The sequence below is a fragment of the Alexandromys fortis genome, unplaced genomic scaffold (assembly GCF_014885135.2).
Source record: "Alexandromys fortis isolate MF-2015 unplaced genomic scaffold, M_Fortis_MF-2015_v1.1 scaffold_58, whole genome shotgun sequence".
Lineage (NCBI taxonomy): Eukaryota > Metazoa > Chordata > Mammalia > Rodentia > Cricetidae > Alexandromys > Alexandromys fortis.
The window spans coordinates 2,896,001-3,037,512 of NW_026067940.1; the positions used below are offsets into that span (position 1 = coordinate 2,896,001).

General features: G+C 50.7%; 4 protein-coding genes across 4 annotated transcripts; 1 reads left to right on the forward strand and 3 right to left on the reverse strand.

Moving 5' to 3' along the window:
- The first annotated feature begins 13,050 nt into the window (after positions 1–13,050).
- On the forward strand, positions 13,051–55,896 carry Pkp1 (plakophilin 1). Its single transcript, XM_050147741.1, has 14 exons — positions 13,051–13,503; positions 23,068–23,174; positions 41,538–41,932; positions 44,159–44,303; positions 45,793–46,000; positions 46,760–46,937; positions 48,271–48,385; positions 50,018–50,173; positions 50,710–50,886; positions 51,979–52,132; positions 52,449–52,635; positions 53,127–53,211; positions 54,596–54,702; positions 55,770–55,896. Exons 1-13 carry the CDS (start codon positions 13,302–13,304, stop codon positions 54,668–54,670), a joined length of 2,184 nt encoding a protein of 727 aa, XP_050003698.1. The 5' UTR covers positions 13,051–13,301; the 3' UTR covers positions 54,671–54,702; positions 55,770–55,896.
- Positions 55,897–87,711: 31,815 nt separating this feature from the next.
- On the reverse strand, positions 87,712–107,793 carry Tnnt2 (troponin T2, cardiac type). Its single transcript, XM_050147736.1, has 16 exons — positions 104,169–107,793; positions 99,959–100,000; positions 98,939–98,949; positions 98,827–98,838; positions 96,406–96,432; positions 94,293–94,379; positions 93,995–94,030; positions 93,110–93,143; positions 92,156–92,219; positions 91,849–91,965; positions 91,070–91,147; positions 90,513–90,623; positions 89,125–89,234; positions 88,551–88,641; positions 88,261–88,301; positions 87,712–87,947 (listed from the first exon to the last, which is right to left on the reverse strand). Exons 1-16 carry the CDS (start codon positions 104,240–104,242, stop codon positions 87,902–87,904), a joined length of 981 nt encoding a protein of 326 aa, XP_050003693.1. The 5' UTR covers positions 104,243–107,793; the 3' UTR covers positions 87,712–87,901.
- Positions 107,794–107,941: 148 nt separating this feature from the next.
- On the reverse strand, positions 107,942–122,054 carry Lad1 (ladinin 1). Its single transcript, XM_050147735.1, has 10 exons — positions 121,665–122,054; positions 114,909–115,046; positions 112,711–113,587; positions 112,006–112,110; positions 111,008–111,051; positions 109,814–109,886; positions 109,580–109,714; positions 109,225–109,311; positions 108,928–109,002; positions 107,942–108,581 (listed from the first exon to the last, which is right to left on the reverse strand). The coding sequence occupies exons 1-10, from the start codon at positions 121,700–121,702 to the stop codon at positions 108,576–108,578; spliced, it is 1,578 nt and encodes a 525-aa protein (XP_050003692.1). The 5' UTR covers positions 121,703–122,054; the 3' UTR covers positions 107,942–108,575.
- Positions 122,055–129,576: 7,522 nt separating this feature from the next.
- On the reverse strand, positions 129,577–135,559 carry Tnni1 (troponin I1, slow skeletal type). Its single transcript, XM_050147734.1, has 6 exons — positions 135,437–135,559; positions 134,824–134,955; positions 132,984–133,073; positions 131,758–131,934; positions 130,874–130,983; positions 129,577–129,957 (listed from the first exon to the last, which is right to left on the reverse strand). Exons 1-5 carry the CDS (start codon positions 135,443–135,445, stop codon positions 130,876–130,878), a joined length of 516 nt encoding a protein of 171 aa, XP_050003691.1. The 5' UTR covers positions 135,446–135,559; the 3' UTR covers positions 129,577–129,957; positions 130,874–130,875.
- Between the last annotated feature and the right edge of the window lie 5,953 nt (positions 135,560–141,512).

Here is a 141,512-nt window from a genome sequence, read left to right on the forward strand (position 1 = left end):
CTTGGTTCTCAGCACCCACTTGGTGGCTCACAACCACCTGTAACTCCAGTTCCAAAGGATCAACACCCTCTTCTCACTTCCATGGGCCCCTCCACTCACAGGGTACATATCCCATACTCCCAGGCACACACACATATACACACACACACGCACACATACACACACACAGGCGCACATACACACACATGCACACACACATACACACATGCATGCACATACACACACACACGCAGGGAGAAGATAAATGAATGACAAAAATTTAAAGTTAAGAAAGAGAATTCAGGGTGTAGTTGCCAAGGGCTGAGGGAGGGGATATGGGCGTTCCAGTCTGGGACGGTCTAATGGTTCTGGAGATGAGCCATGGGGATGGTTCATGCAATTATGAATGCATTAGTGATATTCTTCAAAATGGCTTGGGTAGAATATCTTGCCATGGTATAAAAATAATCAAAATACAAATTGGACTTAGAATTTATATTTTTGAGCCCCAGAACAGACCTGGGTAGACTTTCAGGAGTGGTTAGAGATGGAACGTAGAGCCTTAAGTTTGTTCATTGAGCACGCTCATCCTGAACTGTACTGCAGACTCTGATTTGCCTCTAGGGAGAAGACCTGAGAGATATTTTTTATGCTCTCTAGTCTGGAACTTGTGGAGAGGTAACACCTGAAAAGTTACAAGTAACTGAGCCAGAGGCATCTGTGTAAATGATGAGACTATACCCAGGAACCTTCTGGAAACCTTAAGTGTTACCATCTGTGTGCTGGTTCCAGGCCATCAGCTCATCAACTTGCCCTGTCTGGTAACTACATGACTGCCCCAGTAGCAGCAGCACACAGCATATGGGTAGAGAAGTGATCCCACAGCTCACCTTGCCCCTATTCAGAGCTGTTCCCAGGGTTAGGTGCATCGGTGATCCCACAGCTCACCTTGCCCCTATTCAGAGCTGTTCCCAGGGTTAGAGGATCTCACGGTGGGAAAGGCCGATGCAGCCTCTGACTCCTTTCATCACTGTAAGACTCCTTCATGCCATGGGCCTCCCACGTCTGGGTCTCAATGTGACTCATTGTCCACAGAGATTCTGACCACAAGGAAGTGTCCATGGGAGGCACTGGGAAGAGGGTGGACGCTGGCTGGTGGCCAGAGGAACCGTACTTCGTTTACCTACCTCTCAAGATTGTGCACGGTCCCTCTGGCTGGGACGCTGTTGTCATTGTTTCTATTCCTCGTAGACCAGGCTCCTCCTTGGCTAGAGGGAGTCCTTTTCACTAGCTACCGTGGGTCCTGAGAAGGAGGATGCTGCGAGGTTACCTGAGTGACTAGCCCAGAGTGGGGCTAGAAGTCTGGGAAACTCTTTTCATCTTTCGGCGTACCCTCTCCTTCTCTCTTTGCAATGAATTCGTGAATTCTCCATGCAAGCCAACACTGCAGATGGCTACCATGTGCAGGTGAATCAGAAGGCGAAGTCCTCATCCCCAAGAGTCATCTCCTAGTGCACGTGTTTCTCTGTAGAGCACACGATGCCCACAAGCCACCTCAAACTGCCCCCAATATCTCCACCCTTGCACCTACTCTTTCTGTCTAGAATAGGTAGAACTAGAAAGCAGCCCTGTTGGGACAAAACTAGCTCTTCTGACTCCAAGGCCCAGTGTGTTCCTCTCCCCAAGCTTGCTTTGAGTTTTCCGTGCAATACATTTGGTAGCTTTCAAATCTCTTCTGTGCCATCCAGAATTTGTTCATTCCTTCCCTTGGAGCTCTTCTGTGATCAGACTCAGCAGGGAGGTTTGCCATCCAGGAAGGGGTGTTGAAGGAGGATGAGAAAGAGACTTCAAGCTGATAGAAAGAGTGAGATACGACTCAAGCATTCGGCAAACTAGAAACAGTAGAAACAGGCCAGGAAAGGCTGGGGGAGGGGAAGAAGCCTGCCCCCTCCTCCATTGTCAGATTCAAAATCAGGGGAAAGTCCTTTAGTGCAGGGCAGAGAGATCCGGCAGGAGACCTTAGTACAGGAGCCCTGCTCTTCACCTCTCAGGGCACATACCTAGAAAACAAAAACATCTCCCCTAGAAAGGAAAAGAGATGACCACAGTCCCACAGCATCCCCCAGCCAAGCACTCTGGAAATAGGGCAGAGGCCAGCACCCTCGAACACCACTCTCCCATGAGTGTTCGTTTGGGCAAGGGGCACAGCCCATCAGCAGGGCAGGAATGACTACTCACACAGTGACTTTGAGTGTTCCAAACCAGACTCTTACACATAATCCATTACTTACTTTAAACAGGAAAGTTTGGCTTTTTTCCCCAGTGTCATCATCCCCAGAACTATGAACAATATGGTAATTTGCCCTTCTCTGCACATGTAAGTATGTTACATAAAATCTGCACATCAGCAAACCCAAACCTCCCTATCTGGAAACTAAGCCACGCTAATCACTGCCAAAGGCTCGCAGCCTGCTGTGGGGCACAGGGGACCAGGAGACTTGGAGAAACTGTACACCGGGGTTTGCACTCTGTCTCTACTGCACTCTCTGGAGGCTTGGGTCCTACAGCAGGCTGCTGTTCCATGGCCATGTGGGTGAGTAATGCCACCCTACTGTCTGACCAATGATGACAGTGTAATTAGCACAAACAGCAATTAGAGTAATTGTTCTGTTTAGACATAACCAGACTTCACTGCTACAGGTCGGGAGAGAGGCAGTACCTAAGCCCTTTCCACGGGGCTGTGCACTGCTGCTCTTGGCTATCCCAACATCCACCTGCAAACCTCCCAAGCTAGGGCTGATGGTTCAGAAGGGAGAAGCCACTGCTTGGAGAAGGAGGTCCCTTAGATGCACCTCCCAAACCAATAGAGGGTGGGAGGCTAGACCATGTGGGGAATCCCACTAGCTTATCATCGCCATGGAAACTGTCGTCTGTGCCAAGCCTCAAACACTTGAGACAGCAAATGGTTTCCCAGGGGAAAAGAAGAAGTGCAGAGCCCCTTGACTCCCTGCCAGACTCTCCCCCAGCTAGGTGTTGGTAGCTAAGGCCACAGACTCTCCAGGTGCAGTACCATCAATGAGACTGGATGGAAGGATTGGAGATCTAGTCTCCAGGACAGTAGAAAGTCCTGGGACCCCCATGGGAGGCTTTAGGAGCCAAGGAGTTACAGATAAAGACCAGTTGGAAGGAACAAGGGAAGGTGCAGGTGGAAGCTGCAAGTTCCTGCAACTGTTCCATCCTGCAGCGTGGACAGCAGCTAGGGCAGGTGGGGGAGACCGGTGATTGCCATCATACACGGGATCTTCTGCATCTAGCTGTTCAGTGGTCCTATCTCATTTTATCCTCCCCCAAAGCCTGTGACGTATATGCTCCCCCTGTTCCACAGGCATGCACAGTGAAGTGTTTCCTGAGGAGTCCGTCCGTAGCTGGTGAGAGGTGTTAGGTCTTGATCTTGAGCCAAGTCTTTTGGTTTCGAGCATCAAGTCTTAATCATATTATTGGCGGTCTCTTGTGTTTGTACAGGGCTTTACAGCACATAAAGTCCTCTTACACATCTTAGCCTACTTGTTTTTTGTTTTTCAGACAGAACCCTGGGATGGTGGTGACAATGAGCTGGTGGCACTTTACAGACCGTGATTAGTTAACTCGTTCTAAGTGTGCTACCTACGGCACGGCATTCTCCTGGGAGCACGATAGAATGCAGAGCCTCAGGCCCCGCCCCATGCCTGCTGCGCCACAGTCTGTGTTTGAACAAGATTCCTCAGAGATTATCTGCACCTTCAGATCCAAGAGCTATGGACTGGAGCATCCATTCCCACCTGCTCCTTTTAGAAGCAAAACAGGCAAACTGAAACTCAGACAAGACCAGCGACTTGTCCAAAGTCACACAGCAAGTTGGCAGCCAAGCAGAACACTTTGTTCAAGTGTTTTGTATCAAGCCAAACCAAGGGCCAGCAATGCTTTCTACCTCCGTGTTCACCATCCCATCATACCTCGTTGAGTTGGATGGGCTGTTTGCACTCCATTCTAGTCATCTCTAAAAAGACACCAATCCAGAAAATAAAAAGCTTCCCTCTACAGTCTGGTAAGCCTTCAGAACTACGTGTACGAAGGGCAACTTGATCAGACCCTGTGCTGGCGCTATTCTTGGACAAGACCTCAGTCTCCCCATTATTATAAAATAACAAGTGGCCTCTCCAGAGCCTGGGTGCTGTCTGTGCTCTCCCATGAAAGACCCATACAAAGACAAAGTCCTATTATGTTTTCTTGTGTTTAATTGTGGCTGCGTTGCTTTGACTGCCTGCAGACATCCCATTAAGTAGGAAAGTATGAAAATGATGGGCCGCCAGGCTGAGAGACTGGCAGTTATTAGAGGCTGGGCTCCTCTGACTTCCTGGCAGAGAGGCGTAACTGGCTTCATAAATTCCTCCTGGCGGAGAAGTGACGTCTCTATGGCCGCTTCAGTTTGCTGAGAGCCACGACGGAATCATTCTCTCAACTTGGGGTAAAACCAAGTATCAGTGCAGGTGCAGGAGCGGAGGGAAGGGAGTAAGTGGTTGGCTCCCTGGCGCTGGGCAAGAGCTGCCTGTATATTGTGCCATCGTGAGGGATATTGTCATTCTGGTGCCTCCTATTCCTAGTCAAGGGTTTCTGTCCCCACCAAGATGCATGTCAAGTGACATTGTTGCTGAGAAAGGCTAAAGCTCATGCTGTCCACTGGGGAGTTTTAGGGTCAATATCAATATCACATTCTTGGGTCAAGCTCCCATGATCTCGTACTTTAGAATAGTAGAAATTATCCCCCCCCCCAGTTCTGAATGCCATAACCCCAGAATCAATGTGTTGGCCTTTTTGGCTCTTTCTGGGGGTTCTGTTTCATATTTCTTACAGTTTTCAGTGGCTTTTGAATCCCGTACCTGTGGCAGCGGAGATCTTATCACTGCTTCTGTCTCCACGAGTGGCTCACACCTCCATCCACCTTTCTGTTAGTAAAATACTTGATCTCAACTGTGGTCCAGCAAAGACCTCTTTCCCAAACACATCATGCTCACGAACTCCAGTGGTAAGGATATTGATATTTGGCAGGAACAAAGACTATGTCCTTGGGCAGCTCTTTTGTCCCAGAGACGTCCTATGGTGTGAATGGTGTGACCTGGAGGAAATTTGTCTCGGAATCACAGCAAGCATCTCAAGATTCATCCCTGCCACTAAGTAGTGGCAGCTTTGGGAAAGTCATATTTCTTCTCCAAGACCCAGTTTCTCATCCTCCCAGTGGGACGGGGTGTGATAAAAAGGTGAGTATACTTCTCAAGAAACCGAGGGGCAGAGCCCAAGAGATACAGGGCAGGAAGCCAAGACCATGGAATGCTAGACAGATTTGAATGTTATCAAAACAGATGGATGGGCAAATTTACCCGAACCAAATAGTCCAGAAAACATTCATTCTTTGGGAGAATCCAAATGATCACCCTTGTAACAATAAAAACAAAACCCTTTGCCCTGAACTTCTCTAGATCCTATGAGCCCTCCAAATCCTGTTTCCACATCGCCAGCCATTCCCAGCATTCTCCCTGCCCTCAAACTGAGCTCTTTAACCATGGACCTGGGATACCTGCCTAAGCTAAGTTTCAGGAAGCAACAGGAGAATCCGGGGTTTATGCCTCTTGCCAACTCCACTCCCTTTTATTGTCCAGCTTCCAAGAGAGTAGGAGTGGGGATAAAAATCCTCCATGATAAAGGCTGCTTGGACTTTCTTAGCCTAGCAAAGGCTCTTGGAGCATGCCAGTCAGGACAGAATAGTTATGTGATAGCACACCCAGATGCTGCTTTGGGAAGAAGTGAGAAGGCTTTCCTCAGACAATCTGCCTCTCTGCTCCATTCCCCTACCAGCTGTGAGGACAGCCGAGTTCTAAGTCTGGGGATGATTAGAAGAATAAGGTATCAGTGGATTCTCTCAAACCCTCAAGGGCTTTTTGTCAAAATAGGTCCAAGCTCTGCCTGTGCCCCAGCAGTGTCTAAAGTTAAGGCCATGTGCGTATTTTCCAACATGTGATCTGGTGACAGGGATGTCATAACGAAACATGTGACTGGAATGCAGCTTGGCTAGATAGGCATTTATCAAGCATTTCAATATTCAGAGCATAGTGGCAGGTGTGCTGCTGATGCAAATTGCTTAGAGTGCACAGAAGGACAGCAAGCATGATGTGCCCAAGTGGGTATAGGAGTTGGCCATTTGCTGTAAGGCTTGAGAGGGAGAGGGAGGAAGAAAGGGAGGGAGGGAGGGAGGGAGGGAGGGAGGGAGGGAGGGAGGGAGGGAGGGATTACTCCCAGGCAAAGGTGTGCTTAGGGGAGCTTGAGATGGGTTCCGATGGACAGAGCTGTCCATTTTCAGTGGGCTCTGGTGCAATACCAGCTAAGTCTGACAGAGAGAGCCACAGTGACCAGGCAAGGCTCCCGCTCAGGACTAGTGGGTGGGAGACTCTAGACCCTTTGTTGCAGCCCATAGCTTGGGTTTTATTAAGCACAGGTGGGGGAGATGCTACGACTTGTTGCTGGTGATCTTAACAAGAAAGTGCCTGGCTTTCCATGGGAAGCTCTGGCTGGACTGATGGGGCAATACAGAGGGAGGCTTTGACACTCAGCAGATTCTTAGCCTGGCTTAAGGCCCTGGAGTGTCTTGGCTCCCACCAATGCCCATCCATGACCTGGCAGGCTGCCTGCCCAGCAGCTCAGAGCAGAAGCAATGCAAGGTGCCAGCTGCCTTGGGTGTGGCTGCCGTCTGCAGGCAAGGGCAGGTGACTCATCACATCACCAGCAAGCTGTGCAGGCCTGGGGTTGGGACTGGGCAGGTGACTGTGAGACAGAGAGGAAGAACACGGGGCCCTGCTGGGCTCTCAGGCACACACCCCAAGCTCCTAACAGATGTAGCTCCCACCGTGGCCTTTCCCTGGGCTGTGGCTCCACCTCCTGAATACTAGCAATTCTCACAGCATCCACATCACAAGATCATTGTGAGAGCCGTACTTCCCAGCTCGGACCTGTCCCAGGCACTTTACTCTCTTTCTTGCCTTTGAAGCATCAAGCTCATCACCCCATACACACCTCATCGTTTACCTAACCGAGAGAAGACCAGTATCCCAGAAATGGAAGGAGGCAAGGCCAGACACCAAGGATGTCCATCACAAGCCTACCTCACCAGGCCTCCATATACTAAGTTACCAGTTCCTAAAAGGCAAGGGATTCACTAGATCTCCGAGGGGCTCAACCTCTCAAGTATCCATGGGGAATGACAGGCCACTCTTGATATAAAAAGAATTAATTCAAAGAGGGGAGGGGTCAGGGACAAACAGAGATGGGTGTTTGAGTGGACCTTGGAAGGGGTATGACCCTGCTCCAGGAAGGAAGGGGATATCTGAGGGACTTGCCTGAGCTGGGCATATGGCCCTGGATAGTGTGGAAGACTGACAGCTAGATAGGAGGTGGACACTGCTGGAGGAAGATGCAAGCCCTTACTATATTTTCTTATTAAGCACCTACAATATTCTATGCACTGTGCAGTGTGTGTGTGTGTTTTGTTTATTTATGGCTATAAGAACCCTGTGGGGAAGATTTTACTAACTCGATGCTGCCAATAAAGAAACCGAGGTACAGAAAGGCCAAGTGGTTCAATGAAGGTCACACCGCTAGCAGTGGCAAAATTATGGCGTGCACCTTGTCCTGTCAACTCTAGAATCCCGTTCTTGTCTTCCCAGGGTCCTTCTCGGAGTCTATTCTGAAGTGAGTTTTGGTGTCCGGGTGAGGCAGGGACTGACAGAACCCCTGAGGTCCACCAGGGAATCCCAGGGCAAGACTACTGGCGGTGGGCTGAGGCAAGAGAAAAGGCAGCGCCTCTGGAAGCTGGTCTCAGGAGGACAGACAAAATCTGGGTTGGCAGCAGGACAGGGCGCAGCGCAAGTCTAGTGCTGACAGCAACTGTCAGCCAGTGCTGGACCGAATCCCTGACACTATCCATCTCCTTCCCTCAATGCTGGCAACTGCCCCACCCACCCCACCCAGAGAGACCAGAAAGGCAGCTCTGAGACAGTCCTGGTGGCCTAGGAGCCCTCAGTGCACACCCAGGCCTCACCCCTTAGCTGGTTAGCCCAGCACGCCCTAGATTCACCCAGGACCTTTACCCGGCCCCTTGATGCCCGTCTCCTCCCTCTGCCAGCCCTGCCCCCCGAGCTCTTCCAGGACAGAGCTGGGCTATGTCTCTGCCCACAGGGACACAGGCCTTGGCCATACTAGTCTGCCAACTGGAGTGCTTGCCAACGGGATGTGGGCACAGCCTTTGCTGTTCCTAGGCTTCTTCCAGTCCCTCATCTCCTAGACCATAGCTGGGAACTTCTGGGTGCTCCTGTAACTTCTAGGACCAGAGGTCCTGCAGCCTGCTGAAAGGTCTCATCACAAGTCAAGGTTCACAGGTCTGGACCACAGGGTCTCTGTGAGGCATGGGTTTTAGAATCCTGGTGAAATGAGTCACCCAGGTGGGGTTATCTTTCAGTATGCTGGACAAAGTGGGGTTAAATAAATTCTGGCTTCCTGGAGTAAATTTACCCTGGGACTTGAGAAAGACGGGCTCCTTGTGTTCACATGGACAGAGATACAGGCTGGGAGGTGAGCGTGCATAGCTGAGATCCCTGCTAGCAGGTGGAGCCCTTAGGGGAAACAGACTTTAGAGTTGAAGGCTTGTGGTACCCTGAGCCCGGCTGACTCAAGAGTCTGGGAAGGGTCTGCATCCAGGCTTGTTTGTGCACAAGATGAGAAGTCATTCACTCCAAACAAATGTTCATCAAGCGCGTGGACTCAGGATGCTGCAATGAGCACCAGCATCTTCCCCTCAAGCTGCTCAAGCCATAGAGACTCATGGGTCTCATGAAGGAGAGCGAGGGATAAGAACAGGGAGGCGCAATGGACTCCAGGAGGGAGATGGAATCTGGCTTGGGGATTGCTCTTCAGGGATAACAGGAACGGATGTGGCAATAAGGAAGAAGTGGGACCGTTTGTCACCGCCTTTATTAACGCCTGTAAATGGCTTCTCGTTACTCTTAGAAAGTTAGACTAGGTAGAAGTTACAGAGTCCTGTACTGCCCGGCGTGGTGGCCACCAGCAATGTGTGGCTACCGGGTGCTTGAAATGTGGCAGGGTGTAAAATTCCATGTGGTTTTAACTAACAGAAGCAGCATCACAGACATCTCCCTTGCTGCAGGAGGTCATTCAGAAGCGTGCCGCCTGCCTGCACACCTCGTGCCTCCTTGTCACTGATGTACGCCTTCCCAGGGTTTGACAGACTCTGTGGGGCTCTTCCAGAGATGGACAGTCGCCTCAGTGCTCCAGGTCTCAGCCTGCTGGCATTCTCTGTCCCAGTGGCTATAGCTGCCTCTCTGTGTTCCTTGTCGCCACTCATATTTCCCACACAGTACCTAATACTATTCTCAGTGGTTTTGCTAGCTCATGTAATCGTTCGTCCTTGTGCATCCCTTTAGCAGGTAAGCCCTGTGGGACACAGGCTGGGTGTTTCTTATTGGGTAAGCTCCAGGGGCTGGTGTGGCCTCGAGCTCACTTAGGACTCAGTACACTTAAGTGTCTGACTGAGTATGCTCCGTGCAGAGGGAACGGCATCCGTGTGGAGGCATGGGAGCAGGCATCAACACAGGGGTGGGAGCAACAGAGGGTAGAAGAAAAATGAAGGAGAAGGAAGGGCGCATATTTAGATTGCGGAGGAGGTGATGAGGATGTCTCAGGGAGGTTGAGTCCTGAGTTGGGCAGCCCTTGAGAAGCCTACTGTATGGCTGAGAAGCCTTGACAACAGAGTCAGCCCCATGGCCACTGTCCTAGAGCACAGGACACATTCAGAGAGGTGGGCTAAATAAGGAACCCAAAAAACAAGAGTATCCCATCTTTAATATCCCTGGGAATTCTGTATCAGTTTGGGGTATAGGTGGAGACGGTTCACTCATCTAGTAGGACTGAATCTAAGCAAGAAGTAGCAAGAGCCCAAGGGACCTCTGTGCCTCCTCTGGGTCTTTCTCCTTTCTCCATTTGTCTGGCTTCCCGGTCATACAGTAAGTAGCTGCTCAGTAAATAATTGTTGGATAAATGAATCCACACTCCACCAAGGCCACAAGATGTTCTCCTCTCACAGAGACAGGGAGGGAGCCTTGAGTGCTGAATGAAATCTGGGTCAACTTAATGCTGTAGGCAAGTGCCAAACAAAATTAGAGTCCATTCTTACTCATTCCTTTCAACAACATTGAGGATGCAATTTTGCTTGTATTGTTTCATAATTAGGTCAAAATAAAATTTCTTCTAGGAAGTTTTCCACAGACCGTTCCTTTAGCTTCCAAACTCAAAGTGACCCAACAAAATTCTCTCCCTGCCTAAATGTGTGTTCTACGGTCTCCCAAAAGCATGCCACAGAACTCCACTTGGAAATTCTCTCCCTGCCTAAATGCGTGTTCAAGTCTCCCGAAAGCATGCCCCAGAGCTCCGTTTGGGCGGCAGGACTCCTCCACTTTCTGTGATTTAGCATGACTACCTTCTTTTCGGGCTAGTTTCTGAGATAGGACCCCACACGGAGTGGGACAGGAGGGGGAGAGATGGTGGAAACGGGCGAATATCCCCCTTCATCTGGTCTTGTACGGGTGCCTAGACTGTTCCAGATCCCTTCTCATAGCTCTCAGGCTTCACCGCTGCCCTAGCTACAAAGTGTGCTTCTCTGGTGAAGGATAACACCTTTCGGGGTGGTTTGGGGGATGGGGTCAGATAAAGAACACATGCCGTGTAGACCAATGTAGACCTGCTGCAGTGCAGAGACACGAAGGGACATCATGAGGAAAGGCAGGGTTATATACCAGCTTGTCTGACTTCCGTGTGCTGAAAATCAATAGTTTTTAAATTGGGAGGGTTTGGAGGCCGCTGCTTGATAAGGAAACGGAAGGGAAGCAGCTGGGCGCTGCCATGCTCTGGATCCAGCTGTTGGTGCTCGGACTCACTTCTGACAATTACTAACCGGGTAACCTTACAGTGCCTCAGTTGCCTCGTCTGAAAGGGGAAAGCATCGTGCTGGCACCAAGTTCATAGGGTCATTCTAAGGAGGGCGTGGGTCACATAAGGAGGACCCGGGGCTTGATCTGGAGGTAGTGCTTGTAATGGCATATTGAATGCTACCTGTTGCAATGGTGCTGTAAAAACAATGTCAGTATCCAAATCATACCGCGGTACACCTGGGAAAAGTTTTAAAGAAAATCAGTTTGGGCTTCCATGGACTTGATTTTCATAAGACTATTCCATTCGTGTTATTATATTCCATTGTGTGTATTATAGAAGGTAGCAAAATTATCATTATCTAAAGTCTCAATTAAGGTTTATTATGACTAACACAGTAGGTCTCAGGTAGTCTGAATGTATGATATAATGGAATTGCACTTTTATAAGCTGTCCTGTGAACTTGGTGGCACACTTGGGCTCTTACGTAACCAAAGTGTGCAGCACTTAATGCCCACTTTATAGGTGTTTGCTGCGAGAGGCTGGATAGTGTGAAGGAAGAAGCAGTGGACCAGGAGCCGCCAGGCCTGGTTAGAAGAGAAGCTTTGTCACTTACTCACTGGGACACTAGGAGCAGGCTGCCTCTCTTCCTAACACTGAAATATGGAGCCAGGCAGGGTGATTTCAGGGCAGTCTATGGCTGGATGGCAAAGGATTGAGGTGTTTAATTTTAGTATTTAATGATGGCATATTTGGGGCCACATCTCTTGTTTTTTTTTTTTTAAGAACACAACCCTATACAGTATACAACTGTTTCCAGTAAAAGCTATTATCTGCCTTATAATAATCCGCTGTGCAGGTGGCTCCCATGCGTGCCCTCTGGAGAACACCTGAGTGGCCTATACGTGACACCCGCTTCTCTGGACCCACTTCATGTGGTCACATCAGTCTCCTTGGCCATTCCTTGATGCATAAGTAGTATCTAGTCTTACTTTGTGACTGTTCCTTCCTCTGCAGGTTAAAGGAGTGAACTACAAGGGACTTGTGTGGGCTATGAGCTACAGCTACACCTCGAGAGCAGCGGCATTCACAGTTCCTGAGACCCTAAACCTAAGCTGGCCGGACTGCACTGCTACGCACTCCAGCGGTGGATGTCCAGAACCAGAAACCTGAGTCATCAAGAAGAGCATAAAATACTTCCAGTATCGCTTGCTTCAGTGCAAGGCTGGGTGTGAAGCCTTTTAGAAAGATTGTCATCAAAGAACTTTTTGGAGGACTCAGCTGCTGGTCCATACCAAGCTCACTGCCGTGGGCTCCCTCCATAGCCCCTGAGGAGGATTCCGCGTGCTTGAAACATCCCTATGAACGTTCTAAGGTGGCTCATACACAGAGGAGAACACACAGAGACACATAGTGCGGGGTTTTAGAAATGAGACAGCTTCCAGTTTTTCAGTCAGGGTCTTAATGGGTTTCGAATTAGAGTTTATCTTAACTTTTCTTGCGTGCCTATTGGATGTCGGCATTGTTATAGGGGTAGTATATGATACTTGAGAGAAGACCCACTGCTGACACGATTTCTGCGGTGGGTATAGCCACAAGTGTCAAAAGTGCTGCTTTGCAGGGTTTGTCTTGCTTTGCCCCTGCCTCGACTTTACTGCCTTCAAGCTGAAGGCTGCAGTGGAGTGGAATGGGTTGCCCTTGTAAAACTGAGAGAGAAACTTCAACTATCAACTTGGGAGCCCCCACGGCACAGGGCTGCTCTCTGCCATGGCCTCAATGCTTGAGGGGCACCTCGCTTTAGGGGGCAGCAAGACGGGGAGCTGAGCAAGAAAAGCTCCCTTTTCCTCGACAGAGGTCCCCCTCGGCCCTGAGCTGAGCACACACTTTCTCCTGGAGCCGGTGTGAGCAGGACCTAGGGGCGTTTCCCCTGGACCGTAGAGGAAGGAGAGAGGAAGGACTAGGTTGGGAACTTTGCACACCGGGCACTCCCCCCGCCCCAAACACACCCCAGCGCCCTCCCGGCAGAGGCAGTGCCCTGCACTTCGCGTCTGTGCGGCAGCCGGCGGAGTGGGTGGTGCAGGGCAGGGGTGGTATATCCTGTCTGACGGAGGGCGGGTCCCGCCAGTGCCTGCGGAGGGACGAGCCGGGGCGGAGGCGCCAGGAGCAGCAGCCGGGAGCCTTCTCGCGGACCAGTGCTCTATGGCCATAGGGAGCCGCTGAGAAGAGAACACGCGCCCGCACCCCGCTGCACTGCACCCCGCGCCTCTTGGCTCCCCCGGCCCGTGCCCACCGTCGCCATGAACCACTCGCCACTCAAGACCGCGCTGGCGTACGAATGCTTCCAGGACCAGGACAACTCCACGCTGGCTTTGCCCTCCGATCAAAAGATGAAGACCGGCACGTCGGGCAGGCAGCGTGTGCAGGAGCAGGTGATGATGACTGTCAAACGACAGAAGTCCAAGTCTTCGCAGTCGTCCACCCTGAGCCACTCCAACCGAGGTAAAGGCGCGCGGCGCCCACGGGATGTGCTCCTATCTGCCGGTGACCACAGCCCGGCTCTCAGGTCATTGCCACAGGGTGGACTCGCCCGCCTCCTGCTAGCCTGCTGCTGGAGCTCGAACGCACCGTGGGTCAGGCTGGGTAGCTCACTGGGGGACACGGTTGGGAGTGAGTCCACCCTGTGGGTCAGGAGAGCACGCTGCGGGTCAAGATGGATAGCTCACGTAGGGGGGGCATTGCTGGGAGTACTTTTCGAGAGAGACTTGAATCCAGAGGGCTCTCTTTTCCCAGTCCTGCTCTGGGGGTACCAAACCCGTATTAACTTGAAATGTTTGTCCCGAAGTCCCAGACCTAGCGTGCTCACGCTACCTTTCCCAGGCTTTGCAATCACCGGAACCTTTAGCCTCCAGCTTCCACCCAGGCGCAGAGGGACAACATTCCCTGGTGGAGGTGGTGTGTGCGGTGGGAAAAAAAGAGTGACTGAGTTACTGTGATGGAGTTTGGATTTAGGAGAGGCACTATGGGATAAGGAAAGAGGCAGGGCCACCTCCTCCCACAACTAGTCCCTGGGGCTCCCTGCCACTTTACCTGGACTCTGGAACCAAACTGGAAAGATGCAAATCTATTAGAAGTCTATCATAGGGCCAGTGTTCCTATGGCAAGGAAGGGGGTCCAGGTACCTGCCCCCTTTCTCTAATAGCTAATACAGAGCCCCCTTCTCCTGACCCAGCTTAAGTAGCAAACAGTGTGAAACGGGAAGTGAATACGGGCTGGGGTAGGGGAGCAGAACATTCATAGTCTCAGCTGAGCCGACTTCACTGGTTTGGGCTTCCAGTCCTGTCCTCATCCCAGGGTCTGTGAGTGACAAGGTCTTAGATTAGGAGAGGCCAGGAGAGTATACCTGACAGCTGTTAATGTAGACATTTTAGAGTAAAATTTTCATACAAAGACTTCTCAGTGAGAAATACGCCAACCTTTGGTTATCAAACATAATCAGCAAAACTATGTGTTCCTTTATTTTTATTATTTAGCCAAATTGAGTAAAATGCTAGTAAGAGGGCGCAGTGTGAACCAGTCCAGGTCAAGTAGAGCATGCTTAGCAGAGACCTAGGAGACAGTGAGGGGCAGGGGCGAGCGACAAAGTAGATGGGCTTGCCAGTTCTCCAGTGTGCCCACAGGCCCAAACTCTCTGCCCCGGGCATGTGTTCTTTCCCCTCTGTTCCCTGGCGAACTCTTTGTAGCACCGAGGGAGAGAAAATGGCTGTCAGCTGACTCTGCCACCTCCCACACCAAAAGGCTTCGCTGTTCTGGGTGCCCTTTGCCCTTGTCTGGGCTCCTGGCTCCTGCCCTACAGATGCGCACTCCCTGGCCTCTCTCCCCTTTTATTTAGTGCCTTTGTCATTGCTTACTAGCTTCATTTGAAAGCAGGTTTGGAGTGACAAAGGGCTTCATCCAGCCACAGCCCAGGGCACAGCTTAAGGCCACCCACTCTCCGCTGGCACATGCTTAACCTTGCCCCTTTCCACCCAGCTCCACCAGCCTCAACTCCGGGCCCATAGGGCCAGGAACATGTCAAACTGGGTGCGTGGCCCATCGTCCTTTCTCCCCATCAGGATGAACCCTGTCGTCTCAGAATGCTGCTTCTAGCTTGGTTTTTGTGGGTAACCATAAGATGGTGTCTCTACCAAAGGTCCCCCAAGGGGATCCAGCCAGGCGCAGGCTTAGGGCTGACTCTGATGCCTCCTAATGCATACTTGTCCGGTAGCCCGCCTGAGACTGGCCCTGTAGGTGTGTCTCCTCTAACCTCAGCCTCTGGGGAGGTTCCCAAAGGGGGCCAGTTTTCCCAGCTGGAATAGGCGGTTGGGGCACTTGAACCTGGTGTGTCTGGTTTGTCTGGCTTTGTTTTCATCAGATTTCTCCGTCCTCTTCAGCCGAAACGCCCAAGCATTCTGTATTTGCTTCGTGGGCCACTCTGCTCTCTCTTTCTCCTGGTGATTTCCATGCCAGGAGCCTGCTTTCCATTCTGGCAGAGACCAGTTGGCAGCTGTGGAAGTCCTCTGCCCCTGGACACTTGACTTCTCAGATAGTCTCCTTCTGGAACAAAGCCATGGTTTCAATGGGTCTTGAGCTCCTGGCCTCATATCCAGGGAGACTCTGGTTAGAACCCAGCTCTAAAGAAGGCTGCCCCAGCCCAAAGGGTTACTTGGCAGAATAGCCACTTGCTCCTTGTGCCCCTGGTGAACAATCAGGGACATTTACCCACAGTCCTGGTCAGACCCTTGTCCACCAGTTCCACTGTTGTCACCTTGTTATTTTAAGGATGGGGGGTTGAGCTGTTACGGGCTGGAGAAAGAATCTGGCACTATTTAAAGCCACATCTCTACCTGTTCCCTCTTGATTCATGGTAGATGAGGTTCTTCAGCTTGGTCATGAAGTCCCCAGGAGGGCTGGAGATTATGCAGAGGGAGGTAGCTATCTACCAGTTGGAACTGGCCTTGAAATTGCTTTCCTATGTTCTCAGGGTATCTCTTCTTGTGTTTTCTTCCTGACTGTGTGGGAAATAAGCAAATTGTGGTGGGATGGGGGAGGGTGGGGATGTCAAACCTGCTCAGCAAGAGGTCTTTGCTAGGGGTTATTGATGTCCCTAGGGGTGGGGGAAGCCCCCTGGTTGTTGACGGTGATCTTTGCTATGGGGGTGAAGGACTGTCAACCAGTTATGCCTTCCAGACTTACCCAACTCATCTGGAATCTCTTCGTACAGCTTGCCCCACATCTCATTTGATTCAAGAGCAACACCAGACATACAGGGCACACACAAAGTTCCATAAAAGAGGCCCCCCTCTACTGCTTCTCCCAAAGAATCCCGCACAGCCAGCATTTGAACTGCATGATGTTGCATACTTAGATGTCTGTGATTCTAAATTCCCAACTCGGGCCAGAAGTTCTCCCTTCTCGGAAGTGGTACTTCCCACTGAAACACAGAGTCTTTATTCCCTGTGCTCAGAAATTGGAGTTTGACTAAACTCGTGGGGGTGCCTGCTCCGCTTACAAGCTTCCCACCAGCTCCTCTGAGCTGTGAAAGGGCAGCCTTGGGCGGCCCTGCCTTTGGTGACATGCGTGTTTGTATTTGTCTGTATCTCAGCACGATCCCCTGCCCGAGGAAAACTCTGCTCATTCCTCTCTTGAAAGTTATCCTTCCCTGGCCATGGACTACAGGCTAACATCACGGTGGAGTTGTTTTCTCGGGCGCTAAGTGGAGCTGAGAGATGTGTAAAGGGCATTTGTGTTTAAGCTTGTTCCGGAGGCAAAACATGCTAATTAAACTTCAAATGAACTAATTCTGTTTCTTTACCATTCTTGGCTTGAAGTCGGGGTTTTAGCCAGTATTTCTGTTGACCTGTTACAACACATGCAAAAATGTGGCCTATCTCAGGGTGTTTTGTAGCAAACACTGTTTGTTTCCCTGGATCCCATCATTGGCAGAGTTTGTAAAAATATCTTGAAGGGTAGACTGAGGGAGCAGTGACCACACTGCCAGGTAACCTGCTTGGTGGGCTGCCCTCCCTGATTTTAAATACTAATGTGTCATTTAATCTGGGTTTAAAAAGCTAAAAAGTGCTTCTGTGGAAGCATATGATTTCTAGAAGGTATAGGATGCTTGACCATAATAACATGGAAGGATGTCAGATATCCTTATTGATATTCTTTGTAGGTTTGTGTTATATACATGTACATACATTCTTTACACAGATATACATGTTGTAGACGTACAGTTACTCTATACACACGGACACACACAATTACATATATACACATGTTCTGATATACATGAATATACACACATATGCCCACTTATATGTACATGTGACACATGCTCATACACAATACAATATACATGTGCATATGCATACAAACACCACACTCATGAGTATACACTTGCTTGCATACATTTAGTGCATGCACGTATGTATATGTGCAGATATTTTACATTACCAACATATTTCCACACATTTACCATCTACATATATCCACAGAGACACACACAATACATCCTGTGCATGCACATGCACTGATACACACATAGCACATAGCCTAGGCATGTACACTCACCACACCTTGCAGCTTGAACTGTGGCAGGAATCCAGCTTGGCTATTACTGTTCTCTACTATGCTGTCTTGGGCAAGTCACTGCCTTTCTCTGGGTCTCTGCAGCTGTTAGGAATTGGGTAAGATCATATCAAAAGTGCTTTGTGCCCTTTGGAGCTAGATTTACGGTTCCCTCCCTCTGGAAAGGCTTTGCCCAAACTCTCTGCAGATGTCCCGCTCTCCAGGCCTCCTAGTTGTCCTGACTCCCTGCATCCCAGCTAGCACACAAATGTAAAGTTCTCATCCGCTAATCTCAAACTTGGCTGCTGGCTGGAATGACCTGGGAATTTTTACAAAAACAGTACCTAGGTCCTGTCAGTATGGAGGGTGACACAGGAAGTGGAACTCTAAATCCTCAGCTGATTCTGCTGTGTAGCAAAGTTTGGAGCTGTGGTCCCAGTCCCCACCCTTCACTCCTGTCAAACCAGCACGAGGATTGTAGTACTGGACATGCTCCCCTAATGGAGTGGCTGCTAGTGATGGACTCTACTCCTGACCACAGATGGGGTCCTTTCTGGTCCTTGCCTACTCTCACCCACCATCCTGCCTATGCCGGGTCTGTTTCCACAGAAAGCTCACATGCACCACCCATGTGTGGGTTTGCTAGTGGCCATACAGATACCATCGGAAAGAGCAGGCTCTGTCAGAGCTGGCCTTAACCATTGCTAGGCAGAGCCTGCAGAAACTCTATGAGGCTGAGGAGAGGGTTCCTAGTGAACACAGCGTAATGTACTTTGGCCTTTCTGTTGCGTGTGTAGCCCAGGAAAAGACCAAGAACCACAGCAGAGTGCTTGATGAGGTTTTATTGAGTTGTTTGTCCTTTTTGGGATCCTGGGAGCTCCAAAGAAGGAGAAGAAGCAGTTGGCAGTGTCTCCTGTGGCCAGGAAGATGCTTAGGAAGCAGGCTAGCCCAAGTCCTACTGGGACACATGACCATCCATTCTCACAGTTCATTCCTCCCTGGCTCCTGAATGTCTTGTGAGAGGGTAGTGTCACGCATTTGCAGACATATTATTGTCTCATTTAAATGTCTCTGTCTGTGGCCCTAGCTGTGGGTACCATGGATAAAGAGAGCTCGGGGGGGGGGGGGGGAGACGTCTTTTTAAAGCTGAAAGACTGTAGGCTTTTTTTTTTTTTTTTTGAGATCTGTCTATTGAGGAATAGGTGAACTTGATTCAGGTATAGAAGAAGCAAGAAGACACATCAGCCTAGAGATATAGATTTCCAGAGAAACTTCCCTCTGACAAGTCCAGTTTATTAAAGCAGAGCGATTGAGGAGAAGGGAAGTAGAGGAGTTTCAGGTGTCCTCTGCCCCCGAGGGCTGCCTGTTGTTCAGGCAAACTGTGTCCCGAGGTCCTTTTTGTTGTAGAAGCTAGACCTGGGGTTGGAGGTTACATGAATCTAGTTTAAGTACAAAGTCCCTTGCTTAAGGAGCTTCCAGTTTTCTGGGAAAAGGGTATACAGAGGTACATGGATGCGCGCGCGTGCACACACACACACACACACACACACACACACTTGTACAGGCTCCACACTCCAGGAAACATACCAGCCAGAACAGATAGAGCAAGCACAGCCACTGGACCCAGGGCTGATGGGATTGGGATGAAGGTTTGGGATGAAGAGGTGGGTGAGATCTGTAGCTGCGTTTCGTACAGGATATTGAACGCAGAGGGGGGGGGGTGGCTCCAGAAGAGAAAGAGTACCTCAAGTGCAGGGTGTGTGACCTGTTTGAAAGCCTGCAAGTGGAGAAGAATGAGCTGCCCCTCCTATGTGAGCCTGCCTTCCAAAGATTGCCCACATGACACGGGGCACAGAAGGGAGGATGATCATGGGACAGCTGTCCTTGGTACAGAAGACTGACATGGCTTCACCTAAAATTTTACGGTGACATGGACTGAGACAAGCAACTCACACTGCGTGTAGAACAGAAACATTCCTCGATGTTCTAAGGTGTTGGGGTTCTGCGTACAGGCAGATGTGTCCCCATAGTGCCCATGTTGAGAGGGCTGCCAGCTTCACTGAGAAAGTCGCCGTCATTTTTGCTCGTGGCGAATACATCCTTGTAGAGAACAGTGGGAAGGCGGACGCCTGTCAGGAAGGAAAATATGATTCGGAGGGGTGAACAGATGTCCACCCTTTCCCTTCACTCCCAGGGCAGAGAATCCTTCTGAAGGAGGTGGGCTTGAACAACTGTAATTTCATGCAACCCCCTCTCTTAGTCCAATTAGCACTACCCTCCGAGAACCTTTGGGATAGAGGAGGCCCTGACTGGTAGAATTCTAAGACTCTAATTCCATTTGGTATTCAATGGAGGTGTTGAGCCCCTAGATAGCAGAGTACCTTTCCCATGGGACTGGACAGGAGAGAAACATGCTACCAAAATGTCCTGCTCAGGCCAACTAGGCCAAGCCACAACAAGAACAGTGCCTAGTGCAGAATCCCCGGGAAAGAGGAGCTTTCTATAGTGCCCGGAGTGCCCAGTAGTAAGAGGTAGAGGCACGAACTAGAAATATAGCAGATGCAAGTATAGCTAGCCCAGAAAGGCTTCCTAGGAGTGAGTCTGGGAGAAGTAGAGAGACCAGGTGGAGAGCGAGCTATCATGGCTACACTGTCAGGGAGTTCCATGTTCTTGCTGTTGAACTTGACTTACCATCCCCTCACCCTGGGGTCAGGAGAGAGGAAGTGGCTTCTGTGTACGAGCAGCAGTGTCACAGAGAACGCTCACCTCTACTCCTGACTGCTGCTAGGTGTGATCCCAAATGTGTCACATCTCTGGATTCCTCTCCACCTTCGCAGTCCCTGCAGCAGAGCGTATACCTTCTGCCAGAAAAGCTGTGCTGGCTGGCATCATGGCGGCCTCACTCTCCCGGGGAGCCAAGCAGCCCCCTAATTGAAGGTAGGGTTTGGAGGACACCTTTAGGAGTTGCCTGGAAGGAACCAACCAAGTGGGAAGTGCAGGACAGAGATGTTTTCGCCTGAGTCACCATGAGACATGGGGACTAGCTCTGGGAATTATAGAGCCTTGCATCCTCCGCTTCCTTCTGTCCACGTGTCCACGTGTCCATATCTGCCTCCATGGCACAGTTCCTACTTCTCTTGGAGAACGTAGAAGAGGGCAGCCAGGCTGGTGAAGGGCGTGAGAAGGGCTTATATGACCTGTGGGCGTCAGGTCATGCTGGTAGATTCCCTCCCGCGGGGGTGGGGGCCTGGGTGGGAGCCTCCGGGAGATGGTTCTTAAAGTAGGAGGCCTCCCTGGGGCTTTGTTGAAGTATCTGTCACCACCCCAGAGTTTCCACCTGGAAGTAGCTGGCTGACCCATACCTGCCCTTTGGGGAGAAATGCCTGCTCAAGAGGTGAGAGCCAAGCAGACACTGGCCTGCCAAACTTTAGAAGAGATGATGGACATGGGCTGGATCAAGGCGGGCGAGACCTGGATGTCAGCTCCTTGGAGTTCTGATGGTATTTTTGCCTGGCTGTGGCCCTTTCTCTGGTAACCGAGCCCACAGGAGTCTCCTTGTTCCCTATGAAAACACAGTCTATCCAGAAGAGCAGCTGCAGTTTGGACAGGGGCGGGAGCCAACTTGCTGTAGCCGCAGAGGGCTGGTAGTCAGTAGGAGGCTCTGTGGGTCAGGCAGCATCCGAGGATGCTGGGGATGAGAATTCTGGGGTTCTGTGGATGGAAAAGCCCCTGAAATGACCCTGGGGCAGGAGGCAGAGGAGGTGAGTGAGTCTTACTTGCTTGCCCATCTTCCCTGGAAGCTGAACTTTATCTTAGAGAAGGTTTTCGGGATGCCACTATAACCACAGAGCTCTGGGGGTGTATGGACCATTTAGGACACAGAGAAACTGCTTCTTACAGAAAAAGAAGCTGAGACCCAGGGAAAACCTGAGGGCCAAGCCAGGACCAATTTCAACAGTTAGGCTGCTGGAGCAAACTGTGATTGTCACAGTCAATATCCCTAAGTCCCGTTCACCCTCCAAGATGAGGAAGGGGAATCAAGGAAATGTCCTTTGTTATGGGCCTGGAACTGGACAGAGGAGATGGCCCTAAGCAGGATGCTGGCCTGATTCTGAAATACCTATCTTGTTCTTGTTCCCAGGGCAGACAATTTGGTTCCCAGGAAGTGACCTAGAGCTGTGTGGGTGTGGCCAAAGTCTAAGGGCTAATGGATTCAAGGGACATCAAGGTCCTGGCCCCTCCTACCTAGACAGGATTTCTGATGGGGGATTCCAGGTATCATTTCAGAGATTGGGGTACACATCCTGCACATCCCTGTCAGAAGGTTCTGCCTGCTCACCCAGAGGACACATTAGGTGAGAGTAAGCAAGCCTTGCTATGGATATACAGGCCAGAGAACCACGGCTGAGCTTTTATAGAATTCTCAATGTAAACCAAGGAAATGTGGACACTAGGCAGCACATGACTTGAAGTACAAGGGCAGGATATATGTAGCAGAGACTAGAGAGATTGTCTTGATTGGGGATTCCTGAAGGAGATGAGGCCTTGAGCCTTGCTTTGAAAGATGGGTTGAACATGGTAGCTGTAGCCCAGAAGAGAAGACAGATTCAACATAGAGAATGACATGTCGCAGTGAGCTGTGTTTCATGACATTAGGATCTCAAACAGACATACTTGCTTGAAGTTGGGGTTGCGTTGTAGGCCTGCCCACTCCCTGCCATTCTGTGAAAGAAAGAAGGAAGATCCGTCCCTGCCACGAACCTCAAATCCAGTCTGCTTTTTGTAATTCAAAGCCACTTTGCCGCTAATAACCCTAATGACACTCTGTCCTCCCTCAGAGCCTGTCATTTGTGGATCTCCAAGCACTGTGAAAACATTAATTAATCCTCACTGGGCCTTTGAGGTTGATCTTTGCTCCCCCTTTACCAGCGGGAGGACCTCAGAGAAGGAAGGGGCAGGTTACCTGATCACCTGTGGGGGCTGAGCTCAGGGTGGAACTCACAGTCCTGACAGGAGTGGACTGAAAGAGTGTGCACTACTGTGTGGCTCTGACCTTGCGGCTCTGGACCTGAGATGTCGAGACCCTGCCTTCCTCCCCCTAATGGGAAGCTCATCTTTGTGGAACACGGACTGGGACTGGTGATTCCCTGTGCTGGAACTACCATTCTGCAAGGCTCTCCAGGCCCGATCCTGAACTGTAGGTCTCAATATCTTCCAAGGGATCTAAGAACTGTCTTTGTGGCAGTTTCGTGGCTTATTGCTGAGCCCTGGCTATGGAGGATATGGAGAGAGAAGGGCTTGGCCAGTAGATGACTAGCCATTCTCCACCCTTCCCCAGGAACTCACACTGCTTCTGTCCATGGAGGTGGTGACCCTGGATGTGGGTGACAGCGCGGGAGCAGGGAGGGGTGCAGATGATGGTCATCCTTGCCCTAACCTCCCTACTCTGCCCTCCAGGTTCCATGTATGACGGGCTGGCCGACAACTACAACAACTATGGGACCACAAGCAGAAGCAGCTACTTCTCCAAGTTCCAGGCGGGGAACGGCTCGTGGGGATATCCGGTAAGGAACTGCTTCCACTTGGGAAGATCTAGAATATCTGCTAGCACGGTCTGGGGTGCAGAAAGCTTTCACCGGTTGCTCAGAAAGAGAAACTCAGACTTCAGTCAGTAAATGAGGGCTGCAGGTCTGACCATGGCTATTAGGTTGGCCATTGCCTCACAGGGAACTAACTCTGCGCCGTCTCCTTTGATGCTGACTGGGGATTTCTGGGTATCTCAAGTGAAAAGTCTGAATCCTGGAGGTTCTTTGTGCACAGGGGTTTCCTTTTAGGGAAATCATGAAGTGTTTTCCCTCTTCGTGTGTACTGATGGTCAAAGAAGGATCCCAAAGGTCCCCTGAGACCAGGAGATCATGTCCATTGCAGCAACTTCTGACAAGGCTGCCTTGGCTTGCAATCGAGCTCTGCTTGATTTTACTAGTCAGAGATGTTTGGGTTGAAGCTCAGGCCCTGAGCATGTATCTTTGGGTTTCCACTTCCGGGTCCCAAGTTCATCACAAACAAAGTGGATATAACAAAGTCTTCTTGGGTTATTGTCAAGATTAAATGAACTAATATACATAAAAAACAGATTACAATTTGTAAGGTTTAAAAAAATTAATGTGGGTGGAGATAATTCTAGATCCTTTAATCCGGTTCTGGCCGTCTTCCTCAACACCCTCCACCCACCTGCCCGTTTGCTGAGCAGAGACCTGCGGGGCCGGGCTCTGTATATAGCACCACGGCAGGTGCTGGGGTAAACCAGACAAAGCAGTACTTACTCGTCCTGTTCCTAAACCAGGGACACTAGTAGCCAAGGCGTCCCAGAGTCCTCAAATTCCATGAGCTCTGTGTTTTACTTTTGCTAGTTTCACCTCTAACCTGCATTGCTCTCGGAAAGTCTTATGTGCGGTTCAGGGCTAAAAAAAATGTGCCTCCACGCAAAGCCGTGGTTGCGTCCTCTGGGGATTCCAGGATCAGCAACATTTTGTTTTAAACATATGATCACAGATGTCACTCCAAGTTGCTGAAGATCCTGGGGTCCTGTGCAAAGAAGGGGGGTTGGGGATGTAACGTTCCTTCATTGTGGCTTTATTTCCTTTCTTCGTCGGTTTTGCTGCAGCTGACTGTGGAGGATGTACCTTCCATGAATGTTGTAAGCTGAATACTAAAGAACGACTCAGTCTGTCTGCTACAAATTCTCATCCTTCTTGGGGTGGGATGTTGTATCCGTTGTCGCTTTCAGTACAATATAAGTTTAGCTGATCAAACCAGATAAGCTTACAGAGCACTCATAGATGTGAAATGGCTTTAACACAAAAGACGATGTCCACATAGATTCAGAAAACGCCTTAGTAATGCAGAGGAAAGGGATTAGCTTAAAAAACCCCCGAAAGGCTAACAACTGGACTTACTGATCCGAGTGGATGATGCTAACATTATACATGTGCGTGATCACGCCAACAATATACGTGTTCCGTGTTCCCAGGCCAGAGCATAGAGCTTTCTGAGCTGTTTCTACTCTCTTCTGTGACTCTGGATAAAACTTGTAACCATTCTGGGCAACAGTTTTCGCCTCCCTAAAATGAGACTGATGGTACCAGTTTTTCTACTTCATTCACATGTTGATATCATGCTACATTAACTATGTTATCAAACGGAGAGTGTAACCATGGAAATGAGGGAGGGGGTGTTTCTAAAATACCTCATGTGGCTTGTGCCCTTCTAACATCTTCTTCTAGATAATTAATCCTTAGTTACCTCTCTTGCCTTTTAATGCTCACAAACAGCCCCACACCTCCTTGTGCCCGCTTTCTGACAACCACTGAAAATCCCTTTCCTACCCCGCGCCCTAAGGCCCATCCTTCTTCACTCCTTTTGCTGGCAATGCTGCAGACATGACTCATGACAGGGTAGCTGCTGAGGCTTGTCCCGTCTCCTCTCAGTTTAGGAGAGGCTATGGGAACAGGGAAGAGCTGCGCACACACGAGGATTTGGCAGAGGGAGGGAGGGCAGAGCGGAAAGGAAGTAGAATAATTGATATTGGAGTCAGACATATAATCAGCTGAGCACTGAAGAAAATGAAATGGGGTCCGGATTGAGAGAGAAGGAGAGTGGGAGAAACGGTAGCAATGATCTGCGGTGTGAGGTAACCCCATCCCTGTGGGATTTTCCCATGGTCGGTACAACTAGCGTGGAATGTTGTGTTTCCCACCCTCTGGTGAAACCAATATGGCAGCCCAAGGCAGGGACTACAGGAGGAGGGTGTGGCTCGTCGGCACAAGCCTCGTCAGCATTTTCCCAGGAGTTTCTATGAGCTGGTTAAGGACCATTTCCTACAGATGCGTCCTATTCATTCACTCAGTCAGCCAGCTGGCATGGAGCAAAGGCTGGGCACGGCATCACGTGAAGTACACTGTGGATGAAACAGCGAAGGTTCCCTTCGCCCTCAGTGAACTTCCAGTCAAGCAGGGAGAAGCGAAGATCAACAGAAATAGAATACAGATAATCTCTGGACTTCTGTTTCTGTCCTGGAGAACCACACCAACACCCTGCTCAAATGTTTCGGGAACCTTAAACGTTTTTAAAAGGCGCTACTTTGAGTGTGTTTTAGAAGCCTTATGGCTTCTTTCTGAAGATGGCTGGTGTTATAGTAGAAGCAGCAATGCCCACTTCGAGCACTTCATTTCTCAGAGTTGGTTCCAGTCCCAAATATCACACCATTCTCAAGTTCCAAGACTTTCCCACTAGTGAGTAAACATTTTCTTAAAGTATAGAGGGATTCCATAGGCAATTCTAAAAGAAAACTTTTAATGATATTTTTAAATTGGTGGTGTTACTTTATACCACCAGCAGCCTTCTAATTTAAAAGATCTTTTGTATTTCATCTATGACCAAGTGTATCGCACATTCTAGAAAACTGAATATAAAGAGTCCAAGAACAAAGCTTAAGATGGAGGGATTCTGACATTTAAAGAAGCATCCAGGGGCTTAAAGAAAAGACTGGTCCAAAGGAAACCATTTGCCTAAGCATTCCTCTTCGGACTGTGGGTCACTCTAACCTCCCTCTTCAGAGACAAGAATTTTCTGGAAGACAACATTAGAGCCCCAGAGTCCTCCAGGCCTCCAGAAGAGGGAGGGATCTGTGCGATGAGGCAGTGTCCGCACCCCTGACACCTCAGGTGGGCTGTTGCTGTCCCAGGTCTCTGAGTCAGAGCAGTGGGCTTTGCATTTTACAGTTGAGGAAACTCAAGCCCAGAGTGGATGAATTACTCACTGAAGGTGACACAGATGTTTACCAGGATGGCGGCCTAGATCCCTGACCTACGGCCTGCTAGCCTGGGGGCTTTGCTCTAGGTGCTTATCCTCTTTGTGACAGTCACTGTATCAGTCTCCACAAACCTCTGCGTTTGAGGGACTCACAAGAGAGCCCCAAATCCGAATCCTTCAATGCCTCTTCCCATGTCTTCTAGCCAAGCCCTCTCTCCTTGAGGGAGTCTACTGTCAACAGGAGAAGAAAGGGAATAGGCATATTTTCTCTGCCTAGACCCAAACTCTGGTTACTTGGCAATACTTATTAAATGGGGTGGGGTGGGGTAATAGTAAGCTTGTGGGGTAAAATACAGCAAACAAATGGTTTGGGACATAATTATAATGAAAAAAATTTAAATCTGAGATTCAAACACAGATATGTGTCCTGTGTCCTCAGGTCTGGTACCCTAGGTGGTTCCTGCATTGAAATAAGTCTTCATAAGAGCTCCCTACTGGGCTCTGATCCCAAGCAGAGTGATGTCCTCTGATCCCAAGCAGAGTGATGTCAGGTTGAAGCTTTTATGAATTGGGAAAAGGAAGCCTTTGGCCCCTCTCAGTTGTCGGTATAGTGGTGACTTGAATACCCTCCTGTGGGTCAGGCAGACCAGGGTGAAGAGAATAGAGAACTGGGGCTATTTGGAGAGCACAGAGACTCTGTTCTAAAGCTGTGCACAGTCACTATCCTATGCGTCTGTACTGGGAACAGCTAGAGTTTTTCTTGTTCTGGTGGAAGCTTCACCTCAGCCCCCGACATCTATAGACCCAAAGAGGTTCTGATGGAAGCTTCATGCCAGTTCATAGACTCAAAGAACCTGGAATGTTCCATGGAAGTTCCATCCCAAGTCCCCTCCCCCATCTCTTTCTAAACCATGAAGCATCTCAGAAAGCCTGCCAAATGATGACCCCTTCCCCCAGATATGCTCACTCCCACAGGGTACTTAAACTGCCTCCTACTTTTCTGGTCTTCCTTTCCCATCTCCTCTCCAGGAGCATTGTATCTGTTAAACCTGGGGTTTTCCTAATTCATTTTAATTTAGTCTAATTTGGATTACTGTGTCAGCGGAGAGGCTTATCGGAGTGCAGAAACTTTTCATTTCTGTGTTTAAAGCAAGAAACACATCATGAGCATTGAGTTGTTTTGAGAGTTTATTGGGTAACATGTCCTTTGGATCTGCATCGATCTTGCTCATCCTCCCCAGGATCTGATCTATAGGGTTGAGAAGTCATGTCGATAATACCAGCCAGGGGTTCTGAAAGCAGGGTGAACCATGCTGGTTGCCATATTCAATCACAGACATGTTCAGTTAAATCCAGCTTGGTAGTCCTGAGGTGAGAATCTCCAGGAACATAAGGATAGAGACCCCTGTCTCTGTCCTGGATCTTTCTCCTCGCCCCTTCCTGTTTGTTCCCTTCATGACAGAGTCTTGTGGACTATGAGAGTTTCCCCTACAAGAGAACCAAGTCTGTTCATTCTGGGCCCAAAGCAACTTGTGGGAGCCCCTGGTACAGATAGGAAGACGGTAGCTGTATTATTAGACTTTTGCAGGAAGTAGCAGATCCAAGCACAGTGTTCTCTGGGTTGGTGGTTCCCCTTCTGTCAGAGTTACACTGTGGATTATGCAAAGGACTGGGTTGTGGACCACACAGTGCAGAGAGGTTGCCAGGGAAGCATGGCAGGGCCCTTTGTCCCGAGAGCAGTAAAAAGAGGCTTCCCTTACTAATCCACAGTTAACGGAGGCTGTGCCCCAAGATAACATAATGGAGGGGAACAAGCTGCAGGCTTGGCTCAGGAACTTCAGCCCACATTCTGGCTCTCCACTTGGTTGTTTGTGTGACTTCAGACACGTTCTTAATCTATCTGCCTGAGCCTCCGTCTCTGAATGAGGAAAATCTCTTTCCCGGAGCAGTAAGGGCTATGTATACAACACTTCCAATACAGCAGTTGGAGGCCTGGATTCTACTCTCAATGGGACAGCCACAAGGTGAGGGACCTGAAGAGGCATTTGTTTTCCAACTCAGAATGAAAATCTTTGATTAGCTCTTTGCCAAAGACCAACATAGGGCTCCATGGAGCTTGAGAGCTCACTGGTGACTCTGAACCTCAGGGCTGAAGCCACACCTGGGTGGGTGGCCCTCTGGTTGGACTCCTTGCAGATCCTCTAGCCCAGAGACTCTGCTTCAACCCTCCAGGTGAGGGAAGGCTTTGTACTTCCTTCCTGCTCTCCTGTGAGCTTCTCTTCCCACCAGGAAAACGGAAGTTACTTAACTCTTGCCACAGCTAGAAGACATGAGTAACTACACTAACTTAGAGCTCTGACCCCTCATTTCCTCTTCCCAGCCCTGAGTGCCACTCTCCAGGTGTGCAAGCTGGGTTCCTCTGGCGGTGCCCGCTGGCCTCTGTCTCTTCTTGCAAAGCCCAGGTGAGTCTACAGAGTAGACTCTGGCTCTGGCTCCAAAGCAGGCATGGCTCCTGCTCTAGGAAGGAGCGATTGATGTGTTTGCCAACTCAGTGTCCCTGCTGCCAGCCCGTGACTCACTCCCACCCAGCCTTGGGAGATAGGAGGGTCCCACCAAGGCCCCAGGCTATCACCAACAAGAAGAGACAATGATCCTACTTGCCAAGGGACAGAATGTGCCACAGAGAGAAAGAGGAGGGAAATGAGAGAGTTGACGGGTGGCTCAGGGGGGGACCCTTCCCGATAGATGTGGCATGTCTCTGCCAACTAATCACCGCTTTGGGGATGCTCCTGGCACTTCCACTGTGGAACTTCACCCATGACAAACGTCCGCATCTAAGGAGCCCCTGCACGGGCACTCCTTGACAAGCCATAGTCCGTCAGAGTGGTTTTGCTTGTACCTGAGAAGTTTCTAGGTTGGGCAGCTTCCTTTTTATGTGTCTCCCTCCATAGCTGACTTAGCTTTCCTGAGTAGCTTGTATACTTGCCAGCTGATAACCTCTCAAGGGGAAGAGAAGTGGAGGGTGCTCGCTATGCAGGCCCGTGGTACCACAGAGGGAGGAGGACCTGATTGTGGTATATAAATGTGAATAGCATTCCTGAGTATGAGCTTCAGATGGGGGACCAGAGAGGCCTGTAGGAGATGCTAAATGTTGAATTGTGTGAACAGAGAGGAGAAGGCGGAGAACACAGCAAGGCCCTGAGGGTAGGATTGGGGAGTGAGAGTACCGCTCTGGCCATCCCGAAAGAATGGACCACACCAGGCAGTAGCTTGCAAGCTTCCAGTTCCAGAGAGGTCTTACAAGCAACCTGGCTTCCTGCAGCCAATCACTGAGGGCCAGAACTCACCTGCCCCCTTCCCCATCCTCTCTCTGGTCCCCATGAGAGACTGAGGGATAGGTGGAGAGGGAAGACCCGGTATAGAGCTAGCCCAGGGCGTGGCCAGCAGCAAATCCCCAGAAAAGAATGTTACTGTCTCCTGGGAGAGCAAAGCCAATTTCAACTTGATGGGTCAGCTATGGTTTCCATCCAGTTAATGCAGAGCTCAGAGTTGGTGGCCAAACGGGAAGAACCAGGGATTAGACGGATTCATTAGGGCTCAATTCCCTCCTTCCTGATAGGGATTAGGGGACCCATGATAAAGCTCCCTTTTTTATTTTAAAGAAGGAAGCTACCAGAAGAGATAGCCCATCCTCATCACCCCCCTCACATCTTCTAAGTACAGCCTCCAAAACTTTGGAGGGCAGTTGTGAAGAATCAGGAATAATTGTAAATATCTTTAGTTTTCCCCAGAAGCGATTAAGAGTTTGGTTTGGGGCCCTTTGGGGAGGGGGGAGGGAGGCTGACAAAAAGCCATCTACTTAACCAACAAGTCTTTAAAGTCCTTACACTGTGGTTAAAAGCAAAGACCAGATGAAACAACTGCCTAAGAAGGGACATAATTAAAAGCTAAATTCCACAGCGCATGCTGACTTCAACCTCCCTAGGCCTCAGTTTCCTGGTCTGTAAAGGGAAGCTGCTAGGCAGGAGTCAGGTGACGGCCAAACCTTCTCCGCTGGAGTCATAGGGTTTGGGGATGTGGTCCTGAGGTTCTGGATTCTAACAAGCAGGAACGTGTAAGGCCAGCTCACCCCTCCACATCCTCCATCAACTCAGATAATGTGATAATCCCTGGGATTAGGATTGTGTTCTGAATTTACGCAGACTGTTCGTGTTTTCACTCCCTGACTCGATTCCTTGGGTGTCTGTGAGATGAGTGGGCAGCCAAGTACCTTTACTCTTATTTGATTTGCTGGGGAACTAAGTGGCAGAAAAGGGCAGGGGCTTGCTCTTTCCTGCATAGGTAAGGTTGGCAGAATTGAGTCTGGAGCCCAGTGGCCATGAAGGGGTGTGAAGGATGAGGAGAGACAGGAGCTAGGAGGGGCAGGAGAGGATGGGTGGTGTCTCTCCCCTGCCAGCCAGCTCTAAGCCAGAAAGTGGGGACAAGAAGAAGGGCCATGGGAGTGAAGTGGTTGAGGGATCTTCTGGTGCCTCTATTGGTGAGAATTTTCCTTTTGTCACTGAGCCCAGAGAGACTTCCCAGGTGGGTGGAAGAGCTATCCCCACCCTTTGCTAGGGTGAGGCTCAGCTTTCTCCCCCAGGGCCCTGGCAAGTCTCTGCGAGGCCTGCCTGCCTACCTGCCCCAAGAGCGCAAACTCAGCTGAAAAACTAAATCAAATCTGGTTGTGGAGGGGCAGGGCGGGGAGGGGATGAGACGAGACAAAGGTGGGGAAAGAAGCAGCTTGGGGGCCCGCCCCTCCACCCCCACCCTATGTACCGGGGAGTGGCCTTGAAGGGAGGAATACAGGGTTGAGCCAGGTTGGCCAGGAGGCTGTGACTTCAGCAAGGGCTGAAATGGTCGGCTGAAAACCAAAATGCCTACTGGAGCCGTCTGTGATGGGAGAAACTGAGGCTGGGGAAAGGAGGCTGATTGCACAGACCTGTACACCTAAGCAGCAGGGAAAGGGGACTGAGTCCAGGTCTCCCTATCTGGTGCTCAGAGTTCTTGGCCCCTGGCAGCCTTAAGCTTCGCTTGGCTACGGTGGCATTCCCGAAACCCAGGCCGTGAGCACTCGAGTATCACAGTTTTACAAAACCATCACACCAACTAGTACTTATGGGTCAAGGGAGAACTTTTCCATTTCAGTGTATTTCCTTTGAAGAGAAGTCACATATCCCTAAGCCAGATGACACAAACAGTATTCTTTGCTATTCGAGGAAGGCTAGCCATGACCCTGATAACCTGTAAAGGACACTTTAATGCTTGGGAGGTGCTTCTGCTCCACTGGGAACTTTGAGCTCTTTTGCGCCGAAAGAGACGCTGTGAGTAACGGAGAAGCATAGGGACCCGTGCTTAGGCTTGTGGTCATCAGGTCCACTGGGAACTTTGAGCTCTTTTGCGCCGAAAGAGACGCTGTGAGTAACGGAGAAGCATAGGGACCCGTGCTTAGGCTTGTGGTCATCAGGTCCACTGGGAACTTTGAGCTCTTTTGCGCCGAAAGAGACGCTGTGAGTAACGGAGAAGCATAGGGACCCGTGCTTAGGCTTGTGGTCATCAGGTCCACTGGGAACTTTGAGCTCTTTTGCGCCGAAAGAGACGCTGTGAGTAACGGAGAAGCATAGGGACCCGTGCTTAGGCTTGTGGTCATCAGGCTCGAAATGCAAAAGTGTCTATGTGCTTCAGTGACGGTTACGGCCTGTGTCCTTGGGGTCCCTAAGATCACCTCACAGTCACCAATGGTGCATGGCAAAAATATGCGAGGAAGGATTCGGAGTCATAAGATAACCATGTGGGATGGCTTTCCAACACTGACTCCCACCCAGGTCGTGTCGTGTAGAGCTCTGCCGGCCATGGAGAAAAGCACCTTGTGAAGCCCCTGCCCCTTAAGGCCACCAGCCCCAGGCCTAGCTGAATACTTTTTTGCCAGTGGAGTATGTACAGAGGAAGTCTCTAACTCCAGTGTCAGACAAGGGCCAGGCTCTGTGGAATGGAACCCCCATCTTGGAGTTCAGGGACAACCCCCAACTTCTTCCACCTTTGCCTAAAATTCTAACCACCTCTCTGGAGGTGGGGGTACTCAGGGAGCTGCCAATGACCCATACTTCCACTAAAATCCAAAGAAGCCCAGCAACAGTTGGCTAACTTCAAAGGACTCCAGGGTCCAGCTCTGCTACCAACCTTAGCATGGACCCCTGTGTCCAACACACAACTTGCCCAGCATTGCTCCTCGAGAAGGTGTGGCTCAAGGGAGCCAGTTCCTCCTCCCCATCATTGCACTCGTGTTCCCACATGGAGCACAGGAGCCACAAGGTCTCCACTGTCCTGGTGTCCTTTGGGCCAGAGGGTCTTTTCAGCCCTGGCTTTGGACAGCACACTTGTGTGACACCAGTGAGCAGCTAAGTTCTTTATTTCTTTCCCTTTCTTCCTCCTTCCCACAGTGCTGAAGGTCAAACCCAAGGCCTTGAACATGGTAGACAATCCTTCTGCAACTGAATTTGCCCTTCCCCAAGCTTTACTATCCTCTTAAATATATTCAAGAATCTCTCATAACCCATAAAAAGAAAAGAGGCAAGTAGCTCCTAGGTCTGGGCTCTCTAAGAATCAGGTCAGCCCATGGGTAAACACCAGAGCCACCTAGGATAGAAACACTTTGCTTTTGTTGTTGTTTTGTTTTGTCTTATTGAGACAGGTCCTGACAATGAAGCCTGGAGTGGTCTGGAATTCATGGTTCTCTTGGTCAGCGTCTGGAGTGCTAGGATTACAGGCATATGCCACCATACCCAGTTCTCTTTGTCACTCAGATTTTGTTCCCATCACCAGACTCTAGTAGCTGATGGCTGGTCACTCAGTACAAACACTGAGGGGAGACCAAAGGTCTGGTTCACCATCTGCCATCTCTAGCCAAATGGCCTCAGATGAGATCAAGCTTCCCAAGTGAGCAGGTGGGGTGTGTACAGGATGAGTGTATGCTTGTGCACATGTGGATGCAAGTAAATATATGTGCACACGCATGTGCATGCTTGCATGTACATTATGCACATATACATGTCCGTCTTCCAAAGAGATGCTTTTCTACCCAAACGTTGGGGTAAGGGGTGGCTAAGGGGTGGTCACATGTCTTCATATGACGTTCTTGATCATCTAATCAGCAGCAATGGATTCGGGTCTTTGGGGAGCTCTTTAGGACCAGGGAAGCAGGTTCCCTGGGATCTGTATCTTCCACAAAGTCTATGACTCTCTTCTAACACTGAAATAACACTCAGGGCTCATGGTTCCCAAGGATTCTGGGGATACTCAGTCTCCCCTCTGACATTCCAGGACAGGGTGGGGGACACTGGCTATGAGAGATCTTCTTGACTTAAAAGTATCCTGCAGGGAAACCAGTTCACACTTCTGTGCTCCCCTTCCTCTTTCCTCCCTCCCTGGATTGACCCATCACTGGGACAGCTGAGTTCAAAATTTAGAATCCATGACATTGCAGTGTAGAATAACTGAGGCTCCAACTTCTCTGAGTTTGTAGGAGAGAGTCAAGCGTGAGGGCTCTACTGCCACCTGTACGGGAGAGATCACGCATTGAGCCCCTGCTCGGATTTCCCTTTTGGAAGGAAACATGGGGAATGGAGAGATGGCTTTGCAGTTCAGAGCACTGGCTCCTCTTCCAGAGCCCTGAAGTTTGACTTCCAGTCCTCATGTCACACAGCCCATAACTCTCTGTAACTCTAGTTCCAGGGGACCAGGCACCTCTGTCCTCGGCAGGTGCCTGCACTAACCTGTACCTACCCACACGCAGACACACACTCCTATACACAGTTAATGATCATTGTCTTTTCATCTTTAGAAAGAAATATGCGTGTGAAACCTATGTCCTGTGCCCCTGTTCATTCTGGTGGGGGCAGGAACTAAAACAGCCCTACGTCTGCAGTGAGGAGGCAGGAGAGGAGCCGGGCGAGTGATAAAGCTGGGCTCAGGGCGAGGGACAGCTGGCACTGTTACTGGAGTGGTGGGCAGTTCTGAGAGCAGCTGGCATAGAGGGCCAGCTCACTTTGACGCCTCCCACTGGATATGAGGAGCCCCTGCAGGCTTCTCATCGATAAGGAAGACTTGGAGCCTGCAGCCAAAGAGGCCAAGTAACAGGGGCATTGGGCATCGGGTGTCCCCGGAAAGATGGTCACCTCCTGAAAGCCTCCTGGACTACTGGGTGGGATTCTGTAGCACCCTCACACTTGGGCTTCAGTCATCTTGACATTTTAGGAGATCTGCTTTCAGTCATCTGAAAGTTATTATTATTATTATTTGGTTTGTCAAGACAGGGTGTCTCTGTGTAGCTTTGGAGCCTGTCCTGAAACTTGCTTTGTAGCCCAGGCTGGCCTCGAACTCACAGAGATCTGCCTGCCTCTGCCTCCTGTAAGCTGGGATTAAAGGCGTGCATGCACCACCACTACCCAGTTGCAAATGTTTCTTTATACTGATTGGTAAGGGCTCACAGCTTTTATTCTTCAAAGGTCATGAGAGGCACTGTTCCCGACCAGCTTTCTCGTAAAGTCTACACATGCTTCCGAGATGGGCACCAAAGCTTTGGTTTTTCACTTTTTCAAGTTTTTAGGTGACAACACACGTGCCGTGCTCATCCTTATAATCCTAATACTCAGGAGGCTGAGGCAGGGTAATTATGACTGGGCTATGTGTAAGACTCTATTTCAAACACACACATACACAAACACACACACACTCACACACACAAATACAAAAACACACACAAACACACATACATACACAAACATGCACACACACACACACACACACAAAACAGTTAATAAAACTTATCTGAGTCCTGGAATGGGACTGTATCGGAGTTTGCTCTTGTCCCTCTTCTCAATAAATGAGAACTGGTTGTCAACTAGACACAACCCTTTAGTTCACAGGCATCTCTCTTGCTTCTGGGGTGTCCCTGGGAAGACACTGTGGGTTTCAGGGTGTTGGTAATGGAATTGTGGGTGTGTCTCCTCCCTGCCTTTGAGGACTCCACAATGAGGCACTCCCACCCCAGCCTCCTTCAAGGCCCAGTGGCACCACTCTCTGCCTGGACGGACATCAGGGATTCTGACCAGTGGGGTGTTCTCACAACTGTGTGCCAGGAAATAAGAAACCCAGCCCAGGGTGGGACTTGTGCTTCTCTAGAGGAAGGTGTGCCCAGAGGAGTCAGGGACCAGCACTCTCCCTGATGAAGTTGCATCTTTGGTGACTCAGGCCTCAGTGGCTTCTTCACTGACTCACACGGCTAAGTAAGCAGCACCCTGTACCTTTAGGGTCCTATGTGCCCCTCTTGGGTGCCTTCTTGGTAGAGGGCCCTAGTCTGCCAGCACTAGGAAAGAAGGGCAGGTCACCTGTAAACCAGATGTACTTTGCTACTCACTAGTGAACACAACCCTAAAAAGATGCAAGAAGGCCATTGTCATTATTGTGTAAGGGCCCTCAGTGGGCACAGACAGGTAGGCAGTAGTACTTGCTAGATAAACTACCTCGGAGGCTGTTCTTGTGGGGAGTTGGGGAGCGCTGCCAAGGCCCAAAAGCTCTTTCCAGGTCCAAAAGGGATGAGGACTCTGTGAAGTTGTATGTGTGCTGGCTTTCATGAGAAGGGTGTGGGGAGATTGCCTTGCTGAACATGGCCCTGTTGGACACTCCACTGGGTGTGTGACTCTCCAGGCAGAGAAGGGTGTGACCTGTGGCAGAGCCAGTTTGGCCAGCCCCACCTTGTTGGCAGAAGCGTGGTTTCAAAATGGGCTAATAGCTGGGGACGTGGACACTCTTTTCATCTTGGCCTGCCTAGCGCATACACTGCTTCCAAGGAGGCAGGCAGTTTCAGTCTGCTTATCCAGCTCTGAGGCAGAACTTTCTGGGCTCAGCCAGGTATCAGCTATGTCCCAGGGCAGGGTAAAGGAAGTCCTGGACTCCAGGCTGTGAGCTCAGGCTGTGCTGCTGGGATAGGCTGTCTTGCATTGCTCAGAACCCTTCTACCTTCCACCAGCTCACTTTGTCTGTGGTAGACCCCAGGCAAGGAGGCCATGGAGAACCCAGTAGTGCTCATCAGCAACCAGAGTGTCCATTCCCAGAAGAAATTCTCCAGAGCAAAAGTAGCTCTCTTTTCCACAAGTGCTTGCTGGGAACCCAGCCCCCTGCTAGGCAGAGCTCTTTGGCTTGAAAAGCTTGGAATAACAACCCTATTGTAGTAACAAGAGAACAGACAAGGCCAGGGGAAACTAGGTGTGTAGCTGAAGGATTCCAGCTGTGAGTATCCAGGACCAAGAAGGGGCAGAGCAGCCCTCTTGGAGATGACGGGTTGGAGCAGAAGCTTGGGAAAAATATGAGGTTCGAAAGTAGGTGGGCAGAAAGCAGGGGAAGCAGGGGCTAGTGTGTATCTGTTGCTGTGGGACCATGTGAGAGCGCGTGCTAGGGAAGGAAGAGGCCGCTGGGTAGGTGGGCCAGAGGCAAGTTCATGTGCTTACCTGGTAAACGGCAGAGACACAGTGAGTTCTCCAGCAAGGCCGGGACTAGGGGAAGCTTTGTCTGAGAAAGGAGGAAGTGATGGGGTGAAAAGGCGAGGATCAGAATGGTAGTTCTCAACCCGTGTGTCACGACCCCTTTGGGGGTCACGTGTCAGGATCAGATACTTACATTACAATTCATAAGTTAGGGGGTGCCCAGGAATATACCAAGGACATACAGGACCACGGTCTAAGAGGTGGCAATGCCAAAGAAGGAGGCAGACAGCATGCTCAGGTGGGCATCACCTCCTCCAGAATGGTTGCTTATTGTCCCCCCAATAATGCTGACACATAGGGGTCCCTCGGGCCTTTGGAGCCTAAGAAAAGCATTGGTTTACTTTGATCCAGCCCACTCTAGAATTCACGTTCCTTGCCTACACAGTGAGGGGTGGGCTCCTGAGAGCTTCCTACTTAACTTAAAGAAGAACAGGGATCCAGGGACCATGAGTGCGGATTGAAATACCACACTTCTTCAGAACAAGGGGGGGGGGGAGTGAAGAAGGCATTTAGGGGCCTGATGGCCTCAGAGGCAGGGCCACTAAACAACAGGGTGCTTCTTTAGCATAATGAAGACACTTCTTCCTCAGATGCAGGAACAACCAAGTTAGGAAACAAATGCCTCCAGGCACGCAGCTTGGCTTCACTCTTTTAACAGGTGAGTAACTAGACTTAAGTTAGGAGAAGAGAGGGCAGAACACAGGCTGGCTAGGGAGGCTTCTGGCCAACACAGTCTTGTCTGGCTAGCCTTGGAATGTGGTCCCAACAGTTGACTCCCAAGAGCCCAGCTACTATACCAACTGGAGAAGCATGTCTCTGTGTCCACACTCTGGGCTTCAGTGCAGCCAAACTCAGGCCTAACCCGGCCTGTTGACTACATGGTCTCACAGTCTGTCCCACCTGAGGTTTGAGTTTCTCAAGAAGGTATGGGAAGTCCTCTGATATCGTGTGTGTGTGTGTGTGTGTGTGTGTGTGTGTGTGTGTGTGTGTATACCCCCTTTGTATTTAATGAAGAGGAGGCTGCCAGTAGATTCCTATCTGAGTGTGGGGGTGTGGCTGGAGAGGGATTGGCAGCAAAGCTCTCCCACCTGCTGTGGGCACAGGTGCCCATGAATTCTCTTCTGGCTGCAGCTGTTTGCCTAAGCCTTGGAAGCCCGTGTTTGGAAGTGGGGGTGGGAGTGGGACTGCTATCATTTGGAGCCTGGGGGCGGGGGCTCTCACAAACATCCTGTGGTGCCTGGGCATCCAGACAATGGAGAAGTGTCTTGCCACAGATGCCAGGAGCACCCATCTTGGTTGCTTACTGCACCATCTTGGCAGAAAGCCTGCTTCGTTCAGCATGTACCATCTGGGCAGAATGGGTACCTCTATTTTTCCCAAACATACTTAGACCTGTTCTGTGCTATGGAATGAGCGCGGCATGGGCTCTGAATCCTGGGTGTCACTCCCTTATGGATTATCTAGAAACTTCTTTAGAAATGGTGTGAGTTATTGAAAACCCTCAGTCAGGGGCCAAGGATGGCTCAACTGGTAAAGTAGCTGCTCCACAAGCATGAGAACCTGAGTTTGGATCCTAGCACCCACTTCACGGTCAGGCATGGCAGTTCACACCTGTAACTATAACATCTGTAATCTATTCCCAGTGCCGGGGGAACAGACCACTGAAGTCCATTGGCCTGCTAGACTAACTGAATCCATGAGCTCTGGCTTCAGTAAGAGGCTCTGTCTTAAAATATTCAGATGGGGAGGGAAGCAGAAAGGACAGGGAATTAGCTCAGTCGGTAGATTTATTGCCATGCCAATATGAGGACCTGCGTTCGGACCCCCAGTACCCATGTAGAAAGATTGGCCTGATGGCATATGCGTGTAATCTCAGCATTAGGGAGGGAGAGACAGGAGGATCACGGGAGTACATGTGCATGTGTGTGCCCTCAGCCAGCTCCTAAAGGCAGCCAGCATGAGAGTCAGAAGGACGCCGACTGTCCAAGCACTCATGTCATGTCCAGTTCTAATTCACGAACATTAGCCTAATGATTCTAATGACCCTCTATGTCATGAACAATTAGGATCTCGGACATACAGCTGGAGAAACTCAGACACACTGGGTTTAAGTCTCTTGCCTCAGGTTAACCCTAGGAGGCAGCTGACATAGCCAAGACCGGCTGACTCCAGCCTGCACTCCTGAGTCCTAACCTGCTCACGCTTGAGGAAACTCTTTGGAGTCCCGAGATGCCACTTCCAATGCAGCCTTAGCAGGCTGCAGCTACAGCAGGGGCATGGGCTACCTGTGCAGGAGGCCTAGAGGCAGAATGCGTTATCTGAGCCCTGGAGAGTTTATCTCCTGCTTGTCAACGTGACCACAAAAGGCAACGGAGACGGGAGAGCCACCTCTAGCTGTCACACTCTTACAATCCAGCACTGTGACTTTAAAAGCTGGGGTGGGGCTCCCAGGAATGGATGACATTACTGGGGTGTGGCTGATGGGGGGGGAGCTGGTACTGCAATCTCACAGGGGCGTCCTCGCCCATTCCCTGGGGGCAGCCCACCTCGCCGAGACTTGCCAGGGCCGCCTGCTGCTCCCTTTCCCAGCACAGGTTGCTGAGACCAGAACGTCTCTCAGGCTTAATCAGCAGGATGGCGTCTTTGCTGGGTTTGGGCCAGGCGAGCATCTGCACTCCTCATCAGGTGTCTGAGATGACGTCCAGGTGTGTCACTTACTGAGAACAAGGGAGCTCCTGTTGCCTTTCCCTCTTAAGCCCAGCCTGCCCTGGGGAGTGTTTGGTTCGGCTTTCCCTCCAAAGCGCCATCTGCTGCCCTCCTTCCCTGGGAGAAGGCAGAATGTGGCCACTGCCCGAGGCAGTGGAGGCCTCTTTACATTTTGTGTATAATTGTCTGGTTCACCTCCAAACGGCAAGGAAACTCCTAGCTCCTCTCACCTCTGCCTTGCTGTTGTTTGTGTCTCTCCCGACTCCCACAGAGCAGCTCACTGTGTGTGTGGCAGGGTGGTTTGACCCATTTGGGGGCAGAAAATTGTGCCTGCTTGGCATGGCGAAGGGAGAGTACCTGCCACCACCAAGGTTAACAGCCTGTGGCTTCTGGGTTTTAGATACCACTTCCAGCTGGTAGCTTTACACCAATTCTTTCAGGGAACTGGAACAACGGGTCCCTCCTTAGTCTGTGTGGCCAGATCCAGTGTAGAGGGGAATTGCTGGTCGCCAAACAGCCTCCCCTGCAGACACACAGTTTGCAACCGTTTCTCTTCTCTCACCTTCTCTACCCCATCCCGTGCTTAGGGTTGAGTGGGCAGTCTCTGGGCTGGACTTGGCCCTCGCTCATCCCAGCAAAGGTGAGTCCCAAGTCAGCACCTGTATAGAGAGGTTTTATCAGGCTCAGTGTTGATCCTGTAGTCTGAGAACAAGTTCCAGCAGGCCAAACCTGCCAGCTTTTGGGTCTGGGAAAGTCTTCTGTGGAGAGTTCAGTACCACAGCTGATTCTCACCAAGTCTCTGGCTTTGCAGGCTCCTCCCAGAGAAGTAAATTCCCACTTGGCTTACAAGACCCTTAGGAACACCTTGTTGGTGGGGCATGTTCCCCTTTGGATGAGATTCTGCGCCACTTCTTTCCCAGCCCGCCTGACAGCGCAGCCTAGAGGTCTCCCTGTGCCCCAGCCTGTGGCCCTGTGCTGTCTCTGTTGCACAGTGGCTTCCTAGCAGCTGACATTCCCAAACGTGCACAGTGCTGAGGCAGGGCTGGCTGTGTCAGAAGCCCCTGCTGTTGGGGATGACCCGAAGGGACAAGGCAAGGACTTGACACAAAGGCTCCTTCCCCAGTGACAACTGAAAGACCCCCTTCTCCCTGGCTTGCAGACCCCATCCTAGACTTTGCGCATGTGGCCGGATCAGTGGTATAGAACGTCTTCCTTTCAGACATTTCCACAATAAGAAGTAAATTTGGGCTCTGGAGAGATGGCTCAGCAGTTAAAGCACTGGTTTCTCTTCTAGAGGACCTGGGTTCAATCCTCAGCAACCATATGGTGGCTCTCAACCATCTGTAACCGGAGTTCCAAGGAATCTGACACCCTCTTCTGGTACCTTCTCGGGCACTAGACATTCACGTGATGTGTAGACATACATGCAGACAGAATACTCATGTACACAAAATAAACTATCTTTTAATTTTTAAAAAAAAGTACATTTTTCATTGCAATTCAGAATCAACTCGCTGTAGCGCAAAACAGGTTATGTCTCTACTGTGTTACACTCTGTATTGTATGTGTATTTTCCAATACATTTCTTTATTCAATACTTTTAATAAGGGTGGACATAGCTGCTAATATGATCTCATATTCCATAGTGGATCACAACCTGCCCTTGGAAAAAATAATATAGCAAGTAGACAATGTTCACGGTTCCTTTCTCTGCAAGTATCTCCAGATCCTCTGAACACTGTAACTAGGGTGGGAAAGGCCGTCTTTGTGGACAGCTAGATCCAGGATCCCAGTTAAGCACTTGGCTAAACAACTCACACCTTTCCTGTCTAGATCTACAATGGGACCCTCAAGCGGGAGTCTGACAACAGGCGCTTCAGCTCCTACAGCCAGATGGAGAACTGGAGCCGGAACTATCCCCGCGGAAGCTGTGCCACCACAGGCGCCGGCAGCGACATCTGCTTCATGCAAAAAATCAAGGCGAGCCGCAGTGAGCCCGACCTCTACTGTGACCCGAGGGGCACTCTGCGCAAGGGCACGCTGGGCGGCAAGGGCCACAAGACCACCCAGAACCGCTACAGCTTTTACAGCACCTGCAGCGGTCAGAAGGCCGTCAAGAAGTGTCCCGTGCGACCTCCCTCCTGCACCTCCAAGCAGGACCCGGTGTATGTGCCGCCTATCTCCTGCAACAAGGACCTGTCCTTTGGCCACTCAAGGGCCAGTTCCAAGTGAGTGCTGCGGGGCTGTGGTGGGGCCAGTGGGAGGCAGTCTGCTAGCCGGCCCACTCTGCCAGGGGCTCCCAGGGAAGTAGGGAGAGGCTCCACCTGTGTTCTGATTTCAGCGTTGGCCACCTTGAGAAATCTCTGGGCTCATGGGCCACTGACTAGGGAGTCCTCAGAGTGAAAAGGCTCCAGAACCCAGCCATTGCTTACACAGGTCTTAAGGATCCACAGCTGTGAACAGAGGAAGGGCAAAGGAGAGATTAACAGGCCGAGGGCTGCCACGCCATGTCTCTGTGATCAGCAACATCAGCAGCACCCGGGAATGTGTTAGAAATACTTGTTCTCAGGGCTGGAGAGGTGGCTTAGCAGTCAAGAGCACTGGCTGCTCTTCCAAAGGACCCAAGTTTGATTCCCAGCACCCACATGTGGCTTACAACCATCTGTGACTCCAGTTCCAGAAGAGCCAACACCCTTTTCTGCCCTCCAGTTAGGCATTCATGCAAGCAGGATACCCATTTACATATAAAATAACATTTAAAAATAAATATTCGTTCCTGGGCCCCACACAGTCCTACAGACACCTGGAGATCCTTGCAATATATGTTCCAGCAAGTCTTCTATGGAATAGCCTCTCTCTCTCTCTCTCTCTCTCTTTCTCTCTCTCTCTCTCTCTCTCTCTCTCACACACACACACACACATACACACACACACTCTGAAGCAGACCTGATGAGCTGTCCTATAGAGACATAAGCAGAGGGCATTTTGGGCCTACAGTAACACTGAACCTGCCTTTAAGGCTCAGAACACCATGAACCTTCATGAACCTTCCCACTATCCCTTATCTCCTCATGACAGTTACTCATTTGTCAAATATTTAGGGAGCACCTACTCCATGCCAGCTCTGCAGTGATCCCAGGAGGCACAGCCATGGTGACACAGTCTTAGTGACCGAGGAACTTTGCCTTCTTCCTGTTTAGCCCCTTTCCAGGCAGACTGTAGGGAAGACTAAACAAAGCTGGCAGATGGCGGCACTTGTCCAAGGCCACACAGCTGGTTCTGTGTGCTGTACTCTTTCCTCCCAGTCCCACACTGTTCTGAACGAAATTGGGATCCGTTTCAAGTGGACCTCTCCTGTTTGAAATATGTAAGGGGTATTTAGGATAACTTGTGAGAGGACTCAGAAATGCTTCTCTTCTGGAGACTAATCATGGCACCCTCTGACCCCAACTGGAGGTCTAGGGTTGAGTGACAAGCCATGTAGAAGGGACAGTTGACTGATAAAGGTGAGGTGAGGCCTTCTCAATAGAAGGCAGGTGTTCAACTAGCCCAGAGCCGGAGAACTCTGCCCTTCGGATGATGGATTTCAGAAATGAAGTTGGATTGCCTTAGCTATAACTGTGGTTATTTATTGAGCATACCATGGGAGCTGAAGGAGTTTCCAGACGAGGATTCCCTTCCTTGGAAAGGCTTCTTGGAAGGGAGACTCCAGCAGGCCTAGGCTAGGCCTTCGTGCCTGGAACCGCGGATGTCTTGCTACAACCGACGGACTCTTGCCAGAGGCAAGGGAACGTGCCAGAGGTTGCAGTGGAGCCAAACATTCAGTTGAAACAGTGAACTAATAGCCATTTGCTGTGGTTCAACCTAAGGCATGCCCTTCAGTGTCTAAGCAGTTTGAAATTGAACCTGCTGTATGGAGAAGCTGCAGGTAGCTTCTGAGCTGGAGAACCATCTAGTGGACAGGATTTCAGGACCTAGCTAAAGGCTGTAATGTGCTGTGTAGAGCTGCCTCTAGACACTAGCCCCACAAAAGTGACCCTAACCCAGATGAGTATGGTGACGGTGAGTGTGTGTGTGTGTGTGTGTGTGTGTGTGTGTGTGTGTGTAAGAAGCTAACTGGACTTGGGAGGACGGGGCAGAAGAAGAGAGGGAAAAGACAAGCCATTCACTTTCACTTTCCCGAGATGAGGCACAAACACATTGGCAGGATAGACGGAAAGCTTCATCTCAGGAAACAGGGCTAAGTTTGCGCACAGTGTAAAGGTGACTGTCCTGCTTTGGCCTTAACCCACAACAGGGGCCTCATTCCAGAAGAGGGGAACCCAGACCACAGCTTTTTTCCTTCCTCATAGGGAGGAAGAGGCTGTGGCGGTTGGGTGTATAAGAAAGAATATGGAGCCTGCTCGCCAGGGCTCCAAGCTCACCCTATAATGCACTGCACCCCATTCTTCCAGAATCTGCAGTGAGGACATTGAGTGCAGTGGGCTGACCATCCCCAAGGCTGTGCAGTACCTGAGCTCCCAGGATGAGAAGTACCAGGCCATCGGGGCCTATTACATCCAGCATACCTGCTTCCAGGATGAATCTGCCAAGCAACAGGTAACAGGCCATACACGTTTCTCAGTGCCAGGTCCTGAGTGTGTCAGTCTGGCCCCGGATTTGGAGATGAGTAGTTGGTTCCTTTCCAAGGCACCCAGATACCAGGAGGAGGAGTATTCCCTGCAAGATCAGAGCTGCATCCTAACCTGCAGAGTAATGCCCTCCTGAGTGGACCTTAGACAGTTGCCTTTCCCCCACTGGTCATTGCTATGTGAACCTTTCCTAGGGAGATACAGATAAACGGCTATTCACCCAAGACAATGCACTAACAACAGACCAGAGTAGTGATCCCACCAGGACACAACCTGGCATGTCAATGAATTTATTGGGTTTATTTAGAAAGCATGGGTAATGAGACACTTGCAAGCACATAAGTGACCCCAAAGCAAGTCTCATCCCAGCACAGATGGAGTGTCCCCTACTCTTCATCTAATCTTTCATATTCTATATACTCTATCACCTCCAAGACCTGAGACCACGGGACCTTATACAGCTTGGGTAGGATTACATATCTCTGGGAGGGAAACATGGGGGGAGTGGCTTGAATCTCAGGTGAAGATCTAATGATTCTCTCTCTCCTCTCCTTCTGGTAACAGGCCCAATCTTTTTACTCAGTGTGTGTGTGTGTGTGTGTGTTTGTGTGTGCATGTGTGTGTGTGCGTGCCCATGCATGTGTGTCTATGCAGTGATCAGAGGACAACTCAGGGTTCAGTTCTCTCCTACTGGGTGAGTCTTAGAGACTGAGCTCAGATCTTCAGGATTTGCGGCACACACTCAGCTCTCAGCAAACACCATCTTGAGGATCTCTGAGAAGCCATTGCAGCTGCTGTGATGAAGATAATAATGGCTGCTACACTAGGAGGCTTGTGTTCTACAACAGCCTTGGAAGGGGCCCACGGCTCAATTTGATAGCCATGAGTTCCACAGAAATCCCCCTCCTCAGATTCCACTCAAGTATAAGACTCTCTCCCTCCCAGCTCTTTCCCTCAGTGAAAACAGGGTTCATTAACACCTCCCACGCTTGGCTGTTGGCCGGCTAGGAAAACACCTACACCACACAGTATACAGCTCTATGTGCCACAAATGGCTTCCTAGAAGCCCGGGGTAGCTTTCATCAAAATTTCGACCATAGGAGACCTTCTGTGATACCTTCAGCGTGTTTTGCCTTGGGATTCTGAAGTATGGTGGTACAGCTTCTCAGCTGGTCTTTAGCATGCTCCAGAGGAGGAACACAAGGCTCCAGACAGAGGAGAGACTTGCTAAGGGCCCTGAGTAGGATATGAGGATCTAGCTCTGAATTCAGGTCTTTGGCTTTCTTGTCTGGGCCAGTTGCCGTTAACTCATTATTGCTTATGTGTTGTGGTGGACTTGTGTGCTTCTGAACCGACTTTTTTTTTTTTTTGTCCTGAGAAATAGCTACTTTGAGTAGAGAATAACTGTCTCAGCCTCCTTTCCTTTGAACAAGCAATGTGGGCAACTTTCTTGGCAGGTCTTTCAGCTGCAGGGCATCTGCAAGTTGGTGGACCTCCTCCGCAGCCCCAATCAGAACGTCCAGCAGGCTGCTGCTGGGGCCCTGCGCAACCTGGTGTTCAGGAGCGCCAACAACAAGCTGGAGACCAGGAGGCAGAATGGGATCCGTGAGGCTGTCAACCTCCTGAGGAGAAGTGGGAGCACGGAGATCCAGAAACAGCTGACCGGTAGGCTGTTGCAGTAGGAAGCCAGGGAGGGGACTGGGCAAGGTGGCAGGGTGTGTCTCTGACCAGTCCCTTTTAGGCTAGGCCAAGACACAGCTGTGTAGGTTTCGCTGAGCTACAGTTCAGGAGCGCAGTGGCACTGGCTCTAGCTGGGACAGTGGTATCCTGATGATGGCCTGAGATGGAGGGCATCTTCGAGACTGGGGTGCAAGGGAAGGAACCGTATGTAGTAGGCACAGAAACGTGTGGGATGGGAGGGGAGCACAGCCTAGGGCAGGGGTTAGTGGATCTGGAAGGATGCCCTTACCCTGAATTCATGACACACATGGAACATTCAAGGTGGGGAACAGGACAGCAAAGTCACCATGAAGACCTTGAGTTGGACTGGAAAGAAGAGAACGTTCAGATTAACAATTGATAAGAGCTTCTAGACTGACCTCCATGGTTGATACGTCTCATATATTGTTTCAGATGGAAAACAAAGACTTTAAAACGGTTCTAAGTTCCGAAATATATGGTTAAAACCACTGATCAACCAGCTGTATTTTAGGAATCTTTCCTGCTCTGAGATAGTCTCAGACCCCAAAGAACCTGCAGTTTACAAGGACACTGAGACTAGGATCAGAGAGAGTTAGACAATGGTCTGATGGGCCAAGCCTACCTGGAAGGGAGCCATTGGCTAGAGCCCACGCTAGGGGCGGCACCTTTAGGTCCTTAGGTTTGCGGAGCCTGCCGTGTTGTACTTATCATGTCTGTGTCCAGGGCTACTCTGGAACCTGTCCTCCACTGACGAGCTGAAGGAGGAGCTGGTGGCCGATGCCCTCCCTGTTCTGACTGACCGAGTCATCATTCCATTCTCCGGCTGGTGTGATGGCAACAGCAACATGTCCCGGGACGTGGTGGACCCCGAGGTCTTCTTCAACGCCACGGGCTGCTTGAGGTATGAGAAGACGGCACACAGGTCTTTCTGCTCAGGCCCTTCCACAGTCAGTCTCCTCTTCAGCTGACATTCAGCCAGAGTAGAGAACATAATGCTCATCTTGGCTCTGCTTTTTGTGGCCTGGCTCCAGGACAAAGGGCCAGGTATTTCCAATGTCTCTGAGTCTGGCTATGCCATGCAACCTCCTGGGAGGATCTAGAGGACATCATTGGAAATCTAAGAGTAAAAAACAAACAAACAAACAAACAAACAAAAACCCTGCATTTGAATATCCAAACTCATTCAACTAAATCATTCCCTTCACCCTCAAGGGGGGTGGTGATATTTCTTGTACTATCTTGAAGAGCATTCTTTTACGCAAAAGTCTGCTGACTGGCTGCTTTATGAGTCACCTCCCGCCCAAGTGCTGAAACCATTTGCCATGTTCATTGGCATGGAGATGGTACTGCCTTGCCCAAAGTTGTTTGAGTTCCACGGCAGGGTGTAGCAAAGCCCTGGTGGGATCTGGATGTGCTGCCGGTGGGTGCTGGCATGGAGTGAGTTCCCTTCTAGGATCTCATTTTGCTATAATGGAGCTTGTCCCTCAGAACCTCACAAAGAACTGCCAGAATAGGGGTGAAGTTGATACATGCTTCTGTGTCTCAGCTTGCTCTTCTCGCAGCCAGCCAGCCTCCAGCCACAGCTTCCAAAGGGCAAAGAGGCTGGGTAGATGAAAAGCCAGTGCAATTAAGGACTTTATGGGGCCACATGGCTCCTGGGTGTGACAATATACACACACGCATCCTATACATGCACCATACACACTGCCTAGGGCAGGAGGACCCATGGGGCTTGGGAATGAGCACAACCTTTGGAAGAGGTAGTTACATCTGAATCCCAGGTTAGCCTCCCACCTGCACTCCTGCTAGTTCTGGTCCAGCACCCCCTCAGCTTTGCCTTACTCAGGCAAAGACAGCATGCTGGCATTTCCAATGCCTGTCCCTCAAGTGACCACTAGAGGGTAGGAGCAGGGCTATCACATGTAGTGGAGCCAAGGAGAGCCTTGTGTCAAGGGACTAAATGACAGAAACAATGAAAACTGAGTTCAGAGGAGACTCCTGTCAGCCAGGAGCAGGCAGATAAGGTTAAATCATTTCTTTTCCTTCTCTCCTTTTCCCTCATTTTTCTCTCTCCCTTCCTCTTCTTCCTTCTTCTTCCTGCCACAACTTCCAAATTCTGCCCTGTGCTTTCTGCTGTTCTTCCCCATGTGTCCCCGCGACACTTTGCCCCTCCTGCCCTGCCTCCTCATCACTCCACCTGCATCCTCCTCCTCCTCCCTGGTCCTCTCCTGCAGGAACCTGAGCTCTGCTGATGCTGGCCGCCAGACCATGCGGAACTACTCTGGGCTCATTGACTCCCTCATGGCTTATGTCCAGAACTGTGTGGCTGCCAGCCGCTGCGATGACAAGGTGAGGGTGCAGGCCCCTGGTGACACCCCTATCTCCAGCCCCAACGTCTCTGCCCATAACTGCAAAGCCCAGGAACACATGTTTGTTAGGAACTCTCCTGGTCCTGACATTTCTCTCTTCGAGAACCCACGAGTCAGGGTTATACTTTCTGGATGCTTCTGTAATCTATCTCAGTGACAGGAGCAGAGGCGGGAACAATGGAGGGGACATCTAGAGCAGTGGTGCTCCCTGCTTGAGCTCGGGGGCCATGCTGTTAATGTGGTGTTGAGCCCATGAACGTGTTCCCAGGGACCCCGTGTCCTTTCCAAGATGTAACCCCTTCCAGTAGCTCCAGAAAAGCCACTGGCAAGCCCCCCTCCTGCCTTCTCTAGACTTCTGGATGCAGCAGCATGCACAAATTGAAAGGACAGGTCCTGGAGAAAAGATAAACTGGGGGCTAAGGTACCCCCACAATAGCCAGACGGTGACTCAGGGCACTGAGGTCTAGTGAGGTCTAGTCCCCACACCCAGGTCACCAGGAAGGTCAGTGAAGGGAAAGTGCTATCTCTTGCTTCCTTCACTGGAAGGGGTAACAAGGCCTCTGAGAACAACCTTATCATTAAGCTGCAGGACAAAGTGCCTTTATCCCCCTTTCTCCTGATCTGTGTATATCTCCTATGCCTGAACAACCCTAACCAATAGAAGTCAGATTCACCCTGACCCCAACAGGGACCAGGCCCTGTCTAGAGGGTAAATCTGCCACCCCAAGCCCTTAGCCTGGAGGCTCACCAAAAGACAATGCACCTGTGCACTGGGACCTCTGTGAAATCCTGAGTCCCAGGTCTCATTGTTGCTATGCACCAAGACGTTTGATGTTGGGGACTGAGGAGTGACCATGGGAAGAAGGGACAAGAAAGACAGCAGTGACTAGATGCTTTTGAAACTAGAAGGAATTAGGACTGCTTCTGAAGGAAGTTGCTTTAGGACGGAGATGCTTTTTGCCTTCTGGCCCACACGTGGTCTGTAGCCATGGAAATGGTCACCCTGCCTGCTGTGTGTACTATGTGCAAGGCCCCATGGTTGGTATTCTTCCTGTGCCATCATCCCCCAGTAGCCACAGACATTGTTCCAAATCCCCATTCACACCCAAAGCCACAGTCTCAAGCCCTCCTATAAAATGAGTGGTATCTAAATGTAACCTATACACACTCCTTTGTATACTTTAAATCATCCATATATTATTTATGAACCCTAATAAAATATAAATGTCAAATGAATAGTTATTAAAGTGCCAAGAAAGAAATCTGTACTCAGGAATCCCTTAGATTTTTCAAAATAATTTCAATTTGTGTTTGGCTCGTACTGTGGGTGTAGAACTGGGGACCTAGTGCATAATCTCCCCCACTGGACAAGTGAGGTGAGAACAGCCCATTTTACATCTGAGGACACTGAGGCCCACAAAGATGAGTTATTATACACGTTCAAACAGCCAGGAAGTGGCAGAGGAGGAACTGTGGCTAGTCCCCAGGGTGTGCCTGAGAGATCCTTCCAGACTGACAGTGGAGCAGCTCACTATGAGTACTCGGGGTGGGTGGCAGCCCCAGCAGTCTGTGAGGACTGGACAGGACTCAGGTACTCTCTGCTTGCCCCTAGTCCGTGGAGAACTGCATGTGTATCCTACATAACCTCTCCTACCGCCTGGACGCCGAGGTGCCCACCCGCTATCGCCAACTGGAGTACAACGCTCGCAACACCTACACTGAGAAGTCCTCCACCGGCTGCTTCAGCAACAGGGGAGACAAGATGATGGTGAGCCGTGACCACTGCACAGCCAGGGCCCATCCCCCAGCACCTACCAGGTCTACCTCTCCCATTCTGCAGGCCTCCATTCCTCTTATTATGTAATGGGGAAATCATCCTTGTCTTCCTCTGACTGCCGAGCACTTAGGAAACAATGGAACTCTTTCCATCTTAGGCAAGGGTTCCCACTACCTCCTAAATCTCTTAAGAAAGATGCTGTAGCCGACAGTCAGGACATAGAAGCTGGGCTCCAGACCAGCCTGGAGATCCCAAAGTAACTAAAATTCTCAGCATCTTGTTGCCAAACCTATGTGGAGGCTCAGGGATGCAGCTACCCTGGAGCACCCTTCCTGTGATGCTGCCCGGAAACCGTCTAGAGAACCCCTCATTTTGTGGGGTTTCTGGAATGCTCAGAAGAAAGGGTGCAGGGAGCAGTCTTCTCCCATCCTTCTCCACAGAACCCACAACCTGAAACTGGGGGAGAGGCACACTGCTGGGGTGTGTTACCTCACCAGACCCCTCACTAACCTGTTGTCCGTCTTCAGAACAATAACTACGACTGCCCCCTTCCCGAGGAGGAGAGCAACCCCAAGGGCAGCAGCTGGCTGTACCACTCAGATGCCATCCGCACCTACCTGAACCTCATGGGCAAGAGCAAGAAGGATGCAACCCTGGAGGCCTGTGCTGGGGCCCTGCAGAACCTGACAGCCAGCAAGGGGCTGGTGAGGACGCTCACTCTCCTATTATTCCCTGTTCTTTCCACCAGTCTGTCCTTTCCCTGCCTGAGTCTCTCAAACACATCTGGCTCCATGTAAGCTTCGAGCTGCAGATGTGAGCATGTTGGGCCTTGGGCTGGTTACCAGAGCAGTGATGGGGCAGACACACCTCTGCCCTCCGAGAACTCCTGGGTAATGCCACACGATAATCTCTTGTCCTGTGGTGCTGACTACTTGGGCTCCATATACAGTAGGAGACAGGGATGAGGAGTGTGTTTAGCAAGAGAAATCCTTGTCTGATGAACTGGTAGACAGAGTTTGAGACATGGGCAGATTTGGAGAAAGCTGTGACAGAATCAGCTTTGGGGCTTAAGGTCATGATGGCATAGGGTAAAGCCATAGGATATTGATGGATGGCCAGCTTTTGTTCTCCAGATGCACTTGGGACAAAAGAGACTTGGGAAACAGTAGACATGGGCATCCTGAGGGTCAAGATAACTTCTCTGGTTCTTAGAGGAGGAAGCTGGGCTTCTCAAGGACACCAAACTGGCCTGGATTAGGTTCATACTAGGATGTTGGTTTGCAACCCAGATAAGCTGGATTACTTGCAAGGGATCCCAGTTCTATCTCCATGGTGACCCAGACCCCTTCTGAGCCAGCTTGGTGTCGGGAAAGCCCTCAGTTAGTGTGGATTGGATTCTGTAGAGGTTGGGGAGTTTGAAAGGAAGTGGGCTTTCCGTAATTGTCACATGCCCTTGGCGGCGTGGTCTCGTGCACACAGATACATGAAAGAACGAGGTGTCTGAGACACAGGAGTGAGACAGTGAGCAAGGATGGGACACTGCCAGTCTAGACACCAATCCTGGGTCACCATGAGTGAGAGAAATGACACTTCCCTGCCTACCCACCAGAGCTTCAGATTGACTAGGCACCAGGACCAGTCAGGGGCAGGTGGAGCCTGGCTGTTCCGTAGTCACTCATAGGAGCAATTCTGTCTCCTCCCAACTTTAAGATGAAAGAGAAAATGCTCAGGTTTTCTTGTTTGGGGATAGTGCCCAAAGGCCACAGGCCAGCTCCTCCCTGGGTCTTCTCTTGTAGATGTCTAGTGGTATGAGCCAGTTGATTGGGCTAAAGGAAAAGGGCTTGCCACAAATCGCCCGCCTCCTGCAATCTGGCAATTCAGATGTGGTGCGGTCCGGGGCCTCTCTGCTGAGCAACATGTCCCGCCACCCTGTGCTGCACAGAATGATGGGTAAGATGCCTGTCCCCTGGTCCTTCCTCATAGGACACACAGGTGCCTGTGTTTTCTAGAGCCTTCTCGAAGGTCATTCTCAAACTGTTCCATAGTATGTGTATTCTGAGGAGAGTTTGGCCCAAGAGAGGTGTGGGGGGAGGAGGGAATTGTCACTTGATGGGTGAGTTGCCAGAAATCCTTGGGTCCTACGGGTCCTTGAGGAGCCACCTTGCTTGCCGCCTGGAAGAGGACGATGGCTACTGAGGCCCCCAAAAGAATCTCTCCGCTATTCAATGGCAATCCTGACCCCATTTCTCAACTCCCTTTTCTCTAGGAAACCAGGTGTTTCCGGAGGTAACCAGACTCCTCACCAGCCACACTGGCAACACCAGCAACTCTGAAGACATCTTGTCCTCGGCTTGCTACACCGTGAGGAACCTGATGACCTCGCAGCCGCAGCTGGCCAAGCAGTACTTCTCCAGCAGCATGATCAACAATGTCTTCAACCTGTGTCGCAACAGGTGGGCAGAGAGGGGGCGCACGTCCCCTCCCCACGCTGTAGCACCCGGGGAGGCAGGGGACGGGATGAGGAAGAAGTTCTAGAAGCTGAGTGCTGAGGGGATATCGCTCAGACTCCAGGCCCTAGAAATGCATAGAGGGGATAGAGCAGCACACTTCTTAGCTGGGGGACGTGTGGGACGCCGGGCTGTCCAGGGTTCAGCAGGAGACATAGGATAGTAGGACCGATTTTATGAGAACTTTTTTTCTGCTTCCCAGGGCTCCCTCTTCATTCAGGGCTAGGGAACTAACCTCTAGGGTGCCTCCAGATGGGCCGGGGATGAGATGTACCACTGTATTATGGCTCAAGCTCACTACCCCCATTAGGGTTCTTCTTTCATGCACTCGGGGGTACCCCCACATCTCTGGACCCTAAAGAGAGAACTGGCAAGGGAAGGGGTGTTTCTATGTCATAGGTATTCTCACCTCACAAACCCACTTTCCACCTGCACAGTGCCTCACCCAAGGCTGCAGAGGCTGCCCGGCTACTCCTGTCTGACATGTGGGCCAGCAAGGAGCTGCAAAGTGTCCTCAGGCAGGTAAGAGCATCTACCAGGGGCCCTCCTTCCTAGGCCCCTCCCACATCTGCCCTGTACTGGGAAGGGAGGGAAAGATTCGTGCACTCCCTAAAGGTGAGGCTGACTCAGGGGGTGAGTCAGAGCAGATGTGGGTAGCCGTGGAGTGTGAGCGGGGGCTCTGACCAGAAGATCTGCCGTGCAGCTGGGGGGTGGAGGAGATGGGAGAGAAGCCCAGCGTAAGAACACTTAGAGCAGTGGTTCTCAAAGTGTGGGTTGTGACCCCTTTGGGAGTTCAAACGACCCTTTCACAGGGGTCACCTAAGGTCACCCTACTTAGCAGATATTTACATTATGATTCATAGCAGCAGCAGCAAAATTATAGTTATGAAGTAGCAATGGAAATAAATTTACTGTTGGGGGTCACCACACCATGAGGAAATGTCTCAAAGGGTTGCCGCATGAGGAAAGTTGAGAACTGCTGGCAGTTGAGATCAAGGCAGCAAGGATGGACAAAGGGCACACCAGCCATTCGGGAACATAGCATGTCCTAGAGAGGTTCAGGGTTCAGCAACAGGACCCCTTTAGTTTCAGCTCAAGGGTTTGTACTTGTGCCTTTGGCACTGGAGAGCCGCTAGGCCTGTCCTTACTGTCTGAGACCTAGCAATGCCAGCTGCGGTGGCACACAGCTGTAATCCTCGCTCTTGGGAGGTAATGAGGGATTCAGGAATTCAAAGCCATCATTGGTGCCTTAGGGTTTCTGCTACTGTGATGAAATACCATGTCCAAAAAACAAATTGGAGGGGAATCTCGCACAGGGCAGGAACCTGGAGGCAGAAGCTGATGCAGAGGCCATGGAGGGATGCTGCTTACTGGCTTGCTTCCCATGACTTGCTCAGCCTGCTTTCTTTTAAAACCCAGAACCACCAGCCCAGGAATGGCCACACCATAATGGGCTGGGCCCTCCCCCATTGATCACTAATTTAAAAAATGTCTTACAGCTGGATCTTATGCAGGCATTTTCTCAATTAATGTTCCCTCCCTTCAGGTAACTCCAGCTTGTATCAAGTTGGCGTACAACTAACCAGGACCCTTGGCTATGTAGACAGCACTATGTCAGACCCTTTCTCAAATAAAGAACTCTAATTCCTTGCTTGATTTCTGCAAACTCATTAGAAAACTCAAATGTGCAATAGGAATGCCAAATGCAGTTCACTAACACACTGATGTTCGTGGTGTTACGAACATCACAATCAGGCCCCTTGTAGCCCAGGCCTGTGAACATCGTGGTCAGAGCACACTGGCGTGTTTCAGAGTCTAGATAAACCAAGAAAAGTGGCTCCCAACCAGGCATCAAGTTCCACACTGTTGTCCCACGATGATCATGTGTTTGTTTCTTCTCTTGCAGCAAGGTTTCGATAGGAACACGTTGGGAACCATAGCTGGGGCCAACAGCCTCAGAAACTTCACCTCCCGGTTCTAAGAAGAGACTGTCCAAGCAAGTTCACCTTGCAGGTGAGAATCAGACCGCCCAACCACATTAGGGACATGTAATGTTTTACTAACACTGGAAGGGCCAGAGGTCTGTGTGGGACTACTGATTATAACGGTGTAGGTCACCCAGTGCACAGCCCGGGTGGAGCCACTCACAGGTGGGTTATGTAATAATGGAGTCACACAGTGTCATTTTGGCTTAGGTCAGCTATAACTTACTTTCCATCCTTTAAAAAAATTTTCTATTTTTTTATGTGTATGAATATCTTGCCTACATGTATGTCTGTGCACCATATGTGTGCCAGGTATCCAAGGTATACATCCTCTGGAACTGGAGTTACGAACAGCTGTGAACCACAGGGGTGCTGGGAATCAAACCCTAGGCTTGTGAAAGAGCACTGTGCCATCCCTCAAGCCCGTCCATCCTTCTTAAAGCCCATTCTCATTCTGCACACGCTTGGTGTGAACAAGCTTTGTTTCCAGTTGATGGTTCTAGAGACCAGACACTCAAATCCAATACTCTGTCAAGGCTTTGCAAGCTGAACATTCTCTGGAATCAACTGGAATGCTTGCTACTCACATTCTGGCCTTCCATCTTGTCAATTCTGACTCGATAGCCTGTAAGTAGCCCTTAAGAGGGGTGCAGAAAATGTAATTTTAGATGAGTATCTGAAGGGATTCTCATACAGATAAAACAAGAACCACAGCTACATTGAAGCAGACACCTTTGGGAAGATGTGAGGGAGAAGCTGGGTATTACATGGGTCCGACCATCTGGTGTGGCAATGTCTCACTACATGAAACCCTGCACGTCGTGGTTTTGGGGGATTTAATCTAGGGCCTCACATATTTCAGGCAAATACTCTACTACTGGCTTCTAACCGCAACTCTTATGTTTTATATTTTACATATTTTATCTTGAGATAGAGTCTTCCTAACTCTCCCAGGCTAGCCTTGGACTTGCTCTGTAGCCAAGGCTGACCTTAAACATGTGATCCTGCTGTCTTAACCAAAAACTTAGTACTGCAGGCATACACTACCAAGGCCCACCTTTCAGTATACCATAACTTGATAGTTTCTCTTTCTAGGAAGACACAACCCAGCTCGGAAGACCTCAGGCCTTAAGGATGGGTTACCTGCTTCATCCGGTGCAGTATTTGGAGACGTTCAGATGCAACCAAGAGCAACCTGAAAACTGTGGATGATGGAAATAATTTCTGATTCTTTTTTTTTTTCCTTAGGGGAATTGGGAGGCAAGAGGGTTTGGGAGGTTGGGTGGGGGGACTTTCTTGAGTTAAAGGGGCTTATATCTGATGTCAATACTTTCTTCTCTGAGAAACAGTATATATATAATGTGTATAATGTAAGTATGTACGTGCATGTGTGTGTGTGTGCATGTGTATGTGTGTGCGTGTGAATGCCTAACAACATAACCAACAACTGCAACAGGCTAGGTCTGCTGATTCTTTGCAGTTCACGGACAGCACAGAGGACTCTCCATGTCTCCCCCATAGACAGGAGCCATGTGTGGTTTTGGCTAGCTGGAAATTCAGTGTGTCCAGACAGGGGCCCTTGCCAGTCAAACCACAGAGAGTTCAGCAGCCTTTCTCTGCCACTGCCCAGATGGCAGAAGAAGGGACAGTGGCCAAGACTGAGGCTAATGTTCCTTAAAAGGCAGAGGGGAGCTCCAGAAGATGCAGGATGGTGTCACGTGCTTAGCTAGCGACTAGGAGTAGAGAGACAGGCTCACCATTCTTTGGGGTTCTGCACCCACATGAAAGCTTTAGCCAGCAGAGCCCCCGATTTCAGAAAAGCTACAGGCAGCTATTTGGGGAGAAAGAAAGCAAGAAAGTGCCTGAAGTCAAAGAGTTCTGGAATGGCTGCTTGTTCTCATCTCCCCGAGGGATGGACCGGAGCAGGTACCTGCCCGCTCAGGCTTCTCACAGAGCAAGGGAGGAGAAAGGGAAATTATCTGCCATGTGCCTCAGACCCAGTCTGCTGAGGGTCAGGTGAGAGAGTGCTTGGGGGTCCCAGAGGCTGAAGGGAGGGGATTTGCTCGGATGGACCAGGAAAAGGCAATGTCCTATTTTACATCAATCAGCTCACTTCCCAGCCATCACTGGTCCTTCTTTCTCCCTAAACCTTAGTTGTCCTGTCTGCACACTGGCCCTGTGAAGGCAGTCAGCCCCAGGACCCCAGACTTTGCACTGCAGTAGCAAAAGAGCACCTGAGAACCCCATAAGTGGGCCTGTCTGTGTCAGGGTCCCTAGGACAGATGGCGGGATGGGGCAGAGCTGAGCCCCAGGGCCTCTCATGTCTAGGCTAGCACCTCTCAGCTGGTGTGGTTAACACTGGGTAGACAAGAATGATCAGGGTCACACTTCTCTCAGGGAGGACATAGAGTACTCCTTGGCCCACCCCTTTCCTTACCCCAGCAGCAAGACTTTAAAAATCTCTTGTGACTCAGGATGGCCTAGTAAAAGATCTGTCCATTAAAGATGGAGGTCAGATACACGAGGACATTGTCCCTGAGAGGCGTCCTAAACCATCTCACCCAGTGTGCTCTGGCACCAAGTCTGCTGTACCCTTCCCAGTTTGACTTGTGTTGGAATCTGCCTCTTGCCTCGCCTCTCCTCCAATACCAATGTGGGGATGCCGCCCCACGCCACTGTCCTTGAATCTCCCTTGCCAGTCATTGGGATACAAAACAATTCATTTCCTAGAGCATGCCGTGGACACACTGCTCCATGCCAGGAAGTGTTCTACAGGAGCACTTAGAGTGCAATGGTGTATGTAACCTTCCAGGCTCCAGTCCCAGTAAGAAAGGATGCCCAGGTCCCGGGCTTTAGGGACTGTCCCCTTTCTAAGTAAGCTGGAGAGAAGCGTGCAGAACATCCAAGTCGTCAGAAGGAACTGTTACGGACCCCGAACAACATCCTCACTTCCTGCATCCCAGGGCCTTAGCTTTCCTTTCCCTAGGAGGAAGGCTTGGGAGGCCCACCCTTTGCTTTGGGGATGAAGCGGGTGCCCAGATACCCAGGGGCCAGGCCTGATAATGGCAACTTCCTCCATGATCTAAAGCTGGTCAGGTGAACTGGGCCCAACTCATGCCTGTCACTCAGGAAGGGTAAAATTAAGGGGACTTATGGATATATTTCTAGAAGAAGCAGGGAATAAGGGGCTGGCTGGACTTTATGTATCCCAGACCTATCTTAGTGTTTTATATCAACCTGGCCTCCTATTCCCATGCCTAAAACAAGTTACAGTTGAGGATCAAAGAGAAAGGTCTTCCTTGATTTTTGGATCTCCTATGAGAGATTCAACTGTTGGCCACCAGCAGCCTGCCCAGTGGGAGATGGACCAGCCACCCAGATCCCACGCCTCTCCCAAGGACCCAAGAGGCCAAGGATGGCCTGTGTGTGTCTACTCAGCCCTGACTGGGACTCTGGGCTTGCAGGGTCTGGGAGTCTCCCTCCAGTCCTTACTCTCCTTGCTCTATCTTATATGAGAATCTTGTGTTTGCCAGGCCCAGTTTCCTTGTATGATACACCATGTATTTGCTTTGTTGAAATATAGAAAATCAATAAATTGATAGTGTTTCTTTGAACATGTGTCAAGCTTTGTATTATTTGGGTGACTATTAAGGGATGAAGGGCCTTATCTCCAATGCCTCCTCTTATTGACTACACATCAAGCAAGCTATGAAAATGTCACCAAAGGGCATTCATAGATACCTGCTCCCCTGTAACCTGTGTGAGAGGAGAGCCAGGATGTTGGGATTGCAGTCCTAATTTGCAGATAGGTGTGTTGTAATAGGGGCAGCGGGCCACTTCCTGCCACCCAGCTAGGTTTACCCGAAATAATTACACACAAACTGTATTCTTTTAAACACTGCCTGGCCCATTAGTTCCAGCCTCTTATTGGCTAGCTCTTACATATTGATCTAACCCATTTTTAATAATCTGTGTAGCCCACGAGGTGGCTTACCAGGGAAGATCTTAACCTGCGTCTGTCTGGAGTGGGAGAATCATGGCGACTCTCTGATTCAGCTTCTTTCTCCCAGCATTCTGTTCTGTTTTCTCGGCCTACCTAAGGGTTGGCCTATCAAATGGGCCTAGGCAGTTTCTTTATTAATAAGAAATCATTCCCACATCATTGGTGGGGTTTTAGGAGGGAAAAAAATCCAATTGATGCTATCCTGGTTACAAGTGGGAAAGTCATTCTGAGCACAACCCCATCCATCCAGGCAGTGGTCTGTAGGGAAGAAAACTACAAGAGGGGAGACTTAGAGGTCCATGTTTCCAGAATGTCTACGCTGCATAGGTTCCATGTCAGCTGCTGGAGAGTCATCACACAAAGGATATGGAGGACCCCAGGCATGGTATGGGCTGAGGGTCATCATCATCTGTGAGAACCAGGGGTGCCTGGGTTGAGAAGGGGAGATGCTAAGGAAATCCATGCAGGGAGCTCTTCCCATCCCAGAGGAATGATGGCTAAGAAGGCCTCCATTATAGCATCCTGGGATATCACGGTGTTTGGTAATGGACAGGGAAAGGCGCTGAGCAGCACTCAGGACGGACTGTGGCTCTCCGTGACCTATATGAGATGTGCTAGACTAGGGCTTTGGGAAACGCTTTGGGACCTACAAGCTTATACTGACTGCAAAAAGCGGGTAAAGGCAGGCGGTGGTGGCGCACGCCTTTAATCCCAGCACTCAGGAGGCAGAGGCAGGCGGATCTCTGGGAATTTGAGGCCAGCCTGGTCTACAAAAGCTAGTTCTGGGACAGGCACCAAAGCTACAGAGAAACCCTGTCTCAAAAAAACAAAACAAAACAAAAAAAAAAAGGCGGGTCAAATCTACAGAGGAAAAAAAAATACAAAATCAGTAAGTGTTGTCTTCATGCTTTCATTAAAATACAACTTGGAGATCAAAATCCCACTATTTAAAACATACACAGCTCTGACCCTCTTCAGAGTAACAGCACCCAGACCAAGAAGTGGTAAAGAACCAAGTCCTTAAGCCTTCCTCATGCCCCTCCTCTTTCTGTCCACCCCCGAGGAGAACCTGGCACTACCCTGACTTCTAACACTATATTTTAATTTTGTCATTTTGAGCTTTATAGAAAGGCTGCCAATGCTAAACCCTGTTTTTTTGCTCTAGCTTTAGCTCAACAACATGTGGGCAAGATCCATCCGTTCCTGTTGTGTGCCTGGTTGTTGCTGTCCCACTGCAACTATGCTGCAACGCAAAATGCCACATGGCATTACCGTCTTTATGTCTGTACAATTTATAGATCCATTGTCCCACTTTCCCAGAACTCCTGTACATATGACGATTGGGAAATCGTAACTGTAGAAATTCAGTATCGTACCTGATGTGGGCACAGGAGTCCAGATGACTACAGCTGTGAAGTCCTGACTCAGCTGTCCTTGAGGGCCTGGGCTCTAGGATCAGATGGACAGGAACAAAGGGACACTAAGCTCATGGAATGTTTGAAAGGTGAGAAGGAAGAGATCTGGAGGCTGAGTCTCAGAGCCCATGTCCACACGTGTCCTCATGCCTGACTTCGAAGTCACTTCCTCTTGTTCCTTTTGCTACTTACCTGGTGTCCCGCACCCCCAGGAATCAGGGAACTAAAGCATCAGTCAAACCCGCCCCCCCACACACACACACACAAAGAAAAAAAAACAGTGCATTCTGCTGCCAGCGCAGCTGGAGAAGGGAAGAACAGATGTTGAGCAACCATCTTCTTTGAAGAGCCACACAATGACCCTTTCACTTTCAGACCCCTGAGGCATTGTTCTCTGGTTGGATCTGTACTTCTCTTTAGTAACCCAGGCAGAGTACAGGACGTCAAATTCCAATCAATAGAGGAGGGGAAACCCAGAGAAGGTAACCAGCTCAGAGTCACATGGGGAGTTTACAGAAATCCCAAGCCTGGCCCGGACCCAGGCCTCCTGAGTCCTGAGCATCAGAACACGATAGGGAAGACTGCGGAGGAGGCAGGCAGACTGCGCACTATCAGATCCCCAGTGAACCAGGGTTCACAGAGCCCTGAGACAGCGTAGGATTGCACATCCTATGAGGGCTGGTTGCTGTGCAGACATGCAGGAGAATGAGAGTTCTGATTCACAGACGGTCTGTCAGATGCCAGGAACTGCTGTGCGCATCATCCAGTCTAGAGCTGGCAGGTTTGGTTGGTTAGAACACGGAGCTAATGAGCCAAGGGCTTCAAGGCAAGAAATGTCTCCATGACCCCAGCGCATATTCCCCAACCTCGCTAGTCATCATGCAGACATCAGCCGGGGCAGCATATCACCGAGAGATAGGCTGGCCATCTTGAGGAAGCCTGTGAAAGCTGAGAAGCCTGCTACGGGGGCTCAGCAGAGAACCCCACATTTTAAGCTTCTAATATACTAGTGTCTCTTTTACTCAACCAGTAAGAAATTTCACAGTGGTGGGGCATTGGGGCACGAAGTTTAGTCGGTAGAGTCTTTGCCTAGCATGCACAAAACTCTTGGTTCAATCCTCAGCATTGCATAAAACTGGGTGTGATGATATATACCTGCAATCCCAGCACTGGGGAAACTGAGGCAGGAAGATTGTGAGTTCAAAAGCAGCCTGGTCTACAGGACTACAAAGTAAGACTCTGTCTCAAGAGAAAAGAAAGAAAGAAAGAAAGAAAGAAAGAAAGGAAGGAAGGAAGGAAGGAAGGAAGGAAGGAAGGAAGGAAGGAAGGAAGGAAGGAAGAAAGAAAGAAAGAAAGAAAGAAAGAAAGAAAGAAAGAAAGAAAGAAAGAAAGAAAGAAAGCTTATGGATTAGCAAACAAGTTTTAAGATTTGCTTCTGCTGGGCATGGTTGCTAGCACACATCTGTAATCTCTGCATTCCCACTACTTGGAAGATTGAGACTGAGGATCAGGAGTTAAAGATTATCCTTGACTATGAAGTGAGTTGGAGGCTAGCCTCGGCTACAATAAGCCTCTGAAACTCTGAAAACCATGTTTTCCTGGAGGACAGTAAAACTGCAGGCGACAGATGGAGACTTGGCCACCTCACCTGTGACAATAAGCAGGGTGAACACTGACATGGACAGACTGTTAGTATTCAGGCAGCTGCGCTGGCCTGACCTGGGGTATATGACCTCACCTGTCGCCACTAAGAGCACCTCCTGTGCACATTCACTATGTTCCCCTTTAAAAGGTCCTGCTCACCTTCCATCGCTCCCTCTTTATATCTGTCTCTGTCTCTCTCTTCTCTTCTTCCACTCCTTCCCCAGATTGTCACCAGTCTCCCCTCTCCCCGAACCCCTTTTCCCATTTACTTTCCCCCAATAAAAACCCCTTCCATGGAGCTCTGTCGCATGGTGACTTTCTCTCACGTGCTGCTTTTTCTAAATGAAAACACAGACACTACAAAGCTGGCCCAAATGTGCCCACGTCGCTCATTTGTGGTTCAGAGAGGCAGAAAGACTGAGTTCTTGGGAATTCCTATGATCCATGTGGCTTGTGTGTATGTAGAATCTGGTAATATTGTTTGAGAAGAGGGAGAGAGGGAGAGAGAGAATGTGGAGGGGAAAGAGGGAGGGAGAGGGGAGAGAAAGGATTTTTTTCATGCTGGCTGTTCCTCTTGTGTCCTGGGAACACATGACTGTCACCTGCCAGACTCTTCCAACTCTGTCTGTGACCTGGATATGGATCAGCTCCAAAGGAAAGACCTGGAAGCCAATGGTGAGCCTAGCATGCCACCTCCTCGGCTGGCAGCTGTGATAACAGCCCCACCCACCACATCCTGCCAAGGGTGTCCAGCTCTCTTCTTTGTTGGGGTTGGCTCAGTCCCAGGAACAATCAGAGCCAAGCAGAGTGAACCAAGCAAGACCAGTTCTCTCTCTCTCTCTCTCTCTCTCTCTCTCTCTCTCTCTCTCTCTCTCTGTGTGTGTGTGTGTGTGTGTGTGTGTGTGTGTGTGTGTTGAGAAGTGAGAACTAGACTCAGAAGTGGACCAGACACAGGCTATATGGGAAGGGTTTTCTTAATTTTAAAAGGGGCTGTGGAGAATTATCTTCTATTTTTGCCTAGAAAAGGTGTTTGGAGGACATGGACCTTTTCGCCGGACACTGCTTGAATTGAAGAAAGATGAGAAGTACATGCTTGGGACACAGGTGCTCATCCTTGTCTCAAACCCAGGCACTAAAATCCAGGCTTGGTATGAACTAATATGACAAACAGGAGTCTTCTTGTAACCCTAACATGTGTGTCCAAGAACAAACTGGTCCCAAGTGCCCTATGTTCTAAAGAGGCTTCAGGATATCTGGGTCAGACATTTCTAAACAAAACGCCCGAGGGATTTTAAGGCAGAGCCGATGAGAGGAGCAAGGGAGCCTGTGAAGTAGAAGAGCGGCCCACACTGGACACCTGGCCGGTGCCGGTGACAGGGAGCAGTGCGACTGAACCCCAAGGTAAAGCGGGAAAGCGAGGCACGGGGCAGCCAAGGGCGCCCCGAGATGGAGGGCTACCCCATCAGTGTAAAGTGAGCTGAGGAGCATGTAGAACAATGGAAAGCTGGCCCCTAGGCTTATGGTTCCTTAATTTTTACCTCCTCCTCCCTCTTGGGTAAAATACAGATACAGTGAAATGCAAGTGTTAAACATATCATCCCACGCAGCTTTCAGACTCACACACCTGTGCAACCCAGAGTCCCACGTCACCACCTCAGAAAATGCCTTTGCCCATGCTCCATCAGTTCCCCCCTCAGAAGCAGCACTGTCCCATAGTCCTCATGTTCCCTCCCTCTCTTCCTCCATCTTTTGCTGCTCCCTCCTTCCCCCACCTCCTTGGACAACCTGGCTAGATGTATGTAGCTGTCTTATTTACCAGTTTCTGGCTGTGCTCACTTTCTGTCTGCTCCTTAGTGCTTTTTTCTATGTACTTTAAATTTATATTGCCTTTTTCCTCTCTAGATTTTTGTTTTGTTTGGGTTTTGTGTGTGTGTATGTGTTTTTGGTTTTGTGTTTGTTTGTTTGCTTGCTTTAAGACAAAGTCTCTCACTCTGTAGACCAGGCTGGTCTTGAACTCACAGAGATCCACCTGCCTCTGCTTCCCAAGTGCTGGGATTAAAGGCATGAGCCACCACCACCCAGACTTTTCTAGATTTTTAAAGTAGAAACTTTGGTAATTGATTTCAGGCATTCCAAGCACTGTTTTAGCTGCAACTTTTAACTTTGATACACTGGTTACTTCTTTTGTGGGTTTTTTGTTCCTTTCTTACTTGTGGGTTATTGAGAAGAATGTTACTTGATTTTAAACATTTGGAAAAATGTACATACTTTTTAATTTATCCATTACAAACAAGAACATATTCCCTATTCTGTATAATTTCAATTTACCTAAGAATTTGAAGCAATCACTTTATTCCGTGTCCTGACATCTTTTCTCAGTGAATGAATAGTGAATTGTGCAGAGTTGTAACACATCTGCTATATATTCGTTGAGTGTGCACATTCATCTGCTTGCTGTGATTTCCCAGTGGCTGTCATCAAGCGTTCTTGTTTCTGATGGTTTTCTTTTTCTTTTTTTTTTGTATGAATATTTGGTTTCGTTATGACCTCTTCATATGTATACATTATGTACTTTGCTCATTTTCACCCCATTACTCCACTCTCTCTCTCTTGTCCCCTCCCACTAGTTCCCATCCTCTTCCCAATCTCCTGTGTGTGTGTGCGTGTGTGTGTACACATGTGTATTCTAGACTTTACATATGAGAAAACATACACTAATTGTCATTCTGATCTGGCTTATTTCCTTTAGCACAATGGCTAAAGTTTCATTGTGTTCCTGCAAATATATACGATTTCATTATGAGCAAACTGCCATTGTAGTACTATCAAGATGCCTCACTTGGTAAAGGTGCTAGCAGCACCCACATATTAAGCCAGACCTAACCAGGGACTCCTGCAACCCCAGTGGCTGTAGGGAACAGAGACAGAGGGTCTCCTGGAGCTTGCTAACTGCCACCTTGTCTTAAAAAAAGAAGGAGGGGCCATGCTGATTCCAGGGGTCTGGGCCACCACCTAGGGCTGTGTTGGTGTCCCAGGACCAGCCGATCTGGGTGGTCTTCACTGCCACCTGGGGCCATGATGACATCCAGACCCAAACTGCTGCCAAAGACTGTGTCTAGATCAATGGTCCCACTGCAGCCAGGGCCTGTGTGGAAGTCCATGAGCCATGTTGCCACTAGGGCCCATACAGAGGTCCAGGGTCTGGGCAGCAACTTGTGGCCTTGTTGGTGTCCAAGGGCCATGCTGCAGCTGCGGCCATCCAGAACTGGACGGCTTGTGCTGCCACCCGGGGCCATAGTGTCATCTAGGTCTGGGCTATGCCAAGGGCCATGTCTGGGTCCCTATAGAGGACAGGGTCTGGATTGACATCTGTGACTCCTGTTGCAACCAAGGATGCCCAGAGTCAGATCAGCCGCCTAAGTCCGCGTTGGAGTCTGGGGGTCAAACTGCAGCCGAGGCCGTACAGATATGAGTGGCCTGCGCTGCTACCCAATGCCATGGTAACATCCAGGCCAGAGCTACAGCTGAGGACCATGTCTGGGTCCATGATCATACCAAGACTGGGGTCTGTGTTGATGTTCAAGGCTCCTCTGACCATCGAAGGCCATGTGGACGCCCAAGGTCTGGGGCCATGTTGGTGTCTGAGGACCACGCTGCCACTGGGGCCATGCCAATTTGAGTGGCCTGCACTGCCACGTGGGAAAATGGTGACATCCAGACCCACCTGCTGCCAAGGTCCTACTAAGGCTGGAGTCTGTTGAAGTCTGAGCTCTGTGTTGCCACCAAAGGTCACATGGAAGCCTAGAGTTGGGGCCATAGGAACATAGGAACAAACCTGAGGCTTTGTTGGTGTCCAGGGCCCATGCCACTGCCAAATCTATCTGCATCTGAGTGGCCAGTGCTTCTACATGGAGCCAGGATGTCATCCAGGCCTAAGCTACTGCCCAGGGCCATGTCTGTGTCTATGGACCAGCTGTAACTGGGGTCTATGTTGATGACTGGCCTGTGTCACCTCAGAGGGGCCATAGGAGCCATCCATGATGATATTAGAGGGTCATGCTGAGCTGGCCCCGCACTCCACTGGGCCTGGGAAAGCTGGCCCTGCCTCTTGCTGGACACTGTAACAAGAGAGTTGGCCCACACCCTCACAGGACAGCTGGACTCTACTCGGGAGAGATGGCCCCACTCCTCACCACAGGTGAGGAAGAACTGACCCTGATGGCATGGGCACATGGGAGCTGGCGCCATCCCCTCACCTGAGGCTCGTGGTCCCAGTGTCCTGGACTTACCAGCTCAGCTACCACCCGGGCCCACAGTTGGGCCTTGGATTGGCCCACCCTAGCATCTTACCCCATCTAGAACCTGCTGGAGCTCGTGAAGGAACTGGTCCTATGGATCACCTGCAGGATCTTCATGATTCGAGGTGGCTGCGGGACATCCCAGAGGAGTTCCGATGAGGATCCAGTGGTGATGGAGTGCCAGAAACCAAAGGCTTTAACCAGACCAGTGACTCACTGCAATGAACATTGGCTAATAACGCTGATTGAACAAAGGTAAACTGTGTGACACACCTTGACTTCCAATGCCACCAGGACAGATGAAGAGGTGTTGGAGAGGTGGGAACCATGGAGACGTGAAGAGGTTTTTTGTTTTGTTTTTTTGGGGGGTGGGGTGGGGTATTCTTTTCTTGATATGTTTGCTTGCTTGCTTTGTTTGCTTGCTTGTTTTGTTTGTTTTGTTTTGTTTATTTTCTTTTGGTGGGGTGCTGCAGAGTGAGGGGAGACTGTGGGAGGACTGGGAGGTGAGCAGAGCATGACGTGGAATTCCCGAAGAATCAATAAAGAAATCAGATTAAAATTTTTAAAGGGTGAAAAGTGATAGAGCAGGATTCCTAATTGCCTCTTCTGGCCTCTGCTCATACACAGAGGTGAGTGTACCTACACACAGACACACACACACTCCCATATGCACTTGTCACATGCAACATGCACTCACATGTGTACTCACACACACATGCACATACAGACACGCACATGCACATATACACACACCGCATACAGACATACCGCAAACAGAAACACACACCATGTTCAGACACACCACATAAAGACACACACACACACCACGTACAGACACGTACACCACATACAGAAACACTACATGCATATATACATACCACATACAGACACACACCATGTACAGACACACAAACCATGTACAGACACACCACAAACAAACACACTGCATACAAACACACATACCACATACACACACACACCATATACACATATACCTCACATACAGACACACACACACCACAAACAGACAAACCACATATAGACACACACACCACATACAGACATACCGCATACAGACACACATGTAAAGACACACCACATACACACACACACATGCCAAAGGATAGGAGGGAAGCGCCTTTATTTTACTTTCATCCTTACTGAGGAGTAAGCTATGAGTGATTTGAGGTCCGTTTGTCGAAGGCAGATAGAGCTGGTTATAATTATTCCTCAAAGTGATAGTAAAATGAATGGATAAGCTATGGATTTGGTCACTGGATCTAGGATTATGGAAACTCGTATTATGCTGTACCCTCCTAGTTTTAGTAAGATTGCTGCTAGGATTACAGACCCTGCGATAGGGGCTTCTACATGGGTTTTTGGAAGTCATAGGTGAATGCCATATAATGGTATTTTAATCATGAAGGCTATCGTGTATGCTAACCATAAAATATTATTAGGTCAGGCTTTGATAATGGGTGATGGTTTAGTGATGTTAGGGTGAAGTTTAGGGTCCTGTTGAATTGTGGGTATGGATAAGAGCAGTTAATAGGGGAATTGAGCCTACTAGTGAAAGTAGTTTCAAGGACGTTTCTCCAGATCCAGGATCCCGATGGACAGTGTCTCTCTTCTTCCGTCACTTTAAAGATGGGCTTTCTCTGTCTTCTCATTGTCGTTATTTCTGATAAGCAATTGGCAATCACTTGTACCACTTCTCTAAATGTGTTCTATCATTTTTTCCATTTTCCATGCATTATTGTTTTAGTTTATAACAATAGCACACTTGTGCCAGTCTTGCTTGGGCTTTGCTGAGCTTCTAGGACTTCTGTGCTGTGCCTAAAATAATAAAATTGTATTTATTATGTTCATCAGATGAGTTCAACCCTGTTGGTCTGTGTTCAGGGTCACGACTCTTCTATCATTTCAAATGTGAGCTTGAACTTTTCAGCTCATTTTATGGATTTTTCTCAGCTTTAGAGTTTCTATTTGGTTTTATTTAACATTTTTTCTTTTTTATTAGATTTTTAAAATATACCAATTCAAGTTTCCATTCCCTCCCCTCCTCCCATTTCTTCCACACACCCTCTCACCCCACCCTCATCCAACCCTCAGAGAGGGTAAGGCACATTGCTTTGGGAAAGGTCCAAGGCCCTCCCCACTATATCTAGGCTGAAGGTATCCATCCAAAAATAAGTTTCCCAAAAAGCCAGTACATGCAGTAGGGATAAATCCTCGTGCCACTGCCAGTGGCCCCTCAGTCTGCCCCAGTCATGTAATTGTCAACCACATTCAGAGGGACTTGTTTGGTCCTATGCTTGTTCCTTCCCAGTCCTGCTGGAGTTGGTCAGCTCCCATTAGCTCAGGTAGACTGTTTCAGTGGGTGAACCCATCATGGTCTTGACCTTTTTTGCTCATATTCTCATTCCTCCCACTCTTCAAATTGACTTGGGAGCTTAGCCCAGTGCTCTGATGTGGGCCTCTGCCTCTGTTTCCATCAGTTGCTGGATGAAGGTTCTATTGTGATATTTAAGATATTCATCAGCCTGACTACAGGGCAAGTCAAGATCAGGTCCCCGCTCCTCTATAGCTTAGGGTCTTAGCTGGGGTCATTCTTGTGGATTCCAGAGAATTTCTCTAGAGTCAGGTTTCTGCTAACCCTATAATGGCTTCTTCAATCAAGATATCTCTTTCCTTGCTCTCATCTCTGTCCTTCCTCCATCTCGACTACCCCATTCCCTCAAGTTCTCCTCAACCCTCCCCTTCTCCCCTCCTCTTCCCCTTCCACCCTCCCTTTTCCCCTTACCCCCATGCTCCCAATTTTGTCAGGTGATCTTGTTTGTTTCCAATTTCCAGGTGAATCTATATATGTTTTTCTTTGTGTTCTCCTTATTACTTAGCTCCTCTATGATCATGAACTACAGGCTCAATGTCCTTTGTTTATGGCTAGTGTCTACTTATGGGTGAGTATATACCATATTCATCTTTTTGGGTCTGGGTTACCTCACTCAGGATAGTGTTTTCTAATTCTATCCATCTGCATGCAAAATTCAAGATGTCAGTCATTGTTTTTTTTTTCCCACTGAGTAGTACTCTAATGCATAAATGTGCCACATTTTCTTTATTCATTCCTCGGTTGAGGAGTATCTAGGTTGTTTCCGGGTTCTGGCTATTACAAATAATGCTGCTATGAACATAGTTGAACAAATGCTTTTGTAGTATGATTGGGCATCTTTTGGGTATATGCCTGAGAGTGGTATTGCTGGATCCTAAGGTAGGTTAATTCTCAATTTTCTGAGAAACTGCCATACTGATTTCCAAAGTAGTTATACAAATTTGCATTCCCACCAGCAATGGATGAGTGTTCCCCTTACTCCACATCCTCTCCAGCATAAGCTATCGTTGGTGATTTTGATCTTAGCCATCTGACAGGTGTAAGATGGTATCTCAGAGTTGTTTTAATCTGCATTTCCTGGCTGGCTAAGGATGTTGAACATTTCCTTAAGTATCTTTTGGCCATTTGAGATTCTTCTGTTGAAAACTCTCTGTTTAGTTCTGTACCCTATTTTTAATTGGGTTATTTATAATTTTAATGTCTAAACAATAAGGCCCTAAGAGAGACATACTTAGGTCTAATCTACATGGGAAGTAGAAAAAGACAAGATCTCCTGAGTGAATTGGGAGCGTGGGGACCTTGGGGGAGGGGAGAGGCAGGGAGAGGAGCAGAGAAAAATGTAGAGCTCATTAATGATCCCATTTGTTTCCTTTTATTTCAATTATGGATCACGTTCTTGCACTTATTTATTTATTTACTTATATTTGTTTGGTTTTTTGTTTCTGTCTGTCTATCTGTTTTGTTTTGTTCTTTGATGCAGGATCTCTCTATGTAGACCTGGCTGTTCTGGAACTTGCTGTGTAGATGAAGCTGGCTTTGAGCTCACAGAAATCTGCCTGCCTCTGCCCCCCAAGTACTGAATTAAAGGCCACCATGCCCGGCTATATTCTCTTATTTCTGATTTGTACCCTGAATGCAATGATGATGTTTGTGTATTTTCTGGTTTCTCCTCTTCACCATCTGAAGGATGCTGACATTTTGTCAGGTAATTAACCACTGAACTCAAACTCCATCCTCTGTCTCCACTGTGATGAGCAGCAGCTAACCCGCTGGTCAGGTCTTTGGGGTCTGTTTGAGCTACCCAGGTGCTCTTCCACTAGTGCATAGCCGAAGAGACAACCAGAGATTTGGGTGTGGTTTATTTATCTTTTTAAAATGTTTATTACATCTTTATTTTAGTGTGCTTAGTATACATATCTGTGTGCTGCCCACATACGACACATGCCACAACACACAAGTAGAGATAAGAAAACAACGTGCAGGAGTCAGTTCTCTCCTTCCACTAAGTGGGTTCTGGGGCTTGAACTTGGGCCTTCAGGCTTGGTGGCACGCACCTTTACCTGCTGAGCCATCCTGGCAGCCCTTAGTTATAGCTAATATTTGAAATTTGAAGCATTTGCTCTGAGACGGTATCATATTTGCTATATTACCATTTTTTAGAAGATTTATTTATTAATTATGTATACAGTGTTCCGCCTGCAGGCCAGAAGAGGGAACCAGGTCTCACATGGTTGTGACTCACTATGTGGTTGCTGGGAATCAAACTCGGGACCTCTGGAAGAACAGCCAGAAGTCTGAACCATTGAGGCATCTCTCCAGTCCAATTTTTTAAGCTTTTTTAAAACTTTCTAGCTACCTCAAACAGTCTCCTGGTTCTCAAAGCCAGTGAGATGATAGGCGTCAGTTTGACTCTTAGTCTCTATGGAGCCAGCTGCAGCCTGTACTTGGATGAACATAGAAAACTCACTGAGTGCAGTTTCTTCTCCCCTGCCTGCCTTTGGTCACTCTCTGGTCTCTTCGGGTGCTTGTTACTTTTTACTTATGTTGGAAGGCGTGGCTCTTATCTACAGCAAAAGTGTTCGGTAAGGGCTACTCACCACGTCTGGAAATGGAACTCTCTGGCCACCATTCGACTGACATGGAAGACCTCTGGGTTTAGTAGGTCTGCTTATGGTTGAGTGGTGGGACAAACATTTGACTGGAGTGCATTCAAGCAGAAGGGACGCAAGGCGCTCATCATTTTCCGGAAAAGTTCTTGGTGAAGGCAAAGAAAGAAAATAGGGGGCTGGTAACAGTTTGATTCACAACTGGCTGCAACTGCAGTTCCAGGGGCCCCAGATACCTTCTCCTGGCATCCAAAGGCACTGCGCATGCACTTGGAGTACAGATACATTATACACTCAAGCAAAACATCAATATACACATAATAAAAAATTTTTTTCAAAGTTTTAAGTAACAAGAAACTGAGGGTGCTTAGGGGAAGTGGTTGTGGCACCGAGACGGCCTTTCTGTGTAATGTTCTGTGTGATGTGAGCGGTTGTTGGTCCAAGAGGAAAGCACTGGTGAAGCAAGAGGCCTTTGTGTGGATGAGAGAGGTCAGGACCTGCTGTCCAAACAACAGCTGTGGCTAGCCAGTCTGCTGCAGCCACAGACACAAGGCTAAGCTGATGTGATGGGAGCTTGCTGGTGTACTTTCTGGGCTCTTTCCATGCTCTTGGTGAGTCAAGAAGCCTGTCTGGGATCCAGAGTGATGATAACAGAGACACATTAGGTATTTAGAAGAAGGGAGAAGGCATGAAAAAGGTGGCAGCTATTATAGTTGGCTTTTTTACTCTTTGGGGGCCCACTACCCGGCTCCCAGATAAATATGTGGAGACTTATTCTTATTTGTGAATGTCTGGCTTTTCTTACTTAAATTATACCATTTCTCTTTAAATACATTTTTGTCTCTAGGGTTTTTTTTTTAAATCTTTCTTTCCTTCCTTCTCCATGGCTTGCCTGTGGCTGGGTGGTTTAGTGACTGGGTGGCTGCCCCCTGATGTCCTCGGCTCCTCCTTTTCTCACTTCTCACTCCTGGCTCCTCGCTCTTGTCTCTAGAGTTCTCCTCCTATTTCTTCTCTCTGCTCATCCCAGCCCTGCCTATTTCTCTCTCTTACCTACCTATTGGCTAGTCAGCTCTTTATTAGACCAATTGGGTGTTTTAGACAGACAAAGTAACACAGCTTTACAGAGTTAAACAAATGCAATATAAAAGAATGCAACACATCCTTGCATCATTAAACAAATGTTCCACAGCATAAACGAATGCAACACATCTTAAACTCATATTCAACAACAAGCTACTCACATGGTCAAGAACTTAAGCTCACATAAGTATGCTTTTTTTTTTCCTCTAGCCATTTTGCTACCACCCAGGTGAAGGCGTAGAGCAAGGACTGAGCAATGCCCACTCCAACAAAGCCACGCCTCCTAATAGTGACACTTGCTATGAGATTTGGGGGGCCAACTACATTCAAACCACCACACAAGGCTAGGGTATTTGAGGTAGAAGTTATAAAGGAAGGGTCAAATGATTCACTGCTTTAAGTTGAAAATACAGAGAAGTTGTCAACGTTCACAGCAAGGCTGTGAACAGCTTTGATAAGGAAGGACCGACCAAGCCCTTGGAGAGAGGCGATCAAGGGCGAAGAAGCCGGGACTATAGAAGGATCATACAATATAAATAAGAGAATCATGTAGTCATTGGAACAGGACAAATATTGAGAAAGCGATGGCAGATCTAAACTCTTCAGGGAAATGAGGGGGAGTGTCCAGCAGACGGGACAGTGATGGTGTAGTGTGTGATGGGAGAGGTTTGTTAGCTATGGCAATAAAGGCTCCAGAACTGCAGCCCACCTCCATCCCGAGCCCAATCTACAGCCACTTCCAGGCAGATCACACCAGCCACCAGGGATGAGGTAAGCTTCCTTCCTTCCAACACTGACAGCCTGAGAACCAGGCACTGAGATTAGAATGAGAAGGTTTTACATAGTCACCCTTAGAGTCATCTAAGTCTAAACCCTGGGGACCACCAGCTCTGCTGGTGGCCAATCTACCCGTCAGCAAGGCAGATGGGGCAGAGGGGTTCTCTGGAAGCTGGTACCAGGGACACTATAACCACCCCACCCTGGCAGCTCCCACCGGCTTGGGACTGGTTTCTACAAAGGCAGGTTGAAACGGCAGGGGTGAGGGTGGGTGGATATGGAGGTGTGAAGAAGCTGGGGAGACTGCCTGGATCTTATCAGATGGACGCGACCACGTCTGTTACTGCTCCCTGTTCATAGGAAAGGAGTCCCAAGAGGAGGGCTCTCACATGACACACACGTGTGTTGGCTCGGAATTCCGTAAAGTTCAACACCAGCCTGAACTACAGGTGGTTTTAGTTTGTTCGCTTTTAGGGATAAAGACTAGCTGGCATCGCTACCCACCCAACCTCCCACATGAGAGATTCTGCCCTCATCCTTATCACTTCCTTTCCCATTCTGCAAGTCCTGATGACTGAATTATCCTTCCTTGCTCTATGCTGCCACCTCCTGGCTGGCTTCGGTGGCCATGCCAGTCCAGTGCTACCCCCAGCCATTGAAGCGTGCCTCCACCAGACTGATGTGTAAGTCATGCTGACCACACCCTCTACCTTTTGGGAAACATCTGCCAACTCTGAGCTTTCTGTTCCTCGTTCTCTCAGGCCAACCTATGTCCTCTGCCTTGTCCCTGTTTGTCTTCACGCTCTCCCTGGCCTTCCCCTTACAGCATCTCCCCAAGAGTTGCAAGGATTCCAGCCCACTGTCCCTGTGTTGTTTCTGTGGACTCATGCGGCCTCACTTGGTGTGTTCTCTGCCCGCAAAACCTCTGTTCATCCCTAAGAGCCGACTCACAAGCTGCTCCCTCTGTGAAATCTTCACATTTATGCTACTTCAAGGCCTTCGTTGGGCAGTGACTTGTGCCTGTGGAGGGATGACCTCCTCATATTAGCCCAGAGCCCAGAGTTTATCCCAGAGCGTGTGCTCAGCATTCTGTGAGCTGTAGATGGTTGCGAGTTAGATTCAGCCTTTCCCATGAGTTGACCTTAAAGACCTTCCTGACTCCCCACATTTCGACCATAAAGATCCGATCCATTTCTGCTGTCTGTCTTAGCCAGGTGCCAGCTCTGAGCTCTTCAGGGATGTGCTGATTTCCAGTCACGTCTGGCTCCTGTGGTATCCACTGCCCTGCCTTGTCTCTAACCACATGGAGAGTAGTTCTCACTTCTTTCCCTAAGGCAGTCTCCTCTGTCTTTGAGTTTTCTCATATCCAGCCTATTCAGTTTCTTCAGTCCTCCCTTAAAGGGGTGGTTTACTGTCCCTCTCACTGCATGGTCACCTTCTCTGGACACATCTCAAGTTGTCCTCGTTTCTCTTAACACTGGAGCACTGAACAGAGGACGGAGCAGAAGATGTGATCCTAGGGTATCAGGCACAGTGTGGGGTTGGAGTCTTTAGGGTTTGGAGCATCCATTTCTAGTGTGTTCTGCCTGCCATACAGGGCAGGAACCACCAAATGGAGGGTGGTTCCCAGGACTCCATCTCTCTCTCTCCCTCTCTCTCTCTCTCCCTCTCTTTTCCTCCCTTCCTCCCTCCCCTCCCTTCCGTCTTCCCTTCCTCTCACCCTTCCTGTGGAACTAAGGATAGAACCCAGGGCTCCTGCATGCTGGGCACACACTCTACCACTGAGCGACATCTCCAGCCCCTGCCTCCCTCTGACTACATGGGCTCCCCACATCAAACTTCTTCAGCCTGCACTGGCAGCCTCCTCAGGACGCTAATGAAGAGGGAAAAACAACAGGTGTGGAGTGTATTGCTATTCAGAAATGGGACTCCCCAGAGTTCATGGATTCTGCTTTTGGGATACATTTATTCTCAGGTTATTTTGAATACAACAGGAAAGAGGCCCAGATGCCACACAAATGCTATCTCAATATCACCATTAGGAGATAGCCAAATGATACCCAACCTAGTAGGTTGATACCTAACTCCTCAATAGTTTCCTTTCTACAAAAATAGGGGGGCATCCTGGGTCCCTCAGTGCTGCCACATTAAGTCCTTGCCTTATGATCTCAATGTCAGTGCTGGGTCTCCTGTCCCCACAGATCCCAGGATCTCCAGAATCTCTGCAAACCCCGGACCTTGACCCCAGCTCACTGGTCAGAGAGAGAAGCCCTCACACCATTGCATTCCTGCAATTTCCCACAACCTCTCTGGCCCTGCCTCCTCAACCAAGCTGTTAGTGGCGGGAGGTGGCGGGCACAGAAGCCATGAGTCAGGCTGTCAGAACCAACCCTGCCAGTTCCCCTCCCATCCAACCACAAAGTCAGCAAAAGCCCATCCAGGGGCTGGCTAGAAATCGCTGCCACTAGTACTCTACAGGTGGGCAAGGCAAATGGAATTTCCCCGAGTGAGTTGTCCTCCCTCTGGATGGGCCACACCTTCCTTCCCAGTGGCCGTCAGTCCATAGGAACGGTCTTGTCTCCTGAAGCAGGGACTCCAACTCTAAACAGTCGAGATTCAAAACAAAAGTAGAGCCATCCAGAGCGATAGGTGGGGATCGGTGTGACGACATCACACCCCCCCTCCAGCCCAGCCCCTGCCAATACTGCCGACCCACCTGGAAATGAGGCCAAGGGTCCATCAGGGACCAAGGCACTTCTGACAAGAACCTTACTTAGCTTTTGGTGTGTGGGTGTGGGAGCAAAGGGATTAAAGCATCCTGACGTCATTTGCACAGGCTCACAGTGACAAAGGCCTAAATTCTGGAGGCTCTGAACACATGAGTTAAGTAGTTTTCTTTGCTCGTGATTTTCAGAGGCTTTGATGTGCTGGGGTGTTTCGGGGCAGAGAGAGTGGGAAGAGAGACAACACAAAACCTTCCCATGAGCCTCTGCAGAACACCTTTTAACAGGATGCCGCCAAGGAGCCATCTGGGCTGCAGCCTCAGGTTGTTTAAGCTCACATGTAGAGAAAGGTTTCATATTTCGAAGTCAAGTCACGGCAAATCAGTACACAAGGGGAGATCTGTCTTTGCTAATCCTGTGCCCGGAATGAGACCTTGTATGAGGACCCTTGGCATGTCTAGCCCTCTGCCAGCCACATGTGTGGGCTGGCAAATGAACAGGATTCAGGTGTCAGACAGGCACACAGCCTTCTCTGTTGTTTATGGAATTGGACACCCTCTCCCCTCTATCACGAGTCACCAGTCAGTCTGTACCAGTGATCATGCGCTCCCAGACTCTGTGTGTTTTCAGGGATTGAAATGCTCACCAAACCGTCAGTCGGAGAATCACCCTCTGGACAGCAAGCTCCTAGACAATCTCTTAGGGGCAGGCTGGTTAGAGTGGAGTGACTCGGATGGGAAAGGCAGGAGGAAGCAGGGTTAGGGTCACAGCGTGAGGTGAACATAAGGACGGCATGAGAGCGAGGCAGGTTCAGGTCGCCGCGGCATCAAGAAGCCAAGGCCCTATGGAGGCCTGGACTTCACAGTTAGAACTAGAATGGGAGGCACAAGTGGTGGCTGGGAGATGGACAACAGCATCCAGGAACTGACTTTCACAGGCCCTCATTGTGACCAACAGTGATGGAACAGGGACTGGAGACCACAGCCAGGGTCAGGGCTGAGCCTTCAAGTGATGGGTATGATTAGGCCCTGGGCTCTGGGTTTCTCTCTTCAGGAGAAATCTCTGCCTTCCTCATGGGAGACGGGATGTCACCAACACCTAATTTTTACCTCCTGTAGCTGGTTGGCTCCTCAGCACGGAGGCAAGGCAGAACAGGCTGACTCATTCCACCAGACCATCTTCCCATGACCTTTAAGTCCCAGGCTTGGCAAGAGGAGCAAGCGAGTGGGAGGAGGGGCCTAGCTACGGACCTATGGCTCATCAGGATGGGAGGAAATGGGGACCTAGACTGTGGGAAGCTACAGGAAGTGGGTAGGAGGGTAGAAGGACAGAGGAGGCCAGGGGACACCCTCCGTCCCACAGCACCCCAAAGATCACAGTGATATTCACCTGCTTCCACCACGTGCTGTTTTGAGCCCTGATATTTACGCAAGCTCCTTTAATCCCCACAAGAACCTGGTGAGGTCATTGCTAATATCATTCCCATTGTGTAGAGGAAGAAACCCAGACACAGTAACGCTGCCAAAGCCACTCCACAAATACGGGGGCAGGGGTGGCATTGAACCCAGGAAGCCCAGTGCCACAGCCTGTGCCTTTAGTGACTCCCGGAAGAAGCTGATTCTGGACAGCACGTGACTTCTCCTCTCTCTGCCCCCCTCCCCTTGACCAAGTGAACAGAATCCAGAACAGGCTGCTGGTGACCCGGCCCAGAACACCCCGACTTCAGGAATGACAGCCAGCCCACATGAAACCTCTTCAGGCAATCTCCCCTCCATGAAAGCCTCTTTGCTAACTTCCCTTCTGGCTGAAGTAGCCCTGGCTTTGTCCTAGACGGACCTCTTCAGATATCCAGCTGCTCTCACCCGGGGGCCCCCAGCTTTCACGGCTGCAAGACTCTATCTTTTCTAGAACATCGTGTGTGCACAACCTGTTCAACAGGAGGCCTGGACTCTCGGAGAAAGTCATTCATCATTCTTCACACCCAGCAAGTAGTCCCCGAGCGTCACCAGGTACCGTCGTGTGCATAACTGAACAAAAGACCAATCCCAGCCCTGATGCGCTTGCAGTGGAGCGGAAAGACGCTGTGAAGACAAGATGAGCCGGGGCAAAGTAAGTCATGCAGCAGGCCAAAAGAAAACTCTAAAGGGAGCGTGAAAGAGAAGGGGACAGACAGACGGACAGAAGAGCACCTGCAGAGCCAGCTTTGGCAGCCAGGAGTGGCCTCCCTGTGAGCCTGGGAAGACCCGAAGAAGGTGAAGTTGGCCACACAAAGTTTCATCTGTCCTCACAGTGGTGCTCACCCCCCTGGGGCTTGCCCTGCTGGACTGTGGGGTCCCCTGGGGCTTGCCCTGCTGGACTGTGGGGTCCCCTGGGGCTTGCCCTGCTGGACTGTGGGGTCCCCTGGGGCTTGCCTTGCTGGACTGTGGGGTTCTCTGGGGGCTTGTCCTGCTAGACTATGGGGTTCTCCAGGGGCTTGCCCTGCTGGACTATGGGGTTCTCTGGGGGCTTGCCTTGCTGGACTGTGGGGTCCTTTGAGGGCTTGTCCTGCTGGACTGTGGGGTCCTTTGAGGGCTTGCCCTGCTGGACTGTGGGGTCCCCTGAGGGCTTGCCCTGCTGGACTGTGGAGTTCCCTGAGGGCTTGTACTGCTGGGCTGTGATGTCTGATACAGCTTCCAAGCCTTAACAGTCACTCTTGCTTCCTACACTTGAGTTGTTAATACTCCCTGATCCAGCAGAAGCTTGATCCCCAGTTTGGTGTACCTCTTCCTCCTCTGACTAATACAGGCTAGACTGTGGGGTGAGCAAAGAGAGACTGGCACTGCCCTGTCTGCTGCCGGGAAAAGAGAGGGCTGGGTCCTTGGTCTCCTGGTTGCCTTACTGCTACCCTGGGGTAGACGCTCCAGGTTCCTCTGATTTTGTGCTATAGTCAGAGGGAGTCAGGGGTAGGTAGGTGGAGGGGGCACACGAGGCATGTCAGAGGCCAATAGTAAGTGTTGGTCTCATATAGCAGCTTCAGGGACTAGAAAGTCTCCCACCAACTCTCCAGACCCCAGGTTTGGGCCAATGACCCATCGTCTTCAAGAAAGGTACCATGTCATACTACCCAGCCTCTCACAGCTTTCCACAGTCAACCCTTCCAAACTGCCCCCTCCTGCCCGGGGGAAGGGTAGTTGCTTGGAGTCTCTAGAGGTAGAAGAGACTCATCCAGGTGTCCCAGGGCCCTGATCCCACCACAGCCTCTAGAGCATGTCAGGAGAGTTTTGACTGCTGGACCATGAGAGGCCGGACCATCCTATCCCTTACTAACAGACATCAATCCAACTCCACAGGGACCCAGACCCTATCCCAGTCCCAGACTCAAGCCACGCACTGAGGTTGTAATTTACTTGTCCAGACCCTGAGCAATAGCCACACTCCAGAACTATTTGGCAGAAAATTGGAGCTGCTGGGAACCCTAAGTGGCCTAGGACATCATTATTAGAGGAGACATCTCTGTTTCTATCCACCATACACAAAAAGCTGGTGTCAAATGCAGAATGGTTAGATTCCCTAAGTACAACTGCCTATCCAGATGATTTTTGTCATGAAAGAAAAGATAAACAAAAGGAAGGAAGGAAGGAAGGAAAGAAGAAAAGAAGGAAAGAAGGAAAGAAGAAAGGAAAAGAGAAAAAGGAAAAGAAAACTTGGTTGCACATTTTCAAGTTCTTTCTCTGAAGCAGAGACTTGAGGCTCACTGGCCAACCACCCTACCTACTTGGTGAGTTCTAGGTCAGTGAGAGATTGTGCTTCAGAAAGGAAGGTAGACAACACCAGAGGAACAGCTCCTGAGCTGGGTTCTTATATCCACCTCATGGACATGCATACATGTACACATACACCCCCACACTCATAAAATAAGGTGAAATCAAAATAAAAACAGAGCTCAAAGTCGGTCCCGGCTGCCCACTATAAGGGCGGTGCTGTAGGTAAAACGGCATGGGGGAGGGAAAGGGACAGGAGCGGAGGAGAGGAACGAGGAGGGGAGGGGAGGTGGTCCTCAAAGGCAACACATCTCCTATTCCCTGATTCTGTGGCTTTGCCTTCGCTCTCTCCTGCTCCATTCTCCTCTCACTCCACTGCCTGCCCACATTACCAACTTGACCCATCAGCAATAGCGTCTGGTCCAGTCTTCCTGTGTCCCTGCTGGCCCTCTTCCAACCAAAGAGATTTTTTTAAAGCATAAATCAAGCCAAATTAGTTGTACACATCTGAAATCCCAGTACTCAAGTGGCTGGAGCAGGAGGATTGCAGGGAGCTGGAGGCCACCATGAACTACATAGTGAAACTAACTTAATGTTATCTATCTATCTCTCCCTCTCTCTCTTTCATTATCTCCCCCCCCCCGTGTGTGTGCGTGTGCGTGTGCGTGTGTGTGTGTGTGTGTGTGTGTGTGTGTTGTAATGTAGGAGCTAAATAGTGGCACAGATTTATACTCTAATCTCAGTACTTGGGTGATGAAGAAAAGAGTATCTCAAGTTCAAGGCTATCTATCCTCGGGTACATAGAGAGTTATAGCCTGAGCTATAGGCCTTTTCTTATAAATAACAGGTGGGATAGGTAGGTAGGTGGGTGGGTGGATGGATGGATAGATAGATAGATAGATAGATAGATAGATAGATAGATAGATAGATTAGATGGAGATCGAGGCAGGAAGACAAACATGTAAACCAGTGTGTTTCACTCTTGCTAACAACTCTCAATAACTTCCCATGACCTGCAGGGACTGACTTGATCCTGGCCGCCCCTGGTCTCTTCCCCACCTCCACTCCCATCCTTTCCACCCCCTCTCAGTACCTTGACCACATCACAACCCCTGCCATTCTCTCTGCTATCAACACTCTCTCCACTCCCTTCCTATGGCTAGGTGCTGCCAGCCCAGAGAACTGAACCCAGGGAAGGCTTCCGCAAGGAAGCTCACTCATCAGACCTCTAGCTAAATCATGTCCCACATCAAACCTTTAGCTAAATCATGTCCCACACTGAGCACTTTCCCTTTCTCTCAGTTTTTCTTCATAATTTGAAACAGGCAAAGACGGATTTAACTGTATATATGAATTACTTATGTCATATCTTTCTAGCTTTCGCTAGTATAGTGTCTGCTTAGTATCTCTCTCCCCTGGCCTATGAAGCTCAGGCTTGGTCTGTCACCATGGTAACCTCATAACCAGATAGTAGCTGGCATGTGCTCAATAAATATGTGTTAACATTATAGATTGCTGAATCAATGGATCGATAACCTCTCCTAAAAGAAACACCTACACTTAAACAGACTCGATGCTTACACTGATATGTATATTAGGTACACATCTCTATTTTTAAAGATTTATTTATTTATTTTCTGTGTATGTTTTGCCTGCATGTATGTATATGCATCAGGTGCACGCCTAGTGCCCAGGGAAGTCAGAAAAAGGAATCAGAGCCCTTGGAACTGGAGCTATGATTGATTGTGGGCCACTGTGTGCGTGCTGGAAACCTAACTCAAGTCCTCTGGAAGAGCAACAAGTACTTTTAACCACTGAGCTACCTCTCCAACCCTGCCACCCCCAACACCACCACCAGGCTGCTTTCCATTTTGTTGTTTGTTTGTTTTGAGACAGGATCTCTCTATGTAGCCCTAGCTGTCCTGGAAATTTACTACGTAGACTAAGATGGCCTCAGTCTCAGAGATCTGCCTACCTCTGCCTTCTGAGTGCGAACACTAAAGGAGTGTGCCACCATGCCTGGCCACGTGACCTTTGAAGAGAAAACGTGTTCTTGTAGAGCAGGAATGCCTTTGGACACAGGGAAATGCTGTTGTCGTCTACAATGTGGTGGGTCACATTTATCACTTTCCTGGGACCCATGCAGTCTATGCACTGCAATGCGGACGTGCTTGTTATAAAAAGCTAGCACTTTGATTTATTACAGGACTCAGCAACCGCCAAAAATAATGTCTGCTATGTATTCCAATCGTGTGTTAATATCTGATGTCCACAAATCAAGTACTATATAGGTCACCTACTGTGGGAATGACTTACTCAATCTGTTTGGTAGGACGCTTGGATCTATGAATGCCTGAACTAGGGTTCTAGGCATCAAAAAAGGCCAAGTTTTCATGAGAAGGAAGAAGATGAATTCAATGGCCACAACTAAGAGAGAAAAGAGCTTTAATTCACAAACCATGGCCTGATTGACAAGCATTGGCAACACCTGACTAGCCAGAGAGTGATCAAAATTTTGCATCTCATAGATTTGTACATAATTTCACTCAAGTTTTCATATGACAAGGACTGGTACGCACAGATTTTGCTTTGCAGAATCAGAAATGATTTGAATATTTGTTGGCTGGAGTACTAATTTCTTGAAAACATACTTCTTTTGTCTCCATCAGATAGGTGACTTCATTCAATAGAAGGCGTGTTGGGCAAATAATCTAAAATCATAATAAAAATGATCCTATATGCAATCATAACAAAAGTAATCCCTGCCCTGTGTGACCTACGATGAGTCACCTAACTTCCCTGGGCCTCAATTTCCTTGTGCATATAATGGATTTACTTATGCAGGACCTAACTTTGGGTGCTATTGTAATTAGAGTTTACACAGCGCAGTGCCCAGCACACTACAGCCACTGAGTCCAGGGGTACTGACATTGTTTATTAGTATTAGTTACAGCTCAGAAACTATACCTTGAGTCTCAGCAGAATGAAGAGACCACTCACTCCCTCATTCCCCGTGAGGACCTAAGTCAGCGAGAGACACCAGGCTAACTGGTCCCCTGGATCAAGGAAAACATTGTTTGTTCATTCCCCCCAAACCTTCACCCCAATTGCCGGCCTCTTCTGGGAGTTGGCAGGGCATGGGAAGGAGACGAAGCAAGACAGCTCATCCTCAACAGGCCTCCAGACCTGTCACTCAGTTCTGCTAGCCCAGCACCAACTCAGCAGGTCTCAGCCTGGGAACCGCCCCACCCGATGCCTGCCCACTGCTTTTCCTCAAGAGCACCCCAGCCTGGCCCAGGCTCTGCATTGCCCAGGCCTGACTTTCCAGAGGAAACGACTCTGAGATTGGCATGAGCTTAAGGTGGGGCTCCTGTGGCCCTGGCCAGTGCTGAGTGCAGAGCCACAGGGTGGGGTAGGGTCAGGGCGGGGTGGGATGGGGAGATGGCAATGCACACCCACTCCCCAGGGCCTGGGTGCTTTGCACAAGTGTGGAAACATTTTTCTCCTGAGTCTTCAATTGAGAGCAATTTAAATTCCTGTAGCTGTTGGGGTGGAGGCTGAGAACCTGGGGTGTGGTGGGTGGAGCTAGGGAAGGAGGGTTTGAGTGGGGCACCCAGAGCTGACTTCAGGGAATCACCTTGGGGCAGGGGTAAAATCCTCAGTGCAATTCATCTGAGGCCTGTCCAGGGGAAACAAGAAGCACTCAGGACATGGCCAGAGAAACAGGGACAGGCCACAGCCCAGAGGAAAGGGGCCGCGTGAACTTGGGAGGGAGAAGCAGCGAGGCTAGGTGGAACAGATAAAAATGGGGGTGGAGGGAGCTGTGTGTTGACTCAGTGTGCTTGCTCCAAGTCTGAAGACCCAAGGTGAATCCCTGGACCCACATGGTAGAAGAGAGAATTGACTCCTGTAAGCTGCTCTCTGATATTCACACATATCCATAGGCACACCACACACACACACATGCGCACGTGCGCACACATGCACACACACACACATGTGTGCACACACACACTATATATTTTTTTAATTTTTTGAAAGCATGCTGTCCCCCTTCTTGCTATCAGATGGCAACTGCAACAGGCCTAGGCAGTGACTTCCGTGATCCCCAAACCCTTCAGCCATCCAGGACATAGGAATGGGCTGTGGGCTCCATCCCAGCCCTCACCAAGAGGAGGCTACCTGTGCATTCTATGGTTCCTGGTGTGTCCCCCGCTGCAGATTGGCCTCCCTCTGTTGGACCCCACACCTCCCATCAGGTCCAGAGTGGGGAAAGCAGGAAAGGGACAATGGGAGCTGAGTCCCTGGATGCAAGCTTTGTGGCCTGACCCCAGGTTTACCCACAGAGTTCACAGGAGACTCCGACTCTGCAACATTTTAGGGAGGCTTGGAGGGCCTCCCAATCTGCAAGGCCCAAGTGCAGAGAAGGAGTGAATAGCAGTGTCCTCTCTCATACCCCATCTCCTTCCTGGTAGGATTGCTAGACAGGCTGAACTTTCAGAGAGAGAGAAAGAGGTCACACTCAGATAGGCAAGTGCCAACGATTGTCCTGTGGATACCTGGACTCCAGCTTCTGGAGTCCTCAACTCCAAGGGAGGCCATTCAGAGGACTTGACTCTGGGCCCCAACCTCAGCCCTGTTCCCCACCAGAATGAACCCAAGAAAGTTAAGTTTTTTGTCTCCACCTTTCCAGAAACCGTACTGCACAGTCAGAGGCGGAGGCCTGCCTGAAAGCAAGCCCAGTACAGGACAGTCCCAACCATGTACTTGGAGGACAGTCTCAGGGGCAGTGCCTGCCCATTGCAGCCTCCAGCAGTCTGGCCAGGGAGAAAACAAAACAGTGGTAAGTTGTCTTCACCAAACCTTGAGCCCCTGAGAGAAACTGATCACATATGAGAGCCAGAATAGCAACAGTAGTGGCTAACACCGACGATGCAATTAATCTACAGCTAATACCACCCTAATCGCTACACACACTACTTCAGCCAACCCTCGTATTCACCCCACCTTTAGATAGGGAACTCAGGAACAGAAGCAGCAAGAAATGGCCCAAAGTTCCCAGAGTCGGGCCTTGGCAGAACCAGAATTTGGTAAGTTTTAGGTTTAGAGCATGGGTCTGCAGCTTCAAGAGTTGGTCTCAAGGAAAGTGGACCTCTGGAAACCCCTGTTCTTGTTGTTCCACCTTTCAAGTGGGCATCATAGAAAGGAGCGTTGCCCAGGACATAAAGTTGAGAGCAAACATAAGGGCACAAGAGCAAATCTGTTGGCAAGATAGAGCAAAGATGTCTACTTCTTCAATCCAGGGCCATGTGGAGCGTGTGAGTGGACATAGGGCCCTGAGAGCTCCTTAAGGCAAGGGGCCAGGAACCCAGAGTAGTGCAAGATTAAAGCTGAGGTGGGTAGAGAGGTTGTTCTTGGCACTGTACAAGAAAGATGGGCACGCAGGAGTCAGGGTATCAAGTGTGCATTGATCCTATCCCCACCTCCCTGACACCCTTACCAACTCTTAGGTAGTCTTGGGGCCCAGCCCATCTTGACCATCCTTGCACCTCTGGTGTTGGACCCAGTTCCATGGTAAACACGAGAGCATTGTGTGGGATGAATAAAACAAGCAAGGCTGGAGACTTGGGCTCAGGAATATACCTGGGTGTTTCTGTGTGCATGTCCATGGTCCCTCTGTTCCCTAGGAATACCAGGGATAATGTGGAGGACCACCTGGCCTCAGCACATTCCTTGTCTATAGAACTTAGGAGGGCTACTTGCCCTGGCTTATCCCTTAGGTATGACCCTACACTCCGGCATTCTCTTGTTCTCTCCTCCATGAGTGAGAGAGGACAGGGCCACCACCTTGGGCTCCACTTATCGAATGCTTCATGACCTAAAAAGACCAGGGACTTCAGCCAGGCTCAGGGATGGATGTTGTTAAGATCTCACTTGGATATAGAATCTTGAAGGATGGAGATAATAGGAAGAGAAAGAAGAATAGCAAGGCAAGGGATGGCAGGTACGTTCTTGGGTTCCACCAGTTAATAATAATGTGCGGTGTGTTGTGTGTTTTCTGAGAAAAAGACCTTACCTACTAGACACCTAAAACAAGGCAGTACCAAGCCCTGCCTGCATATATGATGGTTTCCTACACACACTTAAGTTTCATTTATAATCTAGGCACAGCAAAAGGCTAACAAAGTAAGCCACAATAAAATAGAGCCATAGTACTAATATGCAATAATAAAAAAGTTATTTGAATGTTCCCCCTTCTCTTTTGCCCTGCCCCTACCTAACTTGATACCTTTTTTTAATATTTATTTATTTGTTATGTATACAATATTCTGTATGCCTGCTGGCCAGAAGAGGGCACCAGACCCCATTACAGATGGTTGTGAGCCAACATGTGGTTGCTGGGAATTGAACTCAGGACCTTTGGTAGAGCAGGCAATGCTCTTAACCGCTGAGCCATCTCTCCAGCCCAACTTGATACCTTTTTGAGCTACTTGTGTTCATAGTTCTTGGTGACTGAGGGTAACTGAAGGTAACTGTGGACTGGGGTCAGGGCATCAGGAACTACTAGAGCCAAAAGCTCATGACAAATATCCTCACTACAAAGAAATGGTGAACATTTGTGTTTAAAAAGAATAAAAATCTTCCCAAGACTCCTGATGACTTTAGGAGAAAAGATATGATGGGGGGGGGGGAGTTCAGAGCAGAACAGGCTGCCTCCTGCTTCTAAGACTTGTAGACTCTCCCAGACACACCTCTCTCCTAACTTCCCCTCCTTCCCACTAGGACTCAGCAGGTACACTTCCTTCCCTCCAGAAGCCGCCTGCTTGCTACGGCCCTATCTGCACCTTTCATGCCCTTCATAGCCACTCTGTGACCGGCACAGTGTCCAGCATATAGTCAGAACTCAGGACATCATAGTTACTGAGGGATGGAGGTGATAGGGTTCGAATGTAAAATACAGCCTTCACACACACACACACACACACACACACACACACACACACACACACACACTGCCCTGACCCACATGCGTACTGGCTCATGTGTTTGAACACTTCGTTCCCCAATGGCAACACTACTTGGGAGGTTGTACAACCTTTTGGATGTGGGGCCTCACTGGCAGGCATGAGGCTCTGGAGGTGGGACTTGAGGACTATAGGCCCACTCCATCTTCTGTCCAAGCTGCCTGTGCTTCCTGATCCACAAAGATATGAGCAAGCTGCCTTATGCTCTTTCCTGTGGTTCCCCCACCATGATGGACTGTGCCCTCCATTGTTTAAACTGTGAATCAAAATGAACCCTTCCTTTCTCAAGCTGCTTCTGTCTGGTATTTTTAATCACAGCAACAAGAATAGTAACTAACAGAAATGCATGAGAAAGTGAACCCATGACCACAGGCCAAGCCCCTAGGACTGTATTTTTTTCATGTCTGTATCACTAATGTCTGTTGCAGGCACATAGCTCAGGATAAATAGGGAGTGTGGTATCCAGAAAGCAGGACAAGTGATGTCTATAGGAACAGATTGATCTAATGGTGTACGCTAGAAGACATAAGTTGAGCCCAGATGCTCAGCGCAATGAGAGGTGAATCCACTATGCCTGGGAGATCATGGGGCAAGTTCTGAGACAGGACCCACGAGGTGTTACTGATGGCAAAGGGATAACAGGAGAAAAGATTCAAGCAGAGGAAGGCCCGAAGAGGGCCTGGTGGTACAGGGGAACCTGCCCCCTTGGGGGGGTTGCCCGAGAGAGCTGTTGAGTGGGTGGTCTCCTATCTCTTGTGGATTTCCTGTCCATCTGCTCAGAAACTGTGCTACCACACTGTCCTCTTAGCTCTGGGATCTTTAAGCCCTAGAAGATATGCAGATCACGGGAAAGGGGAAACCGAGGCACTCAGACTAGCCTAAGCCTCTTGGCAGCTCTGGCCTGAACAGCTGCCCAATGAAACCATCCTTCCTTCCTTCCTCAAGGGCTCCCTGCCCCTCAGACAGTGGGCTCTTAGTGCCCAGGCCAGGAGGAGAAAGAAAACAGGAACCATCCAAAGAGGCTCCATTGTTCTCCAGCAAATGAGTCACATGGGGAATGCCTCTCCCCGTGTGACAGCCCTCTTCCCCAGTATGCTGTTCCTGGTGACTCACAGAGGCTAAAATCACAAACCCTGTCCACTGCTCGCGCCTCCCTCCTGGGCTCTGAGAATGTATGTGTGTTACAGGCATCAGTTTCTCCCCTGGAGGTGGGTAAAAGCTGTAGGTGGGTCAAAGAACACCAGACTGGCATAAGTTCCTCCAAGCTGAGCAAATATGAGGGTCTTGATTCCCCGTGACACTTGAGCAAAATGACAGAAATACCATTCTGCGTGTGTAGTGTGCTGGCCTTTTATTCCTGGAGTGGTATGGGCATAGGGGTCAGGAAGAGGACTGGCTTCTAGCTGGTCCAGCTCTCACTCTCAAGACAGGAGTCTGCATTGGGTGCCCAGGAGGACCTGAGCTGAGATGCTCAGGGCAGGGACACAGGCAAGGGTCAGAGCTTTGGCTAGAGCAGTGCTGTCTCTACTTCCAGCGCCCGGTGACTTTGGCCTTCCCACGAGTTTTGGAGCTGCAGGAAAAGCAAAGCCCATCAGATGGGGGGAGGGGAGGAGCAGCAGTTTCCAGTGGGGCAGAGGAGGGGCTCAGGGAAGCTAGGGTTGAGATGAACATCCTGGAACAGGGATAGAACATAACAACTGCCCTGCTCTCCCCCTCCTCCCCCCTACCGCATCCCACCCTGCTCAGGCAAGCAGTGGTTAAGGCAGAAAGAAGAAAGCTGTGAACTGAGGGGGAAAGAGGAAGGGCTGGAGTCCCAGCCCTCACAGCGGGATGAGAAAGAGGGAGGCAGGGCGTGTGATGAAAGAAGGACCTCGGACACTTACACTTTCTGGTTGTCGTTGATCCTGTTTCGCAGAACATTGATCTGGAAGAAAAGCGGGGAAGATAAAGGATAAAGTTGGGGCTCATTCAGTGAGGTCTGAAAGAGGGGAGGGGTTCAGTGTAGAAGCAAGGGTGCAGAGGGGGAGGAGGAAAAAATCAGAACACTGCTGGGGACCAGTGAGTGAGTCGACTGGACTGATGGGGGACAGGAAAGGGGCCTTGAGGGTCAGCAGTGGTGGGGACCAGGTCACACCAGAGCATGGCTGAAGGACGGGCACAGTGAGCAGCTCACTTCGTATTTCTGCTGCTTGAACTTCTCCTGCAGGTCGAACTTCTCCGCCTCCAGGTTGTGAATGCTCTGCCATAGCTCTTTGGCCTTCTCTCTGCAGGAGCCACAGGGAGAGTGGAGTGAGGAGCCATAAACCCTACCGTGGGTTTGGTCTTCATCCTGGCCCCTACTCAGCCTACACGGTCCCCCAGCCTGTCCTTGCACATTTAGGTAGGCAGAGGGCGCCTCCAGCCTTTGCCGTGGGCCTGGCCTTTCTGAAACTCTGCGTCCCAGCTGCTGTGCCCAGGGCCCAGGGACAGAGACCAGGAGTTCTGAGAGTCGCTGGAGTCGTGAAGAAGCACGCCAGGTGCTGTAGAGCATCTAGCTGAATCATCCTTCCCATGAGCTGACCCAGTTCTCTTTCCCTCCCAGCAGAGCTCACACAAGGAGACCGGCCTGCTGAGGCCCTGCGCTAGCCCCAGTAATAAGCCTTGGGAAATGCGTGAGGGAGTAACTCCCCCTGGCGGTTTACATCAAGAAGTACCTTCCACCCCACCCGAGAGAAGAGTGCCAGGGTTTACCCAGCCAGCTAGCTCACCTCAGCTGGTCTTCATTCAGGTGGTCAATGGCCAACACCTTCCTCCTCTCAGCCAGGATCTTCTTCTTCTTCTCTCGCTCGGTCTGCCTCTTCCCACTCTTGCGCTCTGTCTGAGGCGGTGGTGAGCAGGGACACTTGTCTAAAGATGACTCCTCCCTGTCCCCTAACCCTCCCAACACCCTGGGAAGGAGGACCAGGTCTTCAGAACACCAGGTTCCTATCCTCTTGCTCTAGCAACATGACACGCCGTCCCCTTCTAAATTCCCCCAGAGAAACTGAGGTGGGGGCAAGGAGGGGCCTAAGTGCCCTACCAGGCTCTTCCAGACTCCCTCCTCCCACAATTCCTCCTCCAACAAGGTGTGCTCCCCTCCCAGGGAGCACTCTACAGCTAAAGGGTGGAGGAAGAGGACTCGAGGTTTTGTACCCACCTGAGCTTGCTAAACCAGGAAACCATGAGAGAAAGACCCAGAGAGAGAGACCAAGACCGCCACAGAGACATGGAGAGAAGCAGGGTGGGAGACAGGAAGACAGGAAGGACAAAGTGATTCGGGGGCTCCGCAGGGGCTGCCTGCCATGCCAAGCACAGGTCTGGGGCTTAGGTAAGTAAAATTTTGATAACATTTGCCTGGTGTGGTCACTGTGAGGACAGAGACATGGCAGCAGAGCTGAGGACTTAGGATATCTAAAATAAAATATTCTGATGTCTCCATGCATAAAGAAAACCAGGCCTGGTTGGGCATGGTGGCTCTTGCCTTTAATCCCAGCCCTTGGGAGGCAGAGGTTAAGTGGATCTCTCTCTGTAAGTTTGAGGCCAACCTGGTCTATACAGTGAGTTCCAGGACAGCCAGTACTATACAGTGAAACACTGTCTAAAAAACAAAACAAAACAAAAGATGCAGAAAGAAAGCAAATGAAGCCCCAGTCCTGAGAGGGGGGACATCTAGTATGAGTGAGTGTCCACCAGCAAATCACCCCACATCTGTGCAGCACGCTCTTTCCACGTCAGCTTGTCACCTCTCTGAAGCTGCAGGACAGGCAACACTAGGCCATGTGAGCAAACAGAACCAGATGTTAGTGTAGGCCATGCTGCTATATGGGGCAGAATCGGGTCTTTAACCAGAGCTCTGACTCTAGGACCCAGGATTCTCTGGGTGGCACCCAGTCACATTGGGGAGCCAGCATGAGGAGGCATATCAGCATTCTAACCTTTGCCACAGCAGACCCATCCTAGTGACGTTGTGGTCAGGCTGACAGCTAGCTCGGGGGCTAAGCATGGGGAGACCTTAGACTTCAACCACAGCAGCTGGGAATTTCTTCATGGATCCCATCAAAGGCAGTCTTGAGGATACACTGAGATCTCCTGGCTCCCAACGCTGCTTCCCACCTACCTTCTGGATGTACCCTCCAAAATGCATCATGTTAGACAGAGCTTTCTTCTTCCGGGCCTCATCCTCGGCCTTCCTCCTGTTCTCCTCCTCCTCACGCCGGGCCCGCTCTTCCTGGTTTCAGGGAGAGCAAATGAATACATTAATGGAGAGGGTGGGAAACCAGACTCTGGGATGAAGCTGGTGTTCTTTACAAATCATTGGACAAGGAGCTTTCTGAGGTGCCCTCTGGCACAAGATGGCATACTGGGGTTTACTGAACGGGCGCATGAATTGTTGCGTGAATGAGTTAAGGAAGCACTGACTCACATCTGTAAAGTCCCACCATCCCCCCAGGCCCTCTGTCCCATCCGGCCTGTCCTAGGGAAGGGATAGGGGCTAGAGGGCCTTAAAACCATGAGCACAAGACCCCAGCACATCTGTCCTGTTCATTGGAATGATGTCAATACTGAGCCAAGGACCTGAGCTTCTGTGATAAAGGCGACCTCTAGAACTGATGTCTATGACTAGAGAGGACACTCGGGATTCAAGGGCTCAGTAACTGGGCTGGGGTCACTCACAGCCAGGCGGTTCTGCCGTTCCTTCTCCCGCTCATTACGAATGCGCTGCTGCTCGGCCCGCTCTGCCCGTCGCTTTTCCTGGAGAGAGAGGTAGAAACACCTGTGTGTGTCTGTGAGGGGTGTTATCCCCATACAGGAATAGAGAGGTGGCCCTCTTCCATGTGTTTCTGTTCTCGGCCTGCTCCAAGGATGCAGATGGAAGTGGCCCATCACAGTTGGAGACTCCAGGAAGGCATCCTAGCTAATTTAGGAGAGCCTCTTGGAAGCCCACTGGAGACTGTCTCAACTCTGTGGGAAACGCCGACCGGCTTCTCTGTCTCCCTCAAGGACAAAATCCACATTCTGGCTCCAGAGAGCCAGGCCTGGCAGCTTCTCTGTGCTCAAAGATAAGGGGTTGCTGTGCACAGCTGGGGGAAGCAGGTTGGGTAGAGAAAAACAAGGAATCAAATAGTCTCCCCTCTCTGAGTGGAATTCTGGGTGTCACCCAGGATTCCGCAGGCTGATCTGAGTGTCCTGTGTTAGGGTGGCAGCTATGCCCAAAGGGTAGGAAAGAGGAACAGGGAGAACACAGACATTTGACTGTCATCCCACAGCCAGCGGTGTCCGGTTAGGCCCAGCTAGAGCCAGAATTTATCAGGCTCCTGTTGACAAGGAATAGCACCACTGATAGGCAGGTGGCAGGGACCCAGCGGGAGCAGCATCCAACAGGTTGGCAGCTTGAGGCAGGCTGAGGCAGCCGGGAGGGAGGGTAGGGTGGACTGTGGAAGTCGGACACCTACGATCCTGTCTTTGAGAGAGATTAGCTCCTCCTCCTCCTTCTTTCTGTTCTCGAAGTGAGCCTCGATCAGTGTCTGCAGCTCGTTTAGGTCCTTCTCCATGCGTTTCCTATGGATGTCCTGTGGGGAGAGTCTACCTAAGCCTGCTGCACCGTGAAACGGACGGGCTCAATGCAGAAGTTACTGTCAGGGCTTGGGGCCTGAACCTCAGCCATCCCTGAGCCACCCACAAGATCAGGGGCTCTGTGACTCTCATTTGAGCCCTTGTCACCCCCCAGGCTGAGCTGTTCTACCAGCAATCACCACTCACATCAAAGTCCACTCTCTCTCCGTCAGGGATCTTGGGTGGTACCAAGTTCGGCATGAAGAGCCTGCTGCAGAGAGGAATGGAGATTCGGGGGTCACCAAAACAACTGGGGGATGTGGAGGAACTATGTGATCCTGGAGCCTCCATGATGACGTCAGCACGTCTACCTCACTTGACCTTTCACAGAGATTAATTTCATTTTGTCCTCTCACTAGATCCCAGAAGGGGGCAGCACTGACCTCTATTAGGAAAATGAAGGCTTAAAACTACACAGTTGGGAAGCAGAAGAGCTGAGCTTAGATAGTGTCCCTGGGTGAATCTCTGATCCTTGATTTCTTCATATGCTCTTAGGCCTTCAGGGGCTAAAAGGAGCTGCTCGGGAATGCTCAAAACAGCCAGCACAGAGAATGAACAGAGCTAAGACCCACCCAGGCCACTGGAGGCCATGAGTGTGCTGCAGTGCCATCTGCTGGCAGGATAAGCTTGCCACGAAGGAAACACTCCGTGTCCCAATGGCCCCGTACTGACAATCAGGAGATGTGATTTCCACTATGGGATGGACCTGCCCCATTCTGCCCGTTCTCAGCTCCCCAAAACTGTCATGCCTAGGTTGGTATGGTTTCACTGCTTGGTTCCCCCAAAGTTTGCATCCCTTTTCCCCTAGATCCCACACAGCCAAGAGGGTCATCCTGTGTGACAGGCAGTGTGTCTGTCCAAGGCCATGGCTAGCCCTTCCCTAGTCTGTAGACGAATGAAACTCCAACCATGTTAGTGTGCCTATAACTGGTAATGAAGTGTAGTTTATAGTTCATCTCACATTCTTCCCCTCTGGGGTAGTCTATGCCTACTGCAGTCCTGCTCAGGCTCGCTATACCACACACACTCCTGTCTCTTTGTCAGTCTCCCTAAATGCCCTCTGCCCCCAGGCTCTACCACAGACAGGTGCATTGCACTCACCTGGGCTTGGGTTTGGACTCCTCAGCTGGACCATCTGAAGGAGAGAGAAAGGGGTGTGGGTTCAGCAAACCTGACTATGCCCAGCTCCACCCTGAGCTGCACACCTTTGGGTCTCTGTTTCCCCACCTGCACAGGGCGTCTCTCCCAGCCCTGGTAAATCTGGACTTCCATTATCACCAACAGGCATGAAGGGAGCCTGGAGGGGAGGTCACAGAGGACGGTGGCTGTGTCTACAGGCACACTAGACCTGGAGCCATGGGGCTTTCTCTCCTCTGTTCTGGGCTGGGAAGATTGTTTCTCAGACTCCACAGTCATGCAGGGGCCTGTGGGAAGGTTCCCAGGGGCTCCAAGCCTAGATTGCTTCCCAGGCCTGCCTTAATGTTTTGGGCCCTAGACTTCCTGGTAGCCACAGAGCCAGGGAGCTAGTGGGGATGATTCCAAGACTGGGCTGGCTGTCTCTGGAACCCTCCACCCCAGTATATGAGTGACTACGGTCAACTGACAGAGGCTGCAGCCTGTCCAGGACACAGACGATGACGTCACCACGGCATGAACCATCTATGTCCTACAAATACCAGACCTCACTGGCATTGCCTGGGTACCAGGAGCCCGGGGTGTGAATGTGACTTCTGAGTCCACTATCCTGCATGAACCAGGGGGCTACATATTGATTTCCTCTCCTATTGGTCACTAAGACTATGTCACCAAGGTAAAGAGGACAAAGGTTCAGAGCCTCCCAGGCCCTGTAGGTGCTACCCAGTTCTGCCTTCCAACCCTTTCCTTTGTAACTTCTGGTGGAATCCCCAGGCACAGTCGTCCACAAGGTTACCATGGCAAGTTCCCTCATCATACCCAGCTCCTGTGCTGGCATCCAACAGCACTCACCTTCAGCATCTTTGGCTTCTTCATCCAGGTCAACCTCTAAACAAAACACGAGCAATCAACAGGGGTCCTGTTCTGAGCTCATTTCCCTTGAGAGCATTGCCTATGGCCAGGCATGTTAGCCTTCTCATTTAGTGCAGGGTCAACCATGAAAGGCCCCGGATTGATGATCACCGACCAGAAAATGGACTTCTGCATCCCCAGCCCAGCCGGAAGTCACAGGCACATGAGCTAGAAAGCACCTGGATGACTGACATCTTAAAACACCACCCCAAACCCCCTGTCCCCTCATCTGGCATACCTTCTGCTTTGGTCTCCTCTGTCTCCGCCTCACCCTCAGGCTCAGCCTCGGCCCCGCCATCCTCCTCCTCCACTGCCTCTTCTTGCTCTGGAGAGGTGAACCAGACACCATGAACAACCAGGCCCCTCTCTCAGCAGCCAGACAGCACCCCCAGAACAGAGCCTGGGAGGGGTGGAAGAGGGCAGTAATATCCAGGTTCACATGATTCGGGAGCTATGGCCTCAGATGACAGAAGGAACGTGGCTTGGTTCCTGGTTATACCAGAAGTCAGCAATCTAGAGCTCACAGCTACAGCCAGCCCAGGACTACTTCTGTAATCAAGGGTTCATAGGCACATAACCTCAGTCACTACTTCTGTAAGCAAGGGTTCGTAGGCACATAACCTCAGTCACTACTTCTGTAATCAAGGGTTCGTAGGCACATAACCTCGCTCACTACTTCTGTAAGCAAGGGTTCGTAGGCACATAACCTCTCTCACTACTTCTGTAATCAAGGGTTTATAGGCACATAACCTCAGTCATCTATACGCTCATCCATGCCTCAAGCCCACAAGTGAGGAAGGGCAGCGGGGACTGCGGGGCTGCCAGCTGAAGTGTACATCTGCTCCTTTGCAGGAAAAGTGAAACCCAACAGAGGGGTGCCATCTTCCTGGTAAGTGTCCCAAATTTGCCACCCTGGAAGTTTGGAAATCAGAATGGGGTCCTCTCCGCTGTGGACACCTATTTGCCACCAGGAGGCTGCTGGAAAAGTCAGCTATTGGCTGTGGGAAGGTGTGAGGGTGTGGGTGCTATGGGGACACCAGTGATAGAAGACAGAAAGACTCACTGCTGGGGACCAGCCTGTCCAGCCTCTTTCTGCCCAGTTTAGAACCTGCTTCCCCTATGACCGCCGTGGTGACATGATTCCCTCACCTTGCCTAACTTTTCACCCTGGAGACTCCACTCAGTGCCTGGCACTGTAGGACAGTTTCTGACTAAACTGGGGTACCAGGGAAAGTCTGTTGCGGGCCCAGTGACTCCTCAAGTCCATAGACCCTTCCTCCACGTCTAACAGAAACTGAAGCCATGAGGTTGTGCGGGTGGACGAAACACCCAACACTTAAAGAGTTGTGCTACCCAGAGGGTTGCCAGGAATTTCTATTTTCGTCATTTGCTTGGCAGGATGTGGACCCCGCCTCTCCCAACACTCAGAAGGGACAGACAGATTAGGGAGGCAGGATGCTGTCCAGACCATGACTCGGCTTGGCGGAAGTGTTTGTAACATTCGGTGATGGATAGACTGACAAGTGGTGGCCCTTGACAGAGGGAGAAGAAAACACCTCATGACAGACAGAACCATCAGAAGAAAGGGGGCACCTCTGCGCCCTCTGCTCATCTTCTCTGGCCTCCTTTCCTAGGACTGGGACCTCACTGACGTCTGGGGTGCTTTTTTCAATCCTGCAGGAGCTTTGCCAATAACATGAGAATAGCGGAAGGTGGCCAGTTATGGGGTCCACCTTGAAGCTACCACGCTAGCTCCTCATCCATTCACCTAGCCTTCATCTCTCTGTGCCATGTGTCCTTTGCCAAGTGATCGGTCACACAGAAGCTCAATGAACAGGTCACACTTGGCGTCTCCCTGGACATCACTGTGGGAAAGCCTTTTCTGACTCCTTTGCCCTCCTGCTATCCCTGGGAGCAGGCCCAGCCTCACCCCACAGCTCAGCAGCACACAGCTGAAGGCTTACATCATGTCTTCTCTGCTCTGGCTATTTGTAGTCTCCTCCGCTGCTCTTCAATGACTTTGTCCTCAGAGCCCTGACCCCTTGGCCATTGAGCCTTAGGCAAAACAGGGAAGGTCCCCACATGTAACACCACTGTGCATACTGGAGCAACTGGGGTCCATTCTTGCCGTAAGAATCCCTCTGTGACCACACATGGAGCCAGTGGGAAGATAGCACAGGCCAGATCCTTCCCAGTGTCTACCCCAGAGAAAAAATCAAGAAGGAAAAGAAAGAAGGGACAAGGGGCCCTAGGGTCCTGGCCCCTCTGAAGTCATGGACCTTCCCAGCCCAAGCCCAGAGCCCCGGAAGAACAGGAGAGCAGGGACAGGAACAGGACAGAGAAGGCTGTACCGTCTTCGTCTTCACTCCAGTCTTCCTCTTCTGGGTGCAGGAGGTGGCAGCGGCGAAGGGAGCAAGCGGAACAGGTTAGTGTGCAGCAGAAAGCCTGGTGGCAGCGCGGGCGGCAGCCAGCTCAGAGTTAGGTCCAAACTCTGATTCCCAAGCCAACATTCAAACAACATGGCAGGCTCACTCCTCGGTGACATCCCCAAGCCTCAAATAAACGGACATCATGACAGCCAGTTCCCAACCACTACCGAGAGCAGAATGCCTAACGGGAGCCCAACACCTGAAAGCATTCAGCCCCAGCCTGCTTCTAGGTTTCCGGCCCTGGCTTCTCTCTCAGAAGACTGGACCCGAGTATCAGGAAATAGAAAAAAAAATCACTTCTCCTCCAACTTCTCTTATATTCCTGCCTTGAATCAGTTTTGGGACTACCCCGTAAAACACCTACAGACTCCCAGAATCACATCTCGGACTGCCATACTGGGACCCAGACCAAGGGAACTGGCCTGGCCTGTTGGAAGGCATGGGCTCGTAATCTGAGGAGGCTGCCTAGGTTTCCCCACTGTTTTTAACACAAACTTCTACTCAAGGGAGAGTTTAGGAAGCCAATGGTGGTGGCGCACACTTTTAATCCCAGCAGGTGGATCTCTGTGAAGTTTAAGGCCAGCCTGGTCCACAGAAGTAGTTCTAGAACAGTCAAAGTTACACAGAGAAACGTTACCTCAAAAATCAAAAATAAGATAAGGGGTGGAGGTAGGGAAGAAGACCTTAGCAGCAGTGGGGAGATACTTTCCCCAGAACAAAGGCTCTCAGCACTGTCTGCCCTGTAGGTTTCAGCCACTCGTCCAGATCTTTCCTTTCTGAGCCAGAGACAGCACCTTGGACCATTTGGGACAAGAGAGGTAGATGTAGATGTGGCAAGAGCTCGTTCCACCGAGAACTTTGACTCCCAGACAGAACCTGCTGTGTGTACCAAACAGGCTGAAAGACCCAAATCTGGCTGAAGTCTGTTTCCCAAGGCCTACTAGCCAGAAACTGCTGTCAACAGGAGATTCCTCCAAGGCTAAGGAATCCCCCAGCAGACGGTGTCCCTCCTATGCAGGAAGTTGGAAGCAGCTGGGCTCTTGATTCAAAACATTGTGACTCATGACTCAGGCCTGTAATCCCAGTACTGAAGCTGAGGCAGGAGGATTACCACAGCTTGAGACCAGTCTGAACTCCGAAAACAAAAACAAACAAAAAGCCTTGGTTTGGAGATTTGGCTCAGTAGTAGAATGCTATCTGAGAGATTTTTCTAATGGTCCCTAAAAATCAGAAATGGCATCTTCTGCTCCTAGCTCCTATTTGGCTACACGACACAGAACAGACTTAAAGGAGCAAGAGGCTCCTCACTTTTTCCAAAAAACCTGAGGCACAGGGGAGGTGCAGCTCCCGAGATCATCAGAGACCCTTTCCACACATGGCATGCGTTATCCAAACCACTGCAATCCAGGCTTCAGCCTGCCTGTGGGGTGGAAATCAGGACCCATGAGGTCATTCTGGGCCTTCCAGGAGGAAGGACAGAGAGAGCGCTTCCAGAGATAGCAGAGTCCAAGCCAAGGAGGGTGACATGTCACCATATCCAAGAGGAGGGGACAGCAAGATGGACCTTTGCCAGGTTGTAAGAAAGCTTCATGCCCATAGAGAATGTCCCAGGTAATGAAGCAAATTCAGATTCACGTGAAAAAAAAAAAAAACAATCGCTGGGATGGGTTTTGGTTTGTCCGTGGCATTATGGTTGTGTCTGTTTATTTAGTGGTTTAGTTTGTCTAACTTTTAGTTTAACTTTTCATGTATGTGGACGTTTTGCCTGCATGTATGTCTGTATGCTACTTGTATGTATGGTGCCCATAGAGGTCAGAAGAGGGTGTTAGATACCCTGAAACTGGAGTTGCACACGGTTGTGGACCACCATGAGGGTAGCAGGTATTGAATCTGGGTCCCCTGGGAGAGCAGCCAGTGCTCTTAAAAGCTGAGCCATCTCTCCAGCCCACACGTCTTGAGATATATGTGGAATTAGTAAGGTATGTATCTGGGACTGGTTTGGGGTGCCTCTTCAAACCGGCCAGGACCAGCTGGAGTAGAGACGACTATTGGCCACACGTTTTTGATTGCGGAGGCTAGGTGATGAGACCGTGGGGCTCATTATTCTTTTCTTGTTGTCTATATACATGTCAAAGTTTTCATGGTAAGAAAATATGCTGTATACACACCACACACACACACACACACACACACATATATATATATATATATATATGCAAAAGTGATTACTCGGGCCATCTCTGCTCAGTTAGGAGTTCAGAGCAAAGAAAGACAAACTGTTTCCCCAGAAGCACTGGCCTCCCAAAACTCCTCTCTTACTCCCCATGTGCCTGAGGTACATACCTTCTACAGCTTCTGTTCAGAAGAGACCAGGGCGAAAGGGAAGAGAAAAGAGACGGGTCAGTTTCCAGCCGGACTGTCCTCCATCAGTGTGGGCGTCCCCACGATCACTTACCTTCCTGTTCTCTGAGAATAAAAGAAGACACTGTCAAAACTGGTGTACACACTACACGCTACACACACACACACACACACACACACGCACGCACACATACACGCATGTACACACACACACGCACACACAATGACCTTTCCATGAAGCACCCTTTCCCACTTCTTTCTTCTGCAAATAGCATTCCACCTTCTGGCTCCCTCTGCAACGACCTCCAGCAGCCTGACCCACCCTTCTTAGCCTGCACTATCTGCCACTGTTTCCAGCAAACATCTAAGTCAACAAGTATCTTTAGCGTTCTTCCCCCTACCGCCTCTCACCTCACCTGAGATTCTCCCAGACAGTGTCCTTTTCAGAAAACCCTTTCTCCAATTCTTTCTACAAATGCGGCCAGGGGAAGCCTCCCTTCTCCACGCAGCTGCCTCTGCCCATCCCTGCACCCACTCTCGCTCTTCCCCAAGCTCCTGTACAACCGTGGCCACATCTGCACCATACATCCCTTTATCAAGTCCTCCTGTGGTTTGTATCTCAGCAGCCCAAAGGGAAAGGCAGGTCTGTGCTAGTCAAGGTGACCTCCCTGGTGACATCTCTACTCAGAATACTTGTCAGATTGCCTGACTGTACTTCACCTTTTGCGTCCCCAGGGCAGGCCTGTAGACAAGGCACTGTGAGGGACTAGGGATAATGCTGGGCCTGGGACAGGAGGGGGGCCACCATGTCTGTGGCCTCAGGAGAGCTGTTGAACTGTTAGCAGTATCAACAGCCCCAGCTTCTCAGCTTCCCTCCTGGTCCTCAAACTGAGTCCTGTTTTCCTAAAGTCCCAAGTCTGAGGTTGCCTGGGATCCGCTAATCAGAGCTACAGAAATGGGAAGAAAGGGAAGGAATCCCAACTCCAAGTCCTGGAAATAGGCGCAGCCACTTCCACCAGGATGCGAGGGTAGGAGGGGACCCCATGCAAGGCAGAATGCACCCAATATGGGCATGAGGGGACCCCATGCAAGGCAGAATGCTCCCGATACTTACTCCTCGTACTCCTCCACCACCTCCTCCGCGTCAGACATGGCTCTCCCTTCAGAAAGAGAAAAACATCGTTGCAGGCAGCAAGTGAAAGGCGGCTGCCTTCTGCAGGAGCCCTCTGCACCCAGCTAGAGAGGACTCAAAAAAGCCTGGGGATGAATTCACTGTGTGACCCACAGGGAAAAGTCAATTTCTCCCTCTGCAAGAAGGCAACCATGACACCTGAATCGCAGCAGGGCAGCTAACTGGTGTTCACCCATTCCCTGCCCCTGAGCATGCCACCCTGGATTTCTTAGGTTCCTATCTGTAACTCTCAAAGAAATGTTAGCTGTGTTTCTCCACGTCTCAGGCGAGCACGGCCCTCGCGACCAGCACTCTCTTCCTGTTCTCACTGTACGTTCCATCCTGACACAGCTCCCCTGGGACGCTGGTGACACCATCTCTAGCCTTGTGCAGCACAATAGCACATTTTCCCGTCAGTGCTTGAGAAAGGCAGCTGTGATGGTCACAGGCTGTACGGCTCCACTTACAACTTCTTGACGTGGGCAAGATTGTAAATATGGAGAGTAAGTCACCAAGGCTCATGTGGAGGGCAGGAGAGAAGTGGAAATGGTAATAAAAATGTGCACAAGGGACCCTTTTTGGCCTTTTAAAAATGACATATTTATTGATGCGTGTGCACACAGTGTCATAGGGCATGTGTGGAGGTCAGAGAACAGCTGGTCTTCTTCTTCCCCATCTGGGTCCCAGGCAAGGAACTCGGGTTGTCAGGCTTGATGGCAAGTGACTTTACCACCGAGCCATCTCACAGGTCCCTTGTGGGTCTTGACTAGAGGGATGAATGCATGAACACACCCAGGTTAGGACTGTATAGGACGCACCCCAAACAAAAGCACAGTGAAGCTGGGGCGGCCTGAGTGCGAGCCTGGATGAACCGGATCTGTGTTTACATGTGAGTCATGATATTACATTCTATAGTTTTGTAAATGTGTTGTCTCGGGAATGTGGACAAGGGGACACAGGAAGCTTTTTCTGTTTCCTTTTTTTTTTTTTTACTTATTTTATTTCTTATTGACTGTGTCTGTGTGTGCGTGTGCATTTGAGTGCAGGTGCCCATGGTGTTCAGAAGAGGAATTCGGATCCCCTGAAGCTTGAGTTACAGGTGATTGTGAGCCACCTGACATAAATGCTAGAACCCACCTGGACCCTCAAACATGTGCTCTTAACTGCTGGGCCACCTCTCCAGCCCTTTGGCAGTATTTCATAGGTGTGAGTATTAATCCACCCAATCTCAATAAAGATCCCAGCTTTACAGCGTCCCTGGGATACTGGCTGAGCTATTCCTGTAACTGTGGTAGGGACAGCCCTGGGTTCAGGCTCTTATCTGTTTACTGAGATGTTGATGTGTTTGTAGCACAGTTGAACCTTGGTTCTCTCTGAATGATGGAGGGAGTACAGACATCCCAGCTAAGGGACCCTATGAGGACCCCGCGAATATTAATGAGTAGATGCCCAGGCATGACCAGGTGTGATTATGTGCTCTCATAATTACAAAATGCCACGGGGAGAGGTGAAAGAGCAAAGCTTCAGTATGAGAGTCATCTGGTGACCTTAGTGTGACCTTCAAAAGGTCATTTCATTTTCCTACACCATAATTCCCTTTGAGAAATTTCTCCTCCCCTGCGGTGTATGCAATGGGAAGAACAGATTAGAGACAGTGTGAAGTGCCTGGCCGAGAACAAACTCAACCCGTATTATTATGACCCAGCTCCTGGAGGCACATCAGTGCCTAACCCAGAGACACCATCAGGTTGCCTGGAATGTGGGCAATGCTCCCTGTTGTTTGCAATATAACCTTCCCGACACTGGAATTAGAAGGGAGAAGGACCACACAATGTGGTGGCCTCAGGAGCGACAGGAACATATTGATTGGCAGGACCACCCCACATGGTGCTTCCTGCCCACCATGAAGCCACCCCCTGCAGTCTGATCCAGTGTAAAGGGTGGGACATGGATGATCTCACCCCTGCCTTCTCCAGCCTTCCCTCTATATCCCAATGCAGGGAAGAGGGCTGAGACCCAACCCAAGCTCACATCTATGGGCAGCCATGAAAGGCGAGGTGCTGCTGAACTGAGCTGATGGTCAGGCCAAAGCCACCCTTGAGACTGGGTAGTTTCCGGGAAGCCGGCACTGGCCAGATATTCTGAGCAGAGACTGTCTCAGACTCAGAACTCACTGCAACTTGGGATTGGTCCCCCAACTCTGCTCCCTCTGCTGGAGTAGGACAGACAGTTGCGGGGTGGGGCCTGGCTCAAGTGGAACTCTGGACAGCAGCCCTGTGCAGCGTGTCACCCCACCCCGCCATATGATAGTGGAAAAGGGATGTCAAACGTGTAAGGTCTCTCAACAAGTGGGGTGGTATTCTACTGAGAGGAGACTTGAACACCAGACACCCTCCACCTGGATCTCAGGATGAGATCCTGAGCCCAGAAGTCTGGTAGTATACCCACCTTTACAAACCTCAGGGGAGTAGTCAGAACTTGTGAGGAGCCTGGGGGTGTCGAGGTGATGGGGAGAGTTCTTGGGGGGAGGTGTGTGGCTACCCTATAGGCTCATCATTGCTAACTTCTCTCCTGCCCTCCCACCAACTTAGAGCCACTGGGCATCTTGCAGAGATCAGAGAAGGTAGCAGCAACTTGGACTCCCCACCTTGCCCCCAGGAACACCATCTAGCTCCCAAAATAGAACACAGACCACAGACTGCAGAGTCTGGGGAATGTTTCCAGCCAAGGGGCACACCTAAGCCAGGTAGACTAGGGAAAAAAAGGGGTGGAAACTGAGCCTGAGGGCTACAGAATGAGAGGAGATGGGGAAGCTGGAGGGATGGATGTGAGTATGTCCCAAGAACCCTACCCTCCTCCAGCTTCTTACCATCTGTCAGGGGTCACCTTTCACGGGTAATAAAGCAAAACAACAGAAGCCAAAAGAGGACTCTCTTTGGGGATCAAAAGATCTGAGTTTTAAACCCGGCTTTTACTGTGCATCCTATGCAAGTCCCTAAATGTCTCTGAACCTTTCATTAAGCTACCTATGAAATAGATCAGCTTCAGATTTTAGCCTTGCAGTTTCTGAGGAGCGTAGGCTCTGTCCTTTGGCCCTTGTCCAAAGCATTGAACTGGGGATCTTCCTAAAGCTACAGCTGTTAGCCCGGGACACTAGCTGAAGAATCAGCAGAGGGTGAAACTTGATCCCCTCCGATTTTTCTGCCCAGAGGAGGAGGACCTGTCCTGTGAGAAGAGGGTCAGAGGAGGAATTCTGGAGGTCAGGTGGCTTCCCAGCTGAATTCCCCGTGGAATGTGCTGGACATTTCTTAGCCTCCAAGCAATTACCTCCCAAACAATCCTTCACTGCACCTAGAAGTCAGAAAGCCTGCCTACGACGCAAAGGCACAGAACCCTAAGGACAAGTTGGGATGGGGCAAGGGTCACACTGGAAGGGGCACAGTGGGTCCCAGGAATACCCTTCCAATGTTGACAAGCTTAGCTCCCCTCTTCTGGGAAAGGGATCAGGACTCATCACACACACCCCATGCTAGGCACCCTTGGCTTCCTCCAGGAGTGGACTCACACCCTGATGCCCAGTGGATATAGAGCATCCGCTTGGAGAAACCCCATCAGGCCCACATGCCCCTGGACGTTTGACCTTTCTCAGTGCTTCCAGGGCAGCATCTTTGTTCCTGGGCATGACATCTGAGTCACCAGGATTCGTTGGCAAATATAGCCATGGTCTTACCCTGCTCTCTGGGCCTCTAGAAAAAAGATTCGGGTGGCCCTTAACCTAGAGTCAAGGAGACAGACTGAGCAATCTGGGGATCCCTGATGGTTAGGGTTCTGTTGTATTTAGTGACCCCACAATGATCTAGGCCGCTCTACTTATGAAAAAAAAAAAGATCTGGGGAGGGAAAGCAATCTACTCAAGACTTCAAAACCACACGCTATCTCTCGTGGCCGATGAGGACCTCCCACTCACTTCCCATCGAGGATGCAGGCTCTCCCACTCCACAGCACTCTGGCTGGAGTCTATCCTGGAAACAGCGCCGTGGATTCCCATCAACCCTGTGACCACTCAGAATGGACACAAGCACAGACCAGCGGAAAGTGCCAGAGCCGAATCCACCTGCCTCTGCCCTCTCCCAGGGGCTCCCCCTGGTCTTACCTCTGAACAGGGACTGCACACGGGTCCTGAGGTGTCTGCTTGGCCTCGGCAGGGACTGGCCGAGGGCAGGGCATGGAGAGGGCTTTAAGCAGGCATGTGGGCTGGGGCCTTGGGAGCCAAGCCCTGCGGTGGGAGGAATGTGCAGCAGGAGATGGGGGGGACGACACAATGGGGGGTGTTGGCTGCTATTTTGGCAGGTGCCAGGCACAGGGCTAAAGGAACAAGTACCCCACGCCATATAAGCTCATGTGGTCCTGCAGCTGCCCACATAAGCTATTTAAAACCAGAGCAGATATGCTGGGAACACAAACCAGCTGTCCCTCTTGAGAATTCTGATAAAGCAGATGCCAAAGCCCAGGCCCAGAGGGGGGAGGGCTGGGAGCAGGGTTGAGGTAGGCGTCAATCTCAGAGACACCTCAAGAGCCTCTTAGGCGGGTCCTGGGGAGCAGAAGACAAGAGCTGGGGAAAGGCATCCTCTGGGCTGTTGCTGCTGCTGAACCAAGTGGCTTCAGGCAGATGGCAGGCTCTCAGGCCTTGGGAAGAGCACACAGAAAGTCGTCTCCATGAGCCCCGAGCCACACACCTTGTCCTCCTCACAGGAGTGGTCTCCAAAGCCAGAGGAGGCTGAGCACCAGATTGCCAAGTCTCCATAGTCTGGCAACAGGAGTGTGAGTAGGGAACAGAGGATCGTTGGGTTTCCTCTCAGGGTTAGAGACGGGGGTCATGGTGAGCAACTTTGTCCGGCTTGTCCGCTAGATCAGAAGGTCCATAGGATCAGGACCCAGCTTTTGCTGTAGCTTGAATGTTGAAGGCCACCAGCCCACAGGGACGACAGGTATGGTGGGGATCAGGTGTGATAGAGCTGAAAGAAACTAAGTTGGGAGGCAACTGAGTCTCCCCACAGTCTACCTTCTTCCACCCCAGCCTTCTCAGCAGGCCCCACAGAAGCCAAAGTAGGAATACTTCCATGGACCAGGCCCAACTTCCCAGGTGCCCCAACCCCTGAGATCCCTGACCCTCCAGACATGGTTAGTGACTCATTCTCTTGCTCTCCACGCCAGATTCGCCCAGCCTCTGTCCTTTTCCTCTCTCCTGACCGTGTGCCCAGCCTCTCCTTTAGCTCCACCACTTAAGAGGGACAGGGTTGCTTCTGTGTGAAAGTCTTTGTGAGGACCCTCTGTATAGAAATGCCCACCCTACTAGCCAACTTACCCATTATTCAGCTGACACAGTTCCCTTCCTGCGGTCCCTAGCAGTCTCTGAGCCCAGTGACTTTGATCCCTAGCTCCAGGCTTATCCCAAGCCATGTGCATCTCTGTGTTGCCAGCAGGTCAGCAAGAGGACCAGCTAGAGCCATAGGCCTAGGGGCAGCATCCCAGGGAAGGGAGGGCTCAGGAAAGCTGGGGGTGGGAGCTTGGGAAAGGCAAAGAGAGGGGGAATACTGAGAGGGATAATGAGACGGAGCCAGGCTGACCTCATAAAGAGCATGGCAGCCAGCTCTCCCCTCCCATTTAAGCTCACCAAGCCCCATATTGCCTTGTATCTCAGTCTAGAATCTCCTGGAATTTAGGAGTTGCTTTCCCTAAGCCCTCCCTGAACTTAAACTACTTTCCAAGAAAGCCGATAGATAACCTTTCAGACAGGCCATAGCCAGTCTTCATGGATGCCGGAGAGAGGGACCTGGGCATCAGCGCACACAGAGCATCCTTCTCCTGGAAAACCAGTGGGTTCTTCATATCTGGGGTCCCTAGCTGTGGGGCATCAGCCCAACAGTCACTGCTCAGCAGCCACACTGGTGTATAACGGGGCGGCTCCAGAAGCAACTTACAAGTAATTGTAGTGACCAGATTAGAGGAAACAGGCAAATGGGCAGAATATCAGAAGTGCGGTGATGTGAAGCATGTGGGCCAGTGCATGCTGGGGCACAAATCCGATGGCAGTGCCAGGCCATTGCAGCAGCAGAGCAGAGAGGTGGACTTACCTCTAGGGGGCACTCAGATGTCACCTCAGACACACACTCACACACACACACACACACACACATGCACACAAGCACACACATCACTCAGATGTCACCTCACACACGCACACACACACACATACACCATACACGCACACATACATGCACACACATCACTCAGATGTCACCTCTCACACGCACACACATATGCACACATGCACACACATACACCATACACGCACACACACGCACATGCACATACCACTTAGATGTCACCTCACATGCACAAACATACGCACATACACATACACCATACATACACACGCACACACACCACTCAGATGTCACCTCACATACACAGTTGTCACCCTCTAATTCTAGCCACCTCCACACCCTTGTTCATCAGCTCCTTCCAGAGCAAAGCCAGTGGCAGAAGGAGCTGAGGAGTGGAGCTGCTGCCACACGCTCCCCAGAAGCCTGCTCACAATGGACACCCCAAAGAGGGGATTCAGGCAGAGGCCATACCACTTTGAGCCTGCATCTGATGAACATCCCTTCCACTGTCTAAGGGGAGCACCCACGAGTCTCTCCTAAGAGTCTGTAGGACAGCTCTGCCAGGTACAAAAGTTCACCTGCCAAGGCACTACCCAAAATTTGCAACATGAACATCCCAAAGCCATGTGAGGTCACCTGCTTGAACTCTTGGGATTCAGAGAGGGGAGGTCATAGTTAGGGTGCCCAGCAGAACCAGAGTAGTTACAGCAGTTGCCCCCACTGTCCAGGTGGCACACAGTCACCACCTCTTCTTGCCCAGATTTCCAACAACTTTCAATTGCAGATCAAGTCCTTGGCAGGATGTACAAGGTGTTCCAGGCAGGTCTTCAGGGTGTCTTCAGGGTCATCCCCCTGCCCCCTCCCCAGCCCAGCAAAAGTGTGAGACCAGCTGCAGGCGACTCACAGAGGTAAGCCAGCTCTGAGTACTCATAAATGAGCACAGACAGGATCTGAGGAGCTCTGTCCTCTGAACTGTAGGACCCAAGACACAAAGACAAGTGGGACTGGCTGCCTCTGCCCCATGAACTAGGGGAGCAGGGACCTGGTGCTGGCACTTATTAGCCATGTTCTAAAGCTGGGCCATTGCCCCAGGCTGCCTTCGCACCTGCTCTCCCTCAAGCTGGTTCTAGGGGAAACCAAAGCAATCCACTGGGGGTAAGAGCTGTAATGACTTAAGACCGCCTTCAGCCTCCAGCTTAACGGAGCTGCAGGGCATTGGGCTGCAGGGCACTGGGCTGCAGGGCACTGGGCTGCCTTTCTTGGTTTGCTGTGTGTTTCTGGGTGGCTCAGCATTCTACACACACACATAAGAGGCCATTGTAGTGTCCTGGAAAGAGGAAGCCTGGTGGAAAAGATGGGGTGAAGATATGTGGCCATTCTGTACTCTCAAAGGCTTTTATTTTGTGTGTGCTTTGCCTGCATGTAGAACCATGCACCGTGCGCATGCAGGGCCCACAGGCCCCCTGAAACTGGGGTTCCAGACATTTGTAAGTTGGTACGTAGGTGCTGGAGACTTGAACCTAGGTTTCTCTGGAAGAGTAGCCAGGGCTCTTAACTGCTGAGCTATCTCTCCAGCCCCCAGGTCTGAACTATTAAATCAGCATACTAGGACCACTGATGACAAGCCTACCACCTTAATATGAGAGAAGATAGGAACAGAGTTCTTCCTTTCACCGAAGCCAATGGCCCCCTCTCCCTGCAGCTGACCCGGAAGGAAAACAAAACCTACGGGGACAGACCCATCAGTGTTACCAGTCAGTTATGCCTGAGAATGAATGAGTTTATCAGATCCTTCCTGAGAAAAGATTTTTCTGAGCAAAAGACTAGTGGTAATACAAAAAGGCACTGGGCTCCGGATCAGAGCGGGCGGGAGGGGGGGGGGACATGGCAAAGCGGAAACGCAGTACGTGATCGTTGTCTGAGGACTCCTTTCCAGTCTTGAAAAAGCCTCGGAGAGCAGTGACCAAGTCTAGGACTTGATGTGGGGATGTCACAGGCACACAGAGTACCCGCTGGGAGCAGGTAAGACAGATAACTCTGGAGTTGGCAAACACCCCAGGCTGATACTGGCAGTGAGCAGGAGAAAGGGGCCGTCTCTAGACAGGACATGGAGACTCCATGGCTGGTGTGCCAGGGCTGTGTTCTGGGCTCAGGGTAGAGAGTGCCTGCATCTGGAGGAAGCATCAGAGCACATCTGCCTCCCCCTGCCAGGCAGGGCTGGGGAGGGGCCGGAGGTGTGACATTCATGTTCCTGGCCCCCAGGGACCCTGACCACACTGGCTGAGAGACAGAAAGGGAATGGGAACACCAGGGTCAGGAGTGCTGCAGGCCGGGGGCTGGCATGAAGAAGGACCCTTGGGGTGCATGTCTGCAGGTCTGTCCTGGCAGGGTTTTCACACCTGTGGGACAAAGGCCAATCAGAACAAGGAAACGGGGTTCAAGGGACTATGGGGGGAGGGCACCTCTGGACAAGATAACCCTTTGGCCAACCAAGCCTCCGCCCACCCACACTGGGTAAGGACCCCAAACCTTACAGTTAGATGGGGCAGGCTTTGCTAAGCTAAGGCTCAGTCAAGCCAGAACAGGGCTCCCATTACTCTCATGGGTAAGTCATCTAAAGAACACACAGGGGGGCAGAACCTGGGTACCCAGACCACTCAATGGCAACCCAGTTAGAGTTGTGTATTTGGATAGGTTGGGGGGGGGCTTCCATATCTCAGGACTGGGCGCCTTCTCCCCACTCACCTCGGCATCCAGGGACATGGCCGATTTGTTTCCCCACTGAGCCCTCCTGGTGACGGATGCCTCTTTCTGTACCTCCTGATCAGAGTAGAGACCGAGAACTCAGAGGTAAAGAGGGACTTGGGACCCCCACCTGATATGTTTGTTCTTCCTGAAGAAACAAGGACTCAGACCCACCCCTCTCCTCAGCTCTCACCCACAGGTTGGGTTTCTATATCCCTTGCCATCAGCATCACTTCTGAAATGACCCATTGCTGTCAGGCCTATCCCTCCTCTGACCTGATATGTGGGTAAGGGTACCTGAGAGCCCTGGTCTCCAGAATCCTGGGTCTTGCTGATCCACAGGTTAAGTCTTGATGTCACAACCCCTGACAGTCGCAGATTCTCCTAGAAAGAAAACTCCCACCTTAAGGTTTGGAGTCCCAGACAACACTAAGGCTCTTCCAGAGGCCCCAGAATGGGGACGAAAGTCTCTCTACCACAACGTCTACTTGGCACAAGCTATGTGTAGCTGGGACAGGTCCCAACCTGGGGAGTTCTGCACCCAGTTAAGGAAACTCAATCAGAACAATACAGTTTCTAACACTGCCGAGGCTGAGGCCCAGGCTTCAAGGATGTCAGACCAGAGCCCCAGCAGTTGGGATCTGGCCCTCACCTTTCTGATGGTTGGTTCTGTGCGGCTCTGGCCTGCCAGCTCCTTCTCAAAGAGGTGGCGCTTGCTGGCTACACCGGCAGGAGTCACAAGAACCTCAGTGCGGGAGGAGCCTGGAGACCTGACCGATTCGGATCTCTGTAAATCAGAGATAAGAGCAGCTGAGCCATAGCTGTGATGTTCATAAATAGCGCCCTCCACCCCGGCACAGGCTCCGAAGGAATCCTCCGCTCCCACCTGTATGGCTGTGTGGTATCTCTCCAGTTTCTCTCCCAGCTTCACCGTGCTAGCTGGCAGCCTCACACTGGCACTGTAGGATGGGAAGACAGATTTGAGATGAACCAGCCTAGACTCCGCCCCCCCCAGGGAGGCCAGGCCTGCCCCCAGGGCTTTAAGAACAACCCCTAATACCCCATCCTGTGGGCCAAGAGGGAGGACAGGGACTGATGAAGACACCTCTGTTGCAGAGAGGATTGCAATGACTTGGTCAGGGTGAAGTTTACAGACTCCAGGAACTTCTACATCTCTGAGGAACAGCCTGTCTACTCCAAGGGGCCTTTGAGGATTAGATGAGCTTCCCACTGTTCCCTTCCTGCCTCCTCCTCTCACACCCTGTCCCTTCCACTCACCTCAGTTCTCACAGGCTGTGAGGTCACGATGGCCCTTACGCTACCCCCCCCCCACACACACACACTCCTGGCTCACACTGCTGTCCCTGCATCCGCCTGCCAGGGTGTCTATGGGTTTAATGGTCTCAAGTGAATCACTTGAGGGTTAGCCACTGTCTTGTCTTTGTTCTCCTCTTCCTCCGTCCCCTCTCCCAGCCCTGCACCTAGGAACATAAGCCCTTATTAAAGGTTTAACAGATAGGTAAGTACGGCACAGGTGGGTGAAACTTTAACACCGGCACTAAAGTTTAGATTTTATTTTTGTCCCCTCCCCCTCCCCCATGCAATGCTCCATCCCCCATCTACTTGGCTCAGTGATACAAGGGTGGTTACTAAGCATGCAGGTTCCAGGCCAAGGGTGGTTACTAAGCATGCAGGTTCCCGGCCACTGCTCCGGGCCTGCCACAGCCAAGTCTTTTCCTTCTTTGTCCTAACCATAGTCTCCCTTCTGGAAAGCTCTCTTACCCTTTCTCACCCCAACTCCAAGATAGAGCAAAGCCTCCTCCCTCTTCAGAGACCCATCAAAGCTGTGTCTCCTCCAGGCAACTCTCCCGGGGCCCACAGGATAAGTACTCCCCACTCCCAGCATCATCTCAACCTACCCCAGGACCTCCTATCAATCCTGTCCCCCGCCAGATCTAGAGTGCCAGGCAAAATCTGCACCTCCCCTAATGTATGCTGCGGCACAACCTGGCACACCAATGGGAGGTGAAAACAGATAAACACATAGCCAGAAACAAGATCAGGCCTCCAGGCAGCTCACCTGCGGGTTAAGGTTGTTTCTGAGTTGTCTTTCCTGGGGCTCATCTGAAATGAGAAGGTAAGTGAGGGTCTTAGGTAAGTCCATGCCCCCTCTCCAGTGAGGAGTCTAGCTCCCAGGATGCATCTTCTTCCTGAGAATAACCCCCCCCCACACACACACCAAGTGCCAAGCCTTCATTAAAAGTCTTAATCTGGAAGCACCTGCCTTCACTCTTCTGTGTGGGTTCAAAGCCCTTCCAACGGCTACCGCACCCCAGCCAAGGTACCTGTTACGACCTGTGTTCCTATCTGCCTCTCCACTAACCAAGAGCCTTGAGGGTACTGGTCAACCTCTGGCATATGGCCTCTTCCCCAGGGCCTGGCATGCATCAAGTCACAAGGCACATTCAACCAATGGATGAGCAGATGACCCGGTAAACAAAAGGACCAAGAATAAGCCCTGAAACAGACGAGACTTTCCAATCTCATCACATGGAAGCAAGGAAGGGGCAGAGAACACTGGAGAGAAACCTGCTGCTCTCTGTCCTTCCCTCCTCCCAAGGAAGATACAAGAGAGCCAAGACAGGTCAGTCTGCTCTGGCAAGTTCATCTACCTGCAGTCCTGATCTTATCCACTAGGTGGGACTGCTCGTGTCTCTCTCTCTCTCTCTCTCTCTCTCTCTCTCTCTCTCTCTCTCTCTCTCTCTCTCTCTCCCACACACACACACACACACACACACCCCACCCACCCCCACCACACACACACACACACACACACACACACACACACACACACCACACACACACACACCACACACACACACACACACACACACACACACACACATATTTTCTAGGTCTTCAGCCTGCTTGCGTTGGGCACCGTGGAAAGTCAAAGCTCCTGTCTATCTAAAGACACTTCCTGTTGTGTAACCTAGGCTCTTGCTTAATGGGTCCTGGTTTCCTTTGCCTGTTCTGTGGCAGCGGCATGTTGATGACTAGGCTCCACCCAGCCCTTACCCGAAAGGAGATGGTCCTGGGGCTGGAGCGTTTGAGGGAGCTGCTGTAGGTGAGCAGAGTAGGTGAGGATATGTCTGCTTCTTCATCCTTGCTGGGAATTTTCACCTGAGTGGAACAAAGGCGTCAGATGAGAACTCACCTTCCTCGGTAAAAGGGTAAGGTGCTCCTAGGCCCAAGAAGCCCCCAAGCCCAAACTTCCAGGGGGACCTCAGGTGACCTGGCTCATCCCAGAAGCTAGAGATGTCTCACTCTCCCGCCCTGCTATACAGTGACCACACAGCCTCATGTAGCCCGACCACCAGGCAGAGCTTTAGTTTGGAAAGATCTGAGGTTGTCTAAGCTTGCTATCTAGCCCAAGGTTCCTGCACTTAATGGGTGCCTGTTTCCTCGGAAGGCTCTGTAGTGGAAAGGAACAAGGTTACCCTGGCTCTGAACAGACATAAATGGCTTTGTGGGCCGGAGTCCAGGACCTGGATGAGGATGTGGTTGAAGACCCTCTGTACTCTGCACACGGCCCCTTTTGGTTCCAATAATCTGCCTCTGACTCAGTGCCCTATTTGGACAGTAGTTATGAATTCTGACTTGCTAGGAGAGAAAAAAACTGCCAAGGCCAGCCCAATAAGGGAGGAGAAGAGGAAACAAGGGAGATACAGGCCTCAGGGCTGGACTGTCAAGGAGGGCAAAGGGGAAAGGGGCAATGCCAACCTGGAGTGTGATGGGTGGGAAGCGAGAAGCCTTAGTCGGAGGGTCTGTTGTACCCTGCTCTGCAGAGGAAGGTGGGTTCTTCCCAGGGACAGCCTTCCCTCTGGGCTCCCTTGTGGTAGCCTGGCTTCCCCCAGGGGCTGGGGGCTGCTCTGAGGCCGTTGCCTTCTTTGGAGTCAGCTTTGTCTCTGAGACTAGTGACTTCTCGAAGATGGATGCTTTCTCTGACACCAGCCGCCTCTCTTGCATCTTCTCAGAGACCACGGCTTTGTCTAGAACTGGAGCAGGCCTTTTCTCTGGTGGTGCTGTCTTCAGAGACGTGAGTGTCTTCTCAGGGATGGGTGACTTGTCTGACACACCCGTTCTTTCTGGAACCAACTTCTCTGGGCTGTGTTTCTTCTCAGCTGGGGATGCTTTCTCTGTGGCTGCCCCCTTCTCTGAGGGGCAGGCTTTCTCTGAAGTCAGTCTCTTGGCAGGCACTGGAGTCTTCTCTGGGCCAGGCGCTTTCTCAGAGACCAAGGTCTTCTGCTGGACCTCTGCCTCCTCTGGAAGCTCCTTTCCCCCTCCCCCAAGCTCTCTTCCCTTTAGGGGTTCTTCTTCCTGGGCCCAAGGGCCTCGCTGCTCCCGGCTCAGTCTCCGGCGAGGCAGGGGCTCTGCTTTCTTCTTAGGCACAAGGGGCTGCGTTGAGGTCTGCTCGGGGCCTGGGCTGTCTTTTTCCCTCTCTAGCATCTCCTGCACCGGAGCCTGGACAGCCTCTATCACCTGCCGCCTCTGTCGCCGTTCCTTACGAGTCCTAAGGATGGCCTGGATGTCTTCCTCTTCATCTTTGGAGGCTGGGGGTGATGGCTTGGGGACCTCTGCTTCCTCCACACTGGGAAGCCTGAATCAAAACACACAGGGAGTCAAGGTGGACAGAATTAGATGAGGTCAGGAGTGAGGGTGACCCTGGGTGCAGATGACTCAGTGAGATGCCTCCAGGGCCACCAAGGAGGAAGCAAATAAGTCAGACCCTGCTCTCCCTGTCCCACCACCACTATTTCAAAAATAACCACTTTTCTGCATTCTGTGTACCGTACCGCCCTTCCGAAGGGTCAGTTGAGCAAAGCACTCCAGGGCTCTAGTGAAAATCACAGATTGCTGTGCAATGTATAGTGAACGGTTCCCTGTTCATCCACAGCCACTAACACTGATCAAGCAACTGCTTTATAGGTTCTAGGCCTGGAGCAATATTGGCCAGGAGGGCTCAAAGGAGTGAGTTCAGGCCCTGTCCATCAGAACTTAGAGGAGGCCATGGGAAGTAACTGGTAGGGAGCTAGAAGGAAAGCCAGGGCTTCTGAGGCCCCATTCTGTCCAACGTAGGGTATGTGTGGAACGTGGTTGCAGCCGTGGGTTTGAATCAGTCCACGGAACACAGCTTGGTGTTCCTTCATTCGGAGATGTAAAGGAACAAGAGCAACATAAAATAATTGTGCGTAACTCAGAGGTCCTAGTCTCTCGCTAAAGGAGTCTACGCCTGCTGTCACCCTGCTTTCCATGTGATTTCAGGCAAATTAACTTACTGTCTGAGCTTTCCAAACCTGTAAACTGAGCTTGTTAAGCGGTGAAACGAGAGCCATCCCATGAGAGCAAAGTCCTAGCACACTGGCAACATTCAGGAAGTTCTGGGTCCTTCTCTTCCTTTCCCTCATAATCCCCAAACCTAGATGTCAAGATTGGTCCCCATTTGTTCCCCTTGGAATAAAGACAGTCAGAGTATGTGGAGGTAGCCTGTTTACGGGACATTTGACAAAGCTGGATAGACACTGTCGCTGCACTCAACTAGGTACAGGTCCTTGATAAGTTATCTAAGCATGCTTCCTGAGTCTCTCCTCCTGGGAAACAAGTGGCCTTATCAACAGTGGCCTCTCAGACATCATGGGGATGGAGGGACCACATACATAAATAAAATGTCCAACAGAGTAGGGCTCATGGACAGGCTCACCAAACAGCTCCATGAGTGTGATGACGAGGGTAGGGACCACACTTTGGTCGAGGATGGTGAGGAACTTAAATTTCATCTTCCCACCTATTCCTATTCATCAACCTATTCCTGGACCAAATCTCTAGCAGGTCAGATTTCACATAGTCTTCTGGGGCAGGTAGGTCCCCTGCTTCCACTCAGAATGGAGAAATGATGTTCAGATCCTAACCCAATCACATACCTCTCCACTGATCTCTGAGCTCCATTCTGGGTCACTTTTGGAGATTCATCGTCTGTGGTTGAACTCAGGTTGCGGTGCCTCCGCCTGCGTTCTCGCTCCTGTTCCTCTTCATCCTCCAAAGTCCTCTGCCTGGCCAGGCTAGGGGAAGAAGGCAGGCATCAGCACAGCCCAGAGACCGGGAGGCACCCTCCCTAACCAGACTTCCACAGAAGAGAAGACAATTGCCTTCAGTTAGCCCCGTGGCCAGCAGTGCCGATGCTGGGGCAGAGAGGTTGTAAGTACAAATGCACACCAGATTTCAAAGACCCAGGATGAAGAACAAAGTCCAAAATTTCTCAGTGCAACAGTGTAACTCTCTCTGATGGCCTGTAGTTCCAGCTAGCTAGAAGGGTTGAGCCCAAGAACCTCGGGCTACTCTGAGCTACACAGTGAGAGTCTGTATCAAAAGAAGAAAGAAAGATAAAAAGTATATATTGACTCCATATTGAAATGATCACTATGGGGTGTATTAAAGCAAATAAGATACATTATTTAATTTTCCCTTTTTACTTCTTTAATGTGACTACTAGAAAATTTAATTTTTTTTCAACGCAGTTCCTTTCTTCACAACTTGCAGGGATCTAGTTAGAGCGGAGTGTTTCCCGGTTAACATCACTGACATTTCAGCCAGATAATTCTCTGTAAGGACCTGCCTTGCAGGGTACCAAGCAACACCCCTAGATGCCAGCAGAAGTAGTGTCCATTTGGGACAACCAAAGACATCCTCCAGCATTACCAATGCCCCTGAGCTGGATTTTCCTGTGGGAGCAGAAGGTCTCTGGATGATGGGAACAGGAAAGGTGGCATGGTTCTCTCTGAAGGAAGAAGGTGACCTCATCAAGGTCCTCGCTCTTCTGAGTTCTTGACAGACAATAACGGAGGAATTGCCTCAAAGTTCCTCGCTCTGCACAAAAGCCCTTGGCCTCTGGTGGTCAGGGTAAGGGTAACTCACAAATGAGACCAAGAGAAAACCACTACATCCTTCCACTTCTCAGGGCCTCCCTCAACTTTTAAAGCCATGTTCTACCTGCCGGGAGCAGCAAGGAAACCCCACATACTCTACGTTCTGGTTTCCACTCCTGTGACCTCGCATTTGTGGGGCTAACTAGACACTTTCAGGCAGCCGAACAGCCTCCCACTAATCCATTCATGCAGCCAGCCAGGCATCTGGCAATCCAACCAACCCGTGCACTTGCCCCTCTCACCATCTTTATCCACATACTCTACCAGAAACCCACCTATTGTCCACCCCCCGCCCACTTTCTCTCCATCCACCAGACAAACAACAAATAAACACATAATGGCTCTAATTAAAGGTACCCTTAATCCGTAACTAAGTTTGGGTATTGAGGAAAGTATGCCTTGGCATATTCCTCTTCCTTAAGCATAGTTTTGTCCTTGGAGAGGCAACTTTTGAAAGGCGGGTTGTGTTGGCTTGCAGCTGAAGAAGAGAAGAGAGATTAAAAAAAAATATTCTTCAAAGAGACCCTTACTTATACATATGTTACAATGAGGTTGGGTTTAAGGTATAATGTGCTAGCCATGTTTGCCTATTTCACATAAGAGATATCTCAGAACAGGGTGTACAAGTCTTTTTAAAGTGGTTTACTCACTAATGCTAAAAACAAAACAAAAAAAAAAAACAGAAAACAAACAAACAAACAAAAAAACTTCTGGGTGTCAGCAAGAGACAAAAATCAAAACCCCAGACAGGGAGAAGGGCCCTGTCCTTCTCATTGTGTCTATTTCCTGACTACCCCTGCTGCAAAACTTACAATCTGTACACACTGCTCCGCATCTGAAATGTATGTGTGGACCTCTGGGGTCTACTCAGGACCTGGTCTAGTTCTCTTGCTCTTGGGCAAGTCACTACCTTCCCCTTTTCACTTTAGAAAAGGACTGCTCTCCCGGGCTGAGCATCCTATCTATACAGCCAACATTCACTAACCCAGTGCTTTTTGAGGGCCGACAGGTCAGGCATGATTCTAGGAGCTAAAGTCCAACAGGCAAGAAAATAACACATCTGCCTTCATGGAGGTTAGGGGAGTCAAACAACAAGCAAGGAAGCAAACCCAGGAAAAAACAATTAGACTCGGCTGGAATGAGAGAAATGCTTGGGTGTACAGACTTGGTTCAAGAGAAGGAGGCAGCAGGGTCTGTCTGGTGGCACAGGGTCCCAGAGGGGCGTTGTGAGTGCAAAGCCGTAGTGTAAGAACTAGGGCTCAGAGGAAGAGGATAGGCTAGGGACAGCCAACAGAGGAGCTAGGCAGGAGCAAGGACAGGGCAGCAGATTTTGAAGACCTCTGGCATCTTCCATGGAGACCAGCACATAGCCAGTGCCAACGAGTGCAGAAGAAAGATGCAAATGTCACTGGCAGAATCCAGGACTCTCCTCTTCCTGAGAAATCTCCGACTTCTGCCTTGATGCAGAAGAATGCACAGAGGGAGGCAGTCGTGGGGGCGGGGGGGAGGGGCTGAAAGCAATCTGCCCCATCTCTCTACATAGGGAAACAGGTATCTGCTCATCACCTCAAGGAAAGGAGCTACCATAGAAGAGAACCTTCTGGAATATCCCAGTTCCACCATTATGAGGGCAACCTCAGTTCCTCTGCTCATCTGAGTCACAATTGTATCCTGCCTCAGTGCAAACGGAAAAGGGCTGGGTTTTTTCTTTATGGCCTTGACCATGGGTCTTAAACAGGACTCCCCTGGGCCTTCACACGAGCCCCGTAATCTCTGAATGTTTACGGACTTATTCTTCATTCATCCCCACACTGCACACAAACCTATGGTCTCTCCCCTCCACCAACTTCTGCTGGTGTACAAACAGGGACACTCCTCCTCCTGCTCTCACTCTGCATGCACCCTTCCATATCCAGAGGAAAGTGAACACTCCCCGACCCACACCCAGTAGGGCTGGGTTGGAACCTCCAGGATTCCTTGACCATGAGCAACACTGTTCCCACAGGCTGCTCACTGCCCTTGGGGAAGCAGGGGGTTTGTTTGCCCTCCTCTGGGGCCCTACGTGGTGTACCATCAGCCTGAACCAGGTCTCCTCAAACATGACTCATATGAGCTTGGGACAGAGCTAGCTGCAGAAGTCAGGACCAGGTGTCCTTTAGTGTGTCCAAGCTTTATGCTCAGACCCCAACACTCAAGAAGGGTGATGTGGTCACCCACACCTGCTACTCAGAAATCTCCTGACACCCAGCAAAACATGAGTCCTTTCATTACCTCACCCCACCCCAGGAGAAGAATGTTGTCTCCAATAAGCAAAGATTATTGGCCTATAAAGGAAAAAATGGACAGAAATGGAAGAGAAGGAAGGCCAAAGGTCAGCACCCTTAGCAGGTACAATTACTGGAACCCCGGAAATAAATCAATTATTTTGGTGGCTTAAAACGGGGCTTGAAGATTCAAATATGGTGAAAAACAAATCAATAAGTAAAAGAATGAAGGAGGGTGGTCTTAGCACTTTACAAATACCACTGATGCTAATCCATACATAGCTTTGAGCAAGGTGGTGCTACCCAACTCGACTCGAAGCTTGGAGAGTTCATAACTTTCTGGACGGGGCTTGGTTACTAAAAAGAAGGAACCGAGACCTTCCACCTGAGTCACCGTCTCAAAGTGTCATGGCCTCATGGGCCAGAAAAGATGCCCTGCAAATGTTGGTCCAAATTGGAGCTTAACAGCTGAACATTCAGAAGGAAAAGGGGGCCCAAGCAGGAGCAGGGTAGCTACGCTCAGGGTGCAGTTACAAGAACTGCGGTTTGGGGAAAGCCAGCAACTATGAAGCCCTAGAGCCAGACCCTCTGTGGAATTTGCAGGCCGTACAGCCCAGAGACTTGGCAGCTGACCGTGCAGCCCAGCCAAGCAGCTCGCTGTTCACTCCTCTCCACACCCTTTCCTCCACCTCCTGGCCTTCACTAGGGGAATTATGTCCCTCTCTGCACCTCCAGGTGAGGCTGCTATCCATCCTTACTCCCAATTCATCAACTCCACCCTTTCTCATAGATGGCTAAAGACATCACTGCCCTGTTACACACAGAGTAGAACCCACTTTCCCCAGGGGTCACAGAGAAGCCAAGTGCAGGGCAGATGAAGGCTCAGCTGCTCTGGTTTAAGTGGCTAGAGGGTTTGTGAAGATGCTCCAGAACCCTGGGGCTCAAAGAGCTGGACCTGGGGAAGGGGAGAACAGTGGAAGGGCCCTCAGGGTGTCTGTGACTCTGGGCCAACCTTCAACTCCTGACCAGACGGGCCTCCCCCTCCACACGCTGAGGAGCTATTGCGGATGGTCTGAGGTCCCTTCTGCCCCAGACAGTCTAAAGAAAAGTATCAGGAGAATCCAGAGAAGCACGGGAAGTGAGAAGGCTGTTTAAGGGCCAGGCAAGGAAATGATTAACCACTGGCCACTTAGTCCCCGTGCTCTCGGATCCACCCCTCACCCCCCACAGACAGGCTGGCAGATCCTCACTGGTCACCAGGTCAGCACTAGAGGAAAGGACAAGACTGGCCAGGGCAAGCAGCTCTCCACTGCGCTGCCCCAGGTCTGCAGCTCCTGAGCCTCACGGCTAAGGACAGCGCGTACAGGCTCACGTCTTCGCCTTGGTTCTAGTTAAGGCCACCCTTGTCACACCCTCAGCACAGGCCTCCGCAGCCTGGGAGACTCGGTTGCTGGTGACTCACAGCCCTTTCCAGCCCTTTCCTGCAGCCCGCTGGGGCTTGTTGCGCATTCAGAGAGCAGAACAGGAGCGGTCCTCCGTTCCAGGTGTCTCATCAGGGAGCCTGCTGGCAGCAGCTGCCTCTGCCCACGGGGTTCCATGAAGACTGGGACTGGGCAGGGAGGCCAGACTAGGTCTTCCGGTGGCAGGACTGGTTCCCCAAGGCTTCACTATCACTTAGCCTGGACATCCCATGGGAACTCAGCCCCACCCTGCAGCCACAGAAGTCTATGTCCAACTGAGCAGCGGACAAGCTAAGACCAGACCTCATCCCCATTAAAAATCCTAGTCCCCCAGCCAAATACACACCACACACACACACACACACACACACACACACACACACACACACACGGCGGGGGGCTTTAAAAACAAAAAAGTAAATAGAATAAAATTACAAACACCCTCAGCAGTCTGGCCACTTTGCAGGAAGTGTGCCCTGTTTTGTATTTATAACCTAACACGCAGTTCTAACATCTTCAGCAACCATTTAGATGGAACTCATTGGGAGCAAACTCAGCTGCCCACATGGGCATCGCATCTCTACACAGGCCATAAACATGCTCACCCACACAGACGCTGCACTCCTTGTATCTGAACATGCATTCATAGGCACTAACGTGCCCACACCCAGAAACAAAGACACTCCTGCACCAACCCGCGCACACTGACCCACAGGCAGAGTCCAAGGCCTTGCCCCCGTACCAGCTCCACCCTCGGCACATACCTTCCCTGGGGTGTGTCTGACCTCTAAGGCAGCCTGGGTTCCCTCTCCAGAGCAATGGATCTCACCCTCCTTCTGGCTTACCTTTCCCCTTCTCTAGATACCATGGGCCTCTCTGTACTAAGACTGAGGCCACCCATACCTCAGAGCAGGGTCCCAGGGGTCTGAGGAGGTCAAATGGATGAGAGTCTGTGAGAGAGTGAGACAGAAAAGAAAAAAAAAAAGAAAGAAAAAAAAACGAAACCCTCTGAAGCCCTCGGGGAGACCCCAAGGGGCAGCAGTTTTTAGGTGGTGGAAATTGTGAGAGATGCCTTGATAAGCAAGGTTATGGTACCCTTGCTGCTAGAGTGTTGCTAGGCTGCACCTACGAGATAGCTCTGACCCCATATTAGGCCTGAAGACCTAAGTCCACTTGAGAGAGGACAAGAGGCCAATTTTATCCTGACTGGAGCCTAAGAAATAGGAAGAGCAGGCTCCAGTGTGGGCCTCTGCTCCCTTAGGACAAAGGATGCATTCCAAGTTAGGGACTCAGTGGAAGGACATGGGAGGAAAGATGCTCATTTCAATGGTTCTGGAGAGGGAGGGGGCAGCTCCAAGAGGAAGCACAAAGAGAGGGGCTGCCTCTTAGGTACCCACCCCTCCTAGGCTGCTCTGACCCTGATAGGCTGTCCAGCAGGCAGGCATAGCATATACAGTTTGTGACCTATTGGGACCAGTTCACAAACTTAGATGGCAACACGGACAGGCATAGCAACTATCCTGCTCCCAAATGCGAGCTGAGAATCTGAGCCTCTCTTAGGATGGGGGAGCTGCTTTCTCTGACCCTAGTCACAGATTCTGGCTCCGTGGACTCCATTAGGTGGGGGCTAAAGGACACTCCCTAGACCTACTCTAAAACTCTTTAGAGAGGAGCAGAGACTGGGGGTCCACTCAAGAATAAGGCTTGGAGTAACTCTTAGACCTTCCCAGGACCGTAAATTGTTCCTTTGCCCTCACAGACAGTGGCACCCTGGGCTGTCCAGGCTGCCGACCAGCCTTCTCCTAGCCTACTCTTTAGGACCTAAGGGGACAGGAAGCTGCGGAGCAGGGAAACCACCCTCCCTATCATCTGAGGGGTCGAGAGTTTGGTCTCAAGTCTGTCCCCACGAAAAGCAACAAGACCAGGGTCCCGCTCCACCAGGGTAGCAGGCCTGTGTCCGGGAGTGGAGATCCGAAGAGGCGAGACTACACCCCAGCCCCGGCCCACCCAGCCTCGGTGACCGCTCTCACCTGGACAGCGCGGACCAGTCCTTTCTGCTGACCGACATGCTGCCGAGCCCCGCGGCCGCCGCGTGCCGAGCTCCGCGCTCCGCCGCTCACCTGCGGCCCCTCCCCCGCGCCAGGTAGGGTCACATGGCCGCTTATCTCAGCCCGGCTCTGCCCCGCGCCGCCGCGCTCCCATTCGCCGGACCCAGGAGCTGCCTCTGGGGTGTGGGCGTCCCAGACAAAGCCGCGCTGATCTCCGCCGGGGCGGGTCTCCAGCGCGGCCGCTCTGCGGGACTGTCCACCGAACTGCGGGCTGCAGCGAAGCCGGGGCTAGCGCGGGGTTGCACTGCTGCTGGGGGCGAGGGCGGGAGACTTCCTGCTCAGAACCAGTTGGACCAGCTTAGCGCCGGCCCGCGTCTTCTCTCTGAGTCGCGGTCCGGAGTGCCAGGGAGTGGGGTAGGGGGCGGGACCCAAAGATCGGGGTCAGGCTGAGCTCGCTGCCTGGAAATCGACTTAGTCCGCAGAAACCCAATAGCTGAAAGCTGAACAGAAAAGTTAGAGCAGGTTCCGTAATCTCGGGTGTAGAGTGCCGGCAGCTGTGAGGAAGTGGGGACTCCTAGAGAACGCCCCAAAGTCAGAAACTTTCTTAAAGACTCTGGTGAGATGAGCAGACGCTCATGAGAAACATCCCCAAGAAAGCTAGCCTCTCCCAACAGGAGATGAGGCTCAAACTCGCCAACAGGGAGGGAGTGCACACGGCTATAAAAATATATGCACCAAAGGCACGGACCCTGCTCTCTGATACCCCACCGTAGGCTAAGGGGCAGAGCTTAACTGTGCCATAAAAGCAGTTTTGCTCCTCCAGGAAGAATGAGGACCAGAGATAACTGAGACTAATATCGCACCAACCTAAGGCAACTCGGACACCACCCATGGGCACCCATTTCGGTGGGTGCAGCCCTAGCTGCTTTTCACACGGGAACCTACCTCTTGACTGATCAATCAGGTCAAGTCGGGATCAAGTACCCGGATGGGAATTTTACCTTCCCTGAGAGATCAGAACCGGAACCAACGGCTACTGCAGGCCCTGCTCGAAGAAGGATGGGTACTACTCAACCCCCAGAATGAGAAGTCAGAGCTGACGTAATTGCCTCCAGAGATCCACCTGTCTTTGCCTCCTAAAGCCTGGAAGAGCTGGGATTAAAGGCATGAGCAAGGGAGCTATTTTTTGTAATCTACAAAAGAAACGAAGGGGGGTTAGCCGAAGTTAACATTGTGCAGGAGGTGGGCTAGCAGGAGCATGGGAAAGCTGAACTGTCAGAGGTGATTGCCAGAGCTGATGAGTAGAGCCAGGAATTCCAGAGGGCTGAGGGAGGAAGTTGGCTATAGACCACAGAGGGTTTCTTGATATTTTAACCTGACAATTCTCAATTTGGGGAGCTATCTCTGCAATGTCAGATGGTCCGCTGCCCCCAATACCCATTTGAATTTAAAGTCTTAGGAGGAGCTGTCCAGGAGATCTTTGGATGTTGGTGCAGGAGCGTAGAAGACGGCTTGGCATTGTGTCCCCTATAACCCAAGGACAGGGATTGAGCAGGAAAAAGAAAAGAACACAGAGTTGGTATCTATGCCCATGTCTTCCTGACTTCCCAAACATCTTGAAAACGAATCTCCCCTCAGTGTCCCTTAACACTTTGCTGAGCACACTGGGTGCTTAAGAACAGTTTGGAGAAGTACATTAACTTTATTTAAGAAAATCTGTACCATTGAAGGTGACATTTGTAGTCTTAGTAATGAGGAAGCTGAGAACGAGGGGGTTCCAGGCATCTAGACCCCTGACCTCTGGGATGAGGTGAGGCCAGGGTATGATGCCTCAGGAGCTCTCAGGGTTGCAAAGGGAGTGTAAGTGGTACAGCTGGCAAAGGTGATTATGTTCCTTTCTCCAACAACTGCATTCCTGCATAGAAAAGGCTCTTGGACATGAACACTAGAGGAGAGGCCCGTGACAGTTCAAGAAGCTACTGGGACACAGAAGCCTGGAAGGGAATGAATGAAGGATGGTATCTCCATCATCTCAGCTTTTCTTAGCAGTGAAAATGAACGTACTGCTGAGGGGTGAATTTTTGACCCGGCATTGAAAGAGAAAAAGAAAAATGCATGCATTTATCTAAAGCTTACAGGAAGGTGCGAACCTCAGCAATGCACAGATTAGGAGTTCATAAACACGTAGACATGTACAAAGACAGCCAGAGGATTGTATAACAGTCCCCTATCCTCAGAGGATCTAAGACTTAGGCAATGGCTGAAATCACAGAGAGGACCAACCCTGCATGTGATCTTTTTCCTATACATGCTTAAGAGGAAGCTTGATCTATAACAGACACAGTAGGAGATTACAAAGAATGGCTAAGAATAAAAGGCTGGCAGTGGTGCTTGATAGGAAAACATATGTTTAGCAATTATAAAGCCCTGGATTCATCACCTGCACAGAAAACAAGCAAGAAAAAAAAAAAACACAACCACCAAAAAAAAAAAAAAAAAAACTTAATAAAACAGAGCAAGTGGGGGCAGGGAGTGTTCATGCCTATTACCTCAGCACTTGTGAGGCAGAGGTAGAAAGATTGCCAGGGGCTAGAGTCCAGCCTAGCTACATAGTGAGTTCCAGGCCAGCCTGAAATACAGAAAATGGGGGTGTGGCAGGGGGAGGGATATAGAGACAATTGTAATCACACACTGTGATAAAATTGCCAGATATAAGACCTTTGTGCTTCGGAGCCATTAAGAAAGTAGGGATGACTTAAAGGCAAGAACTGTGATATTGCACAGCTTATCTGGGGACACATGGCTAACAATCAGAAGCCATACCAGGACACACAGGACAAGAGAATTCAGGTTCTAGGCAGGACAGCATAAGAGTTCATTACATTACTCAGAATAATGTGTGATTTTAAATGGATGAATAACTTATTTCTGGAATTTTTTTCCCATTCAGTATTTTTGGGTCAGAGTTACCACAGATAACTGAAATTGTGGAAAGCAAGATCCTGGAGAAGGAAGACCCCTGTAAACACAAAATTGAATATCGTGTTTATTTACCTTTATGGAGAGGAAGGCGTTATGATGAGGGAAGGGCCCAAGGGTTTCAAAGGTATTTCACAATATCCTGGATCTGAAACTGAATGGTTGGGAGGTGAGGGCATAGTTCAGTGGCTGAGGTCTTGCCTGCATGCCCAAGAGTTCAAGCCACAGCACCATAAAAAACAAGTAAGTAGTGCAGAGAGGGGTTGCTCACTTTGTAATTCTTTATTTACACAATGTTTAAAATGTCAGCCTGTGATGGTCACTTTCTACAAGGAAAACCCATCAAGACAAAGCCCACTGTGAGTGGGAAGCCCCTGACCGAGGACAGGGGTTTTCTGTCATTTCACAGCCAAAGATAAGGCAAGAGGTCACCCCTCTTTTTCACTTCCTTGAGGTTCTGAGATACCCCACCACAGACATCCAGGCTCCGGAATCCCCCAAACACAAGACTCACAGGGCATCTTTTCCAGGAATGCTAGAATGGAAATCTGGGGGATCCCCAACCCCGATCAGCTGATCTTTACACCCTGACATTTCAGTTCTGGCTCCATTTTCCATCTCCACTGGGCAGTCTCTGTGCCTTTGGCACTGTTGGAGAAGCAGGAAAAAAATGAACAACCCCCACATGCCAAGGACCCCAGACCAGTGGTCCCTGACTTCTGGTATCGAAGTGGTGCTGCCCGTGTCTTAATTTGTGACTTAAGAACATTAAAAGAGGCCGGGCGGTGGTGGCGCGTGCCTTTAATCCCAGCACTCGGGAGGCAGAGGCAGGCGGATCTCTGGGAGTTAGAGGGCAGCCTGGTCTACAAGAGCTAGTTCCAGGACAGGCTCCAAAGCTACAGAGAAACCCTGTCTCGAAAAACCAAAAAAAAAAAAAAAAAAAAAAGAACTAGTGGTCCGTGCCTCAGGAGGGTCTGAGTTCAAGGTCAGCCCAGTCTACAAGGAGACCTTGTCTTAGAAGACGTTAGAAAACAATTAGCACACAGAGGCTATCTTAATACTAAAATAACAACTTGGAGATAAGCATGCTTTGGAAGAGCCACCGCCCTTTCCCCTTTTCTGTGTTAACTCTGGGAACCCCAAGCATCTGTGGTAGTGGCTCCTCAGCAGAACACAGCCCATGAGCTAAGATCACAAATATCCATTTGGGAGGACATCCTCAGGAGACCATCAGCACCAGACCATACAGTGTGTGCACCGCACTAACCAGTGGCAGCCGGTTCCCCATGCTGCACCATATAACCTGGCTCACCTTTCCTCTACGCAGCCATGGCATTCACACAACTTTACCCCTAGGGGCTCAAAGTTGAAACACCTGCCTGTCACCCAGGGGAGGCATACTTCTGAACCCAAAGCAAAGGGCCAGGTTCGCTAAGCCTGTACTGGCCCCGTCGGTGAGGGAGGCCACTTGCTGGCACTGGAGTCAGGAGGGGTCCTGAGATGGACACTCTCAGTCTCAGCCTCTGGCTGGAAAAACCAACACTTTCATTCAGTCTTCCAAGCAGACGGGAGTCAGCGGAGCTGTGTTCTAGTCCCGTGCAACCTTGAGAAGTCTCTTTCCTTCTGAATGCTTCTGCACATTGACTGTAACACTCTGTGCCAATGGCATAGGGTCACCAAAGTCCATCTTGTCTGCCTCGGTCTCCGGGTCTGGGGCCACAGGTCAGCTTGGGCATATATCCTGGGAATAAGGAATCCCTGCCCCTCTCTGTGTGCAGGCCCCACAGACTGGCAAACATTTTGAGGAAAGAGAACCCTGAAGGAGTCAGGAGAGGAAGCTGTCATCTGCACAAGTTCCAGAGACATGTCCCAAGACTTCAGAAGCTTGGTCACCCACCTGGAACAAAACTGCCCCCATGGCTGCCCAGCCCAGAGCCCTGTGGGGGGTGTGACTCACTTCGCGGGGGGCCATTGTGGCTAACGTTTAACCTGGCCCCTCCTTCAGAATGACACTTTAGCCCCAGAAGTTCTGAGTACAGATCTGCCCTGTATGCGCCAGGCACTGAGTGAAAATCAGACACACCGCCCGGCTTGGGGCCCTGGGACCAGTGGGGACAAGGCATCTCATGAGAGAAAGGGAAGACAACTGTCCTCCTGAGAACTTGAAGACAGGCAGGGTGGTAGCAGGTGGCATCCTGCCCTGCTCATTCCTAACCAGGAGGGAGGAACATCCTGCCATCTCCAGCTGCAGAGAGAGGCATGCCCACACAGCTGCTGTGGGTTTGTTCACACCAGACATTCCCCGAGAAGGTCTTGGGCCTCTACCCTCAGCCTAGGTCCAACTATTTGAAGAAGACCTCCCCTTTGCCTATGTGGGTCTGTCTTGCCTCCCACAGAATGGCTTCCTCTTTGGTAGGAATGAGAACACCATGGTATACAGGTAGGATTCTACTGTGGAGTCCTTCCTGGGCAGTAACTAGTTGCGCTCTGTTGAAGCAAGATGATCCTAGAAAAGAGAAAGCACCAAGGCAAGTGGAACGGGGGTCCCCTGTGAAGTCACAGCTGTCAAACTCTGGCCCCTTACATCCTAGTGTCCTAAGCCCTCCAGGGCTCCGTTTCTAGAGCTCTACCTCCAAGCTTTTCTGAGAATGCATGACAAATTCTGATACAGCATTTGGCATGGTAAATTTGTCATTGTTATTACTGCAAACAGTGCCCTGGAAACCATGAATGAGAGTCTGGATGCTGGCAGACTCCTTCGGTTAAGTTCTGCCTCCCTCCTTGCTTTGTGACTATAGCGAGTCCTTAGACTTCCTGTGCTGTGCCTCCCTGGGGCATGGGGAAGGGGACAGTGCTGTCTCGCAGGGCCGATGTGAAGGTTAAATGTATCTAAATTAGTTAGTGCCTGGCACATGGTCACATGTCTTGTGTGGGAGCTGCCAATCAAGGAGAGGCCCCGGGGCTTACTCCTGCTTATAGCCATATCCGGTCATGTGGACTGTGGGCATCCATGAACAATCAGGTCTCAACAAAGGACCCTTTACTGAGTTCCCCCATTGCTGAAGCCCATCTTCTCCTTTCCATGCAGGGGCTCATTCTTCCCCAGATGAGTGTGGGTATCAGTCTGAGCTCTAGTCATCCTCACGGAAATGTCTCAGGGCACCGGAAGCAGAAGAACAAGGCTGCTGACCTTCTGGAGTTGTCTGCAAGGGTCCTCTGCCCTTTGCCAGAGGGCCACAGGCTTAGGTGTGTTGGGAGCCCCACCCCCACCTCTTAGCAGCCCTCTGTGTCCCATGTTTGCTTTGAGTCAGCATTGGGGCTGGTCTCCCACTTCTAGAGGGCAGGGTGGAGACCCCAGTCTGTCAAAGCCCTAGGTTAATAGTCTACCGTCAGACTGAGATTTGCCTCAGGAACTTAAGGCCAGGTTCTATCAAAGGTTTGGGAAGAGACAAAACATTGAGACGTGCTTTGGAGTCAGGCCAACTGGGAGGAGCCCGTGAGGCAAGGAAGGGTGGGTTTCTTGGCTGCCCAGGCACGAAGCCTCACCCTGTGCTCTGTGGCATGAACCAGCTCTGTCAGGTTCCCCAACGTGCTCTCTCTCTCTCTCTCTCTCTCTCTCTCTCTCTCTCTCTCTCTCTGTTTGTGTATGTATAACTCTGTAACTATGACTACAGGTATGTGCACACAGTGAGTGTGCTCTTTGCACACCCCTGACTCTCTGCCTACTCATGTGCTTGTAGCAAAAACCCTGTGCTAGATGCTGCCTTTCCTAATGCACCCCATGTTGCTGGTCCCCGCTGCCACAGGCAGGCTGAGCATGCCTGCCCCAGACTGTGCCCCAGGAGGTAACAACACCGTACTTTGCACCAGTCATTGGTATTCATACCAGATAATACATGGAGATCAGAGGGTAGAGCCTGGTATCTCCGGGGCAGCTCAGCCTCTGCGGGGACTAGTCCTGGGGACCAATTACTTCCCTGTAGGCTTAGATCAGGAACTGCCATTGACACCTCCCTAAAAGCCAAGTTCCACTCTGGCCCAGAATGCTGCTCTTTGCTCCTTTAAGGGGAGTGGAGGTGGGGTAGCAATTCAAGAGCATAGGAATGTCCACAGTCCTTCATTATACCTACTCCTCTCCCCTGGGTTAAGCCCCTCTCGGGTTTTGGGCCCAAACATTAGTGAGATAGAAAAAAGAACTGGGCCAAAAGTCAGGACCACCTTGGATCAAGAATGAGTCTTGGGGGTGTTTGACTGGGAGTGTGAGGAGAAACGGAGGGCCCTGACACACTCTTGCCCTCTGGGAAGGGACAGAGGGTCCACGCAGAGGACTCAGGAAGTGTTCCTACTTCTGCTTTCTGCACCTCCAGTAAGAGAGGAAGTAGTGATTTGGAGCAGACAGCAAGGACCTGAGCAGCCAGATCAAGAGACGAGGGATGGAGCCCCCTGGTGACCAGACATGGAACTGCAGCATGTCCTTCCTGAGAGGCTAGAGTGTAGGAAACGCAGCCCTGGGTCCTGCAGACCAGGAGAGGCTGGAAGCACCTTGACCTGTTGGCCCACAACGGTTAGGTGCATGGAAGGCACCAGATAGTCCACGTTTTTGGAGGCTAGGGAAATCAGCAGGGGTATTCTACCAAATGGGACACCCCTCTGACAGCTAGAGTCTAGGCTAGGACACATGGGCTGTCAGAGATCCCGGCTTGAGAGAGCTGAGAATTCTGGATGCTGAGAGTGTGTGATGTCACTGTGACTTGGAAGAAAGACTCCTTGGGGCGCATTAGCAGGCTGTCACCAAACTCTCAGCCTTCCATTCTGATCCTGAGCTCCTGACTCAAGGCTGAAGTTTTTCAAACCCCTTTTCACAGACTCCCTGTCTTCACTTTCTTCTGAGCACTAACCACAGAGCTACGGAAACCAGCAGGAACCTGGATTTTTAATGAGGAGTTGTGATGTCTGTGGACACAGCAGGTAGCAACAGAGATGGGGGTAGCAAGATGGGACTGTAAGGAAGGCATTCTCTCTGCCTCCCTCTCCAGCCTATGGCCCCCTCGGCCTGGTTGGATAACCCCAGTGTGCCTCATGGGTTACTGGAAGCCCATGCTGCTGGCTTGAGGTCTCAGACACTCGCATCTCTCTTCTCCTTTTGGTGCCATTTCATCCCGGCTCCAAAGGTGATCATGTAGGCTGGAGGGAGGAAGGACATAGCAGGGATGCTCCAGCATTGGCAGGAAGATAGGTGAACGGAGCTGGAGGAAGGCGCCCAAAGCATGACCCCAGAGTCACACAGCAAGCCAACCTGCAAGGACAGAGAGGAGACACTATCACACAGACCCTAGTGATGCGTGCCATTTAGGCATCACTGATGGACACACAGCGCGCATGGTCCCCACGGTCCCTGGGGCTTCTCCCTTGCGCCACCCTTGGGACTCCTCAGCTGCTTTGCCCAGAACCTGAGCTCCCTCTCTCTCCACACTTCCAGAGCTCCTCGGCTGGAGCCCATCCCCTCATCTTCCATGTCATGGTTCCTCCCACTGCTGCTGACCTTTGCACCCTCAGCCCTTCCCCTTCCTTTGTGAACCCTCCCCTATCTGTAACATAGATGTCCTCTGGGGAGAGAGCCTTGTCTGCTCTGTGCTGCTGTAAACCTGCCCACTGCGCCTCCTTCCCATGCTCCCACAGCAGGGCTTTAATGCTCAATTCCACCTCTTTGTCAATCCCTCCCGACCTTGGGGGGGGGAGGTTAGCGTCTCTGAGCTGGTGTCCCCTTGGAGCACTGACTAGGGTGCTTCTTTGAGTGAATACAAGTAAAGGACGTCACCGAGGACAGTGGAAGATGGGAGATTCTTGGAGAATTAGAGCTGGAAGGACCTTGGGGAACATCTCACCTTAGACTCAGACTCTGCCGGCCTCGGGATTTCCTAGGGTCCCCCGGCCACACAGTTTCCAATCTAACCATTTGCAGCTAGGAATACATGGAAGCTGCCAGGCCCAGGACCACCCATCTGGTACAAGCCCCAGTTTGCAGGTGAGAGGACCTGACACAGGCGTGCCATGCCCAGAGTCTGAAGGCACCAGAGTGGGCGCCTACGCCCGAGAGAGCGAACTACAAAGGGTTCTCCTGCACGCTGCATCAGCCTCCCATCCCCTATGTATCCTGAGTGCCCTGGGGACTCTGAGGGATCCCAGGACGAGTCTCCCCCCCCCCCAGGCACCTCTACTGTGAAGTCGGGGACTTGGCAGCATCAAACATCTTCTTGCGGCCTTCCATGCCAGACATGGCCTCCACATTCTTCCTCCAGTCTCCTACCTCCACAGGCCGCTCCTGTGGGTAACCCACAGCCATGTTAGGAACTCACCAGGCTGCAGGGGCTACGAAGGGCCCCTGAGCTCAACAGACATTAGATGGAAGAGAATCCGCCTCCTCGAAGAAACCCCGGTGCTCCTGCCCAGCGTGTGATGGAAGATGCCTTGGCCAGACAGGGGCACAGGTTATGCCGAGGCTCCACAGAAAACGTGAGGCTGTGTGGATGGGAGGTCCTAGGGTGCTGTGATCGGGCCACAGAGCTGATTTCCAGTGTATCACAGGCCAGCCTCACCTCCAAGCCCCACAACAGCCTCCCGTGTGACACACCACAGCTCAGGGTCACCTCCTCCATTTGACTTGTTTCTGTTTTGTCAGCGTGCGGTCTAGCCTGTTCATCCATTAGGCTTCCTGGGCTGGAGATTGTTCTCTCACGCTCCTCACAGTGCCTGTCAGCTCTGGGCATACACTGTGAGGCCAGCAAACTTGACGCTGTTGTTTGCTAGGCAAGTAATCGAACCCAGTTCTCCAATTTCTACACACGCATATTGCCACAGCCAAAACATGTGGCGACGGGGGCAATAGTCGCCCCTGAACTGACACAGAACTCCTCAGTCATCCCAGTCTTCCCCTCAGATTGGAAGCAGCCCGTCTTCCCTCTTCTGATGCGGACCTCATAGGGGGCTCTAGAATATTCTAGTTCACAGACTGACTAGAGTGCCTCAGGCTGTGTGAGAAGTGATAGGTGAAGGCTAGTAGGCGGCAGGAGGAAGAGTCTGAGGAGAGTGGCCCTACCTTCTCTGTGTCGTCTTTCTTCACAGACTTGAGGTTGGCCCGTAGGTCCATGGAGACCTTGTGCTTGGAGCCCAATAAGGCTCGGAGCATGGCGTCGGCTGAGACACGGACCCGGCGCAGGGGCGGACGCTTGAATTTCCCACGGAGGTCCAGGACCTTCAGCTTCAGGTCCTTAATCTGTAGGCGGGAAGGCGCCAGGCTCTATGGAGGGGACGCTAGACCCGGACCTCCCTTCCTGGAGATCCAATTGCTAGGCTTCCAGCTAGAGACATACCCCAAGTTTCCCAGGCTCCATGCTAGATTCTCCGAGGTGCTCAGAACCACCTATCCTTTTTTAAACAGTCACCATGAACTTTCACAGATTTAAGCTAAGTAGCTAACCTCACCCCTTCCCTGTCACCAAGCCTCAAATAAACGAAAAGTCACTAAGCCATCATTCACATTGGGAAGCCGTGTGTGGAGTGTGGACTGCTTTCCTCTGTCCCTCCGTCTTTAGCCTGGCTGCTCAATCCCTGCCCAGGGGGCCTGCAGAGCAGCTGAGCCTAGACTGACCCAGCAGGTAGGAAAGTCCTACATCCTAGACCCTGGGAATCCCAGGGTGTGGTCTATGAGGGAATTCTCTGGAGTTTAACGACAGCACACATCACCCTCCTGGCAAGAGGAAGTGGGTAGGAAAGCAGCCCACCTGTGCCGGAAGTCCCGCCTTTCCCCATTCTTCTCTGCTGGCTGACCCTAATGCTCTCACGCCCCGCCCCACGCTCACGGAGCACTGAGTACGGGAGAGGGGAGAACCAGAGAGCAGCGTGCATACTAGGACCCCTGTTCTGTGACTTGAGCCAAGCAAGCTCTTAGCCTTTGTGAGTCTCGGAGTCCTCATTAGTCAGGGTTAGGTAATAGTCCCCATGTCACCCACAGGCATATAGGGAGGATCAAAGGAGGCACCACACATGAAAGCCCTTCAGGAAGGTAAGATGTCATTAACAGACATCTGATTACTTGTGTGGGAGAGCGAGCGAAGGCAGCAACTTCTGAAGAGCTCACTTGGCAGGTGGGGAGGAAGTTTGTTCACGTGTGACCATCCTTCCCGCCCATTGCCCATATCCGACCTACGGGGTTATGGTGGGAAGCTAAAGCTTCACGCTGACAGGCTGGCCCATGCGCTGTCCAGCCCACCCCGCCCAGGCCCAGCCCGGCCCAGGCCTCCTACCGCCCTCCCTGGCGCTTACCTCCCTCGTGTTGTGGAGGCATTTGGCCTCAATGTCGTATCGCTCCTCATCCACCACCTCCACCTTGGCGTGTAGCTCTCGGCACAAGTCCTGAGGGAGCAGAGTGAAGTCATGAGAGGGGAAAGGGACACCAGCTCCAGCATCCCTTTTCCGTCTCCACACTGAGCATGCTCAGCCCTATGGCCCATTGCTTTCTCAGAAGTGTGATCCCGACGGGAGCTGCTGGAGGCTCCATCGTGGCAACACCTCAGAGTGGAAGCCTTTGCTCTCCTTCTGCTCGCTGTGGGCTTTCTTTTTCCAGCTTTTTGTAAATGTTAACTTAGTTTTTACTTTTTATTTTTAGATCATGTCGGTATGTAGTCCCGCTGGCCTGAAAACACTGTCATTGAGGGTACCTAGGCATGGATTCACAATCCCCACTACATGAATTCACGGAAACTGTGAGAGGACACACAAGACCCACACATGCTCAACCCCAGCACTGAGAAGAGAAAGTAGACACAGAGCCCCGCCCCTAGCCAAGAAGCTGTCTGTGATGGATGTTACTGTGAGGGGAATCTGCTTTCTGCACTGGAGTATCCCCGGTGCTTGAAGACCCAGGCCCAGGGCGGATGGCCAACACAACATGGACTCCAAGTCTCCATGCTTCTTTTGGTTTTGTTTTTTTATCCTATTCATTCTCTCTCTGTCTCTCTCTCTCTCTCTCTCTCTCTCTCTCTCTCTCTCTCTCTCTCGATCTCACTATGTAGCTCTGTCCTGGCTCACTCTGTAGACCTTGAACTCACAGAGATCTGCCTGCCTTTGAGTGCTGGGATTAAAGAGGAGTGCCACCACACGCCTGATTTTCTCCCTTCTTCCCTCCCCCTCCCTCCCTCTCTTCCTCCCTCCCTTCTTTCCTTCTATCCTCCTTGTTTTGATTTTCTTTTTTTGTTGCTTTATTTTTTTTAGGGAGAAATAACATAAAGTTGAGTGGCCCAGTAGGTAAGAATCTGGGAAGAGCTGGGGGATAGGAAATATTATCAAAATCTATTGCATAGAAAAGTTTAAAAAACAAAACAAAAATTCTTTAAGCCGGGTGGTGGTGGTGCATGCCTTTAATCCTAGCACTCAAGAGGCAGAGGCAGGTTGATCTCTGTGAGTTCGAGGCCAGCCTGGTCTACAGAGCTAGTTCCAGAACAGGTTTCAAAGCTACAGAGAAACCCTGTCTCGAAAAAAAAAGAAAAGAAAAAAAAGTTTAAATAAAAAAGTTTTTAGTTCACAATCCTCCAGCCTCTATCTCCTGAGCATTGAGACTACAAACACATGCCTCTACACAAGGCTCATAGTTGTTTTCTTAAAAAACAGTGTTATAAAAGGAATATAAGTTAATAGTAGAAAATTAATAGTAGAAAAACTATATGTTAAACATATGTGTTAAACTATATGTTAAACTAAGTTAATAATAGAAAACTGTATGTTAAACAAAAATAATAGAATTAAAATAGCCACTTCCATGGGAGACATGTAGAAATATTTATATCTAGTCTCTTCTCGTCAGTCATTGGTGTTAAAGCGATTGCTAACTGAATCAAAACAATAAAGCCTCATCTCTAAAAGGGGTGCAGATCTCTGAAGGAATGGCCTTCCTAAATCCTGCCCATCTCTCAGGCCATGCCATTGCACCAGCTGACGGGAAGCCAGTCTCTGGTTCTGTCCAACTAAGTCCATTCTCCCCTCTGGGACTCCTCTCTCAACAAGTGTTGTGAGACTGGGTGCTAGGGGCAGGAGGGCACCTTGTAAGTTACAGAGCTGTGTTAGTTCAAGACCCACAGAGGGTCCCTTCCCAGCCTGCCAGGCTTACCTGCAGGGCGCTGAGGGACAGGCCTCTGGTCTGCAGGGTGGGGATGCGCTCCGCTAGGTAGCGCACCTTCTCGGCCTCTCGCTCCTCATGTTCCTGCTCCCAGCACTCCTTAGCCTTGGCCAGCATCAGGCTCTGCAAAGGACAAAGTCACTGAACCAAGGCTGGTTCCTCATATTCCCTACCCTACATCACCAAGTGAGGGGAAGAGCCTCCAGACTCAGCAGGCCAGGTCTGAGCCCATTGCTCTGTGTGGCAGTGTGTGCAGTAGCTGCTGGCAGGCCTTGTATAGATCACACAGAGTGGCTCACATGGCATACCCAGTCTCCCTCTTCCATCCTTGTTATCCCTTCTGTCCCACAGTGCTCCAAAGAGAGAAACAGACCAAATGAACCATTTCCCTTCCTCCCCCTCTACCAAGGAACCCCTCCCCAGGCTCATTTCCGCTGCCTCTCAGGCATCCAGGAGAGACCCGAGATACAAGTCACTGGTCACCAGTCAGCTCCGGCAATGGATAGGCTTCTTCCCTTACCCTTGCTCGGTCTCCCTCCTTCCCCTTCCTGCCCCCTTTGAGTCTGTATGGCTGCCCCTCCATCTCCCATAGAACCAGCCTCACCTTCAGCATGAGTTTGCGGGAGGCAGTGATCTTGGATTTCCTCTGAGGATGAGAAGGAGAGACCAATGGTAAGGTAAAGGCTATATAACTGGAATTCTGGTACAGACCAGCACAGCACCAGCTGCAATTCTTCATCATTACCCAGAATCCTCTGCTTACTTTAGGGCTTTTCTTTTTTTTTAATATTTATTTATTATGGATACGATATTCTGTTTACATATATGCCTGCAGGCCAGAAGAGGACACCAGACCTCATTACAGATGGTTGCGAGCCACCATGTGGTTGCTGGGAATCGAACTTGGGTCCTTTAGAAGAGCACGCAATGCTCTTAACCGCTTTAGGGCTTTTCAAACTCATCTTTGGGACTGAACCAATCAAGTTCAGAGAGTGACATAGTCAACTACTTTGAAGCCCTGCCTTCCAGTTCTTCCTCTGCTGCACATTCTGCAGATATTCCTCCTGCGGTTACCTCCTCATCTGCAGGGGAGCATGTTGACAGCTGTACTTAGTCCACAGTGCCACCAAGATAAAATGAGGGCACAGATAAGCGACCTTTGCGAAAAGCCTAAAACGGGCGTATGTTTTAGCACTTCAGGCGATAACGCGGCTCTGTTCTGATGTTCTTTCCTGCCAGAGACACAAGCTACATGTTTCCCAAATAAGGGAAGTATGTCTTTGTGGACATCAAACTACCCTATAGTCACCATCACCCACAGAATTCTCTAAGATATAAAAACACTGATGTGTCTTCTAATCAAAACGAGCAAGCAAATTCTTTGTTTGTTTGGGGTTTTGTTTTGTTTTGCTTTTTTGTTTTTGGGTTTTTTTTTTCTTTCAAGACAGGGTTTCTCTGTGTAGCCCTGGCTGTCCTGGAACTTGATCTGTAGACCAGGCTGCCTCATATTCATTGATCCACCCCCAGGTGCTGGGATAAACGGCACAGGCAAATTCTTGATGACTAGGTAGATATGTTTGAAGAATGCTTTGGAAGTTCCCGCCAAGGCCAGGCATGGCGGGCATATGTGTAATCTCAGCACTCTTGGGGCTAAAACAGGAGGCTCACATATTGAGGGCCATCGTGGAAGGTCAAGGGCTCCACAGAAGAACATATGTAAAAGAATTTTTAAAGTCCCAGCCTGGTGGCAGTGTCCCCCGTGTGGTGAAGGTGACAGACCCTCACTGCTGACTAATGGGACCATGAGGCTCGGGAGTCCTCGTGTCACTCTGGGGTTTCTCCTTGCTGCTCCCACGGAGCGCCTGCCTATTTCAGGCGTAATCCCTGGGAGAGCACAGGTTTGTCCCTGCTGTTTCAGGCAGAAGTGACGAGGCTTTGTGGGAGTGGCTGGGGGAGGCCGGGGATGAGCTTTAGCACACTGAGCACACACATTCTGATCTGCTCACAGTGGCTTACCTTTTCCTCTTTGAAAGCCTACACTCCAGGTGATGAGAGAAGTGGCCGTTTGCCGTAGCCGTTACAGCCCCTGGTTCACCCACCCAGACACACCATGGCGAAAGACCTTTCACCGTCTTGTTTCCTCACCGCTCAGTGAGTATATGACCTCTTCAGCTAACCGACAGTCCCTGGAGACTCACTCTAACAGGAGCCTCTGGAAACTTGAGGGTTCATAGGTTACTGGAAAATAGTGTATTTGCTTCTCCTGAAACTATCCAGGCCCAGTGTTCCCTCAGTCGGTGACGCTGCCTCTCCACTTGAGTCAGCCAGTGCATCGCCTGTTCCTTCCGTCCTCACCCCGGGCGATATGCACGCTGTGTGCTGAGCAGCCTGAGGAAATCTGCACCACGGAGTGTCCAGAACCAGGGTGACCACAATCCCGAGGAGAACCTAAGGCCACAGCTCCACTCCCTCCTCAATGTTCAGTCTCAACCTTCACCTTTCAGACATGGCTTTGTGCAGCATCAACGTTTCAGTGGGCAGAATGGTGCCCCCAGGGATGCAGGGACATTGAGAGGAGCTGAGGGAGAGCTTTCCCTCAGCAAAGGTATGAAGCTATGCCTGAGGGGCACTGTGCCCTGGAGCAGCAACTCCCTGCATCCTGGGAGCCCAGCATCATAGAGAATCTTCACTCGTGGTTTCTCTCCTCCTGGGAGTTTTCTCAGTCACTGGCATACCCACCCCTCCCTGACTTCTCTTCAGGCCCAACCCACCTTCATCATGCTGAAGAACTAAGAAACCCCAGTATCACTCACCTCCCTTTAGGCATCCATCATAGGAAGGACCGAGGACAGAGCAGAGCATAGAGGGGTGGGAACAAAGAGCACAACGTGAGCAACAACAGAACCAAGCACATTTGTTGGAGAGGAGGGCACGGGTAGCAATGACATGTCTGGAAGACATCAGCCATCGGGCAGGGGACCACTTCAGGGTTTCAGTAAATAAGAATATAAAAACCCAACAACCTTCTGGGCCACTGGCCTTCCCTTTGGGGAGATGTTGGTCATTCACAGTTGTAGGAGATCTAGTGGGAGCCCTTGTAAGCTTTGACAGAGGGCCACAGTTAATGCAAAAACTTCTCTCCCTGGAATGAAGCCTCATTCATGCCCATGTGATATTGTAGCCTAGTGTGTCCAGTTCGTTGATCGATACTGACAGGCCAGCTCTGAGGCACAGGCCAACCTGGGAGTGAGCTCTGTTCAGCTGAGGGAGTTCCTGGACACCTCTGGGAAGCAATGCATGCTGACCAGAAACTAAGGTCCGTCCTTATCTCAGGAGCGTCTGCTGGGAGTAGCCTAGGGGAGAAGGGAGCCAGGCTGTCCACCATGTCAGTGGTGAAGGGGGACATGCCTCCCAGAAACCCTGCGCGGGGGATGGAACAACTTACACTTCCGGCATGGCGGTAGCAAGGCGGCACCTAGAGGGGACAGAGGAGTCATTAATAGCAAAACCGTACCTTCAGCTGTGAACCCCTTGTAGGTGTGGGGAGTTAGACAACAGGAAATAGTCAGCACGACAGATCCCAGCAGGATACCTCATCTGTTCTACTTAATCAAAGACAAAACAGAACCTAAGGACAAAATCCTCCCAGGACCTGCACAGCCTAACACATTTGCCTGTGGTAATTTTCAGAAAAATATGCTGACTCTGGTGCAAAACAGAGCAGAATCCGTAGACAACATGGTTGGGAGGGAAGAACGGGACTTGATGGCGGGAGACTAGACCATGCAGCTGAATCCAGATGTCACCTGTGGAAGGTGCAGGAGGAGCAGAGGAGCACAGAGACTGGCGTGCAGCTGGCTGCTGGGTGCCTTTGGGCCTAACTCCTGAGTGCCAAGGGTAGGTGGCCAGAAGCCCTGAGTAGAGGTTAAGGCAGGAGGGAAAAAATTCTTGTGTGTCTTCACTCTTTCTTGGCCAGTTTTTCTCTTGGCAAAATTGGAGCTTAGATAAGTGTTGGGCTTCTTAGTATTTGGCCCTTGAACCTTTTGATCAAACCACATCTCACTTGGAAGCAAAGCAAGATCCATCACTAAAGGCATGACGACCCTGGCTAACGGAGTCGGCATAGGAGCCTGGCGTCCTCTGAGAGAGCACAGCTGCTGAGCAGTTCAAAGCTGCTGACAGACGTCTCTGGGCCCAGGCCAAGGCGGGCTTCTGAAGGCTGCAGAGGCTACAGGCCTTATTCAACCTCTTGTCTGGGTCCTGACTTAGAGCATCCTGGAGCGCATAGGCGGAGAATAGAAGAAATGACTGTATGGAAGCTCAGGGAAGCGGGAGCAGCCAGGCTGAGAACTAATGTGTAGGGTGGATCAGGAGGCCTGTGACAGTGGGGAGTGGAAGGAGAGCTGTATATAGCGGGGCAGGTATGGAGTTCAGAGACCATATTTAGATTTGGTTCATGAACCTAGTTTGGAGCACTACAGGGCCCTTGCAAGGTGCCCACCAGTAATGTCATTCTATAGCCACCCTACTTGTGCCTGTAAAGAATGTCCCTGAGCCCAGTGACCAGGCTTGGCTCTCCTCTCCTGAATCCTAGCCTGTTAGGGAGCCTTCCACCTAAACTTCAGTCATGGAGAGAGTGAGGTTAGGTGGGAGGTGACCCCAGAGTCTCAGCTGTCCCCAGGGGTCACAGGGGAAGAGATGTGGGAACCATCCACGCATTCCCAAGATGCTTAGCTGAAATTAGATTCCATGCACAGCTGCTGGTCAAGAGCTTTGCTCTTCTGAAGACACCAGGGAAGTCCAAAAAGAAACACTGGCTGACAGAGACCCACCCCACCCACGTCTGCCTGGCCTCTGGGAATGCAAGGCACAGCCGAGTAGGTCTTACATCTGTCTCCCTGGGATGTGCTTCACCCTGGTGAGCATTTAGCCATGCCTGTCCTCCTTCCATCCCTTAGAGAGCCCACTGTCGCCAGTGTGGGGCCCACTGCTGGGGCCAACCTGGGCCTCCTGCCAAGTTCCAGGCAGTCCCCAACTGCCTCACTGACAAATGCCAGGCCCAGGGGTCCCACATTAAGCAGGAGGCCCTGACCTGTGCTCTGACACCCACACTGACAGGCTCAGAAGACAAGCAGGAACCTGATTAGAAGCCAGGATGTAGATAGCAGAGAGGCTGGAGGGCCGGATTCCATCTGTCCCTCCGCGAGTGGAAAATGAGGAGATAACAGAAAACACAGAAGTAGAGGGAAGGGAGCAGTTTGTGGGGCCTGACTCAGTGCTCACCTTCCTGGCCCCGAGGCCCTTGATGTGGAAAGGCTCTCAGCTTTCCACGCCAAGGCTGAATGTGTGTGAGTGTGTAAACCTGTGTGAGAGACAGCACAGAGAAAGAAACCGGCCTCTTGACACACCTGCTAGAAACACAAACATCTAAGTAGACTCAAGCTCCACTTGCTCCCACCCCTGACCTTGGCTCTTAGTTCAAGGGCACCCCATGCTCCTGAACAGGGTGTTAACAAGCTGGATCACCGAGTTTGTGGCCAGGAAGTCCAGTGTTTGAACTTCTTTGGGCTTATGACTTCCAAACTTGGGGTAGTGGCTTTCTTTAGCACGCGCGCGCGCACACACACACACTCACACACACTCCTCCCGACATCACAGTGTAGATATTGTCCTAGATTATGCACTCATAGGCTCTTGTGCTCTCACCCCAAATGCTGCAATCTGCCTCCCCATGAGAGGACCCCCCCCCCCACAATTCCTTCTATAACTCAGAGACAGAAGCAGTGGAGAGAACTGGCATTCTGATTTGACCTGCTTGTTTTCTGTGCAGATGAGACAGGTAAAGTGAGCTAAAAGCGTCTGTCAGAGACAAAGGACAAAGAAATAACATGGTCTCTTTGGTCAACAGGCCCTCTGGAGCTGTCTCCTTAGAGTCCTGCGGGCCAGCCGTCTTCTTGTCCTGCCACTGCAGGCATTTATCTCTGTCACTGCTCCCCAGGCACCCCAGGGCCTCCCCTCCCGCCAGGAGCACTGTCCTTCAAGTCACTGGCTGCAGTCCCTCCTGGGAGCGTAATCCACCAGGCGCTGCCTTGGGCTCCTGAGGAACGTGGGACAGTTCTGTCCTTCCAGGTTTCACCCCACACAGCATCTTACAGGAGAGGTGCCATTTTATAGACAAAGGACTATGAGTATTAGAGACAAGCCTACTTACCCTAACAAGAAACATCTTCCATCCCCAAACCTTATTTCCACTTTAAATAAAGTCCTGGCTCTCTATCCTGGCAAGCCCAGGTCCACAGTCAGGGCTGTAGACACTTACCTAGTTTAGTCCTCGTGGAGTTAGACTGGCCTGAGCCTCACCACACACTGCAGGCTGTGGGGGCAGAGCTGAGGGCAGGCTTTGAAAACTGTGGCCTCCGGCAACTGGCCAGTAAAAATAGAACAGCCACTGCCCTCCAGCTGCCCCTCCTTCCCACCCCCTCCCACCATACACACCTCACAGGGCAGATACGTGCTGCGGGGTATACCATAGGGCACACATAGGAGGGCACATACACCCTGCACACTCACAGCCTCTGACTAGGGGGAACCACCACTCATCTGAGGAAAGGTAGAGAGTGAAAGACCAGACCAGATGTGGAGCTGAGCAGAGATGGGAACAGAAAGCAGGATGAAGGACA

Excerpts from the sequence above, each read along its gene's own strand:
- Pkp1 (XM_050147741.1), top strand. The coding sequence starts at position 13,302 with ATGAACCACTCGCCACTCAAGACCGCGCTGGCGTACGAATGCTTCCAG. Across the intron at positions 48,386-50,017 it reads CCAGCCGCTGCGATGACAAG|TCCGTGGAGAACTGCATGTG; the intron begins GTGAGGGTGCAG and ends GCTTGCCCCTAG. Across the intron at positions 53,212-54,595 it reads TGCAAAGTGTCCTCAGGCAG|CAAGGTTTCGATAGGAACAC; the intron begins GTAAGAGCATCT and ends CTTCTCTTGCAG.
- Tnnt2 (XM_050147736.1), bottom strand. The coding sequence starts at position 104,242 with ATGCCCTGCCCTCGGCCAGTCCCTGCCGAGGCCAAGCAGACACCTCAG. Across the intron at positions 94,031-94,292 it reads AGAGGAGACCAAAGCAGAAG|AGGTTGACCTGGATGAAGAA; the intron begins GTATGCCAGATG and ends TGTTTTGTTTAG. Across the intron at positions 89,235-90,512 it reads TTGGAGGGTACATCCAGAAG|ACAGAGCGCAAGAGTGGGAA; the intron begins GTAGGTGGGAAG and ends CCACCGCCTCAG.
- Lad1 (XM_050147735.1), bottom strand. The coding sequence starts at position 121,702 with ATGTCGGTCAGCAGAAAGGACTGGTCCGCGCTGTCCAG. Across the intron at positions 115,047-121,664 it reads GACTGGTCCGCGCTGTCCAG|CCTGGCCAGGCAGAGGACTT; the intron begins GTGAGAGCGGTC and ends TTCTTCCCCTAG. Across the intron at positions 109,312-109,579 it reads CAGAACCAACCATCAGAAAG|GAGAATCTGCGACTGTCAGG; the intron begins GTGAGGGCCAGA and ends TTTTCTTTCTAG.
- Tnni1 (XM_050147734.1), bottom strand. Across the intron at positions 133,074-134,823 it reads TGTCCCTCAGCGCCCTGCAG|GACTTGTGCCGAGAGCTACA; the intron begins GTAAGCCTGGCA and ends CTGCTCCCTCAG. Across the intron at positions 131,935-132,983 it reads GCCTCCACAACACGAGGGAG|ATTAAGGACCTGAAGCTGAA; the intron begins GTAAGCGCCAGG and ends TCCCGCCTACAG.